The following is a 144,179-nucleotide window of genomic DNA, read 5'->3' as shown; positions in this document are numbered from 1 at the left end:
CTCGGCCTTACATAATGCACAGATCTCGACATTTGTACACCTATCACACATAGCTTTACCGCATGTTCACCTAAGAGATCGCATTTCAACAGTTTTGACCCTTTTCACTTATAAAAAATAAATTAAATGTCTCGTATTCAAGAAACATTTGAAGCTAATAAGCCAAACTTACATTGAGTACTGAAAATATTTCTCTTTAAATTACATTTTAAGTAAAACGAAAAAAGCTAACGAACAAAATGCGTTCCACTAAAGAAAAATCAAGAAAACGTTATTTTACTCATAAAAGGCTGTGCTACAAAATTCCTTTACACGCGGTGATCTTACATTGTGTTAACTAAACCGAAAGACAGAATATTTTGAAGTCTAGACATTTGAAAAAAAAACATAGTGGCGTACTGTTAAAAAATTCATTTTCCGTCATTCATAAACATTATAATATAATTGAACATAGTTATACAGAAAGCAGCCAGCCATAGGAAAGTGAAACTAAGATAATACCACCTTTGTGAAAAGAGTAAATAATCAAATATATGTAACAGTAGGAATGTTTTTGCCTTCGACAAATGATAAACAATAAATACATTAGTTTTTTTTATACTACAAACAAGAATATAATATGTATTTGACTAGTTTTAATGATGTTTTAAGTACCATAAGATATTTTTAGTGCTGTGGGTGTTTTCTTCAAATCGAAAAATGCCATTTTTGCTATCGACACTATTTTCAGAAGGTGATTATTACTGTTTTGTGTGAATGTGGTCTGCTGTTTTTAGCAGAACATAGAATTGACCTTACTGCACCCAAAAACACCAATATCTTATTTTTCGAAATTCCAGACTGGCTGCTTTCTGCATAACTACGTTCAATTTAGGTCTGTTATAGCCAAATATATTGAAAATCATAACCTATTCCATTAGTACAACTAGTGTGCACCCCCACTTACCACCAAAAACCGACTGATTGAACGCATTTCTTCTTTGCTTTTGTCTCTTTCACACAAACACCGGCCACAGAACAGCGTCTCTGTCTTCCTTGTTATAAGTTCTATTCACATGCTCTTTCTCACACAGTAAAACAGATATATTGTGGGATTGGCATCACTTTTATTCCTGTAATATTCTTCGCTTAGTAAGGATAATTATTTTTTGTATTAAAATCTTGACTTGACTTCCCAAATCCGACATGAAAATGACAATATGAAGATTACATAAAATGCAACTTCACCAATTTAAAAAAAATAGAAATATGTCATGTCTTGTATTCTGTGTAGACTCGTGCTACACTACAGCCAGTTAAAGTAAAGGAAGGAGTAGAAAGAAAGAAACAAGAGAAAGTCGATAAATAATACACTCTGAAGATTTCAGTTCTCACGCGGTCGGCAGGTACAAAACACGTTGATTCCAATACATACTCGTACTAATCAAACAAGGTAAAAATCAATTTGATATAATTAACCGTAGATAGAATCAAGTGGAATGCAGCTGCTTGCCGACAAGTGAACAGGATTTGAAGAAGAATAACTGACATAGAAGATAGCAAAAAGCATATAAAATTGGTTTACACTATATTATTGTACATTATCTTTATCTCTCTATATATATAAACGGGAATGTTCGAATGTGATTCCTCGATGGGCTAAATAACCACTGGACCGATTTGTGTGCAGTTTTCAGCGAAATGTAGATCTTTTATTGAGATTTCATTAAATATTAGATCTGGCTATTTTCTGCAAAGTGCGTATTTTAAGTTCTGTATTTAGCTTCACTTAAAAAAATCATCAAAATTCCTTTAAAATATAATTAAACTATTTTTTAAGTTGTTATAAAAATTAAATTGAGTGATTCTTTATAATGAAGTACCTACCCTAATATAAAAATTAAATAATATGAACAATACGTAACGACATAACACACATCAGAGTTGGCATTTTTCTGCAAAATGCACATCTTAGGTTGCGTGGTCAGTGGTCAGCGAGACCCAAAAAATCATTAAATCTTGTCATGTACATAATTAAATTCTTTTTTGGATAAAAAAAAACAAATGCACGCATTATTAATCATTACGGCTACTTTCTGCATAACTACGTTCATTTGATATCACACAACCCAATGTTTGATTTGATGACTTATCCAATTGCCAAAGCCTCTAAACTCATTGTACAGGGGTTTAAAAATTACTTCAAGAAACAAAATAAATAAAAAGTCTTAAAATAATCAAAATCTACTTTAAAATATATACTTGATAATTTTTTATATGAATGTTATTAAAAGTTTATATTAGTTTATATGTTATGAACAAATTTAATAAAGCTTAATATAAAAATAAATATGCAGTAGTATTTAAGTGATGTTGGAGTAATACAATTATGATTTATATATTGTTTTATCGGTACTTTAAAAAAAATATATTTTTAATTTTACAAAATTAAATAATTGACTTTTCGTAAACAGATTTTTTTCAATTAAGGGACTATTTGCTACTTGATAAATACATAAATCGTATATTTTTGTACAGTATTAGTTGTATAACAAACATGTAATATTTTATAAAGGCATCGCTTTAACTATTGCCCTAAATAGTTTTGAATAAGCAACGCTTAATAATAATTAAAAGTATATTTGACTATCGTCACTCGCAACAAATGCAACGCACAATGCCCCCCTTATTATTCTAATAATTTTGATAATAGAAACGAACGTTCAAAAGATAGTGTATTATTACTAGACATCGGATTATATACATTTGCATAATATGCAAGTGAATAAAATAAATATATAAACCATAAAAACAGGACCATACTTCAAAAATTAGTTTATTATTTGATAGCGCATATTCTGTGCACAACTTGATATTTTCATGTGAATATTTTTATATAATTTTTAGCATTATAATAGTTAATACAATCCGATGTCTAGTTATTATAATATAATCGTATTGTGTACGTAGTACCTATGTGGACCGTAGACTGTTCCAGTACCTATGTAGACTGTTCCAGTACCTATGTAGACTGTTCCAGTACCTATGTAGACTGTAGACTGTTCTAGTTTAGTAAATCATGACCCACAGAGCTTCTACGCAACGACGTGAGTTCAAAATGAACCCATTTCGGGTCAATTCGTTACTCCATTCCATTCATTACTGGACACTGCATATTATCATATATTATTTATTACACACATACTGTAGATTGCATCATTATTTATCAGTTCAATCGTCTAACAGAACAGCAAATTTATAGTTAACAAGTCAATGTTTAGTAAAATAAAAAAATATATAAGTAATAGTTATTTCTATTTTATTTTATTTATTTAATAACGCTCAAAGCGCTGTTACATATACAGATGTAATAAATAATTGTACAAATATAAAAATACAATTAAAAATGAAAAAAATACATTCATAAAAAAATAAATTAAAATACCAGAAACTAAAATACTATTCAATTTTTTTTTTTAATAATTGACTTGAAATTTGATAAAGTTTTAGCATATATATATATATTTTTTGGTCATCAGTGTATTTGTTCCCGGGGAGTGAATTATCGGTGACATAGAATTAATGTGCAAATTTGACTTAATAGATATATTAATAACTAAAATTTATAATAAAATACTGCAAATTAATCCTACCTTTTGTTCTATCAGCATAATATATTAGTCTTGTTTGTTTTTGTTTTCTTTCTTCATGGTTATGTCATAACATATTTATATGCTATAAACTTTCAAATCATTAAAAAAGGAATGGCCCACGCTCAGACGCTGATGTCTTTGTGGGCATTTTTTCCAAATTATGTTATGGCTTAATTTTAAGATGTATATTTTAAAGTGTATTTTTGTAATTAAAATTCTGTGTAAATATATGTTTGGAAAAATAAACAATAAATATATATAAGTAAATATGATGCCTCATTAGCCTATTAGACACATTGAAATAGATCCATTTAACCAAATCAGGAACATCAAAAATATTATTAACAATTTTATACAAAAAAAAACAGATCAGATATCATTCTTCTGTCACTAATTTAAAGTCAATTAAATGAATACAAGAGAAGATTATAGTGTATAGTTTCTCGCGGTAAATGCTATTTAAATTTTAAGAACCGGAGAAACTTATGCCGCATTTTTTCAATTTTATGACAATTAAAGAGATGACCAAATTGAAGAATTGTATTCTTATTGACTGCTAACCAATGAACAATATAATTTTTTGATTCATAACAATATTGTAGAAAGCCGAAATAATCACTAACCCAAATTTGGGTGAGATTTTAAAAAAAAAATCTGTCGAGAGATTAAATTACATATTTACAATTTAAGAAGAATTGACACGAACTTAAAAAAATATTGTGCAAGCTTGAACAAAATAATGGCGAGAAAATTAAATACAGAACAAATAATTCGGTAAGAAACCTGTTTGAAAGTCGGGGACAGACGATGAATAAAAATTACTATTTTCTTAGTTGTTTAACAAAATGAAGTTGAAATAATATTTAAGTAAGCAATCAATCTCTTAATAAGATTTCAAAGGTTCGAAAATCTCTTTAATATTATCATTCAGTGAATTTTTTTTAAATACCTATATAAATCACATTCCGTATGATATCAAGTTATTTAAATGCGATAGGCCCAAAGTCATAAAATATTTAAAGTCATATAAAGTTACTTCTTAAAACTAATCCATAAAATAATCCCTTAGAATGTAAAAATGCAGGTATTCTAGTTAAAAATAAACCACCATATGAAAAGAGTCGTAATCTCTAAATGTAGTTTTACGCGTTACGTGGCCTGCTTAGTGTATTTTTTACTCTTTTTAGTCAGGTGAGATCAGGTTTAGAGTCTACAGGGGGCGTGGTTGATGTTCTGTCTGTAATGAATACATCGGACCATACCTAACTAGTATCGAGGTGAGTCGCTTTTGTAGCTGATCCGAGAAAAAATCCGAATAAAAAATGAGCATTGTTAGAGATGGGGCAACAGCTTCTCGGAGATAGGACGAAGTTTTAAAATAAAATAAACCGTTTGAGTTTGGAAGCATCATTTATAAATGTTTCATCACTTTGAATGTGTTTTTCTTTCTAAAGGAAAAATATGAAATAATCGCGTCCTTATGTTTTATCCAAACACTTAAAATTAGGGGAACTTTTCTGTTAAATGTTTCTGCTATAAACAACAGCTAATGATTTTGATGAAAATATCAAGAAAATTTATACATTAAGTATTTTATTGACCAACGAGCGCTTTCGCCTATAAAGGCATCTTCGCATTCTATGTAGGCTTGTAAATCTGCAACATTTTAAACTTATATACATACTATTTTTTAACAAGTTTTAGGGAGTTCTTCTGATTTTTTTATGTCATCTTCGAAACTTCGGGCTGGCTTCATTATTTTTTTTGTCTTTATAATGTCAAGTAAGTTACTTGACCCTTGTAGGTAGTTGATATTCGATTGCCTAGAAGGTAGCTGTTTATTTATTTTTTATTTATACATTCACAAATCACTGACTCATTTATATTTATTGCGACGTGAGAAATAATGGTAATTTAAAACAGATGGTATATTTTAATGTTTTATACAATTACTTATTTTCAAACTTAATAATAAAAACTTAATATACAATAATATACTGAATGAGTTACAAAATATATTCATTTATTTGTCTCATAAATTGTTTAGACTTTTTAAGTTAAGTTTATAAATTTTGTTATTTCAAAAATATTTTAACAATAATTGAAATAACATGAAGAAAAAACAATATGCAAAACAGGTAAAAATCCCCCATAGGCTAAGCCTGTGCGTGGATATACTATTGACTTAACTTGAGTTTAGTTGGAGAAACCAAGCAATTTTTTTTGCACCACAACAGGCCAGGAGGCCCAATTCTGTGGCCTTTAGCTGAAAAGATACTAGTCACTATTGGCTAAGTGTGCAGGGGAGCCATTTAATTCTTCTTACTGGTTCATTTCTTTAATATACAACTTTAGGTGTTTTCTTAAATAAATTTTAAATCCATGAACTAAAGAATGAAATTATCAAGTCGTGTGTCTTTTTATATTTGGGTTATTTTTGTTGCTAGGCATTTTTATAAAATGCAAAATATAAATAGTAATAAAACATTTTCTAGTTGAGACGTTCGACCTATTGGAAGAAAAATCCATGTTGTGACAACTTCTTGAAGCGGTCCGCGAAGTGTAAGGTTAAATTTGAAACAGTCAGTGAGTGTCTTGAAATTTGAAACTAGTGTTGTTTGCGCGTGCGGCAGGCGTTACACCCTCAAATTAAATTCTTAGTTTATAGTTTCCCCCTTCTTAATTACCATAGTTCACTGCGATGCTTCGGTGGTCAGGTAATAAATAAAAAAGGTGGAATTATTTTCGAATTAAATATGCACGGAACCTTTTGAACAGCAGGACGATGCTACGCGTAGACCAGTATATTTATGTTTTTAAAACATTCAGTGCCTTACTTATTAGAATTCCTTATACCAAGCCTTTACCGAGAAATAACTATACCCGGTGTAACTGTTTATACTTTGTATGAGAAAAGGGTTACTCATAAAAATATTTACGACCTAGGATAACTATACTAAGCTTATTTCATCGTTTATTTTTTGAACACGCCACATATCTTCGTACATTTATGAGCAAGCTGCGTGCGCATGTGCAGTTACAAATACTAATACGTTATTCGTATTAGTAACAAAACAAAACAAACTAAACAAATGTCGAGCGTAACTTTCTAAATCCAAGTCAATCAAAAACGATTAATGTTTTATTTTATTATGGTGGTGTTTAAGATTTTTTTTCTAAAAGAACAAACTGTTAACAAACTATATTTTCTGGGCGTCATGGACTTTAGAAGGAATATCCTATGTAAATAATGAGGAACTTCAGCCCTACGGGAAATTGAATACAAAAAAAGTTTACTTGCGCGCGGTAAAAATTAGAGTATTATATTGTACCGTAAAATTTCTTAAAAAAGTACAAAAAAAATAAAATATTTTAATAAAAACGCACTACTTTGAATGACACTGGTTCATATGAAAAAAAATATATTAAAAAAATAGGACAACCTCTGACGTCACACGCGGAGTTATTTCAGAAAAACAAAACTTTAAAAAATCATAGCTCTGATAATACGATAAATAAAAATATTTTTTTTTTTTGACTCAGTTTAATATTCTACGAACAAATAAAAAAGGAAAAAAAGACGCTGAACTTCCTCATTGAAGAAAGATGATTTATAGATATTAATTGCATGAAATAAAATGAAATGAAATATGCCATTGATAAATGTTTAGACGCATATAAAAGGATTTTACAACCTTATTGGTAAGGCTAAAGCCCATCTTTCAACATCGTTACTAGTCCAAAAATGTAATTTTGTTAAATTAACTTAACGCTCAATCTTAACTATGTAATATTACAATTAACACTATCCCGAGAACCTAATAATATTTCAATGAAATCTTAACCCGCACTGCATGCCCCTTACATTTAAAGATACTCGAATATATTTTTTTTATTAAATATTTTTTTTTATTATTTATAAATTTCATAAAAGGTTCATGTTTTTTAAAAATTCTATACGGATCTACTTTCATACATCTGGTAAATTTTATTACTGTAACTCTCCAAAAAAAGAGACTAACTCTTGTACTTAGAGAGTGACTGACACTGTTGTAGTTGTTTATTTATAAGAGTTTAACTAACTAACTAACCATCACGCCATTTCCCCGGAGGGGTAGGCAGAGAGGATAGAACGCCACACCACTCTGTCCTGGCACACTTCCTTTGCTTCCTTCACATTCATACATCTTCTCATGCACGCACGTCGATTATTCCGACTTTTCACATGACCACTTTCAAGAATTTCTTGTACTTGATCATGCCATGTCTTTCTCGGCCTTCCTCGACTTCTACAACCAGACACATTCGCATCATAAATCTTTTTAGCCGTTCTTTCATCATTCATTCGCTCCACATGACCGAACCATCGCAAAAGACCTTTAAAGAAAGAAATATACGAGTACATGAGAAAAAAAAAACATAGGATATATAAAGAAAAAAACATAAAACAATAATACATTCATACTAATTAAAATTTAATGTAGTTTTTTTAAGCTATTTTGACCATGACTTGTGTGGAATTTAGGAATTTTAATATTATGTTGGTATCTGAGTGACTTATTCATCTCAAATTTTTTTTTTTTTATAAATTTGTATAATAGAATTTATTTTATAAAGAGTGTCTACTGTATGAACCTTACATATTTTATATAGACTTTCGGTATTAAATGTTGAGGGTTTCTTTAGAATTACTTTAATAATTAATCTTTGTACTATTTTAAAAGAGAGTTTAATATATTGGCGTATGAACCACCCCACCCTACAATACCATATTGTAACAAAGATAGTACAATTGAGTAATAAGCTATTTTTTAATAATTGATTTTTAAAATATTCCTTAATCTAATAAATACGTATATACATTTTCTAATTCGTTTAACTAGTTCACTAATATGGTCTTTCCATTTTAAGTTTTGGTCTATGTATACACCAAGATATTTAATTTTATCTGTTGTATCAAGTACTGAACATGTAAGATCGCAGTTACTTTTATTGTAATTGCTTTGGTGAATAATTAATTTTACTACTGAATCTAAATTTGTTTTGTTAATAAAAAATGAAATTATTTATAAATACTGCAAAATATAACCAGGATCCTTTTCAAAACAAATTATGCAAATGCTAAATAAATTTTATCAGAATGTAATGTAAATTTTATGATAATTTTTACACTCATAAACGATATTTCACTTTAAATCTCTAAATAGACGTCATGTTCTCTAAATTGTTTAAATTCGAGATAAATGCAATCCACTTAACTACTGAAAAGTGTGACAGGTGATAGATCGCAGACTTTTTCCAGTGTTATGTTATACGTTATACCACGTCGGACGCAGGTATAAAGAGTTTCTATGGTCGCTATCCCAGCTCTCTACCAGGTATAACTTTATGCAGGGTTTAGAAGTAAGATTTTTTTACTAACCATCCTTATTATGTCACTATGTTACTTACTAAGTAAGGCCGAACGAAATTCGCTGAAAAGGTTACCTTAATGAGGGAAGTAGGAACTCGGGATTCAGTACTCACCGAGGCAGGTGATCGGTGAGCAAAAACAGGGGAACAGACAGGTGAACATTTAAATTCATTACGTATTCATTAGATTTATTTGTTATTCAGATAGATAAAAATGTTTACTGACTTGTGTTCCGTCTTAAACAGGCGGTTTTTCATTATATTAACAATTCTAAATAACATAATATATACTTCTTGTGGGATTACTTTAAATTTTCAAGGTAAAACATCGATTGATGCGCAAGAAGTAAAGGAATGGACGGGTAGACAAAAATAATATGCACAAAAACATTAGTATTTTGTATTTTCTAAAGCAAAGTACTATCTCCATTCAAAGTAAGCTCATTTCTGAAATTTACATTTCGAGGTTGTTGTTTTCATAATAAGATATGAATATTCAAATTTCCTATTTTATGACAGTTACTACTATTTTATTTATTTATTAATGCTTTATTAAGTTAGTTCGTAACATCTAAGGTTGGTAAATACAACTTTTAAATATTATTAATATCAAGCATTAACTTTTTGCTCAAACATTTTTCTAAATGTTATTAAATATTTGTATACTTACCGAATTTTCTACGAGAGGATATGTATATTATATTTTTGTCCAACAGCTATGGTGAAGGTGCATAGTGGGTTTTGTATGTTGGTTTAATGGTGTCCTGACGAAAAGATGGGCACGTCTCAAAACCGGTAGATATAGAAACGTCGGTAAGTTGTGATATACAAATATTTTATAACATTTAGTACAACTTTTAAAATTGCTACCAAAATACTAAATAAATCACGTATGCTAACTACTATTACTATTTTTATTACTAATTAGTGCATGTACTACTTCTACTACTACCATCACGCAATTTCCCCGTAGGGGTAGGCAGAGAGAATGGGCCGCCACACAAGTCTATTCTGGCATATATTCCTTTGCTTCTTCCACATTCATACATCTTGTCATACATGCCTTTCGGTTTTGTCTGCTTTTGACATGACCAGACTTAAGATTTTGGTTTATCTGGTCATGCCACGTCTTCCTTGGTCGTTTTACCATTCTTTCGTCGTCCATTCGTTCTACATGACCAAACCATCTCAGAGACCCTTTCTTAAGCTTATCAATTATACTAGACTCAGATTAACACTCTCGCCTGTGTTGGTTTTATATTGTTGTGCAACAGCTGTACACAAAGGTGTATTGTGGAATTTACATGTTGGTTTAATTGGTGTCCTGACGAAGATACGGGTACGTCTCAAAAACAGTAGACATAGAAAAATCAGTGAGTTGTCGTTTACAAATATTTTACAACATTTAGTAAAATGTTTGACAACAAAGTTAATGGTTTAAATATTAATAAGATTTCATCACAACTTACGAAATGATTATTCATCTTAATCCCAGGAGTTTTCTCGCATGAGTCATCGGATCTGTTCAGTCATAATCGAGTTAACCAATCGTTTTGTACCTGTAGAAAATTATCGATGTATTGAATATTTCGTCGGGATCGTAGAACAACGACAGATGTGCGAAAAATGCGAAAAGGCTTTTGTGTTTTTGTTCCGGGTTTAAAAAAATATATATACATCCAACTAATTCAATTTTTCAGTTACAGTGCAACAGAACAGCGTTAATGTGGTATTTTTAGTAACAAAATATAATTAATTACCCACTAAGGGCACTAAGATTAAAGACTTTTCGATGGGACACATTTTTTTGAGGACTGTTTTATCTTATACACGTTTATATTTTAAGCATTTATTTTAGTCACTGTAAAGTATTTACTTAGTTCATTTTTTTCAATTGAAGATCTTCCATGTTAAATTGATCTTCCGTGCATAACGCAATTTAATGTTCGTTTTCCGAGGTAATTTGTAATTCGGGGAACGACCAGGAAACCCTTTTTAACCTAATGTTGTGACTGTGGGAAACTCGTTTTTTTTCATTCCGGATCAAAAAAGTGATCTAAAATATTTTTTTAGTCAAAATGCTATTTAACCGGCAGGACATTATAGAATTTAAAATGTACCCCTTCGTCCACACTTTTCGCCTCACGGATTATGCTATTCGGTACAATCCTCTTCAACAGTCTCACCCGAATATCATAAATTTTACCCAGATGAGGCTGGAAGGTGAGACCCCGAACACGCACTCCATAAGATATTAATCTATTCAATGAGCGAGTTTGTATATATATATATATATATATATATATACTAACGTTTTAAAAGGTAGTATGCTTTTGATTTCATAAATGACTTTAAGCTAGTACCTAAATTTGTCGCAGTTTACATTAATATGAACACCCCTACTAAACTTAGAATCAATACTTATTCCTAAATATTAATGATCATTTATAACAAGACAGTTTTAGTATATTTCTGTATTTATTGAGTAATGACATAAAGTGTAAAAACAAAATTAACCGCTCTTATGTAAAGTTGAAGAAAATCACATGCGTGATGATTTAGAGAATAATCATCGGATGATATGGAAAATAATAAAACCCACTTGATGGACATATAAAATAAACGGAATGGCTTTTATAATTATTTATTTGCTGTGTAGTTACGTAGTTTACTAATAACATAAGTAGTATTGTTTGTGTCCGGGTGGATGAAGAACACAGTTCTGTGTGTGAAGTAATAAAATATTTAAAAAAAAATATAAAAAAATTCACAGTGAAGGTAGAGTGGGCGTGGCTACGGGAGTAGAGAGGAGAGAGGGGTTATTCTGTTTTTTTGTCTAATGATGTGCCTACATCCCATTCAAATATTTGATGAACTTAGCTTACTATACTTCTTCATGGACCAGGTGTATTTATCAACAATATTTTGAGTTTGTCCGAATTTCGTTTGAATTACAGGACGACAACTAAACGACGCTGACGCCTTCGAATGTATTAAAATATAATGTTTGAGTATTTTTGACTTGATGACTGCTCGGTAAAAATCCTGAAAAAGGACATCGAGTGGAGAAAAGTACGCCTCGTAGTGTAGTGGTTGGCGCATTCACCTACCATGCCCGAGGTTCAGGGTTCGATTCTGGGAGGGTCGTCATAAAATATATTATGTTTGTAAGGTGGTTTACACTAAATTATTTTACCATCCCTGGATTGGCAAAGACTGATCACCTTACCTTCGTGTAACAGACGATCGAGGTACGCACTGCCTTAAGCACCACCAGGTCCAAATAAGGGTTTGATTTATTGATAAGTAACATTAGTACAAAAATCTAAAAAATACTATACTGAAAATAGGTAGGTAACATGTCCGCCTTATGGTCTAATGATCAACGCGATTCCATATCATCCAAGAGGTCTTGGTTTCGATTCCCGACATGTTTGACACGAAATATTTATTTAAAGGGTGTTTTACACTGACGGAAATACACGGTTTAATGTATAGATGATGGGTGGTATTTCAAACATAAAAATAAAATATAAAAAATAGTAAATTATAAATGTTGACTTAATATTATTATAAATAAACAAAGAATTATTATTAATTACTTACAACTCTTATGTCCAATTTTCTGCAACTAGCCAATTGTTCGTTTGATAAATGTAAGTATTGTTCACAAATCAACTATTTAAATTAGACACAATTGCACTCTAGATCACTAGATTCGATTTAAACACCTTGGAATATATCCTGAAACACATAAAAACACAACAAAAATAGTCACCGCACGAAAAAAACAAGGAAAATTTTATGACTTAAATAAAACATACTTTTATGTAAATAAAATATTTGGATGAACGATTTAAAAATTGTAATCAAAATGCCCCGAAAAATTATAGAAAAATACAAAAAAAAAACATTTCAATAAATTCGAAAATTAAATGTTTGAAAAAAGCACTGAACGAAAAAACAGACGCGCGCCAGTATATTCAAAAAAGTTACCAGAGTGAGACGCGTGCTCACACGCTGTAGAACGAAAAGCAACTGGTATGGCCGAACTACTAAAACATTCGCTCTACCGTGAACGGCTGGCAATATTTTACAGTGGGTAAAAAAGTACTATCCATTCGTCGTGTTTTTGGTCGGATTCTAAGTTCAGGTACTTTCTGTTGGTTAAAACTTTAACTGTTTTGATTTTTTGATTGCGCCGAAACGGGATAGTTTTTACCGCGTAAACGAACTCGATCTCGGATGGGACGCCATCGAGATCGGAAATGAAAAAAGTAAAAATAAGCTGATATTAAAACCAACTGAGATAGGATGGCATTTGAGGAATAAGAAAGGTGATAAACAAATTTAATGTTGCAACATCAAGATTTAAATATGTTTATGATTTATATTAATAATAATTGCAATGGTTTCACACTTATAACGCCCTTTTTCACACTTATAAACAAAAAAGGCAGCTTTTCGACAATATTCACAAAATGAATTAAATGAGGCAATGTTTAATAAGAAATTTCCATCCATTTGATATAAAACAGAAAGCAGTAAAAAAAATTAGCATGAAAAACGATATGATGTTTTTTTTGTTTTTTTTACAATTACATATTTTTTTTTAAGCACCACAACAGGCCAGGAGGCCTAATTACAGTGGTGAATTACATCACAGAGCACCCAGGCTTGAGAAAAATCACATTTTAATTTTTGTGTTCTCACCGGGAATCGAACCCGGAACCTTCCGTGCGTGAGTCAAGCGTCTTGACCACTACACCACGGAGGGCGCCGAACAATTAAACCCGGAACACAAAAGCCTTTTCGCATTTTTCGCACATCTGTCGTTGTTCTACGATCCCGACGAAATATTCAATACATCGATAAGCAATAACACAATACCTAGAGATTCATAAGCAGAAACACAGTGTAGATATGACATATGACACATACAGGTTTTATGCTTAGAAACAGTTAAGAGGTTTAGTGATTTAAAAAAAAAAAAATTGTTAATAGACTATAAAACTAAGCCAGTTTTTTTTTTTTAATTTTATGTAACGCATTCTGAGCGCTTCGATTTTTAAAGTTTTGTATTTATGAAATTACTTCGCATGTGACGTCAGAGGTTCTCTTCCGCTTATTTTCTGTCAGTTCTGACCATTAGTCCGTTGTCTTACCGTAAACTGGAAATATTTCACAACTCTCTAATCATTGGATGATGCATATGAATTAGTGACGTCGTTCGAAGCAGTTTATTAAAATATTTTTTTTTAAATTCGTACATTTTCAAGAAACTTTGCGGTACAATTTAATGCTATAATATTAACCACGCTTAAGAAAATATTTTTTATTATCATTTTCCCGTGGGGCTGAAGTTCCTTATTGAAATACTGTGTTTTTACTTATGGTGGTTTACAGTGTTTTTTAAATTTCAATAAAGTTGATAAAAAGTGTCACATCTCAAAATATGACTTTTGCAAATGGCTGCCTTTTTGCTTATGAGGGCATTATAGATTACGCTTCGAGTCGCACACGTTGCGACTCTATTTTCTACTTGATTAAATATATCATCTTCTCGCAACTAATGGAGAATAGGGCACTGCTTTAGTACAAAAACCTTAGAGTACTTTGATAAAATTTTGTAACACGAAGCTAAGATCAGTCTTACGCTTCACTTTCCAGTCCAGAAACTGAGAAATATTCTAGTGTACAAACTTATTTTCCAATATACTTTAGGTCGGAAATCGAACCCAAGATCTTTTACATGGTAGGCGAACACGCCGACCATATTACCACGAGGTGGACAATCTATAATAAACGAATCCTCTTTTTCTCTTTTCTCTTTATTCTTTTTTCCCATTGAGCAATAGTATTGATTTTAGGTAATTTATATACAAATACTGTTATTTATATTTTTGTATATCTTTAGATTCATATTTTATTTTTATTGAATACGTTTTGCAACTTAAATTATATCTATAAAAAAAAAATTGGTTAGTTGGAAGAAATTGCCATTTGACAATAAGCCCGCTAACATTAAATTTACACAACGTGTGTAGTAAACCGTTTTACACCCAAAACTACATTGACCGGTATGAACAAAATTACATATTGGCATATTAAATAAAGTAATTTAGAAGCAATTCATTTAAAAAAAAAAACATTGAAAAAACCAAATGTTGCCTTAGTTCTGCAGAGCCCCGAGCCAGCTACCCCTTTCGCATTCCTGTTTTCTCCCCTGCAGAATTTAACAACCATTTTTTTTTGGTTCTGACACGCTTCTAACTTATTTTCATAATGGTTTTGGATTTGACAGGGTTTATCATACACGCTGTATTATGTACAAAAAGTATAATACATAATTACTTTCAAAACAATGTTATTCTGTTCTCAAAAGGTCTTTTAATCGCGTTTCTAAAATTTGTATTTACCGCTTGTAATAATTACTAATGGTAGGTAAATCACAACGCAAAATGCCAAGATTGAAAAAAAAACACCTTGAATTATTGTGATCTCACCGGGAATCGAACCTGGAACCCCGTGCGTAAAGTAACTGTCTTAGCCATAACGCGAAGGAGAATGTGTGAAAGTAAACAGTAAACCAAATATTATAAATCAATAATTCAATTGGTTTAAAACAAACTGCAAAACGTGTATTCATGAATTAAACGGAGTTAATAGATTATGGAGTAAAGGACTTAAGGATAGGTTCGACAGTTTGCGTAAATCCAGGAGTTTTACAAAATAAGTTCGATTAGTATTATATTTTGTACGATAATGCCATATTTTATTATTCTTTTTCTTAAAGGTGAAGGTCAGTGCCAAGCTCCTGACGTCACTGCGACCTGTGAAGTTCTATTGTGACTGGTCCATGTGAATAGTTCTCGCCCTCCGAACCCAGGTCTTTAAAAAATATCATATCAGTGGTAATGCATTAAATATGTTAGGATTTGTTGTGCGTATTGCCAGGGTTTTCGAAAATACCCGCGTACTGAGAACTCTTTACAACTCCTTGGTGCGAACTAGACTCGAGTGTGGCTCGATGATTTGGTGGCCACATGAACTGAAGTACTCTTTTATGATAGAGAAAATCCAAAAGACGTTTCTGAGATACCTCTACATGAGAGAGTGCGGGTATTATCCTTGGCTCTACCCGACCGAGTTTCTCCAGGGTATGCTTGGCTACAACAGTTTAGAGACTAGAAGGAATGTGTATTTGACTACACATTTTTATTGATTGTTGCGCGGTATAATTCTAATTATGATGAACATTGGTTTGTATGTTCCTGATACAACCTAAGACAGCGTCAGCATAGATTGTTTCATATTCCGATATACAGGACCAACTTGCTTATGGTTATGCCTGTTGGAAGGGCTACCGCTATGCTGAACCACATCGCTCTAGATATTGATCTGTTCCATGTTTCCGAAGGGGTTTTCCGGAGCAGGATTCTCCTACTACTTTGACATGAGTGTCTTTCATGTATTTTTTTATTTTTTATAATTTGTACGTATTGAATATATGTTTGTAATGTATATGTTATATTTAAATAAATGAATTTAATTGAATTGAAAAACATCCTGGCTATTGTGTGGAAGGTGAGAACTATTCTCATTTTACACTTTACCCATACTGTAATATTCACCATTTTTACTATGTATAAACATCCCAATTTCATCAGCTCTTCCGTATATTGACTGTTGTGAAGTAAAAGAGCTAAAACTTTTATCGTGTGGTTGTGATTTATCCTTGAAAATTGTTTTTTAGGCGTTGCCTAGTAGGTAAATTGTTTCAGCCGGATGAATCTCGCCCACATGATAAAGGCTTCAGCTGTTTTACTTCACAAAAGTGAACAGATGGAAGAATTGAGGAAATGTGGATGTTTAAACATCGGCAAGACCAATCTGCAGAACTGACCGAGACAAAACGCAAGAGAACGTGAGACGTCACACGCGGAGTAATTTCAGAAATACAAAACTTTAAAAAAGCATGGCGCTGATTTACGATACATGAAAATGTATAACATAAAAAAATTAGCTTAGTTTAATAGTCTAATAACAAACATATTTTTTTTTAAAACCACTGAACTTCCTCATGGTTTAAAATTATTCGTTTTTCAGAGTTATGCTGGTTGTATAACTCATTATTGCGGGCGTTTTCCTATAACCGAAGTGACATGGTAATAATATATACTATAATATTATTTATTGATTGTTAACATATATTGTGTTGGTTTTTTTTTAATGAAGAAGACAAATTACAACAAATAAGTCAATAATATATTTTCCTTTATAACCCTCAGTTGAATGCGAACGGAGGTGTCGAAAATGCTCACTTTTGTCTGCTTGGCATTTCCTTTTGAAGGCTTGTAATAAAATAAAATAATACCTGAAACGTAAAAGCAAAAACATTTTTAAATTTGAAAAATAACAGACATCACTGATGTTATTTACTTATTTCTTTTATAGAAACACAGTCAGTAATATAAAGATAAGGTTGAAAGACAGACAAGCGCCGCGATGATGAACGCTATCTTTATTTTTTATTTTATTTTATTTTTATTTATTTGGATAACCAACAGCTATAATTATCTCATATTTATATGACAAAACAAATAACAAATAAGCCAATTACAGGTTTTCACAAGTAGCATCACAGTAAGTTAAAAAAGATTCTCGAACATAAAATGAATAGTAATTAAATGTAAATTTAAAAGAAAAGAAAAAAATACTACGAGTTATTTCGAAAGCAAACGCCGCACGTTATTAAGATTATTTTCAAATAAATCTATGTTAAATGATTTATTTATTACATTAAAATTATTAAAAGTTCGCCATAAATATGAATTTTGCCTATAATTAGATGAAACAAGAGGTATGTGAAGAAGAGGGTTATTTCTTAAAACTTTGGAAGGAACATTGATAGAAAGTTTGCAAAGTAGTTCAGGACAGTCAATTGAACCAGAGGCAATTTTAAGTAAATAAATTATATCCGCTATTTCACGACGTTTTTGCAGAGGCAGTAGGTGATGTTTTTTACATATATGAATATACTGGTCAGATTTAAACTCAAGTTTCAACCGGAAACACATGAACTTTACGATTTTTTTAAAAATATTTTCAATGCGTGATATCAATACATATCGAGACGGTATAAAATAACATCGATATTTACGTACAAAAAGGGGTATATTTGTATAAAAATTCTAAGTTATTCGTCGGTAACTTATAATTGAACATGTTTAGAATTTTTTAAAAACATATTGTATTTTTAATACAGAAAACTTTTATTTTACTTTGTATATAAATTTTAGCTTTACATTAGAATACATTCTCATCGTTTAACATGTCAACACCTAATACATGCATAAATTGAATATAATATACCTGACACTCCCTTTTTATATGGGATGAAGGATAAGGGATGACCGACCAATCTTTTATACTTATACAATCAACAATACAATAATGTGTATTATCTATCTTATTAAAATATAATAATAGTGGATTTTGTACGATCACCGCATTAATTTACAAAAAGTTTTGGAAATAATTCATTTTTCGATTTACATTTTTGTTACTTTATCTTTTGTACCGGCTCTTTATACGTTCATTTCACTGTTTAAAAAAATACTACTAAAGTTACTGTGAAAAATATGAGAAGCAAATTAATTAAAAAAATAAAATCATTTTGAAAAGAACGACAGAAACCTAAGAGTAATAATTCTCTAGAGAAGCCCATATAACAAAAACGTTCGACATTTTTGGTTTAGTTTTAAGACAACAAACGTGTAACGAACGGTTTTGGTTACTCGCTTGCAATACTCAGCCCGAGTACCTACAGCCCGTTGTATTGCTGTAATCGGTAGCTAACTTCGTGATCAATGTGCATGGAATGGATTTTTTCCGTATGGTCGACTCTATTAGGTTATTACTCTAAGCAATGAACGGTCATAGAAAGTTACGTTTACATAAATGCCAGACAAATTCAACAGATTTTTTAAGGCTTTTAGAAAAGAAAAATACTGTCAATAGGGCCAAATTTACTCTATTAGGTTATTACTCTAAGACAGAGGTTTCCAACCCCGCGCCCGCGGAACGATTCGTATGTGCCCGCCACTATTCGACAGACATGATTTTTTCATAAACATAAATTAAAAATGTGAATTATTTTTATTTATTTGTTAGTTTTAATTTTTTTGATTGCCTAGGTTTATTAAATACGTTCGAGTGGTTCCTTTGCTGACAGTACTTGTTGCAACTTGTCTAGCGGAGAGCCAGACTGCAGTCTTCACGCTAGCCTGGAACGGGGGGTGCTTTTTGCACATCACTCCTTGTACACGCAGAAAACCCGAAGTGAACGAACGCCACGAACTGAGCCGAGCCTGAGCATTTCCCACATATAAAGAAAATGCTAGGTAACCATGAATTAAATGGGTCATTATTTATTAGGCATCTTCAAGTGTTAAAAAAACAGTTTGAAGAGAGATTTTTGCAGTTTACACAGCAAATTTTTCTAATTGACGTCCTTAAGGTTTGCAAAAAATAACATATTTAATACGTTGAGTGGAAAAATGGTTAGAAGCATATATGGGTTTTCATTGATTTTCCAGGGTTGCATTTGACTGAAATGCATATATTGAAAAATTTAGAGGATGTCGTTTTTTTTGTAAATCAGTGAATCGGGTGAATCAGGGTAAGTGTAGATACCGGGTAAATGTAACTAATCTACCTAAGTCTCAAAATATTTTTTTCTTAAAAACGCCATACAGTTATAAAAAACATCGGGTCATTTTGATAACTTCGTCAGTAGGTGGCATTTCTGTAGCTTGCAAAATGCTTAATTACTGCTAGTTTCAAATCAGTAACCATTTTGATGTCGAAGGGTGACTTAAATAGCTCCACGTTTTTAAACTAAAAGTGCAAGTTTTATTTCGATATTTTTTTGGTAAGTATACTAATTTTATGTTTATAATCATAACTTTGATAAAATATTATAATCCATAGTTTTTGTGATACTAGATACACTTCCCAAAATAAACTAGTTTACTGGGCAAGTGTGACATAGGGATATATATGTCACACTTTTACCCGATTTTTTATATGCTATGCATCCTATTATTACCTGAAACATTTATAATTTTTATTAAAATTACTGGAATAATAGAAAATATTATATAAAATTACAATTAATAATATTTAATTTTATTGAAAATTGCTAAATGAGTATGTATTTTAGATAATACGAGTACGTGGAATAAATAGGTACTGATCTAATAAAGTTACTATTTAAACGACTGTGTTTGTTTTTGCACATCAATTACCCCTTCATACAAATGTATGACACACTTACCCTAGAAAATAAATTTCAATATTTGATTTAAAATTGAGCAAACGAATTTTCAATAGTGCCTCATTTTTAATATATTTAATTTTTCATATTTATTTTAGTCAGTAATACTAAAGATATTTTATATAAGTTACACTAACCCTAAAACAAGGGTAAGTGTGTCCATTCGCTAAAAAAAATTATTTATTAATTAAAAATTTTGTAAAATTAATTTTTAATATAATTTTAAATTCATCTCTTCAATTTTTATGCCACACTTACCCCGATTCATCTGTAGATGCCTAGATTTCTATATTACCTTCTCTAAAATGTTCTTCATCTCTGTTGTAATATGTTAATTAATAAAGGGTTAAAAGTAAATAAAATGGAAATATTTCACATTAGGAAAGCTTTAAAAAATAATGTTTCTTTCAAACAAACAACTTTTCAATATAGTCCTTTATTCGATGTTCCACTGTAATGGTCACCCTAAACCTATTAAGCTCACCCCCTCCTTCCATCCCCTCTACCTCTTTTCAACTATTTCTCAAACAACATAGAATATTTTCATAATTTAATCAGTGCATGTGCTTATTGAAATGCATGTCGGGTTGGTTTTATATTTTTGTGCAATAACTATATTATTTTGTCTTAAAATAGTACAAACATAATAAATGAATGTCTTATATTAACTTATATCTAATTATTATTAAAACATATACTAATAATTAAAATTTCTAAACAATATACGTACACTTAAAAAGAAAACTTCTATAAAGCTATCACGAATAAGATTACTTTTAAAAAACTAACTTATCTGCTAAACACATGTTTTTTTAACTGACTGAAATGAAATAATATTTTTTTGCTCTCTTACTTCTAATGCTATTTCCTTATAATATAACTGTACAGCTCGGTGCATCAACGAGTTCTGTGTATTTGTTTTCCTACGAAATGGTAGTCTTACTTTATGTTTATTTCTTGTTTTATATACGTGTTCACATTGATTAGAAAAAACCTTTTGAGTCAACTCTTTTGAGGTATAACCATTAATCATTTTATGAACAAATAACATTACATTAAAATATATTAGTTGACGCACTATCATAATTTTTGCTTGTTTCAGCATCAACTTTATTCTAGTGTATTTATTTTTTCTCAAAATTACTCTCATAGCCATTCTGCAGAACAGTAAGTTTATTTTTTTCCCTTCAGTATGTATGGTGAAGGTGTATAGTGAGTTTTGCATGTTGGATTAATTGGTGTCCTGACGAAGAGACGGGTACGTCTCGAAACCGGTAGACATAGAAAAGTCGGTTATATACAAACCTCTGATGTTAATTTGTTTTATTACTGTCTGATTTTATAATTCCCACAGTATTCTCCTAAAAGGTAAATTTCTGACTTGGACTACTAACTAGATATAATTATTTATAATTAGATCAAGTAGAATACAATGCGTGCCCTCGAAATCCCACACTACAGTTTAGGGGGCTGTCAAGTCAAATTGTCCTCTGAACTGCCCTTATCTTATGGCACACCAGCGATGGGAATAACCGGATTAGAAATATTCGAATATTTGGTAATGAAAAAAAACAATAAAGTTATTAAATATTGATATATATTTTTTTTTTTTTCACAATATATTTATTAAGACACAAATCTCAACACCATGGAACCAAAGTCCTGTGCTGAGTTGGGACTAATATAATACAACACTTTAACAACATAGGACATATCACCATATATTGTCCTCGTATATTATACAGAACAAAAACATCATTAAAACGTACGTGACATATCAACATATAAAAGAACATGCAATGAAAAAACACTTGAAGTACATAAAAAAATGAAACTAATCTCAAATATTTGAAACAACATCAAGTAGTTTCTGACTTAAATTCCTCCCCCTGAGAAAGTTCCAGTCCTGAAACTCTTTTTTGAAAATAGATTTTGTCCTTGAGACCCTAATAATCTCTTCCAAAATATTAAACACTCTCGGTGCGATAAAGGAGAAGTGTATCTGAGCAAAAGTCATCCGAGTTATGTATAATATACATACATATGTATATAATAAACGGCGGCCTCCGTGGTGTAGTGGTCAAGACGCTTGACTCACGCTCGGAAGGTTCCGGGTTCGATTCCCGGTGAGAACACAAAAATCAAAATGAATTTTTCTCAAGCCTGGGTGTTATGTGATGTAATTCACCACTGTAATTGGGCCTACTGGCGTGTAGTGGTGCAAAAATAAATGAAATGAAAATAACCACTTATGATTGTTTTATGTTTACCGGTTTCGAGACGTACCTGTATCTTTGTCAGCACACCAATATGCAAATACCACTATAAAATTTAATTATAGAACTTGCAAAAAAAGAAGCTAACACCAACGAGCACTGATATTTTTTTTTGATCTTGTGGGAAAAAATACTTTATTTATTTATTCAGTCCATTTATCAGCATCGTCATCATTCCCTTTTCATGCCGAATGGTGCGTAGGGCTCTGTATTGGTACATCAATTGCAGCGTATCTTGACCATTTTTGTTACACGAAGGTAAGCTGATCAGCTTAACGTTTCAGATGATGATGATGATGTACAGGGACTATGAAAATATTCCAGTGTAAAAACACCGTTTTAAATAATGTTTCATGTGAACCATGTCGGGAATCGAACCCGAGACCTCTTGCATGGTAGGTAAACGCGTTGACCACTACACCACCAGGCCGAACAAAAAATATTATTATTATGCTAAGTAGAAATTCGTTAGTTTGGTACTAAACAAAATATTCTAGTGTGAAAACACCTTTTTTAATAAATATTTTCAAGTCAGCCATGTCGGGAATCGAACCCATAGTAGGCAAATGAGCTGACCACTACACACCATGAAGCCGACATTTCAAAATGAAAAAATCAATCAGCGCTGATAAAACGGTACATTTTAATTTTTTTTTTCAATTTTTGAAAATTCAGCACATTTCACAATGGTAAATACATTTCTTCATAATATATACAGCTACAATACGGAAGTTCAGTGGTTTTTTTATATTTTTTTATTTGTTAATAGACTATTAAACTAAGCCAATTTTTTTTTCAATTTTTGTATATCGTATTATCAGCGCTACGATTTTTTAAAGTTTTGTATTTCTGAAATAACTCCGCGTGACGTCAGAAGTTCATTTCCGCTTATTCTCATTCAGTTCTTCCCATTGGTCTAGAAACGACAAGCAGACCGGAAATCTTCTATAGCTCTCAGATCATAGGTTGATTCATATGAACCAGTGACGTCTTTCAAAGTAGTGCATTTTTATTATTTTCTCCGTACATTTTCAAGAAACTTTGCCTTACAATGTAATGATCTAATTGTTACCCCGCGTAAGAAAAAAAAATGTATCCAATCTCCCGTGGGGCCGAAGTTCTTCATTGAAATAAAATACAACTAAAAATAATTCAATCTAGGATAAAAAAAATATATACAAATTGCTACCTTAAGACCAGATCTTAATGATTGTTTAAATCCAGAAAAACTTACACAAAAAATCCAGATCTTGTCTCTAGTTTACAATGCGACACAATCGGGGCATTGGTGCATGCAAGCAATAGTTTGTGATGTGCTGATCAAGACACAGCACATTATTAAAAATAAAAATAAAAGATTGTTTTTGCCATTCATTTTTTAAACATATACAAATATAATTGATAACTTACAACATGTGTAACTTTATAATTGAACTCCCTAATTAATTGATAAACAACAAATTAATAATACGCTTGATTTACAATACATAAATAAAATGAATTCAATAAAAGGGCATGGCGAATTTCACAGTAACTAAGCCATTGGGTTATTTTGATAAAAAAATAATTTGTTACTATGATCTTTGTCATTTCTCGATTGTCAATAGCAATATTCACTATTCATGTTGAATCATTGCTAATTCTCTGAATCGATTCATAAGTTGTGAAAAGGCTACAAATAAATTATCAAGTCGTCTTATGATGGTCGCATCACTAATATAATATTGTAGGTACCTTTTTGAGATCGATAGGTACTCCCCGCAATGAGTCAGCAAAAAAGGAAATACTATTCAAGTATTTGTTATTTCACAATGGCTCTCATTTTTGGATCACGAAATAATAAAGAAAAAATCGTCTTTTATCATATCCTTCTTCAAAAGAAATCTTGCCTCGATGGTTCATCATTATTTTAATTATTTGTTTTCTTCTTAAAAACTCAATCAAACAAATGTGAATATCTTAATTATCGATTTGTTTATTACAAAAATTAACCGATAGTTAAATAAACATCGATTAGTAGAAAAAATAATATTAATTCTCAGAAACACAACAATACGACAGAGATGAATAACATTTTATGTAAAGACGAATGGGACGTGGTTGTCAAATTTTTTAAAGTTCGAGATTGGCAATTAGCAAAAATCGACAAATCTGCCTTCTTTCCATACTTTTACTTTTATTTGCTTTTTATGTATTTTAATATTTTTATGTTTTTTCATTATTTACTTTTGTATTATTTAATTTAGCATTCACTCTTTGTATCCGACAGCCCTCAATATCGTGGGGGGTCGGCGCGGCTTCGTCTTCCTGGTTCCTCGCAATCGGCCCACCCGGCGTAAACGGGAGGCCTGGGAACCCGGCACGCGGCGATGAAAGCACCGAAAGCTAGGTCAACCTCAGTAGTCCTGAAAAGGACTTTCCACCCGATCCAAGTGGTAAAAAGAGGCGAGCGCAGTCGGAGCGATCAAGGCGGCGGCCACAGCAAGGAGCGAAGAGAGAGCGGGAGGCGGCGGCGGACTCGGGAGCACAGCACAGCAATAAAACACTCGTGTCGGAGGACAGTAGAGAACTAATTTATTCATTCGAGTTACATTTACATTTACATTTTTACATTTTTTTTTTTTTTTTTTTTTGCACCACAACAGGCCAGGAGGCCTAATTACAGTGGTGAATTACATCACAGAGCACCCAGGCTTGAGAAAAATCACATTTTAATTTTTGTGTTCTCACCGGGAATCGAACCCGGAACCTTCCGTGCGTGAGTCAAGCGTCTTGACCACTACACCACGGAGGCCGCCGGCTTATAAAGCGTCGCTCGCCGCGCTAGACGAGTTGCCCCGTAGCGCCGCGCAGATTGGCTCGAGGCGGCGCGGGTGGGCTATCCCCACCACTGCCGGCCCCGCAGTAGCCACGAGCGGCGTAAATACGGGCGCGTTATGCGCGTGCGGGCCATTTCGCTACTAGCCACGACGAGCGAGGCACGTGTAACCAAATCACAACAAGCATATGAATATTACAACAATACATAATAATGTCAAACAAATATCGACAGTATATCGCACAAATTTCTATATATTTTCCCGGCATAGGTCGAGGCCGAACCCGCAAGTGACAACTGCGTCTTTATTAAGGGTTCAGCACTCGACTTACAGCTATGCCGGGCCCTATATTTATTGATAGCAACATAAACCTTGTATACAAATAATACGGCCAACGTGGCCGTTCCTATGGGCATTCATGCGCGTCCGGAACACTCTTATTTGGCATATTATTTATTACTCCTATTTTCTATTTTCTAGAAACCATATCTCAACTAACGTTTCAATTGTGTTTACATATATATATATTCTTTTTCTATTGATTTCGACGATTCTATTTTTTTATGAATACTACTATATTTTACCATTATATTATTATTTTGTTGATTTCAATGATACTTTTATTTTGTATATTTGATTATGTATGGATCTAAATTTGTATCATTACATACATATTTTTTTTATATGAACATTATTGAACATGTATCCGGACATATTTTTTAAATATATTTAAATATTAATACTGATGTATATAAAATATTTTGAAGAAGGGAATATGGAAGTCTACGCATTTACATGTTTTATGATCCGTCTTTGGCTTGTTTAAGGGGCCACTTTAAACACCGTGTAACATTTATGTTAATATGCATGCTTCCATTTTCTGTTTTGCTGTATCCCAACTCAACACATGGCTCTTGGCCTCATAGAGTTAGGAATAGGTTTTTTCGATTCTTCCATCTGAGGATTTTTTAAAGTGAAGCTGAAACCTTTATTGATGCGAGTGAGATTCATCTGCCTTAATTATGTCACCTACAGACTAAGTAACCGACGCGACGCCAACGCCGGAATATATTTTTTGTAAATAAAGGTTTCAGCTCTTAAATTGATCACAAATCAACAGATGGAAGAATTGAGGAAATATTGATATTTATACATAGGCAGATAGGATCACATTTCATTTCAGTAGCAAATGCATGACTTAAAAATTGAATTATTTTTCTACCTGTCACATTTTACAAATATACAAAAACAATTTCTTAAAACTATAGTAAAATAGCAAACATAACTTACACAAAAACATAAGTAAAAACACGGATATTTACAATAAGAAAACGACTTTGGATAAAGAAGGACTCCCTGGGTGGTCAGAGGCGAAAGATCCGAATACCACCCCCGTAAGGGGAGGACAAAACAAAAGAAGAAGAATTAAGAATAGTCCAGGAGCGTAGAATCATATTTAAATAAATCGGACTGTGTCCAAATAACATCCCACTTTCGCCGCGCGCATGTGTGAAGTCACCGCGTAATGTTGCCAGATCGCGAAAAGTAAAATCATAACACAAATGTAAGATAATTATATAAAGACCTGTTAAATTGTTTGTGAACATATTTTTTGAATAAAAAAAACAGAGGCATTGAGGGGATCTTAAGGGGTGGGGACGACGTGTTGGCCTCTGTCCATACGTCCTCCTCCCCCCTCCTTAATCTGCATAGAGTTTGTATTTCTTAGGAATATTTATAATAACTTTTCTCTGTGCGCAGCTGACAGAGTCCCCCAGGACCCTATAACAGCTGCGGGTGGATGGTGGGCTTAAGAATCTCCCATCAATGTATTCTTAATTCTATGAGTAAACATGTACAGACAACTCTAAGGAAATGTTTTAATTCAAAAAGTTTCTTATAGTGGAAGTAATAACCAAAGTACTCCAAAAATGTCCAAACATACTCGAGTGTCCTTTACGCACATGTTTATTCAAATGAAATGTCGCGAAAATGAGCATAACAATACACGAGCAACTGTTAAGAATTTAAATATCTTTTACGAGAAAATTTCCGCTGAAAAAGTCAGATATTTAATAATGCACTTCTGTTGGTTTTGCTGAAATTGGAGAATAAAGATAATATTATAAGGGGGCTTTTAGGCCGAGACTGCTGAGAGTGAAACCTTATACCGTTCTATAGCCCCACTTAGGTTGGATTGGGGAAGATGTCTTGCCGACTACTAAGTGGGAAAATTTAAGGTTTCTTTTAATCTTGAATACACATATTTACATAAGCTAAGAATAAGTTATTAAATTATTGACACGTCAGTATTTATGTGTTTTCTCGTAGCGCAGTTGATTAAACAGCCAACTATGGAACTGGCGTCGTGTCGCTGCCGCTGGTTCGATTCCCGCCAGTCGCAAATCCAAGAAAGGTTTTTTTTCGGTTGGTCTGGGTGTTGTGGTGTATTTTCCTTAACTTCCTTCCATATCCCCTTGTCTCTCCGCCTGCTGACGAGCCTCTAGAATGGAGGTTATTAAACCCATTAGAGTTATTCCTTTTTTTTTAAAATACACAATTTATTTTTGTTACTACAAAACTACTTTATTTTCTGATTTACACCACTAAAATTTTTGAATTGATTGATTTCACATACTTTCATTTCTTATTTCTTTCAAAAACCATCACATTCGATTTATCGACATTCATCTGCAAATCGCTTCTCTTGCATACATCGTAGACCTTTGTTACCAAGAATTGCAGTTCCTTTTTGTTGTTAGCAAGGAGTACAGCATCGTCAGCATGCAAAAGACAATTGACATTTAAATCACGCATTTTTGCTCCCATTCTTAAGCCTTATAACAGATATATTTTTTTAATTTTTGTTAATAATCTATTATTATTATTATTCGTGTTTCTATATTATTTTGATTATTTTTGTGGCAAATTTATTTCATGTAAAATGACTAGAATTAAGCTGCCTTAAATCATATTAAACATTTTAACTATTGGTATTGCTAAAATTATTTCAGAAAAGTCTAATTCTGAAATCTACCGTAGACCTTTAGTTATCTGAATAGTTTAAAACACTGTCGAAAGTTACTCATTCCGTAAATAGAGTGACGGGGCCATTACCTGACGCGTCGTGACGTAATGCTTATTAATAAGATTTATATTATGCTGATGCATTTTCTAGTATAGTCTGGTGAGCTCATATGATTATACTTACAGGTGATATCATTATGGTGGCTACATTTGACATATTGAAAATTTAGAAACATACACAATATCATGCGCTATTAGGTAAAGCCTTTAAATATTTCTTTAAAACGAAGTTAAAAGGGGTAATGGGATTTTTGTGGTAGCCATTTTTTTATTTAGAAAATGTACAAATGTGAGTACCATTTAAGATTGAAATGAAAAACGAATTCTGGCATTTATGCAAATGCTTTGTGAAACAATCTAATAGACAAAATCGATCAATAATTGTGTACATTATGTTTTTTATCCTATCCTCTTTAAATTTGGACTATATTCATAAGCTTTTAAATATCAATAGATAATATGATAACGTTTATTTATTTGGCTTGGCAAATGATACTAGGTACCTAAAACATTACTGATTATTAAATATGATACTTTATTTCTAATGTATTTGATATATTTTGTATTAAATGAAGTCATTAATATTTATAGTGAGCGTCATTAAATTATTAAAATGATTCATACTGGCTGGGTACTACTTATAAATCACTAAGGATAATAATATATGGAAGATATATTCTTAATTGCCACTTCGTATCTATTGAATATATTTAATGAGGCGTACTAACAAAACAATAATATACAGGTACTGCACCAAATGTAATTGATAGAAGAACCTACCTTTATTTATTTTTTATTTTATTTATTTAATATAATAAAAAAGTTACATGTTAACTACAAAGAAATACCTAATAAAGCAAAAGTACAAAAACAAAAAACGAAACGAAATACCACACCAAAAAGGAAGCAACCTCTTGCGCTTGCTGTGGGATTACAATATTAATAATTTAAGTACAAAATACACATTTATTTCAAAAAATAAATGAAGGTATTTGAAACATTTTTTTATAAATAAGTGCATATATGCATGCAAATGCGCATGCGTGCGCACGCATATATAAATATACACACATATACACGCACACGCAAACTCACTCACACGCACATACACATTCACCCACATACACATTCACCCACATACATACAATAACATGGTGAAGAAAACTATAAAATAAGGCTTTCTAGTTCCTCTTAAGTACTTCGATCAATGTAAAAACTTACATTGAATAAAAAACGATAAAAAACATATGTCCTGAATTTTAAAATAAAAAAACTTAAATATGATTTGAATGTCAAAAAGCAACATTTAATTAAGGAGGTTGATAAATAAATATTTTTAACTTTAGTTTGAATTTTGAAATCAAACATCGATAATTTTTATTTCGTCTGGCAAATTGTTATATAATTTTTTTCCTGATATACATACTTTTTTCAAAATGTTTTGTATTAAATTTTGGCATATTGATATATTATCGTTTAAAGTTTGATTTGTTTGTAGATTTCGCAAGAAATTATACCATAAAGCTGTACAATGAGTTACCTGAAGAAATAAAGGAAATATAAGCAAAATATAAATATATATATTTCACCAACAAGCTACAAAAAGTGGCTTGGTGGGATTTTAGTTTTAGTAAAAATGTAACAAGTAAAATTTTTTTTAAATTCTAAAAATGTATAATTATGCTATCAAATAAATAAAAAAAAAAAAAATAAAATTGAAATATTTAAAATTAATTTGAAAAAATATGTTATTGAGAAATTTTGATAAAAAAATTGTAATATTATTAAAAGTTTATATTACTTCTTAAGATGTTATGAACTAACTTAATAAAGTATAAATAAATAAATAAAATTAGTCAACTGGTATATTTTGTACCCCTGTATGACCACCAAAAACGTCTCTTTTGTGCGATTGAATAATATGATTTTGGTTATTTTATTGATCAATCTGCCATGCATATTAGCACTTTAGAGATGTGTTATAATAAAATCATCGAAAGGGATTATTTGCGTTCTAATGATTTACCTAAATGTTTCCACTTTTGAAGCCATTTTTATTTATTTATTTAACTTTTTGTACAAAATGTTATATGTAAATTGGCTGGCTTATTGCAGGCAATTTCTTCAAACCAACCAATAAAATAAAAGTTTTATTTTTATAATTCAAGTTACAGAACATATTCAATAGAAAAAAAAAAAAAAGCTAAAGATATATAAAATAGAAATAAACGCATTTGTTTATAAATTACCTTAAATCAAAACTATTACTCAATGAGGAAAAGGGAAAAAGGGAAAAAGAGGAAAAGGGAAAAAGGAAAGGAGGAGAGATTAAGGAAGAGAAAGGAGATGTTTTTTCAGACGTGACAGAGATAATGTAGTAACATCTTTGATGGTGGATGGGAGATGATTCCACAGTCGAGCCGCATGGACACTATATGAGTTAGAGAAGAAAGAGGAATTGTGGATGGTATTAAGAGAGTGCCTTGAGAATTAGAACAAAGAGGTAAACCATGAACTGATAGGCGTTGAAATTTTTCACGCCGGTATATCGAAGCGTTAGGACTATGAAGTACATTGAGCAGAAGTGAGAAGGAGTAATAGTCTCTCCGTTGTCTAACTTTGAGCCATTTCAGTTGCCTACGATAATCAGAAATGTGGTCATATTTCCTGAGACCAAAAATGTACCTTATGCATGTATTCTGAAGTCGTTCAAGTTTATCGAGTTGCTCACAGCTTAAATCAGTCATGGAAACATCAGCGTAATCTAGAATGGGTAGTAGTAATGCTTGTTCAATGAGTTGTTGATAAAATGGTAAAACAACTATGTTTTAACTACTTTTTTTCTACCGTCCGGTTTCTACTATTAGAATTAAATTATCTGTGCCGGTATCTTTTTCGTTTTTCAATTTTTTTTTACCGTATTTGTATACCGTTCGTCCGAAGATGGCAGATATAACTGGGCGCCTTTATGGGTTTTTGGATGGTCCTAGCTCCCATAAGAAACAATTTATCAAAAAAACAAAATTATACAGACACGCCAATAGTAAATATCTGTATTATGTACAAAAATCATTGCTCTAGTGCCATAATCCAAGGAGAAATTACGGGATGAAGAAAAGTAAGACCGTGTTTTCTCTTAACCATACCTTTTGCATGGCAGGAAAACGCGCTTACCTTTTGACTACGCTGCGGACTTAATAATAACAATAGTAACAAAAATGTATGCTATTAATTTTATTTTTTCTAATTTATTTATTTGGATTACAAAAAAAATGATAAATAATGCATAAAATGCAGGCATATTCAAATAAAAAAGACACTATTTATTTTTCATCAATTACATGTGTTGAGGAGGTGTAAAGAATACTTCGTCCTAGGAGGAGGAAAATTTAGCAAGTGGACTGTATTTTTGGGGAAGAAAGGTTGCGCAATTCCACTAATCTGCTGATGATTAGGCGTGATGAGTGCTGGAACCTGGCTGGTGAAGCTGGCAGTCGTTAGACGCTGGCACAGCTTGTATGGAGCCCGCAGTTTAAAAGGACGCAGGCACAGGTCGCTTGATGATAGGTTTTGTTGAGCACTTCATTTGTTTGATGTTAGATTAGTACTGATTTGTCATGTTGTTATTGGCACTTACACGTAGTATTATTGTTACACGGAGTGCGCTAGGAAATGGGAAGTACAGGTAGGTACTACTTAGGGGTTTCACAAAAAAAAGTGACCAATAATAATTATGGTTCCATGGACAAAAAATGGAAACTGCTGTTCTAAAGCATCGATATTATGTTTATCAAATAATCGAGTTGTGGTCCTGCGGCTAGTGTCTCGGTCTCACGGATCAAAGGTCTGTGGTTCGAATCCCACTCTACCCCAACTTGATTCCCATTTTTTAATAGTGAGTTATTTACAACTCGTTGAAAATGGTCCTCAAAATTAAATATTTGGGTGAATCATAAAAACGCAAATATTTCTTTATAAAAAAAAAAAAAAATTTTTTTTTTTTTTAAAAAAAGATTTATGTTTTTTTAAAAGATTTTAATTTGTTTTTTACCTTCCTATGACCACATGCCCTGTTTCAAAAGTCACCGCACGCCACTGGCACTGGTAGGTAGATATGGATTTGGTACGAACAACATGTAAACACTAATAAAATACATATTTCAATAAAATTAACAGTATAAATTATTAAAATTGAAATTAAAATACATTTTATATACACATGTAAACATCTATAATAAAATACGGAAATTAAAATTAAATCATTAAAAAAAGTTCATTCATTAATATAAAACCAATAAAAACAATAAATAAAATACTAATAACATAAGCATCGAAATAAAACAAGCAATGTAAGTTATCAAAATTAAATATAATATAGTATTCAATGTAAAGCGGAAATTGATTTTTATAATCTAATTGAATACACTTGTACCTGTATAATTTACTTGTAATAGTACTTGTATAATTTACTTAAATTAAAATAGTTTTTGCTACCATTCGCGTAAATGCAATATGGTCATGAGTCATGAGAAAGAATGACAATATCCGACAAAGGCCTTCCGTGCAGCTTGCCATATTCTCAGTGAAAGGGGCAATGAAAGTAGTAGAGTCAAAATAAATAAAATCAAGGATTTTTTTAAAGTAAGTAATTAAGTTATTTGAACATATTTGGTGACATTTTTTTATTTTATTATTTTTTATTTTTTTTACAACATAATAATAAAACAGAGAATTAAAAAAATAAAGCATAATTACATATCAATGAAATACATATTAATAGAAAAATAGTAAATAAAAAAATCCCTCAAAGGCATGGCCTGTTCGTGGGTATACAAGAAAATGTTAATGAATTTTTGCTCCTATAATAAATAATGGACAGTTATAATATTTTTGTGTAACATAAGAAAGAAAAAATAAAATATTCTGTAAAAGATAAAATGGTTTTTTTACATAGTAATTAAAAAAGGAAATAAAAAATATTTGAAAAAAAAACACAAAAATATTCCTTATTATTAAAGGGCAACAAAATAAATAATAGAAAAAAAGAGTTCATATCTTTAGTTTGAATCCAGGATAGTGAATGTTTTTTAAAAGAAGGAAAATTTGGAAATTTTGGAATCGATGAAATATTATCAGTAAAAAAAGAATTAAAAACTTTTGGGCCTATAAAATATGCAAGTCTCTGTGCGAGCCTCGTTTTACAATGTGGTATTTCTAACACACGATTCCTTCTTTGACTTGATCTATTTGAATTACTTGTAAATAAATTTTAGTTGTTAAATATATATATTTTAAACATTGAAAACAATATATTTGTCTAAGATCTAAAAGTTTAGCTTCTTGGAACAATTGGAAAGAGGGAAAAGTGCGATTTTTGCGAAGCATTATTTTTAATATATTATATTTACATTATATTTCAATTGCAAATGAATAGGTACTATAAGTTTCAACCGGAGGCAACTATTATAGATTGAACGACAAATTAATTAGCGGAACTTCCGTCCGTATTGCTCTAGGTGATTCAATTACAAATTCATTAGAACCCCAATCAATAATGTGTTGGTATAATGAGGAACTTCAGCCCTACGGGAAATTGGATACAAAAAATGTTTTCTTACGCGGGGTAAAAATTAGAGCATTAAATTGTAAGAAAAGTTTTTTGAAAATGTACAGAAAAAATAATAAAAAATATTTTGATAAAAACGCACTACTTTAAATGACGTCACTGGTTCACGAGAATAAACCTATGATCTGAGAGCTATGGAAGATTTCCGGTCTGCTTGTCGCTTCTGGACCAATGGGAAGAACTGAATGAGAATAAGCGGAAATGAACCTCTGACGTTACACGCGGAGTTATTTCAGAAATACAAAACTTTGAAAAATCGTAGCGCCGATAATACGATATATAAAAATTAAAAAAAAAAAAATTGACTTAGTTTAACAGTCTTTTAACAAATAAAAATTTCAAAAAAAAACACTGAACTTCCTCATTATGTAGGGAATCTGTGCGTCAACATTTTCGAGAAGAAATCTAGCCACATAAAATTTATTTTGAAATAGTACGCGTTCATGAACACTTTCAAAATATATTTTACCTCTACTTGTGCCCCGAGCCCTACTGTGGGTGCCTAAACGTGCCCCTCGTAACGAGCTTAGGTCATGGGCCAGGAAGCAGAGAGTAATGCTCCGAGGAAAAGCACCTGGTCAGCACCATGCGAAGGAACTGATGAAAGGATACTCGCGAAGACCTAATAAAGCTCAGCCTCATCAAGTGAGGGTTATCACTAGAGCCCGCCCAGGGCACTGCAGATTGAACAAACACCGCGCTAGAATGAACCTTTCCGAAATTTCTAGATGTAGGTTCTGCAGTGCAGATGAGGTAACACCTATAAATATGTGAGTGTGATGCTTTACATTTACATCATAAAATGAGCCTCATCCTCGGGGGAGACTGGTTAAACCTGAGGATGTTATAGAGCCTACCTAATAGCCCGATAATCTACGGATCTGGGCTCGGAAGGGGAGATTTAGCAAACTCTCGCTTTCCACACAGTATCCAGGCTTTTTATAGGCCTGGGCTACGAGGGCGCAAACCATTCACGGGGACCCGTCACAATAGATCTTCACAGGTCGCAGTGACGTCATAAGCTTGCATAGCATTGACCCCCCACCTCTAAGAACAAGAATAAGAATAAGCCTATCGGCGACCTCATGGTGAAGTGGTCAGCGCATTTGCCTAACGTGCAAGAGGTCTCGGGTTCGACTCCCGACATGGTTGGCACGAAATATTTATTTGAAAAATTGTTTTTCCCTGGACTGCCACCTGAAACGTAAGACTGATCATCTTATCTTCATGTAGCAAAAATGATCAAGATACCAATGCAGTGCTCTATGCACCATTATGTGCGGAAAGGGAATGATGTGCCAATTAGGCATAGTTTAAACGAATTTTGACACACTGTGAGAACATATAAATATTTCAAATTATCAACGTATAAAATTTTACCAAACGTAATTCAACATTACCGACGAAATTGCGATTTTCGCTTTATATAAAATAATTTTATATTCGCATGAGGACAATCACGTTGAAGCATAGTAAATAAACAGTTTTTATTATTATTTTGCACTGCCTACAAAAAGTCTTGTTTTAAAATTAATAAATAAAACAAGTTATATCTAGTTACGCAACTTTTCACAATCTAGAGAAATCATTACCACAAAAATGTAGGAGATTATAGGAATTATTATATTAATAAAACATTTTTATTATTCTGACCACCACAAAACTAAAAAACCAAAGACTTTTCAAAAGGTGTAAAAAATATTATTATCAACAACAGAGTATGAAAAAAAAAAGATATATTATTTTTGTAAAATGAATGTAATAATCCGTAAGGGTTCATAAATAAATTTCAAATAAAATAATAAAAATAAAAACAACTATTCATATTAAATCACATACTCATGGTGTGCCTAACACCGGCTAAATTGATGAAAAAATATCGAAATAATCATATCATGATCGTAGAACGACGACAAATGTGCTAAAAATACGACATTGACTTTCTTTTATATGTAATCTTGAAAAACTAATATAAAGCCTCAGAATAATAATGCGTAACCTAGAGAGAAGCCTTTATCACTATGTTTCATAGAACGCAAGCGATGTTGGTTTGTTGGTTAGCAACCAATTGGTGGCCATTTTGTTTTATTTGACAACATAAACATAACGGTTCGATCGGATGCTTTTGTAGCTGTGCTTTACTTTGTTTGTAAATAACTTGGATATTTACGTTATAATAAATAAAAATCGACTATGGTGAATTGCAGTATGTTTGGTTGCAGCAGTAGGAGCTTCAAAGGTGTAAAGGAGTCAGTTTTCATAGGTAATTGATTCCGAATGTTTTCCGATGATTTACATTGATTTTTGGCATTTATTGTCCCGACACGTATATTATGTTGCTTAAAAACTTTCATTATATGAAAATATTTACTTCAGGTACTATTTTTCTCAATTTAGGGGATAAATTTGTAAATTAAAGTAGCTTCACTGTTGATAATGACAGTTGATTATAGGCAATAGTCATATAATGGTTTTTCTACGTTTGGGCTCCTCTATAGGTTACGCATTATTACTCTGAGCATAAAGCTTTATATTCCAGGTTTGAAAAAATATATATACCTTACCCAAGTATCAAAGGACTTACTTTTGTACTTATCAAGTTGACATAAAAGTGTAAAAAAAATATTAACCGCTCTCATGTAAAGTAAAAGAAAATCACATGCGTCATTGTTCTAAGATCATGGCGATATGTAGTTGAATATCTTGATAAATGATTCGTGATCTCATATCCTTCTTTACAAGTTCCGACCCAAGAACTTGGTAGGTATAAATTTATAAAGGTTTTTATTTTTTAATACATAAAACGTCTTGATTAACGTTGAGAATACGTCAACGAAGAGATGTTTTTTTTTGAGAATGAAAAAGTCTGAAGAGTGATTTTAAAAAATGGTAATACTTCTTGAAGGAATTATATGGAGTTGTAGCTCTTGGGTCCTCTCAGGTAGAAAATTCCACGCATTTGTCGAGGAGCATGGAGTTAATTATTATAGTTCGTGTTCAGGCAATATAAACGCGTAGAGTAATTTGAAATTTATTAACACAACTGACCAACAAACAACAGTCAACGTCTTCTTGCCAACTGGATCTTGCAAAAACATATTTATTGGTAAAAGCTTTTCTTAACAACCGAAGTTCTGTATCCATATATCTTCATCTACATCTACATAATAAATAGGAATGTATCGTTCTTGCCCAGACCGATTATGGTTAAACTTAAGATGACGTTACAAAAAAATATCTAGGGTCAATGACGTCACAACTAAAAAAAGTAAAAACCGCATAGCTTTTAGCTAGATACGCTGAAATGCTGATATAACCGAAGAAGTGGTTTCATTTAGTTAAACATAACTTCACATGCTTCAAAAATGATTTTAGGTAAACCGAAATAGTAGGTAATACTGATTTTTATCGACACTACAATTTTTTTTTAATGCATATCATTTGCAAGTGATATTTTATTTAAATACATATTTATCCGATGTCAAACCAAGTCATCGAAAAGATCGAGAGTTTCAAATACCTGGGAGTATATGTAACAGAAAATGGCAGCTTTCAGAAAAGAACTGGAAGTGCGGCTAGGAGTAGCAGGCGCCACATTCAACAGCGTGAAGACTGTCTGGAGATGGGATGCCGCCTATATAACGCCTGCATAACACCTATTTATTCTCCTCTACGGATGCGAATCGCGGCACCTCACTATGGCCCAAAACACCAAAATACGAAGTTTTGAGAATAGGTTTCTCAGAAGAATCTTGAGTGAGAACATTAAAAAAAAAAATTGTGAAAAAGATAACTTATTGATTGACTGGACTGATTTTTCATAAATAAAATCCATAAAATCGACGTTTCGCTGTCCCATTTTCCTCACCCCAAAATAAGACCAATTCGGTAGTTTTTTTTAAGAAAAGGTCTTAGAATAAAATTATCTGTGTCGATATTTTTTCCCTTTTTCAAAATTTTTTACCATATTTGTATACCGTGCGTCTAAAGACGGCATATAAAACTGGGCGCTTTTTGGAGTTTTTTTATGGTCCTAGCTCCCATAAGAAACAATTTGTTAAAAAAGCAAAACAATAGAGACACACCATAGTAAATATCTATAGTGTGTAAAAAAAATATTGCTCTTGTGCCATCCAGGGAGAAAATGCGAGAATACGTTTGTATTAAGAAAAGTGAGGCCGCTTTTCCCTTGAGCTTAATTGAACTTAGTAATGCAGAAAGCAGTTGGCCATAAAAAAGTGAAATTTAAATAATAGCACTTTTGTGAAAAGAGTAAATGATCAAATACTACAGTTGTAATGTTTTTTACTTAGTCAAATGATAAATAATGCATACATTCATTTTTCGATGATACAAAAAAGAATTTAGTTATGTATTCGACCAGTGTAAATGATTTTTAAACTCGGGGTGATCACACAACCTAAGATATTATACATTTTGCAGAAAACAGCCAGCTCTAATAAAACTCTGATGTATGTTGAGTCATTATGTATTGAACATATTAGGGTACTTAATTTTGAAGAATCACTTAATTAATTTGTTACAATAACTTTAAAAATAAGTTGATTTCTGTCAAAGGAATTTTGGGAATTTTTTGAAGTGTAGCTGACCACACTGAAATATTAATTTTGCAGAAAACAACCAGATCTAATGTTGAATGATACCTTATTCAAACTTTGAATGTTCGAGGAAACATTCTGTATTAAAACGTATTTTTTCATAACAGGAGTTTTTAAATTCATGAATTCAAAAAAATTAAATACTTATGAACTAGATTTCTGGAGGCATTAATCTTCCCATCTCGTGATGTGAGTGTTTTCTGCAAATTGAGTAGGTAACGCCGTTTTTGTGATCAACACAAGAATGACTAGACAGGTGCCACCGTTTTGAAGCAACAATTCACGGACAGTGTATACTTGTAATGCCGTATTAAACAGACTTCATGAACTCGGTAATAGTTATTCCCACGTATCCGATATATTTAGTGTAGGGTATTGTTCCTATAGAACAAACCTTTTGAACTTTTTCAAAGATGGTGAGTGGTAATTATATTTATTTATTTATGCATTTCATAATATATACATTTTTTTGTTCACTTTGCCCAGCTGTATGAAACAGTTCTAATGATTTTTTTGTTATATTACTTTAAAATATTTTTTTATTTAATTTGTTTTTTACATCTATTCTTGAATTGTTTAAACTTCCTACTGAATATGTTGCATAATTTTTAGGTTAATTTTTTTCATGAATCTTGTAAAAATCTTAGGTTTAATTTTTTACTTAAATCTTGAGTAAAAGGAAATTTATATTTTTGAAAAAAAAATATTAAGCCAAATATGTTAGCATTATAATTTTTTGTAAAAGGCAGATTTGCCGTTTATGTTAATAAAATAAAATAAGCACTATTTTCTGAAGGTGATTATCACAGTTTTTTGTATGAAAGCGGCGTTACTGTTTTTAGCAGAACCATACCACCAATATCTCATTTTTTCAAAATTGTGGACTGGCTGCTTTCTGCATAACTACGTTAAATAATTTGTCAAAAAGGGGTTGGCAGGGGACAAAGTTCTCAGAAAAGTAAGGTTTTTACATTTACGGGTAACCAAAGAAAGTAACAAGTGAGAAAAGGTTGAACTTATGATTTTTCCTCGCCCTGAATGTTATTTCCATGGTTAATAATAAGTGGATAAATGAATGGAAACCACAATGTCTCTTATGATGAGCGGATTACTTACGCCTTACGCCTCTGCTTCTGCTTCTGTAACAACTCATTAGGTCTACCCAGCATCGTGGCGTGCGCCATACGATATGATGTTAACGCCTGAAACCGCCATCCGTCATCCTTGATTCTCCTATTGTGGATAATGTCATCATTCACATTCATGCATCGTTCTAGGAAACAAACGAACCCGTTAAGGATGTGAACGTTTATGACACATGATACATGTAATTAATGCGCGATGGGAATATTTTGAGAACATATGTACATTACAAAATATTACGCCTTAATTTATACGCATAATTTTTAAAAAGTCAATAAAATTATGTATGTACGAGTAAGTACATAAAAAATAACACATACGAGTAGATACTATCCACAGAATGGATGGTACCAATGCTTCCCTAAGAATTTGACTTATAAATAATCAGTATTTATTTTGTTTATTTCATAAAATCAGCTAATCTTTTTAGTAACTTCAACAAATATTTTTTTTTGTAATCGTAGTGATCGATGGGTTCGATTTTCATTCATTAATAGCTTTAAAAAAACTGAGACAAGCCCGTACACAACCTTTCGACTGCGCAGTTATGCGAACTGAAGTAAAGTACACTGTGCTCCATTTAATTCTGGAATATGTAACTGTGTAAGTCGGTTGGTTTCTATGAAGCGGTTGCCCAGTACTGAATTCACAAGCCCGCGCATGCGCAAATTGTGGTATTTATCACGTGCGGTCCATTCATAGAACGCATGGAACCATTGCTTCTCTTAAATTAATCTAATTTATTTGTCAAAATATTTATTTATTTATTTATCCAATTAATGTTTAATAAATTTATTATCAGTCATAATGCCTAACATTTAGATAACTGCAAACAAATAATAAAGTATATTATTTTTGTTAATAACTACGGTAAAATGCGGAGGAGTTTTACAATCACCTTACAAAATATCTAAATACATAAACGCTTCCCGCACGCATATTCGTCAGCGCGGGCATGCGGCATGCGCGTACTGGCGCTACTGGCTGATCTAGAACCAAACACAAGCAAAGAACGAAGGAACCAAATATAAATTTCGCTTCCAGCGCCGTACAAAACTTGGGATCCGCGCGCGTGCGCTAACTGAGATCCTCACTGGACATGGAAGCAATCTTGCAATTTTGTACGAGTTAAGTCTGTATTTTTTCATCTAGTTATGACGCGATGCGATGGTGGTGTTTTGACACTGAATATATTATAATAATGATGTGTAGAATTTTATTGAAACATTGCATTAATTAAATATAATTATTTACCACAGGAAAAATTTTTAATCTAATACGTAGATTTTTTTATTGTTTTCCCCGTTCAAATACTGACCAATTCTTTTTCGTGGAAAAATATTTATTTTAACAAGATAATATGTACCTGTTGCGTGTATTTATTTAAACCCTTTTTTTATTTAACTGAATTTTAATAAAAATATAATAACGCCACAAAATACGTTACAGTTATTTATAATATATCTAGTGAAGTTGTTTGATTTTATAAAAAATAATACAATTGATTATTATATAATATATCTACATGTTTGATAATACTTATTATTATTTCGGTTCACATGTACATAGTATTTAGTTTTTCTTTGATTTCTAAAGGTCAGTGTATATTATTATGTACCTACATATCAATTGCTTCACTAATCGAAAACCTTACCTCACGCCCCTGATACATATATAAATTAATAATTACAGGTCAATAGACCTTTAAAGTTTTTGCAAAAAATACTTTATCTTTCTATTTATCGGATAAGAAATGGTTTTTGTTAATACTTTTTTATAATTTATCGTATCCTGTTTGTGGCTTATGGTATGGTCTCCTCAGGTAACTATTTTTGTAATATGATAAAGTCCGTAAGTTTACCACAAATCAAAGGAAGTTTAAAAACTTAACTAGCAAATTACCTTTCTAAAACGTTCTAACGATTTCTAATTGTTTTTTTAGTTTGCGAAAAAAAGGTACATTATAAATCGTTATTACATAGGCAGGTACTACATATAAAAAATATTTCAAATAAACATTATATTATTAGACCAGTGCACCTTAAATAAGTCTCAACCTCAGAGTAATAATGCGCCAAGCTATAGAGGAGCCCAAACGTAGAAAAACCATTCTATAACTATTGGATATTAAGTTAGCTACAGTTCGCAGCAAAACAATGGACGGTACTCAGGTCGAGAATTGCCAAATGGATATTAATTTGCACTGTAAATACTTTCAGATATGTACCTGTGTATTTATTATTGCAGGGTTATTCCAATTTATTTTTCTATAATTCGCCTATATTTTTTTTATAAAACTGAAAATACACGTGTGTGTTCATTTTTTTATTCATTTTATTCACTATTTACTTATGTAAAATTTATTGAGACATAAATCCCAGCTCCATGGAACCAAAGTCCGGTGTTGAGTTTGTTTGTTTGTCCGTCACATCTCCGAAACGGCGAGTCGTAGCGGCCTGAAATTTGGACATGTCATTTAATATGCGATTTCAAGGTTAACGTTGCTATTTTCGAGTAAAATTTGAATCAACCTCTACTCGATAAAGACTCAAACTTTATAGTGCGGCCCTGACATATTGCCCTTAATTAACTGTCATTACCAACAAAAAACATACTTTAATTCACAAATTTATCCCCTAAATTGAGAAAAAATAGTATCTGAAGTAAATATGTTAATATAAGGAAAGTTTTTGAGCAACATAATACACGTGTCGGGACTGACTCCTTTAACACCTTTGACCCTCCTACTGTTGCAACCAAACATACTGCAATTCACCATAGGCGATTTTTATTTATTATAATATCCAAGTTATTTACAAACAAAGCCAAGTACACCGACAAAAGCATCCGACAGAACCGTTATGTGTTTGTCGTCAAACAAAACAAAATGGTTGCTAACCAACATCGCTTGCATTCTATGAAACATAGTGATAGGGCTTCTCTCTAGGTTACGTATTATTACTCTGAGGTCTCAACCCTATGGAATATATCTAAGTCCTGTGTTGAGTTGGGACGAATAAGTAAGTTCATTTTATATTAATGATATAAAACAACAATAATACAGGATAATAAAAACATAACTTAAAAATAACAAAGGTTTATCCACCTTACATTACGGTAGAATATATCCCTTTCGGCTGGCGTAACCTAGTTCCTACCCACCTTTTAATACCGTCCTTATTCTATGGCAACCCTTTTTGTCTCTTAAGTTGGTATTCGGGGAGATAAAGGTTAAATGTATTTTTTTTAATGTTTTTATATTATCGCTAGTAAAGTCTTGTTATATTTTTGTTGTTTTTTTTTTATTTATTTGTAATTTTGTTACAATTTAGCTGCGGTTTAGTTAGTTGTAGTTTAGTTTTACAATGCCCTTGGTCAAGGTGGTTTGTGGACATATATTTATCTATCATATCGAAACGAGACCATTAACCCAGCTCCTGAAAGACTGAGTCATCTTCTCATTTTTTACGAGTAATTTCCATTCAGCGTGTCCACGTCGCAGGGGTGGGCACCTTTCACTTCAGTAGAGCGAGATGGCTAAATTTGGGTGAGGACCCAGTACTGCGAGGTATAACGCGATCCCTTGCCCAGGGGTACGAGCGAATACCTCAACGGTTGTGATGGTAGAGATAAAGTGCATCAGTCCGGCGGAACAGGCGGAAGGGGCACAAATCGTCTCTCAGGCCACCCGGACATACTTCGGGCTATTTTACTTAGGCAGGACGTTGTGTTGAGGACGGCAGAGGAGGAACAATAGTCAACGGTGGCATCCTAAGCCCCGGTGAGCAAGCGGGGTTACTGTCTCGCCGTCAGGTGGCAGTCGGCCGTAAAACAGAAATCAAACAACAAATCTCCTAAGTCCGGCGCGGCGTGAAGACTAAGGACTAGGCGGGCTGACCGCTGACCCCAAGTAAATGGGGCATACAGCCAGGAAGAGGAAGGAAGAAGAAGTTATAAATAGAATCATATAAAAATTAAACTCAAGTATTTCAATAAAAGTAATAAAAATGAAACAAAAGACGCAGGAAGCCATAACAGATTCCAATGATTAAATTTCTAAGTAATAAAAACTTTCAAGACGGACAATGGGAAAGTTCAATGTTTTTTCATATTTTGGATTTTTGTACCACTAACTTTGTAGTTTATTGTTATATTTTAAAGGAATAAATATTTTTTTTGTTTTTTTATAGTTTATTTATTTATGACAAAATACAAAAATTTTAAACCTTACATATTACATTATATTACATATTTTATTAGTACAAAATATTCCCTATCAGCAAAAGTGCTGGTATGAGGGGATATTATATATAATAACACAATAGTTTAAATAGAAATTCGATAAAATAACATAACATATCACTCGTCATACGGGCTGTAAGAACTGTTTTATTTAGGTGTTTTTTTAAGTACGTATATGTTTTGTAGATTTTTTAGAACATTAGAAAGTGAATTGTAAAAATTGATTGCTGTATACAAAAAACTGTTTCTTTTTCTGTTGGTCCTAGGTTGTTCGCAAGTTAAATTATTTGATGCTCTTGTATTTATTTTATGTATGTTGTAGTTAAAATTAAATTTAATATTTGTCTTTATTTTATTCTTTTCCATCTTAAATATCTTCTTTTTTTCTGTGTAGATTAATTCCTCTAGATTGAGCATGTTGTTAGTCTATATAAATCTGTGGTTCTAGTATATTTATTAAAATTAAATGTTACCAAGTGCTTTATTCATTGTTCTTTGTATCTATTCTTGCATCTGTTTACTACATTGAGACCATATTATTAATCCATATACAAAGTGTGGAAGTATAAAAGCATTGTATATCATTAATTTTGTACTTTTATCAAAGACATCTGTTCTTTTCATTATTCCAATAATTGGACCTAGTTTCTTTGTTTTAGGAATCACTTTTTTTTTGTTACATCCGACTAGTTTCGGCAACTCACATTACCTTCTTCAGGGTTATTAAAGTTATTAAACTTAGTTAACTAAATATACAAATATAAAAGAAACAGTGAACAGTGGGTATCGATAATGTCGATTTAAAAAATAAATAAAAAAATGTCAATAGACTACCAAGCTAAGAAGAAAAGAAAAAAAGTATTGTATTATCTGCGTTATGATTTTTAAAAGTTTTTTATAATCTTGAAATTATTCCGCGTGTGACGTCACAAGTTCTCCTTGCTGAATTCCGCTTATTTATTTATTCATTTTTCTATTATAAAAAATGATTAATGATAAAAAAATAACGGAGGAACTAGTACTAGTACCAGTGTCGTCGTTCAAAGTAGTTAGTTTTTATTAAAATGATTTTTTTACAACATTTTCAAGAAACTTCGCCGTGAAATTTAATGATCAAATTTTTACCGTAGTCAAGCAAATGTTTTTTGTATCTGATTTACCGTACCACTGAAGTTCCTCATTTGGAGAAAAATCTAGAAAAAAATCTTACTAATTCATATCATCATTTCCCTTTCTGCAGCGCATTGGTAAACCAAATACAGCGTATTTCGATCAGCAAAATCCATATTTCACGTCCACCCTGCGAGGAATCGAAACCAGGACCTCAAGAATGGTAAGCAAACGCACCGACCACTTTCCGACGAGGCGGACTTATCTCCACTCAATTTTTTTATTTCGGATTTTTACCTGAGAGCAGCTATCGAGTCGAAAACACAGAACTATATTGTTCATCCGCCTCGACGCAGACATTAATTTACAAAGGTAACTATTATCATATATCGTTATTGAGTTTTGAATAATATGAAATCAATATTGTTTTAATATATTTCATTTATGAATTAATAATTAAATTGATTGCCTTCATACTTACCTGCCAGGTCGTGTATTAATAATAATAAATCTTTATTAACCATAATATTTACATATATAATTGTATATTACTCAACTTATAACTACATAGTATGAATGTAGTTATTTACTTTAATCCATCCATCCTCCGTACTAATATTATAAATGCGGGAGTGTATTTGTTTGTTTGTGTTTCCTTCACGTCTCAACGGAGCGATCGATTGACATATTTTTTTTGCATAGACATAGCCGGAGAAGTGAGAAGTAAAATATGATATTTATTTTTTATCCCGAATTAAAAAAGTATAATTTAATAAATGTATAATATATCAACAATAAGCAACATTATTTGAAAATGAGTAGGCGGAGAGGTGGGATGTCAAAAATAATCGATTTGAAATTAATTCTTTATTTTATTAATTCGATATTTAAATAATCGATTGAGAGGCAAAAATTATTTCATATTTTACTTATATTTTTTATAACCTTTCCAATTCATTTATCTCAAATACTTTCTTGTACAAATTGCTTATTGATCAATTCTGTTTTTCATCTGTCGTGTTCTAACTGTTCCTTATTATGACGCGTAATAATATTTTTCTCTTTCATTTCTATAGGTTTATATAAAATATTTTAACTTCGTTATTTCTTCTTTAGATTTCTACAATTGATTTGATTTATCGCAATAGGATTTTGGATTTGTGAACAGAATAACGATGCGACGTCGTCACAGACTAACAGATCGTCACATTTTTTACATAGCGATAGTTGGAGGGCCGGCAATCGATATAAGCTGCTTTCTGCCCTGAAAAAATACGTACCGTATTTTGCGGACGATAGGACACATCGGACCATAAGACGCACTTCAATTTTTGGTTGAATTTTTGGAGTAAAAAAGTGCGTCTTATAGTTTGAAAAATACGGTAATTCCATTGGGAAAATTCTTATTGCGAAACGGCAAAACTAATTAATTACCTACCTTACTATTTTTTCCCGAATAGCGCGTGAGCGAAGCTGCGGGTAAAAGCTAGTAATAATATATTATATCTATCAAATAGGCCATTTAGCATAATATCATAATGACTATGTTGTTATTACTACTTGAATGTTACTACTAGAGCTTTAATTGGAGATCATTATTTGCTATGCAAATCATGCTCAATTTAAATCTCATTGTTATGTTCATTTAATTTTAAAATTATGTGCCTACGTAACTATGTAAAATGAATAACCCTTGTGATGCAAAGGATTCTTAGAGTTACATCCATAATAGGCCAGAAACCGCGTACGCGCATCAAACTGAAGCCGACCATACTCATAAATGAGTAGTTTTACGTTTTAGCCATTAGTTACTCTGTAGACATCGCTTAGTACGCATGTAGACATCGTTTAGATTGCTAATAATAATGGATATAATGAGAACTTCATTGATAAAATATTAAATCAAAAACAAAAACGCAAACTTAGTAATAAATATTTATATTAACTCCCACAGTAAATAAAGCAAACCCACCTAAATAATGGAGGTGGATTCTTTTTATAAATGACATATTTTCCAAACAATTATCTAATTCCCTACCATCAAACATTAAACCTGCATTCTATACAACTAATAGTATAGGAAAATTGTCAAAAAAATCACAAAGACAAAGTCCATAAATATAATCAATCTGGAATATACCAATTAAATTGTAATGATTGCGATTCAATCTACATTGGAAAAACGAAAAGAAACTTTAATATTAGAGTAAACGAACACTTAAGATGCTTAAATAATATTTTTTTTTCTGAATTCGCAAACCACCCGATCGAAAATAATCATAACTTCAATAAAAACGCAGGATTAAAAGTACTTCATGTTGAAAATAAAACATTAAAATTAGACAACTTAGAAATCTTAGAAATTAAAAAAGCGATTCATAATAAGAAAAAAATAATTAATAACCAAATAAACAATATTTCTTTTAGTCCTCTCCTGTCTAGTTTCGAAAATATTTAAATCAAATTACCACCCTTGTAAGGAAAAAAAGACTTAATTTATTAGGTCCACGTGTAGTATTTAGTTAACATGATAAAAATAAAATAAGAAAGAATTCATTAGTTACGTAAACCTTGACGAAGAAGCTTGTTTGCTTTGAAACCGGTCGGTGAAAAAAAAAACAACAATAAAAAAATAGTGGTTAAAAATAAAGTTGTTTTATTTATATAATGAATAACCACAAAGTTAGTGCTTTTAAATATAACATTTATGTTCATTATTGTTCATTGTGATCGCACAAATGTAAGCATGTTTTTAAACACGTCAGTAGTTATTTGTGATTGAGCTACTGGTGCGTATATAAACGTAAGTTTCATCATCGGAAACATGTAATTAAACATTTCTAAAAATATGTTAATATATATTTTTTAAAAGATAAATCTATTACCTTCCCATTGCAAAACGGGCCCAGATCTGGGGTGGCATTCTGAACGCTAGTTTTTAGCGTGTTAACGTACTAAATACGCGCTAGCAAAGCGTTCTCTGCGTCTATTATACAGCGTTCAGAATACCAGCCCTGGCCGGCCGCGTCATAATTACAAGTAAATAATTATTTTCTTTATCCTTGCGGTCAGATATCGGCTGTTTAACAAGTCCTATCCGCTTTATATTAAACACGGCACTAGAGGTATCCCTCACACTCGTTTTCAGTGTTGGCGAATGAAGGTAGTTGGGTCGGCAGTTGCTCGGCATTGAGGTACAAATTACAAAGTGATCGTTAGCTTGCAAAATGAGTCACCCACTCAGTTTATTTGTGTTTATAGCAGCGGGGATTTGTTTAATCGGTATGTACGAAATCGCTTTATTTATTTAAAACCTTTAATATTTTTTTATAGAGTTTCCGCCTAGCGTTTAGTTATTATCTTTTCCAGTTCCTACCTAAAGGTAAAATAGGTATTAAACTATTATTCCTACGCACCAATAAAACGCGCGGGGAATTGCAACATAATATTATTACATGCAAGTTTTATTTTTTTAATTTATTATGGCTTTTGCCATTCTTGGTAATACTAGCCAGAAATAAACAGTGTTTACAAATGTTAAATGGGAGCAAAAAAATATTACAGACAAAACCGAAAAATAGATAAACCTTTAAAAAAAATTAAATAGGTACATGGAACATAATAGATCTTAAATTTAAAATTACAAGAATTGGAAATAAAACATAAATCGCAATAATAATATGCACTATTAAGAAAAACACCCAAAACCTTGATAATACATATTTTACAAGTACAAGTAGTTCTAATTTATTGCATTAAAAAGCACATTAATATTATAGCATTAGAAAAATATATACCTAGTACCTACCTATTGCTAAAAATAGTTTTCATGATAATTTAAGAAAATGATGGCGACGTTAAGCATTATCCAAAATACTTAATTATGTTGAACGAGGAAGTTTAGTGTTTTTATTTTATTTGTTAATACAATCTTAAACTAAGCCATTTAAAAAAAAATGTATTGGCGCTATGATTTTTTTAAATCTTGTATTTCTGAAACTTTGAAAGTTTTCTTCCGCTTCTTCTTGGTCAGTTCTGTCGATTGGTCCGTTGATGGTTAGTAAACCGGAAATCCTCCGCAGCTCTCTTATCGACAGGCGCCGTGGCGCAGTTGGTTAGACGGCTATCTGTGAAACTGGCGTCGCGGGTTCGATTCCCGCCAGTTGCAAGAAAAAAATCCAAGAAAGATTTTTTTCTCAATTGGTCTGGGTGTTGTGGTGTATTTTTCATTACCTTCTTCCATATCCCCTCTATCCCAACTGCTGACAAGCCTCAAAATAGAGGCTTAGCGGGTTATTCCTTTAAAAAAAAATAAAAAAATTGGTTGATTCGTGTGAACTAGTGACGTCGTTCAAAGTAGTTAGTTGTTTTTAAAATATTTTTCATATTTTTTTCGTATATTTTCAATAAATTTTGCTTTATAATTTAATGCTTTATGTTTTATCGCGCGTAAGAAAACATTTTTTGTATCCATTTTACTAATTTATTACGGACTGCCTTTCATTTTTCAAAGCGTTTAGTCGCAATACTAACGGTATTTAGACTCGTTAATATGATTACATAAAGCTCTTGAGATACCAATGTATAATATTATGCATTTGTATCAACATATGGCTTTTTACATAATAATATAATTTGATCAAAATAACACGTTATTGTAGAGTAGCCTATTTTCGCATATTGGAAAGTAATGTTTAAAGGTTCACATATTATGATAAGTCTTCGTCTTGGCGTACCTAATGTTTACCGCATTTGCCTACCATCTTTAGGGTCCCTGGTTATATTTCCAATACAGAAATGAAAAAGATATTATCAGGAAGGCAAGTGCGGGAACAGGGTGAACGGAGCACTTAAATCTACTTGGAAAATGAACGTAGTTATGCAGAAAGTAGCCAGCCATAGAAAAGTGAAACTAAGATAATAGGACTTTTGTGAAAAGAGTAAATAATCAAATCTACACAACAGTTGGAATGTTTTGAAAAGTTGGAAAGTTTCTGTAGGTCTTAAGTTCCTCATTGACTAAACCGTATTACTTTTTTCCGTTTTTAAACAGTTTTAATACATCGTTTGTACCAAATATATTAATACCAAAATTTGGAAATGGGGTCTAGAATTAAAACCGTTCATGGGCTTAGTAGCTGCAAGGCGTGTTGAAATCTTACTCCTTTTTATTATTAATATTATATTTTTTTTAATTTCATTAATACACTAAATTTTTTCGTCAACTTATATAAACGGGGGCTCGATTTCTTAACGTCCATGCGCTCTGTAGCTGCAAGACGTATTATTTATTATAATATGCAACTGTGTGACCAGTATTCAAAAGTAGATATATTTTGAATAATATGTATTACATTTACATTTACATTTCTAGTAATATTATAAGTTTTGTATGATTAGTTATTTTAAGTTATGTATAATTTTTATGTGACAACATTTACAATAACAATATTATGTGGAAGCCTCTAATTGGACTTTATGATATGTATTTATAGTATAATTGTATCTTATAAATTTATAAATGTCTGTTGGCTTTCTAATGAAATAAAAATAAAATAAAATAAGACGCGCTGTGATCAATCTCATATCTGTTATAATTTAAATTTATCTTAATTGGAAACGAGGAACTAGAATCCCAACCGTCCATGCGCTCTGTAGCTGCAAGACGTGATGGGAAATATATTTACTGTACAAAGCCCTTGAGGTGATTTTCACAAAAATTGCGCTGTATAAATTATTCAAATATTTATATATATATGCATATATTTGCTGTTTAATCATCAGTGTGGCCATTATATGAAGAAAAGTGTTGTCGCATGAAAAAATTAAAAGTCCCAAAATTAACCACTCTCTAGGGGATAGAGAAGATTCAGAATACCACCCCTGGTATAAAGTTACGCCTAGGCATAGTGGTAGAATAAGTATGGGAACACCATCCTTATCCTATCACTATGCCTAGGCGTAACTTTACACCAGGTTTGTAAGTAAGGCCCATGAAGTCAAGTAACTTTTCTGTGGGACACATTTTTTAACAGGTTTGTTTTATACACATGCATAAATGGAAAATACGTTTAATAAATAACATTTACTATCTCTAACTATGGAAATATTTTATTAAGTTCTTTTTTTTCATTTGAAGATTTTAATAACGGAGATTATTGAACAATCTTGGAATAACACAATTTAATGTTCATTCTCCAAAATAATTTGTAATTCAGGGAATGACGATTACCCTTTTCTTATTGTGAGGTTGGCAAAATGTATGGAAGGCTTATGTTGGAGTTTTCTACCTAGACTCCCATTCATAATCCTTTTTCAACTTTGTTTATTGATGAGTAAGTTGTTCTCAGATGTCAGTAGAAGCCAGGACGCTCCGTCTCTGCTCGTCCGCAAGGCGGGCTCGTGCCCCCCGCTCCTGCCCCGTCGGGTGTGCTGGGCCGCGTGCTACCAAGACCAGGACTGCCCCCAGCAAGCCAAGTGCTGTGGCACGGAGTGTGGGGGACAGGTCTGCACGCGCCCCGTCACCCTTGTCCAGAACCCGCGCTTAGGTAAAAAAATTCAGACATTATTAAAAAATTCAAACTGTCAGTAGGATCACAGTGAGTCACATCTTGCTGGAGGGTGTGATTTTATAAAATGCTGCAAACGCCCAGTTACATTCCACCGGTAACACTACTGACTAGTCCTACTCGTTAGAGTCCACGTCACGAACCCCGGGCAATGGGATCACACTCATAACGGTGTGATCACAGCAGATAACGAGAGGATGAAAGGCGAGTTTCTGGCGCCTCCAAACCAGAACCAACCAGCTAAGGGAAGGTAACCTCGACAGAAAAATCCACCAGGGCTGGTATTCCGAACGCGTTTACAGCGCGCTATAATGCGTATTTAGTACGTAAAAACGCGCTATACCGCGCTATAATTTCGTTTGGAATACCAGCCCAGAGAAGGCAACGGGAAACCACTCTGGTCATCTTTTCCCAGGAATCACTATGGCGAATACATCCATTAAGCAGTTGTCCTGGCTGCGGAGTATCGCAAGACCGAGATGCTTTCGCTGTAGTGATCGCCAACGTCGGAGGGACCTGACAAGGCATCTCAAGAAGAATAAAAAATAATGAAGTTAGGTGGGATTCACCCGGAAACTAATTATCATTGTCACCCAACTTAATATTGACAGTGCAGAAGGTGAATCTAGTATTTCCCGTACGTAAACAACAAAATAATCAAAACATCCAAAATCCTTATTACCTAGCATGGATGTCAAATTGCTGACAATAATGGAAATATAATATTATTTCAATTCCCCACTCAAAAGTAAAGAGAACACTATGGACAATTACTATAAAAGAAGCAATAGCATCCTTAGGTATCATGAGTATTTTATTTGATTGATTTATTTATTTTAGTTTAAAATTTGAAACAAAAATAAACTAAAAATCTACACTATACTATGAAGAGAGGAGGAGAAGAGAGATGATTAGGCAGTAGAATTCAGATCAAATCAGTTTAGAAATGAGTTAGCATGAATATCGCACATCGAAGCATCAGCGTCGTTTTCTTCTATCATCTCCAAATGGTGTAGGAGCTCCCCATACCTACAATCAACGAGAAATCCTACGAATTGTAAAATTGATTCTAGAAATAGCAACGTTATGTTACATAAATTATATAATATTTGTTTACTGAATACAAATTAAAAATAAATTATACCTCAACAGAGACAAGGGTATTATTTAGGAACATGGAAGTCCAGGCATTACAGAGCTTGACCTGTCATTGCTTGTTCAAGTGATTTTTTTATGCTCTGTTAACATTTACTATTTTGCCAATGCTTGAACTTTTTATATCTCCAATATCGAAAATTGTATACATACATATATTATATGCCTACTATATTTTTATACCTACCTACGTATGAAACAGACCCTCAATGTCATGTGTTAACACTTTTCTTACACAACATTATTTGAATGCTATCTGTTGATATTTTTGCAAAAGTTTTTATCTTCGTAATAATACATTTTCTTCTTCTTTGTTTATTGGCTTTTTCTGGGGTGGTATTTTGAATCTTCTCTACTCTAGAGAGTAATTAATTTAAGGATTTTTTTTATGCGACTACACTTCGCTTCATATAATGGTCATACTGATGATTAAACATTAAACGTCAAATGATGAATAAAACTGTCTGAAAAACGGAAAAAACGAACACGGTTTGGTCAATTCAACCAAATTAAGTGTTTTGGATAATTATTAAGGTCACAATAATGTTCTAATTGAAAATCATCATATTTGATTTCACGAGTTCATATTTATTTGACGTTTAATCATCGCATAGTGAACGCACACAAAAAAACATAAATCCTCGAATTCTACCTTTGTAGTTATGCGTTAGGTACCTATTCTTAGATTTGTATGGTAACCATTAGATTTGTATAAATAGTGCAAAACACTTTTTTAATTATTTTGGTCATTTTTTTACATCTCTTTTATAGCCGTTAGCTTACACATTAATTTACACAATCTTTATATCCACATAAATTCTTCTTAATTATTATACTATCAATCCGACGTTTATTTTAATACCATACCTTTCAGACGAGGGGATTTTGAGTATTATGCGATTAAAATCTATGACCTACTTCCACTGTACATTAAAACAATTAGTACCTAACGAAAAAATGATTAAAAAGGCTATAAAAAAATGGCCTCGTCGGCACGTTTGCCTACCATGCAAGAGATCTCAGGTTCGATTCCCGACATGGTTGACATGACATATTTATTTAAAGAGGTGTTTTCACATTAGAATATTTTATAGTCCCTGGACTGGTACCTGAAGCGTAAGACTGATCATCTTACCTTCATGTGACATATTGATCGAGATATGCTGCGATTGGTGTACCAATCCAGTGCCCTATGCACCATTAGGTGCGGAAAGGGAATGATGATAAAAAAAATGGACAGTGGAGCTGGGTAGAAGTAAAATGGATTGTCTCATTTGCCCAAACCAATATTCAATCAACTGCTCCACAAATGTACCTATAGTTTATGCTGGTTTTGTTCTTTTATTGTGCGTTTTATAATATAAATAATAAAGGTATACATAAATACGTAGTGTTTAAACTGTCTGAACATTTTGATAATTATCTCTGTATATTAAGACTTCATTGTATATTCTCACATGTAAAAATATTTGAAAAAAGTATTTCGTGAAGTGTCCTCGGCACGGGTAACACCAGTGAGGTCACATTATTTTTATTACTAACCATTTTTTACTATGTGGAAAAAAAAAGGATAAATGAAATAAATTTAAATAAATATTTAAGTGAATATTCACTTAACTTACCCTTTTCCAACAATTACACACGTAAACACACGCATGCAAATGTAATATTCAAACAATAATATTCAATACAAATACCATACATGAATATAAGTCACAGTGATCATAGAACCCAGTTGATAACAGATTATAAGCTCTGTTAGTGACTAGACTTCCATATTTCAACAACTTCATCTCTGATATATTTAAAAAAAAATAATAATAATAATAATTATGTTTTATTTTAATCCTACTATGCCTTATATTATAAACATAATATAATGTATGTATTATTATGTCTTAATAGTGTATTATGTTAACTATGAAACTTTATTTTTAAATTTAAAAAATATTTTTTAAAATTTTTTATATTTGATAAAATGTTAATTATGTTTAATGTGTAACTTTTTCTTATTATAAAGTATGTATAATGTAAAAGCCCCATGGGCGTCAACAGAAAGAAAATAAAAATAAAATAAATTAAAATAAATAAATAGTTAAATAATATTTAAGATATAATTAGTAATTTGTAATTTTTAATATTTAATTAGTCAAGTAAACCAGAAAAAGTACATAATATGAGCTGATACTAACCATAAAAATAATACTATTTATTTCCATATCCTCTCCTGGGGATTGGTCTGCAACATCCTCACTTGTTTACACTATTTTGTTACTAAGCAGGAATTATGTTTTTAGTGAAGCCCGGAAGCTGTCCAGAAAATCCGGGAGGTCCATGGTACTGCTCCAACACGTGTTCGGGGGATAATGACTGCCGAGGGAAACATAAGTGCTGCAAGAACCGCTGCGGAGCGAGAGGGTGTTACCTTCCCGCTGAAGTGGAGAATCAGCAATAATCTAGGATGATCTTTAAACCTATTTTTAATAGTGTGCACCGCCATAATGAAGGCTAATTTTTGGTATTTTTTTTTTTAATAAAAAATAAAATTCATATTTGAAGCACTAACTTTGTGGTTATTTATTATAATTAAAATTTAAATAAAACGACATTGTTTTTCGCAACTTATTTTTTTATTTTTTATAGACCGGTTTCGAAGTTACACAAGCTTCCTTATCAAGGTATACTTTACTAACAGTGTTAATTATTTACTAGTATTAACACATGGAGGTAATAAGACGAGTCTTTTTGTAATTTTGTCTTTGTAAAGGTAGGAGTTGCAGGATGAGGGGGGTACGATATTTAATGCTATTAGACAGGAGTGAACTATATGAAATAATGAATCCATATTGAAATATTAAATCCAGTCCTTATCTACAAAAATTTGGACAAACTCAAAATACTGTTAATATGAAATATTGTTTATTTCTATTTTTTTGTTATTATGTATTGCTTTTATCATTTCTATGTTACATTATATTTACTGGTAATAACACTGTTCAAAATAAAACGTAAAACTAAAATAACTGAAACCTTTATTGATGTGGGTAAGATTTATCTGGCTGAATTAATTCACCTACTAGGTAAAGCCTAAAAATACTTTTCAACAATATTTTGAATACATCCAAATGTTTGTAGACAGGCTGGATTACATTCCCTAGTGAAATTGGAAATATAGACTCCTTTTACAAAAGATGTTAAAAATATTATTATTAACAATAGAATATTAATTTTAAAAAGAAAAAATATTTTGTTAAATAAATGAAATCCGTAAGGGTTTTTAAATAACAAATTGCAAATAAAAAAATAATTTTCCCCCTATGTTCCAATAAGTGTAAATCTTAATAACTCCATAGGGAGTTAAATCCAACCGGTCTAAAAACATTTGGACATACTCAAAATACTATTGTTCAAATATTTCATTAGTGAAAATGAAGTTAGTGCCAGTTGTGATTTACTGTAATTGGTTTTAGGATTAATTAAAAATCACAAACATTTTGCCCGAGAGAATTAATTATGCGAGTATGATAAGGGAGTTTTGTAACTTTATCAAATACAATGTACATTGAAAATAATAAAAATACCTACCATTATTATAAAAAAAAGTATAATTTGTACAAAAAATTACAGGTTTACAGAAATACCACTGCAAGGCAGTAGAATATGTTCACCGAATAGGAATAAAATTGTAAAGGATATCATTTTCTGTCATTTCCACTTCAATTTCTCTCTGTTGCCTGTAAAGGAGTTTTTTATATGCCATTTGAGATCTCTCAACGTTCTTTGGAATAATGTTGATGGGGACATCTGGAAAAATATCGTTTTGATATTTCAAGAATAGATTTGTTGCTATTTCCACAGGATTTCCTAAAAAATAAAACAGTAAAATTAATATTCAAAGCACTGACTTTGTGATTTTTCATTTTATATTATTTAAAGAAAACAGTACCTAATTATATTATAAAGTCTGTACAAAGGTTGATCTGTTTTGCAGTGCTGATAGCAAAGCAAACAAAAAAGGCCAGTATTGAGACAATTTTGTATCTAATAACTTTGTATATATATATAAGAAAAATACATATCTACTGGGGTAGTGTCTTACCTATGGCATATGTCGGATAAGCTTTAGTGCTGAATGTGAATGGTTTCTCCACAGTGCTGAATATGGTGTTTTGTACAGCTGTTTTGTTGAACTTATAATTGTTATCTAGCGAGTTATACATGGCCGAGAGGAATCCTTTCCACCGAGGAGCGAAGAAGTCTGATACGATTCCTGAAAATAATAAATAAGTATTGTTGAAATATATTTTTAATGCATACAGTAATAAAATATTTAATGCAATGAGATGATTTTGTAATTTTTAATTCAGTAAAAAGGGGCAATTTCGCTAACTAACCCATTGCTCCCTGACGGAAATATTTATCCAGGTGTAAAATGACTTACATGAAAATGCATTCGATGTAACTAATCACGGTCTTTGTCATTTTTTAATATTTGGTCATTTTTTAGTAGTTTCAGCCATTTTGAAGTACATAATTAGTTTTAAAACATGGCTACCGGGGATCAGTTTTGCGTAGAGCTATCACCCGTTTGGCTGTGTAAAATTACTACTCCTTTACAAACCTCAATATTATAATTATGATAGCAAGTAAGTTCTTTTTTATCAAATATTTTTGTGGTTTAATTATAATGCGGGTTTTTCATTTATTTTTATGACAACGTTTTATTAACAATTCCCTGACAGTACAGCCTTTGGACATATTTCCAGGGGGAACTCTGATAGTTTGGAGAAAATTATTCTCCTGGGAAGTGTCGAAGGGACAAGGTCATGTGGACGTCAACCGACAAGATGGAGCGGCCTTGTTTATCAGAATTATCACTGACGAATGCCTGTAGAAGAGCACAAGACCGTTCCAGATGGAGGGAGACTGTCCACAAATGAGCCATACCTGGAGTCAGGCGTAATCACCATTCTCAGACATGAGGCACGGATTGAAGAGAGAGAGAGAGAGAGAGACAGTATAAATTTCTACCACTTCTTTTTACATAGATTAAAAGAAACAAAAAGAAAAATATATATAATCCTTTTCAAGCTACAAATATCATAATTCAAAAATAAAAAGTTCAAAAACTGTACTAAATGTTCAGTGGACAAAGAGTTAAACAAAAAAGAGTTATGAAAGCTTTAAGATAAGCAACAATGATTTCAAAAAACAAACCTGCCCACTGTTTATTTGCATAGTCAATAATTTCTCCATCAGGTCCCCAAAGCGTAATTTGATTTCTCGCATTGTATTCAAATTGCTTCATGTCCTAAAAAAAGTAAAATTATTCTACATGAAATTGAATCGAAGGTGAGGGATTTATTTTTAATGAATAGTACAAAATTCATAAAAACGAAAAGAAAACAATTGAAATTTATCGAAACCTCTTCATCATATCCAACTGCCCGAGCTGATTCTAACCATTTTCCCAGAAGAAAATCTTCACTCGATGAAAGGATTTCTTGAAGATCTGCGAATATGTCCATAAAGATATCAGAATACTTTCTGTAAAAAAAAATTCATATTAAAAAAGAGGGGAAAAATTTGCTTCTAAATACATGAAAACAAAAAGCAGTAGTTCTCTATTATCTATTTGTTTAGTGGGAAGGAAAGGAAAATATAGCAGATGAATTATGATTTTTAAAAATGAGTTGAAAATACATAAAGTATACACAAAAGTAATTGTGTCAATTATAAAAAGAAAACAAAAAAACTTAAAAAAACTAAATGTATTTTAGTATTCAATATTTTTTTTTACAATTAACTGTCAATGATGAAGTTCATTGCTACGGGAAATTGGATATTAAAAAAAATCTGAGGGGGGTTAAAAATAAGAGCATTAATTTTTACAAAGTTCAAAGTATGTAGTTCATTTTTATTAATAATAAATTTTATAATAAAATAATAAAATTAATAATAAAAATGAACTACATACTTTGAACTTTGATTTTTTTGTGAAAATAGTTTCACTGTTTTAGCAATTGCTTGTACTAGATTTTTTACTAACGCTGATCTTAACTGGTATTTAGAAACTGTTTCATAAAAAAGTTTAATTTGTGAAACGGTAACTGTTACTGATATATCTTTTGAATAACCTAAACGCCCATCTCTACTTGAACAATGTCACTAGTCAACCAATATTAGTGTTGTGATAGATTTTTGGTTTACGGGAAGCAAATTCACCAATCAGCAGAACTCACCGAAGAGAATTTGAGATCATACGCGGGGTAATTTCAAAATTACACAAAAATTTTAAAAATCATAGCGTTAATAATATGATACATACAAATATAAATATATTTTTTAAATTTCGCTAAGTTTAGTTTATTAACCAATTTTCTAGCTTCCTCATTGTGTCATTGTTCCTACTTACTGATGGGGTTCATTCTCTCCTGGAGTAAAAGTACTAGTTGATATTATATTAGAATGAACAGAGTCTGGCCAATATAGAGTTCGAGAACCTCCTTCACCAACACCAAGTATCTAAATGAAATCAATTTGAAATGATGATTTAAAATTTAACTTACTTAAACCCTATAAGGTCTTTAAGTTGGAAGGCTTCCATTATTAATGGATAGATTTGATCCCCCTTATACTGCAAAACTTGTCGAGTTACATCTACCAAGTCGTGGTTATATCCATGTGAAGAATTCAACATTTTGCTACCATCAATAAACAACTTCCAAGCTTTAAAAAGGTCTGAACTGGAATACCACGTCTAGAATAAGATAAATAAATAGCAATGTTATTATGTACATATTTTTTATACACTTAAGCTGCGTACAGACATTTGACAATCCTCAAGCTGCTACAAATGTCACGAATCACTATCACTAGATTATTTAATGTAATGCTTAACATTTGGCTATCCTCACGTGGCAGTGACAAATGTCAAGTGTGTTCATATACAAAAAGGTAAAAGTGATACATACCCACATCTGTATGTCTAGATTAGGACGTCGGGTTATGGCATATTTTCCACGAATCTTGTTTAACCCTGTATAATTATATACACTATTCTGTAAAAAAAAACAATGAAAATTGAATGACACTATTTGACCATTTTTAATTTCATGAGCCATAAATATTGTTGACATTATTTGTGAATAATAAATTCTGAATTTGATTTGTGAAATAAAGTATCATACAGTAGACCTTCCAATAGCTCGTCGATGGGTTTTTAATACAACCATTTAAAAAAAAAAACATATGACAAATTTGAAGAATTTAGAAAATATTGATGTCTTGACTGAAGGAATTTATGCAAGTCATGAAATTCGTTCATTGAATACTATTTTAAAAGTTATTTTAAGCTCGACTTTATTTGAGGGATTTATTAAATTATATAATAAATTATGTAGCCAAAATTCATCTTAGCTTTGGTAAATATGCCAATTTTCATATTACACAATGAATTATTATGAGTTATTGTGCTCTGTGTCGTTCGCACTATTTTCCGACATTTTGGATCGCATTGCAGTTCCCATCATCAGGGTTTAATGCACATGTCGATGAAGCGAAACTCATTGTGCATCTAAACGGCCATGAACATCTAAGAATTTTAATTTCCTCTTATTTCTGGGAGTCTTAAACTATGTTTTCGATATTATTGAATTATTTTCCTTGTGAACATTGATTTAAATATTCTCATTAAATATCAACTATTTTTTCATCACAAGAATGGGAGTCAGAAATCATACATAGTAAATGAATTAAACAACATTATACTGACCATCAGAATGGTCCAGGCCTCAACGACGTTATTGTCTCTGGCGCCATATCTCCTCACTGTGTAGTTCCCGACCCAAGAGTCTATACCCACAGAGTCCTCACGCAGTGCTGACTCCAGCATCAAATCATACATCACATAGTTCTGGTTGATTCCCTCAGGGGTGAGGCCAATACCCACCATTGTGCTGTTAGGGTTTAATCTGGCTGTGTATACATCCTGACAAAATACATCATTATTAATTCATTTATTTATTTTACTTTCTGTACAATTTTGTTTGTACATTGGCGGGAAAGAGAAAATAAAAGAACAAGAAGATACACAAAATGTTTCTTTAGATGGGAGATGATGCCAGTCAAGCCCCTCCTCCCCTTTTCCGAAATATTTATTTAAAAGGGTGTTTTTACACTAAAAATATTTCATAGTCCCTGGACTGGTACCTGAAGCGTGAGACTGATCATCTTACTTCATGTAACAAAATGATCAAGATACGCTGCGATTGGTGTACCTGGTGTGTAAGGTGCGGAAAGGGAATAATGATAATGATGATGATGAAATAAAATGATTATTATTACAAAATTAACTTGATATACAGATTACCTACTTTATCAGAATATACATAGCCTAATTTGTAGACCTTGCCTTATAATACTCGTATTATATTAACATTATAAGTACTGGACCTTATTATGAATAAACTCAAAACAAGCCACTTATTATTTGGTGTAGCCAACAGAAAATTTGTTACAATTTTGATTTTAATAGTTTGCTACTTTTTTTTTGACAGACTTTCTAGTCAGGCTACAATATATATAATACTCCAATACTACTAGACTTTAATATTTCATATTACTTCATCTGGGACGATCCATAAAAATCAGCTTGATCGTTTGATTTTATTATGATCAAAACATTCCCCCAAGGCCAAAACTCACTCACACTGTCACGTCGAGTATTTTTCTTCCTAAAGCTTGAGGCTCCGTTTACTTTGCGCTCTTACCGATATCAATGTACTCCAAATTCAACCTTATTTACATTGAAATAAATATGTTTTTTGTTTGCAGCACGTGTTATCTGCAGGAGTGCGACTAAATTAATAGACTGGAGATGTCATGTGCGATGCCCGTTCCTTGCAAAAAAACTGTGTTTTTGGATATGGGAATAAAGTTGTTTTTAAGTTGATATATTTTTATAATAAATCTTTTATTCAACGAGCCAAATTATGAATGTAGAGTATGATTTTAGTAAGGCTCCGCCTCACTAATCTCACCTACAAAACCGCTACTGCAGACTTTATACCAGTCCCCGATTGTATAACATAACTGTGATTGTGAAAAGTTCAAATATTTTTGTAGGTCTATAAAGAAAATAAAATTATTCTTCAATAACAGCTGTGCTTGCCTGAAGCAAAATGAAGACTCTTATTCACCCGAGAATCGCCATAAAAACTTTTACACCAGCTCTTTCCATTTTGGTGGTTAAATAACTATGAATTTTTCTTCTTTTCTGTCGTTCCTCAGCTCTGAGGGTCTTGATCGTCAGTACTCTCTCCAGCCATTCCACTGACAATTTGTCTCTGCCCTTCAAGGCTCTGCGCCCTCTCCACAACTCCATGTAGGTCGCCCGTGACATTCATTTCCCCTGCAACTCTGCCTCTGCTTCTTCATCCTGGCACATTACCCGTGATTATTTTTTTTTTTTTGATCTTCTGAATCACATCTGGCTGTGTCTGAAGAACTGCACAATACATTGGCAGCATACGGCCAATAGGCATCTACTCTCTCTTGCTCACATGCTTTAACTGTCCACGTTTCTGCGGCATACAAGAATATTGAAACACAAGCGTACGCACTATGTACATTTTAGTTGCCTTCGAGTTGCCTTGATTTTGCCAAATTTTGGTCAGTATTTTGGCGTATTTTGCAATTAGGATGCGTCTTTTAATTTCTTATGTGCATGCACCGCTCCCAGAGATGGATAGGCCGAAATAAACAAAATCATGCACTTTTTCAAGGCCTTAGTCTATTTGATAGTTGTAGCATATTGGCTCCGTCAGCAATCAAGAGTTTTGTTTTAGTTTTGTTTATTTCCAACCCAAATTTGCGACTTTCTTCTGCTACCTGAGCCAATAAATCTGCCATTTCCTGCTCCTCTTACTAAGAATTACCATATTTTTCGGACGATATGACAATATGGTCCAAAAAATAAGGTAGTTACATCTTGTTAATCCAAATGTACATAATTAATTATAGAATGTAATGTGAATTTTTATACTTACTGTGTTTACACTCTGAGAATCACCAAACATCCCCAGAGTAGCTCCGAAGTTGTGAAGCATACACCAAATAAAAGGTTGACCGTAGTACATCTCAAATCTGTCATATTGTGGCCACTGCTCTGATTGGAGATCTAATATCAGGATCTTACCCTGGCAAAAAAATACATACAACAAATCATATAAAATGCCAATGGGCTCCACTCCTTTAGTCTAATGAGGAAGTTCAGTGGTTTATTTGTTAATATCAAACTAAGCCCAAAAACTGTAGACATATTTTTATGTACCCTATTATCATCGTTATGATTGATTAGTTTTGAATTTTGAAATTACTCCACCCGTGACATCACAAATTGTCGTTGGTGAGTTGTGCTGTCATTTAAAAGTAGATCCCCGTAGTTGTCAAAATACATTAAACGTTGAAAAAAAAATGGCTACCCAGAAACCAAAAATTTATTACAACACATAACAACACTACAATTGATTGGTTTTTCTTCACAAAAATTTGTGATGTTTTAAAGTAGTTTATTTGTATTAAAATTATTTTTATATAATTTTCATACATTTTTGAGAAACTTCGCAGTACAATTAAATGCTCTAATTTTTACCACATGTAAGAAAACATTTTTTGTATCAAATTTCTCATAGCACTGAACTTCCTCAATAAACAGAAAGAAAATAACAACATGATGTAATATTAAAACTGATGATTCATTATTTAAAAATTAATTGAGTTATTAGAAAAATTTATTCAATACTTGTTTATTTTTCATATCATCCTGGTGATTTAAGTCATTTGTTAGTAATTAGGAGCAATATCTAAAATTTTGTAATGAAATAATCAAATTACATACATTATCAAAAATCTAAAATAATTATTATCATTGAAATTTATTAGAATAGAGAGAGACAACATTTTTTAGAAGGGAATATAGAGGTCTAGGCGTTTACAGGGCTTATGACCTGGTTTGAGAGGCCACTTTACATTTTGTGTAACATTCACCATTCCGCCCAAGTTTTCCTTCTCTGTTGTAATAAATGTAAATCTTAATAACTCCATAGTGAGTGAAATCCAGCATAGTCTACAAACATTTGAACATACTCAAAACATTGTTAATTACTATAATATCTATTATAAACAGAGCATGCAAATGAATAAAGCATTTTGTTAGGTACCATAAGTAATTTCATAACTGGGGTAATTTATATTAATGCCGAGTGAAGCTATTGATTACACTTGATAAACTAAATATTTGTAAGATTGTTTACAATGCATGTATATTATAAGTATTAACAAATATCAAAGAAAATATAAATATCTTACAATAGGGATACTGGTAAGAAGTGCGTGAACTTTTGGGGGGGTCCAGTACGTATCGATGAACATCCAACCTTGTAACAACCTAAAGAAATTTGTGGGAAATAAGGAATTATGTAGTTGAAAAATATTTTTAAAAAAATAAATTAAACATTGTGTGGCCGTCTGCAGCTGTATATTTAGATTTTATTTTATTTTTCACATAAAAACAAAACACATTATAGAACTTATACAATGGTTTCAATATGTTGGTAGAAATATATACATAAAATGTGTCTCAATTACATTATGTTGTACATGTTAGTGAGGGTGAGATATAATATATTATTTGAGGGTGTGTGTTATATGTGTCTGGGTGTGTGAATATTGTATGTATGTGACAATGTATAGTGAATATAAGTGAACTTATTGAACAATGATTATCAAAAATCATCTGTTTTTTTTTTCAAACTAAGGTTCTCATTAAGATGAGAAAACATATCAACCACCTGATTGATCAATGTAAAATTGTTAAGAACGCTGAAAGATACTTCAATAAAAATAAGAAATCCAGTTAGAAAAAAGATATCTTACATATTGTCACTAAACTATTCTGTATGGACACCTCTGGCAACACCAGAGACAAAGTGTTCACAATCACTAACATAATATGCTACCAGCGGCTGCAAAACGGAAACGAGCCAAGCCATATTTTCTCAGTTCAGCGCTCCATAGTTTCGTAAATTCAACAAATCTTTCCACAGTGGCTAAATTCATTCAGTATTGCCTATATTTCATATTACCATATTTAAAAATCTGTTTTTCCTAAGAAGATATTAAAACTAGTAATAAACTCCATGTAATATACAACAAAACTCCTGGTAAGTTTAATTGAATCTAATATTTTTTAAACTAAAGACATTCACGACACTAGCTTTGTAAATGACTTGCAAAAAGAACAATAGAAAATGTCTACACGGAGACAAATGTTGATAAAGCAATGGATGTGCTTACTCAAACTCTTAACCACTGTAAATGCATCAATAAAATTACCGCTTAAAGTCTGTTCCATGTAAGAAACTAAATTTTACTCCTTGGATTACAAGTGCCCTTGTCTATTAAATTCATAAACATAATTTAATGCATCAAAAAGCTAAAAATCCCAGAACAGTGGAAATGCTACAAGAGCCTCAAGCTGAAGAACTTACTGACTGCTTTCCCTTGTAAAATTACTACTTTATACTATACTTTTGTATAATAATTATAGGTGTTAATGATTATAAAATCATCATAATAGTTTTATTATAATAAAAATCTGTTTATAAAAAAACAATGAAATATTTTTGACGTCACAAAGTCTAAATACAATTCCCAGACAAATATTATGTAAGCACTCAATTTTTCATTATAAAACTATCCTCAAAAACATTCAACAAAAAAAAACACTATATTTATTTGTAACAAATTGTAAATTATTGCTTTTTTTTTTATACCACGATTTACGGTGGATGGATATTTTAATTCGTATAAAGGGCGAAATTCTTTCAAATGAAATATTTTTGGTTAAAAAAAAGGTGCAAGAAAAATTATTCACTCAGTAACAAAATAAAAGCATTTTTTTATTTAAAATAAAATCGCAATAATATAGGTTACCCTTAAATGCACAACACACATACCGTGACTCATTAGACAGTAAAAAAAAACCTGCTGATTGTGTGTGAAAAAAACCTGACAATAATAGAATTCATCCTGGAACCATTTATCCACTTTCTAATGTCAATACGATGATGAAATCCAAGGAACTAGTGCAAGTTCAAATCTCTAAATTTTATACTTGCATCATCTATATTTTGGACAACTTTCAAGATGTGAAACCACTCATATCTGGATTGAAGCCTTCAGAGAGCGACTTATCCTTTAAAACCTGGTCGCAGATTCCTCGGAGGATATGACAGCACCACGAGCAGGCAATCAATCAGAAGTCAAAACCTGATATGACGATCTTCACAAATCTCCGCAGCGTCGTTTCACCAATTTTTTTTACTGTTCAAATTTAAATCCAGAGTTAATATTATTTTATTAGTGCATTTTAGTTCTTGCTTCTAAAGATTCTAGAATCTATTAAGTAAAGATCCTTTACGAAATGTCAACTAAATTATATAATGTAATTAAATTCGGTTTCTGTAAATATAATGTTTCATTTCAAAGGTTCCTATGTTCAATGTTTTCTGTAATCAATATGACTCTACCAGCAGCTTGTTGAGGGCAATCTTGGTTCGTGTGCAAAAGATTGGTGGTTCGTGGAGTGAATTTTTAGAGTAGGTACCTTAAATTATTTAAAAAAAAATTGGAATCCTTCAATCTGATGCACTGTACCATTGCAGTATATTTTGTACTTATAATATATTATTCATAGAGTTGGTATTATAACGGAACACAATAAGCATGCAGCATAAGTCAAGAGTTATTGGTGATGGTTAGTTGCAACACACACACGCACAAAGTTAATAGAATATATGTATGTACATAATATATTGTTATTCAAGCACAGTACTGGAAAGCTGTTAGCAGTAGTGGTCCCAAGAAGGGGTGTGAAATCAACTCACCGCGGGAACAGAAGTGAGGAATGCCTTCACTTTGTTAGGACTCCAGTAAAATACTTCGTGTAAAAACATCCAGCTCTGTAGCAACCTAAATTTTGTAATTTTATTATTTCTCTGGAAAATTATTTATCACTTATTATAAATCTTCTTTATCATCATACTGTCCGCACCCGATAGTGCGAAGGACACTGCATAGGAATCATAAAATATAGCGAGTACTACTAAAGATATGTAACCGCATTGAGTTGATCCGAGCACACTCAGATACCTACTCGGATGCTACTCGTATTGTGGCAACCAGTAATTTGAGAGCATTTGGACAACAGTGTCCGATTTGAGTGGACTCAGACCGCCTCCTACTTATCCGTGTTAGCTCGGATAACGAAAAAAAATTCAAGCTTCGCAAGAGTCTTGCGCAAAACAAAAGTGGTCTCAGTCAGACACTACTAGATTTGAGGGACTTCACGAAGCGAAGTAGTTCAACCAAAATTATTAAATATTCTCATCAAACAATAAGAAATTCAGAAATCTTAAAGTGATAAACTACAACATTGTACAGTAGCCGATAGTAAATAAAGGACATCGGGCTTAGGAAAGAGATTCCCGGCCATATTCGGATAACTTTGACTTTGCAGAGCGTCGTCTCTGTCGCACTAGTCCGGTATCTAGATACACGTGTATGAACTACTGTGATTGAATATTATAATGTAATAAATAATAAAATAAGTAATAACAAATAAAAAATTTTAAGGCAGATACATTTAAAAACTATCCAAATCTGACCCCAGTTATATATATTACTAGCGGACTCGACAGACGCTGTCCTGCCTGAACATTGGCTAGCCTGCTATTAGCTGGGTCAGCAAATTTTATTTTATATATTCGAATTTTTGACAACATTAAGTTTGAAACTTCAATCTTTTCCATTTCATCTATCGCGTCCAATTGTGAGTCTAAACCATCCAGGGACCCCCACTCAAATACACACAATCGATCCAGTCGTTTAGAAGGAGTTCGGTGATGAATTATACATATAAAGATGGTTATAATTTTTACCGACTTAATATTTATTTTTAAATATTTTTTTAAACAACAATAGGCCAAAGGCTTAGTTATAGAATAGAACATGTAAGCTTGAGAAAAATCACATTAGATTTATTTGTGTTCTCATCGGATATCAAAGCCTTTCATGCGTGAGTCAAACGTCTTAGCCATCAGACCGCAAAGGTTATTACTATGGGACTTGAGGGGGCTGGGCTTTGAGGGCGAGAACTAATTTACGGGGACCTATCACAATACACAGGTTGGGAGCTTAAATAGCACTGACCTCCATTCTTCAGAATAAGAATAGTAAAACACAATAATTATTGTGTAGTCCAGGTGGAAATAAAACTCAGGGAATAAATAACGGATGGTTCCCCAACGCAATAATATAATCCATAAAATTAAATTGTTAAGCAAAATCAAATAAAATGTCTAGGTTATATTTTTTTCAAGTTTGAATAATTTTATTTTCCTTTTTTAATCATCAAGTTTATACTTGCAAACACAACAACTTCGACACCTTACAGCAACAGATTTGTATAGCCCATCGTTGAAATCGTAATCTTGAATGAAATGAAAGCGAGTTTATCTAGGATGTGGGTAAATGAGCGAACTTGGATCGTGTCAAAGAGGCTTATAATGTTTAGACAATAATTAACATTTTGTGACAAAACTTAAGAATAATAATTGTAAAATTGAGGAACTTGAATGTATAAATTATTAATTATATCAGCTCACCAAATAGCATAAGGGTCTACACTTGTCATGGAGTGGTGAATAGCGGCTCCAACACTTTGAAGGAATTCCGGATCATCCGAAGTAGGTTTGTTTTCATTAAACGGATCACTGTTGTACACATGAGATGCACCAAACTCCTGAATCATCTAGAAATTCACCAAAATTAAATGAAAATATCACATTTATAAAATATAAGTTTAACTAACACACAAGAGCAACTAACTCGTTATTGAATTATTGGAATCAGGAAATTTATATATGGGTTAAAGATCATACTAACTTCTGTCAAGAAAAGTTTCCCAACAACACCAAAGAGGGGATCGTTTGGTTGCAAGTAAAGTGGGCAGCAATAGTCTCCCTTAAAATCATTCCAGGGTTCCACCTCTGTCATTTTTGCCTCGGGAAAAAGCCTAAAAATTCAACAAGACAAAATTTTTACACCACAAATACCAAAATAATTTTGCTGGCATGCACCCACTGCAGACATGCAGAAAAAAAGTTTAATATTATGATATTCAGTTTCACTGCCATAATTTACCTATTCGCACCCGAGTAGGCACTTCAATTACATCGAGTAGGCACTTCAATTACAATACATCGAGTAGGCACTTCAATTACAGTGAATTTGAAAATATAATAAATATATAAAAACAAAACAGAGATGGAGAAATCCTTTAAGAAGATAGACATGTCATTGGCTTATTTAAATTGTCAATTTAAACTTATTTCGCCCACCGCTCACTGCGTACTTTGAGAATTAATGTTTTTTAATATCTTTAATTTTCCACCATCTTTTCATGTTTGTGAGAGAAATACAGCCAAGAACTGTATTTAAAGATTGGATATTCTTTTGATTGATTTCATCTACTAGGAAACGTGTCTGAAAATATGTTATCATCTTTTACCTTTTAAAAGCTTTAGGGACATGACCTGCGAAGGCAGGTAGGACTGGAATCATTCCTAAATTCTTCATGGACGTTACTACAAAATGCTCCAAGTTCAGGGAGTGGAGATGCCAGTGGGAACTAAGAGGTCCACCCCAGCCCCTTATATTGCCCATGCGTTGCCTGTAATAAAATAACTATACATTTATATTTGTTAAAAATCACTAAATAAAACATAATTTATCCATCGGTTTCAGAACATGACGGTTTCTTTGTCAAGGCATAAAAATATATTTAAAACCTTACAAAACATTTGGAGTATCTAACACATCTGTTAACATGTGTGTTCAGTATTCTGCAAAAATATTGGATCGAAGGACATTCTAATCATTAAACACTTTTAGTAAGGAGTAGGAAGTATTGGCAGCTGTTTAAATGTCTAATTTTTCATATTTATCTAATTTTAATCCTCCCAAGCAAACCATTTTGAATTGTTTTAACTTACTTTTTAGGGATTGTTTTACCTTAGTTCTTTCATGCAACCCATTTTGGATTTTTTGACCTTTTTCCATGAAACCCATTTTGGGTTGTTTTACCGTCCTTTTTTCACGCAACCCATTTTGGGTTGCAATACCTTACTTTTCCATGCAACCTATTTTGGGTTTATTTACCTTACTTTTTTCATGCAACCCGGTTCGAATTATCTTTCCTTACTTTTTCACGCGACCCACTTTGCCAAAATTGCAACAATTATTCAGCCTAACTTTTTGGGCTACTGGACCAAAAATTATGTAAATTTTTACTAATAATATTTTGAGCAAAACCTTTGTAGACAAGTACTGGTCAAACTCTAAACATTTTTAAACGGAGTTGAATTACCATGATAAGAAAGCTGGTCCAGCAAAATGCTCCTTTATCTCTTGGTCCGTAAGGTTGAGTTTCCTGTAGACCCTCTCCCAGATGGCCTCCTGCCCGTGAGAAGCCAGAGCCATGTTGATGCCGTTGAGGGCCATCCAGTCGATGTGCCCCCTCCACTCCTCCATCCCCCACCACACAAAGCTGTACGACGTAGTGCACACATTCTGGTAATAACGGAACCTGCAAGACGGATTCAGAAATTATGTGTGGCCTGTACAATTTATAAAAATAAATATTTGCGTTTCAAACACAAATTAGTACATGTTTACAATACCAGGTTTGCTAGTATGAAAGGGCTATCTAGTTTCAAATATTTACCCAAATACATTAATTTTGAAATCATTTTCTAGAAGTAAATAACATTTCGTCTGTGTCCGGGCAGATATAGAATAAAGTTTTGATTGTGAAATAGAACCGGAAGGGTGTTTTAAACTTCATTACGTCTCTTAGGAAAATATCCTGAAAAGGGAAATTGAGTGGAGAAAAGTCTGCATCATAGTGTAGTACGTGTTCGCCTACCATTCTCGAGGTTTTGGGTTCGATTTCTGGGAAGGCAGACACGAAATATTTGTCTATGAGGTAGAAAACTACAATAAAAACACTATAATATTTCACTGTCCCTGGACTAGTACCTAAGGTGCAAGACTCATCACCTTACCTTCCATGTAACACATAATGGAAATAAGCTGCATTTGTTATCCCAATGCCGTTCCCTATGCACCATCACGTGTGGATAAGGGTTTGATGATGATTATGAAACAACAGTATAATAAAATGAAAATCAAGTGAGCTGAAACCTTTATTGATGAGGTTAAAAAAAAAAATTGAAACTCGCTTAAGCCACGATTTTAAAATATCTAGTACTGCGTGACGCAGACAAGATAAGAAAATCGTCCGCTAGAGATTTCGCTAGATATTTTGCGATAATATTGAAATCCTGATCATTTGTATTACATATTTTTTATTATTTATTAATAATTTATTTACACATGTTTTTACTTAGCAGTTCACTAACATACTAAGGAACCGTCTCTGGCTCCAATTTGAGGGCGGACGTGGAATGGTGCTGATGACATCAACATCAAAACAATAATAACAAACACCGACAAATAGACATTACATAAGACAGCATTGAACCTATTGTCAACAGAGGACAGTAATGGCCGGAGGTAATGTCCTAGAGACAGATGGACAGGCTATTTCCGAGGAACAGTGGCTTACCCCCACCACTATGCGCGGCCGTATTGTCCTCGTGTAAACGCGCACAAACAGAACAGTACGATAACAGACACTAGGCTCCGCGGGTGGGTGTTGCTCTCGCGCACTTTTTCTACCGAAAACGTCGTGTAGACGGAATCCGGAAGAAATTACAAAATTAATATGTATGCATAGCGAACACAACTGCTTGTGCAGCATCGATTGCCCAACTTATAGGAACAAACGGTGCAGAGAAAACGCAAATTAGCTTCTAATGCTAATGCGTAGATGGAATTGCCAGATTTAACTAATCCTTTTTTATTATTTAGTCCATCCTTTAAAAAATTCCAATATATCTTGGTATAAAAGAAATGATAGTCTACACAAACTCGCTCGCAATACGTGTCATCATTTATTCATTTTAGCAGCGCTCTGCGTTTCTCAAATTGTCTTGTCCTACGCAGTCAAGGTTGTCCACGGAGCTGGGACTTGACAATATTACCTGGTCTATTAAAGTGTCCTCGTGAACCCTGCTTAAAAGAAAATAGCAGTAATGTTCATACCTGTCCTTAGCGACAACAGTTATATTCACTGGCGGTAACACTTTAGGTAGGTGAAGTTGTTTGACCTGCCAGCCAATGTGACAATTGCAATAGTTCTTCAAGTAATGATGGAAACCCCACACAGCGGCAACTCCGGAGCTACCGGAAACTTCTATAATGCCATTGTTGTTCAATATCTGTAAAAAAAAAATTAATTACTCTAGTGAAATTCCAACAGCCACATGTTTTCCAAACAACAGTACACGTGTCCAATAATGTAACACGGGAATACTTCAACAGTATTATAAGAGGTTCCTAAATTCTTGATGCCTTTCTACATTCAAGTAAAGTAGCAAGTTCAGATGCTGAGAAATACAATCTTCATACAACATAATGAGGAACTTTGGCCATATGGGAAATTTTCTTACGCATAGCAAAAATTAGAGAATTAAGTTGTAGGGCAAAGTTTCTTAAAAATGTAGGAAAAAAATCATAAAAAATATTTTAATAAAAACTAACTACTTTGAACGACGTGACTAGTTCATATGAATCAACCACTGATAAGAGAGTTATGAAAGATTTCCAATTTACGGTAAGACAACGGACCAATTGGCGGAACTAACCGAGAAGAAGCGGAAGAGATCTTGAGACATCACACTTTAGAGTAATTTCAGAAATACAAAACTTTAAAAAATCATAGCGCTGATACAAAACAAACAAAAACAATTTGGCTTAGGTTAATAGTCGGTTAAAAAGTTTTTTTTTTTAAAACCAAAGAACTTCCTCATTAAAGTCATTTAATGCAAAATATTCAGGTATTCAGCTATGAAGAGAGTGCAACAGATAAAGTATAAAATTATATTGAAAGACTACTAAAAAAAATATATATTTTAATGAAATTTTGTAATAACACAATTGGCAATTATTTAACTGTTTAAGAAAACTCAATATTGAATACAAAAAATTTTAAAAACTCGAAATGAGTATAATATTGATAAATCTCTTAGCGTCTCTCCATAATATTCGTAAATCACAAACAAGCGTATGTACAAACCGAAAATGTATCCTTGCCATTATTTAGTTGAGATTTATCCACAGATATTTTGAACAAATCATATTTATCAGGCAGTGTGCGTTTAACAACTTCTCTGGCAGCTTCAACTTGAACATCTTCAAGAGTTTCCGATTGAATCAGGTTAAAATGATAGTGAGAATCTATAACAAATATACAAATAATAATAAAATAATAGTATAATAGTAATAAAATAATAGTAAATTCCAGACAGATGTCAAAAAGGTATTCAAATAAGCAATTTCTACAAACCTCGTGATTTTTCAGCGGTTACAAGTGAATACAAAAGTAAAATCTCGAAAAAGAACAGCTTCCTCAATAAAAACATCGCAAATAATTTTACGCACCTCAACACAGATTATAAATACTAATAAATACTACAATACTAATACTAACTCCCCAACCTTGGGTTCGACCAAACTGACAACTGACACTGACATTGACAAAATTAATGACAAGCGCTGCGCTCACCCCTACAAACTGCTGAAATAAATGCTAAAATTAAAAATGATGTATTTAATTATCGCATGTTACAAAAATAAAACGTAAACGATTTCGACGTCTAATCTTTACATATTTATTTGAATAATAATTATAGTTCTACATTATCTCTGATAATAATCACGAATAATTATAATTGTTTTGAATGGATTTTTTCAGTATTTATTTACCGCTCTTTTTCAAATAAAAAAAGTCTAGAATAGAAAAAAATGTTGCCTTTCAAAATAATAAATAAAAGATTATATATATATGCCGTTTAGTATCTACCTTCTCAAAATAGTATTCCACAATAAGGTGGATAAACATTTTATAGTACCAGTAGAAGTAATTTATATTATCTTATCTAATAACAGTTTACAAAAACTGATGGTGGATAGTTAAAATGTATTTTAATAATGAGCGAGTCGGGGCAAATCCACAGGCATGGTTTGTTCCTGATTGTGTCATTATAAACTATGTCTTTGCATTTGACTATTTTTTTAAAATAGCATTTTCTTTGTTGTGAATAAATTAACGTTATTATATTTATTATTGAAGGTTTAACGACAAATTTTACCTATAAGTATGGCAAGTGTTTTCTTTTATACCATCAAGTATAAATGGGTAAAAAAATAAAATAAACATGGAAAGTCACAAAGTATACAACAGAGGTAAATGGATCTACCCAGGGCTGACTCATAAAAACATAAGAGCTTTTTTTAGGTGACTAGGCTCCAGAGCCCAAACTGTTATGAAACATTGTAGCAGTGAAGAGTTCAGTATCAGAATTCACTGGTTAAATGTTAATTTATGTTCTCATTATCTAATTTAATATAACCAAGTAATATATTATGCACCTATGTAGCTGCTCAGTCATAAATGTCACTCAACATATAGAGGTGCTGTAAAGGAGCCTCATCATCGGGGGACCACTGGTTAAATCTGAGGATGTTGAATAAGGAGAAGCTCTTTAAGAGCTTGCTCCTTATTCAACAGCCTGATACTTTACGGATCTGGGCTTTGAGGGGGAGTTTAGAAAAAATGCGAACTCTCAACTTCCACACATTGGCCAGGCTCTTTATAGACCTGGGCTTGGAGGGCAAGAACTATTCACTGGGACCCGTCACAATGGATCTTTATAGGTCTCAGTGACGTCAGGAGCTTGCATAGCACTGACCCCACCTCTAAGAATAAGAATAGGGGTGCTGTTCTTAATTATAGGCACTGGGCGGTCTTAATAAATTTCATTACTCGATTGTAAAAGTAATGTATAAACTAAAAAAATGTAATCATAAAAATCACTTCTTATATAATATTTAGAAGTAAATATTTTCTTTTGCTAATATTTATTTAATTAATCAAGTATCTCATATTTAGCTAAAAACAATTTCAGATTCATTTTTTATCAATAAAATATCATTTGCAAAATAAAATAAAAATCCATTTCAGTTTTTGAAGGCACCTACTTTTCCTTTTAATAATCTTCAAACACATTTTTAAAAGTTATTTTTAATTCTTCTATATAAGGCAACACGGCAAATAGGTCTTATTTTGATTTTGTCGCTTGACAGTTGTATTTCTGTGTAGCATTCCAATTTGGGTTTAACGTGTGTGAAAATATTAAATCGAACTAATTATGTTGTTTTAAGCCCTAAATAAACCTTACGTAATGCGATATACTTATAAGTAAATATTATATCTTCGTATCATGGATATAAATGAATAATTTGCAACAGCAGCTATATACATAAACCTATTATGGCCTCTGGGGGAAGCGATCGCCAAACAGGCACGGTGCCTAAAACAAAGGCCCGTAACAATTGCAATGTTCCCCAAGAGGTAGTTACACCCACCCGAAGAGATATGAACTCTACAAATATTATGACGGTGAGTAAATTTTCGTCCTCTGTGATCAGATTTCATACGTTCCCAATTATCCTCAATCCATGCATTTTTCGTAATAGATTCATATTTCATCTTCACGCTATTCAAGTACCTGTTTGGATCTTGTGAATTAAATATTAGCCATCTCTCACGCTGACCACATTGTTTTTCTAATTATAGAATGGTTTGCTTTAGATGTGCTAAAATTAGTTCAGCAGTGTGTAGATGGCTACCTGACTATGATTAGCGCCTTCTAGAATCACCGGGTGTTGTTTTATTTCAATTAGAAGGTTCTAGTAAAATGAAGGGTATATATTTCAATACTTTGATTTTTCACATTTCATACTTTGCACATTCTCTTTGATTATTCCGATCCAAGTATGAAGGTTTAGAGATTACAGACTGCGAAGCTGAGAAAAGCATTATTGACAAAAAAGAAATGGGTGCTGCGCTACAATAAAAGAATATTATTTTTATAAAATATTGTTTATATTTTTTACTGCGATGTTTTATTAATCGATGCTATTATTGAATTTGCTTAGACGTGTATGGACTGGTTGCCCGTGTCTGAACACAACACCAGATCATCACAGAACAAATCTCGGAAACCGACCAATATACCAACGGACCATGATTTTGCCGAACTAGGTATGTATCCATTATAAATATTTATGCTTCTATGGCTCAATATTTTTATGGTTTTAACATAATAAATATTTTATCAACAGTAGGTTTTACCCCAAATCATAATCAGTTCCATGTTTCCTTAACAACCTTATTTACATAGAATTAAGAATAGTCCAGAAACCACATACGAGCATCAAACAGAAGGCGACTAAAGTACTCATAAATGAGTATGTTTTTACGTTTTGACCCATTAGTTTCTTTGTAGACGTCGCTCAGTACGCAACTCCTGATTTGAATTCAACTATGCCGTGTTGTGTCTTTTTAAAGTGTAGAAATACTGCTAGGATCTAAAAGAAACAGGATGGGATCACATTTCATGTGTAATTAGCAAATGAATGTGTAAGTAGCAAATACATAACTTAAAAATTGAATTATTTTTCCATCTGTCAGCTTTTCAAAGAAATCAAAATGGACATTTCATTAGTGTTGCCAAGGTAGTAATTTTTTTTACCCTACTTTGCTCATCTAACGAGAGAACTAATGAAAATTGAACCTCGGATTAAACAACTCTGTGGTGGACAACTGACCGACATTATCTTTAAAACATCAAATATTATTTAACATGATATAAAAATATCAGTTTTATGTAAAATAAAATTTGTTTTATATTTTAAGTTCAAAGTTCATTAATTCAATTACTCTATTAAATGACCCCTTACTTATCTACTCTGTTGTGTCAATCAATATTTCCGCGTGCACAATAACATTTTAGAGAAATTAACAGATTGCTTTTTTTTCACCTTACATTTGTGTTATGATTATATTTTTTCCCATATCGCAACATTACGCGGCGACATCACGAATGCGCGCGGCGAAAGTGGGGCATAGTAGGGGGATTTTTGGACACAGTCCAATGTATTAAAATATGAGTCTACCTTCTGGACTTTTCTTAATTCTATGCTTATTTATTAATTATTTAGCCAAATGTTATTCATTTTCAAAACTGTTACTCTAGTACTTATTTTTGTTGTTTAATTTTTAAATGTCAATAGCAGGCAATACTTTAATAATTTGGCAATTTAAAAGAGTATCGAATGTCTTAACAAAAACAAAAAGGCATTCCAAAATATTACTGCAGAGTTATTCCTGAAAATATTCAAGACCTATGTAAGACCTCTATTGGAATATGGATACCTACTGTATAAAGTCAAAAGATGTGCTACAAAAACCCCCAAACTACTAAAATGATGTCCTACTATGGTAGATTAAAAGCACTAGGACTTACATAATTGAAAAAACGACGGAAGAGGGGGGACTTACTAGAAACTTATAAGATACTGAATTATTACTGTATAAGATGTATTAAATAAATCTCAACACCAATTTACAATGCCATAACTGGAAGCTCTAAAGTCCCTAATTCCATTTCAATCCGGAGAAAAAAAACATTTTCACTACAGGGTGGTTTTAGACTAGAATAGATTGCCAAGTATAGTTGTCCATTCCATTTCAGTCCACCTGTTTAAAAATTGTTGGGATGCTTTGATGAATGAAGAAGAACTCAGACAAAAAGCAATAGACGAGATATAGGTGCACCAGCAAAGGCTGCCCGCCTATAACAACTAATAATAAAAATGTAAAATCATGTGCTTTCGATATATAACGAGGCCTTGAGAATAATCCGGCAATTGCTATAGTCCGGACAGAATATAATGGGTCTAATCAAATACTAGGATGATTCCAGGTTTAGAATAGGTTGATGCTAGGTTTCGACTTGAATAGAGTGAATTTATGAACAATGATTTTCTTTTGGGCTTGATAGGTTTGAATTATTTGGCCAGTGTGGTGGAGTGGTGGTGACGATTCTGGTTTTCCCGATCGGGCTCGTTTCTCCCAGTTTACTAACAAGATAATGAATCAACGTACACTATCACCGTCAGAATTGTGAAAATTAGATTGAGGGTGATGGGCAAATCAACTATATATTCTGAGGTGCACTGACGGCGATAGAGGGCATTGAAAGCAGTAAATGTAAATTCTAAATAACGAGAATCTTTTGTAAAGAAAAAATTATAAAAAATATGTATTTAAAAAAAGTAATTAACCGTTTATTTAAGCTTAAAATTTATTTTTGCAATGTTTTTGAAAAGAGGCCATAAAACCTCTAAAACGGATCCGGGTAAGCGGGCTTAAAATTAAGTAATTTTTGTATAAACAGCTGAAACCTTTTTGATGTTGTTGAGATTCATCTGACTGAATTATTTCACCTACTAGGCAACGCCTGAAAACATTCAATTTTTGTACTTCTTCTTGGACCATTTGGTTTAATGTATATTTTTTTCATTTTAAATACATATTTTTTTTGTATTTATATGTTTAATATCTTTATACTTATTTTGTAAATATTATCCTCTCTCTCTCTCTTATAATATCGCCTCTTTTGCTTATACTTAATTTTTTACTTTAAATAAATTAAAACATACAACCTAAATATTAGAGTACCATAATTTGGAGTTGCGTTTCCCAGATTCCAGCACACCTCACGAAAGCGGCAGCAGGTTCGTTCCAGTGCGCCCCCAACCCCGGACCCTGGTGCTCCGTCAGAGGGACAATCTGCTGGATAGCGCGGACGACAACGCTTCCTACGGCGCCATCCTCGGCGGCCACAGCCCGCACACGAGTCACGCGGCTATTATGATAGTTAACCCTACCACTCCAAACTCGAACCAGTCTCATCAAAACATGGTAATTCAAAATACTTAGTTGTCTTAACCTCATTTTTAATCATTTCAAATATATAAGAAAAATCTGCATTACTATGTGATATTACAAAGCTTATTAGGAAAATACTGTGTCCAGGTAAAGGAAGAATACAGTTCAGTGTGTGAAATAGAACCAGAAACCTTGACTAGTGTTTTTGACTCGATGGCTGCTTTAGGTAAAAATCCTGATGAAGGAAATCCAGTGAAGATAAGTCCACCTTGTTAGGCGCGTTCGTCTGCATTCTTGAGGTTCATTTCCAGCAGGTTGCAATATTTGGATTTTCTGTTCTTGGACTGGTACCTGAAACGTAAAACTAATTTTATTTATTTATTTTATTTTATTATTTTTTCACGCCCATAAGGCTTTTACATACATGAAAGTTATGCAAAATATAAGTATATAAACAACATTAAATTTTAAAAATATATATAAAGCAACAAAAGATAGAACAGTGTTTAGAAGTAAAGTTGGTATAAAAAAAAGAAGATGAGTATATAAACAACATAGATTTAAAAAAAAAACACATAATAGAGAAATAAAATATAGGAACAGTGTTAAGAAGTATAGTTGGTATAAAAATAGAAATAAAAAGATGAGTGTATTAACAACATAAATTTAAAAAAAATACAATATAAAGTAATAAAATATAGAACTGTGTTTAAAAGTTAAGTTGGTTTAAAAAAAAAAAAAAAATTATAGCAATATAAATATATATAAATATATATATTCTTTTTTTAAAATTATTTTTTTTAATAAGCCAAAGAAATACAGTTAAAGGTTTAAAGCAGCTAGGTACATAATGTTATAAAATACAATATGAACAGAATATTAAGTTCTATTTGATAAGGAACATATACATTGATATTTCAAATTTACAAGACTCACGCTAAAGACATCGATGTTGTTAGCATATTGGTTCGCGAGTACATGCATCCGCATTACTGGTGAATTCGCGCTGTAATTGGTCGATGATGGACCGCAGTAGAACAAAGTATTACATCGGGTAACTCGACCAGGCACTCGCACATTAATCAAATTGATAAGTTCACAACAATCGAACATCGACATTATTACTTTAAATAATAAATCACTTAAATCACTAATCACTTAAACTTCACGTAGATTTAGATACGCTGTATTTTATGTTCCTATGTTGTATCCTATGCACCATCAGGTTCAATTAGGGATAAGATGAAGGAAAATACACTTAATACCTAATTCATATTAAAATACAATCTGTAAAATTAACAAAAAAATTTGGCATATATTTTTTTTAAATATGTCCACAGAAGAAATGTTTGGCAATTTGTCAAAAATAAGGTTCAAATAAAAAGTAATTATTGTTTACCGTCACATTAGATCTTTACAGGTCGCTGTGACGTCAGGAGCTTATATTATAGCACTGACCCCCGTTTTTAAGATATTCTTGCAAATGGTATTACGTATTATAAAAATGGTCCTACATATAATTTTAAATGCTATCATTTTCATAAGTAAATGTATTTTATTCCAGAATAGTACCGGTTCTGGATCAAGGAACAATACGAGGGGAGGGTCAGTAGGCCGAGAGGGGTACTCTAACAATACGGCACCTGTTTGCCCCCACCCAGTTAGTAACAACAATCCCAAACCCACAAACATTTCACACGACCCTCACGATTCTATTTACCAGAATGGAACGAGTCATAACTATAGCAGTGAGAATATTGTACAAAATCAACAGGCGGATCATATGGTTAGTACATATATTAATATTTATTTATTGTAATTAATGTGTAAGTTATGTTTGTTGATATTCTGTGTATTTGCGATTTTGCAGCTTCCGCGGACTGAGGTAGCTCGAACAATCGGAGACAACATGGTGGCCGCCTGTCCTGACTCCGCTCGAGTTGAGCACAGATTGGGACAAATTAGGGAATACATTCGAGTTACTTCTACGCTCGTTGACAGTATGCGAAATTCCGAAGATGAGGTATGTGCGATGTTATGCAATATTCATTTTAAAATAAAAACAAATAACTGAACTGTGTTGGCGCATCTAAAACTCATGATCCAAAAATCTATTACCACTTTCTATGGCAATTCGGCCAGGAGGCCCAATTACAGTGGTTTACAGCATTGAAACACCCAGGCTCGGGAAAAATTACATTTAATTTTTGTGTTCTCACCGGGAATCGAATCCGGAACCTTTCGTGGGTGGATCAAGTATATATATATACATTTGGATAATTTATATAGCGCCATTTTTGTAAAAATGGCGCTGTACAATAAATAAATATCCCAGCACGTCTTGCATCTACAGAGCACATGGACGGTTAGGATTCTAGTTCCTTGTTTCCAAATATGATATATAACAATTATGATATATAGGAGCTAGATTACAGCACGTCTTGCAGCTACAGACAACATGGACAATAAGAAATTTAGCCCCCATTTACATTTTTTTTATTCGATGATAATGAAGTTTACAGTTTTAGTGATATTTTAATAAATGAAATAAAAAACAAATTTATAAAAATAGAAGTTAGATTACAACAAGTCTTGCAGCTACTGAGCGCATGGACGTTTGGAATTCTACACCCCATTTACTAAATTTAGATATTTGATAGATGATAACATTTACCTATTGAAGCTAGATTACTAATCGTCTTCCAGCTACCAAGTCCATGGACTTAGTTGCAAGGCTCTTAGCAATTACACCACGAAGGTCGCTTATTATTATTATTCTATAATAAATTATGAATATGTACAACATTACTACTTTATATTACTTGTAAATAATGTAATAAGTATAAATTTTTGCGAGATATTCATTTCTATCTTTCATTTAAATAGTTACGAGAACTTTTGCTGTTTTTATTGTCTTATAATTCAGTATTACACCAAATTAGCCTACAGTATTTTTTTGTTTATTATAGATATTATTAATTTATAATGAAATATGTAAATTATTGTATATGCAGTTGCGAAAGCGTCTGACTTCGTTGAGGCAGTGTAACGATTTGTTATTGGGGAGTGTTTGTCAGGAGCCGGAGAGAGAGGAAGACAACAGCGAATTAGCCGAACTGATTGGAACTCTCGCTCAGTTGAAGGATAGTGAACAGAAGTTGGAAGGAATATTAATGTCCCTTGACCGCAATACTGTTGATGATGAAGAAGACGTTACAATAAAAAGTGTAACTGAGGAAGATGAAATTTTGCTTCAGTCTACTGAATCCTCACCCAGTCGAAATCAAGAAGTAGAATCGATTTTGAATGATTGGATTTCATCACCTAAGAATGTCGACATTTCAAATAATGTTTCTGAAACAAATGAAATATCCGTTCCCAAAAACCAGGTGAAGACAACTGCAGTGTGAAGAATTGCGGCTTGGTTTTCATGAATTTGTATCGTGTGCGTGTGCGTGTGCTAACTGAAGGGTGTACAAATATTCCATTACTTCTGTGCAACAGCAAAAATATTATTCCAATATTTTGTGCACCCTGTTTATATGTACATTACATAAAAAATATGTATGTGTAATCAATAAGGAAGTTCAGCCCTACGGGAGATTTGATATATAAAATCGATGGCTCGGTTCCATACAGAGATAACTAGAAATCGCTTGTTTTGAGTAATGGCTGACCAAAATTTTGACAGACCTAAATTGATTTCACCTTAAGTGTAGTATATATGAATATATTTATGTAAAATATGTACACAATGGTTACTAGTTTTAGGATTAAAGGTGTTATACACATTATCACTTTTTAATTAGTTATGGAGCTGAGAGATTGTTGAGTTCATTTATTTCCATATGAAAATATTTGTCTTTTTATGAGAAAATCAATAGTTTTTAAGAGTTACACCTTTGTAGAATTGAAAAAGGATGTTTTTTTTAAATATAATTAATAGTATAACTTAAAACATCATTTGTTTAGCTATCCCTCTATGGACATATTACAACAGAGATAAAGAACATTTAGAGAAGGCAATATAGAAGTCTAGGCATCTACATCTACTTATGACCTGTTGTTGGCTGGTTTAAGTGGCCACTTTACACACTGTGTAACATTCACCATTCTGCCCATATTTGAACATCTATATTCCTTCAATTCTTCTATATTACCTTCTCTAAAATGTTCTTTATCTCTGTTGTAATATGTTAATATTAACAGCTCCCCAGAGAGTTAAATCCAGTCCTTGTCTACAAAAATTTGGGCAAACTCAAAATATTGTTGATCCTTCTATGGAACTGAGGCATCGAAATGCATTCTTACGCGCAGTAAAAATTAGAGCATAAAATTGTATGGCAAAGTTTCTTGAAAATGTATAAAAAAAATAATTCTAATAAAAATGAACTACTTTGCATGACGTCATTAGTTCTTCCGAATCAACCAATAATAAGAGAGTTGTGATAGGTTTCCGGTTTATGGTAAGTCAACTGACTAATCAGCAGAACTCATTAAGGAAAAGGGAAAGAACTTGAGACGTCGCACGCGAAGTAATTAAAAAAATACAGAACTTTAAAAAAAACATAGAGCTGATAATACAATATATATATTTATTTTTTTTAATTTTGGCTTTGTTTAATAGTCTATTCACAAACAAAAAAAACCACTGAACTTCCTCATTCTAACAAACATTTTACTTGCATGTTTTACATGATAACAAAAATATTTGTTTTGAAATAACAGCAAAATAATCAAAAGATAATTTCAGATATTGTGAGCAGTGTTTACGCTGAAATAGAACATATTAAATATGTACTTAGTTTATATCACTAAATTATTAATACTGGTATGTAGAGTCTGTCAAAAAATAGCAGAAAACTGTAGTAATTGAAACTACAACTGATTTTTACGCTTTCAACACTAAATTATTACTCTTTTTTTGGCAAACAGGATATCTACTGATTTTGAATTAACTAACCTACATATTTTCAGAATCTATAATTACTATGTAGTATTATCATTTATTGGGAAAATGGTTCTGTTTTCCCAAAAGTGTTAAATTCATATAAATAATTCGGTAGTAAAATATAGAAATAAAAAATATAGGTATTTCAAAATATTAATATTGTTTTTGGTGAATATTCATATACCTTAATCTAAGATGTTAAACACATAATGTATTCATGAATTTGTCCTTTTAGTGGTTTTTCTTTTTTAGACGTCTTTGTAATTTTACCTTTACTGTCATTTCTCTGAATATAGGAGGCACTTCATCGCCCCGCATCTGCCCAGAGTAGTGTATCCGCATACAGTGATAATGAAATCTGGCGAAACGAACTCAAGGCTAATATGGAAATCTCCAAGTTGAGGTTGGCTGCTGCTTACCAAGAGCAGAAAAGACTGCTCAATTATCAGGTATTTAGAACCGATTATGGCCATTTTGATATGTTTACAGTTTTTTTTAAAATGTATTACATCACTTTCATTAACACATTACCGGTTATGCCGGCTACAGCCCTCCGTCCGGAAGTCACTTGAAGTGATAAAACAGGTTAAGCTTTTGTGAAACTGAAGTAATTATATGGTAGGAGAATATATTGTGTACCTATAAAAACAGTCAGCAACAAAATTCACCCAGTATGTTAGTGTCAACAATTGAAAGGGAAATATTTTTTAAAAATAAGTAAGTTATGATATGTGTCCATATGAGTGGATCCTATGAGAAAAAAAGTCCGTGAACTTGTTCTTCTTCTTATTTTTACTCTCCCAGGGGTGGTATTCCAAATGCTCTCGCGGCCGTATTTTTTCGTGTATTTTGTAGGTAAATACTAGAAAAACTGAACTGAGAAGACTGTTTTCTCGTGCCACGAGAGCGGTTCAGAATAGCACCCCAGATGGAGGTTTGAAATCATCGCAGCAATTCTCACTTTGTTGTTGCCCTGAACAAGGACTGAGTGCTGCAATAGAACCAGTCACGTAATTTCTTTAGCCAGAATGCGCCTTCTACCTACAATGCGTCTACCTTCAATCCTTCCCTGTAGAATGACCTGTAAAATGTTATATTTTTCGCCTCTCAGCACTTGCCCGAAGTACTCAAGTTTTCTTTTCTTTATAATCTTCATTACCTCTTTATCTTTTTTCATCCTTCGGAGAATGTCATTGTTTCGGACTCTGTCTGCCCAGGAGATTTTTAATATCCTCCTATAGCACCACATTTCAAAGGCTTTAATCTTTTTTTTGAGGTGGCTTGGGTGTGTCCACGTTTCTACGCTGTAAAAAAGTACTGAGAAGACATAACATAAACTTGTTTATTATTTTTAATTCTTTTCATACAAAACTCAGGCATAAAGTACTTCAGAACATGACAGTGTTTATTTTATTTGAGATGCTCGGTTTACATCTGTTCTGTTTTGTACCTGAGTAATTAAATATCAAAATATAAGTCCAGGAACCCTATTGTCAGTAAAGTACAGAATTATATTTTAGAATCACGGTTGTAGGTATTTTTCATAGTAATGTCGCTGATCAGAGGTCCAAGATTTTTACCCACTGTTTAACACAATTTGTTTTGCGTTTTCTAGCACAGTTATTATTTGAATCTCGTTGGAAATGGCTACTAAATAAAAATATGTTAAATCCTAAGAATGTAAATGTTTACATATTTAATATATATATGTAAATTGGTATTTTAATGTGACTACAAAACTGTAATTCATATAGGCACTATGAAAAGTGTTTTATTTCATTTATCATAGTGCAAACTGTTTCAAGAAAACTCAATTCTTCCTACATAAATATAAAACCGTTCATCATCCGAGACATCTAAAACAGCCTCCAGGGCTGGTATTCTTTGCTTTGTTAGTGTGTATTTGGTATGTAAATACGCACTAAAAAAGCGTTCTCTATGCGCTATATAGATTTCAGAATGCCACCCCGGATGTTGTTTTATGCGGAATCATTCATGTTCGTTTATTTTAGGCTGAAGCGAAGGAGCAGTTGGCAGAGATGAACCTCGCTAGGAATGGGCATATGGAACACGCCGGGGGCTCATCGGGGGACATGCAGGACTCTGCCCCCCCGCCCTCCTCCCACCCCGTGTACCACGGGGCTGGGAGGGTTTACGGCAGCAACCAGATTGGGGTCGCCACCACCCTACCTCACATGACGGAGGGAAGCCAACATAATAATAACGTAAGTTATGATCAGTATCTACCTATCTACCTATACCCCTAGCGTCCCTGGGTACGCAGAATATGCAGACTTCTGGTTTTTAATTAACACAATAAATATATTTTCATGCTGGCAACTCATTAGTGTGTTTAAATATTCAACTATAAAAGCACCACATAGCGTGCCGTTATTTTTCCTGACAAAATCCTCGAATGCAAATAATTTAAAATAGCATCCAGTTCTGCTACATTTTTATGTTCAGAAAGATTTTTTAAACATAAATTATACAACAGTATAATAAAAACAAGGTAATTGTGTGAATTGGTAATTTTATCACAATGAATTGCACATTTAAAAATATAGATTTTTAAAAATTAAGTTAACATCACTAGTAAAAATTAATCATAATTTATTTTAATTTGTCATTTAAATTGTATTTTTAATTTAATAGTAAAAATATTGTTGTTTTTATATTTTTTACTGGTTTTATTCCTATTTAAATTTTAATACCCCTATGATTCATAAAGCAAAATAATGATTTTCTTATGATCAAGGTCTTCCCTGAGGTGTTATTCTGAACCACTCTTGCGGCACGAGAAAATGAGTTTTTCTCGCGTATTTACATACAAAATACATAATACGGCCGCATTTAGAATACCAGCCCAGGTGAACAATTACAATCGGAAGGTAACACTTCGACTGTCCATACGGTAAAATCGATATTTATGTACCAAAATGTGTCTAAAATTCAAAGTATCTTCGTCAGTAACCTGTAAGTGAACATGTTTAGAAAAAAAAATTCTACACATATTCCATTTTTCATACAAAAAACTTAATTTTACTTTGGAGATAAAATTGAAGATAAATGTTAGCTTCCCGTTGTTATACAGGCCCAGATCTAAGTGGATATAGTTTTTTCTTATTATTTTTTTTGGTAATCCGTCCTCGTAAGGATGATTTGTGCCATATTGCTATAATATCATTCAGAATAATAAACATCAAAAAATGACAAAGAACATCTGGAGATAATGCTGAAAGAGCATGGGATGAATTTAAAGTAAGAGTTTGATTTAATTCAAAATGAAGGGGGTAGGCGTCCAGAATGGGGCGTCCAAATAACACATGGTTAATGAATTCCTCATCCAGGATACATAATTTTTTTTTTTTTATATATTTTTTTTTTAGATAAAATTATTTTTAGTTCATATTTTGTTTTCTTTTATTATCAATTTGGAGCCTAATATTGCCGTTTTATATTGACATTTCAGTATAACTGGAACAATCAAGGGGCTCGCAAGCGGGCCTCCAGTTCCCGTGAACGAGAGCCACTGTCCACCGTCCGAGAGCCCCCTGGAGCGGCCATAGCAGCCATACCCTCGGACCAGGCTGAAATAGATATGCTCCGAGATTTGCAGATGAGAAGGCATCATCTCGAGAGCCAGGTACATTAAGTTAAAATAAATCTATATATGTACCTATCCTTATTTTAAATATGTGGCTCAGTGATTTTATATAATAATAAGACGAAAAGTATTTAACATAAGTTTAGCAAGAGACGATTTTATTTCACTTGTACTATGTACAATAAACAAATTTATTTAAAAACAAAATAATAAAACAATCTTTTCAATTTATTCACCAATGCGTACTTTCGCTCTAGATGAGGATCATTAGACTAGTGATTTTTTTTTATAAATTTGTTTTTTAAAGAAACATCCATACTAATATTATAAATACTAAAGTGTGTCTGTCTGTTGGTTTTTGTTTTCGTCGCGATGCAACGGACCGTTCGAAGTGATTTTTTTGCATAGGGATAGCCGGAGAGATGAGAAGTGAAATAGCCTATTTTTCACCCCGAAAAAAAAATATCACACTCTCGGGAAAATTCTTATTGGAAAAATTAATCAATAATAACAGAATAACGATGCTACATCTACATAAAATAAAGGATCTCCGATTTTTTATGCATAGCGATAGTTGGAGGGCCGGCAATCGATACAGGGTACTTTTTATCACAAAAAAGATAGCATTCCATTGGGAAATTTTCTATTGTTAAATGACAAAACTAATTAATTAACTTATTTCTCTTATAAATATATGTTATCATGGAATTTCACCACGTATGTTACCACAATCGTCAAATGTCTGGTAGCTACGTGTCGACGACAAATGATGATCGTCAAAAATTAAGGATATCTTTGAACAACTCGAAACATTTGACAGTCGTTATTTGTAGATTGTTAAAAATTATCTATATCTGGTAGCAACTTGCAACATTTGTTGCAGTTTGATGATCGTCAAATGTTGGGAATGTCTGTAGGCATCTTAAGATGCTGCCATGCATGCCATATCTGTGGTACAGAATGTAATGAAAACCTACATCATCAACATATTGTTATAAGACATTAACTAGTTGTAGACATTGCAGGTGGCCAAGATACAAAACTTGCATGCAGCGACGTCGTCCCTTGCTGATGCGGTATCGTGCCCCCCGAGTGTGGAGGCGGGGGGTGCCTGGGGCGGCTCTGAGGGAGCGGCTAGCGAGGACGAGGGGGGCTCTGTGGAAGCCACCATCAGGAATAAAGTTGCCGCTGTCAATGTCATGAAAGTGGAACTAGAGAGACTAAAGAGTGAGTGCATTCTTACTTTACACACGGTGTTAATTTATGTTTCTATTAATTTTGTGTATGTTTTTATTAAATATCATTGACATAATTTGAGTACAACGTATGTCGTTTTTTCTATATTTGAGATTATGATTAAATATTTTTCACCATGCAAAATATCGTCTATCTCAGTCATTTGAATGAAGAAATTGTTGACAGAAAAGAAATAAAACACATTTTTTTAATAACGCATATTTCAAAGATGTATATTCCTTGGAATACAGCGTAAGTCAGTAGGTGTTCGGGGGTGCTTTAATAATAAATCTTCTTACGGGGGTAGAGAAGAAAGAAATTTTGAGATTTTTTTTTTTTATATGCGACTACACTTTGCTTCATATATGACCACACTGATGATTAAACGTCTTATATTTTGGGTGTCCAGCTCAAACCCGTTAAGTGTCAAAAAGATCTCGGCATAATCATTAATGGATTTAAAATGGGAAGCTCACGTCACATCTTTGCCAAGAAAGCCAAGTCAATAATTTATTTGATTAAAAATTCATTCCAAAATATTACTCCAGAGGTATATCTTAAAATATGCAAGACCTATGTAAAACCTTTATTGGAATATGGATATCAAGTATGGAGTCCCTATTTTACTAAAGACATCGAGCTATTGGAAAAAGTCAAAAGATGTGCTACAAAAATCCCCAAATTACTCAAAAGGATGCCTTACCACGGTAATTAAAAGCACTAGGACTTGCATCCTTGGAAGAACGGCGGAGGAGAGGGGAGTTGATTGAAACTTCACATAACATGAACATAAGCTGGTTTTGTTATTACTTTACACACTGGCAAATAGTGAATATTATGACATGATGTGTCATAAGTTTTAAAATGTCTAGAATTCTTTATTCGTTTTTGAAAGATTCTCCATTCCTGTTTGTCAAATATAAGTCATTGTTTGTAAGATTACAGAATATATATTTATAATGTTATGTACCACTTTTCAAATGGAAACATCGAAGATTAATAATTGGCCAGTTGTTGTTTATAAAGGTTCATTTAATTTTTCAGGTATGCTTAGGACTGTTGATTCCATACAAAACAACTTTAGAATGAATTCCACTTTTGAAGATGAAAATATTTTTGAAAATACCCACCCACCGTTACAGCAAGAAAACCAGAATAGGAATCGGAACAGGTAATTTTAACTATCTGTATGTAAAAATTAAAATATGTATGTATGTTTTATTAGTTAATGATTGTCAAAATCATTTAACTTTTATATATAAAAATACTTCTTATCAGCCCGTTTCTCTCCACTGATGGATATAGGCCTCCACCCATGCCTCACGGTTCAACAATGTCTTCAGTCCATCTCCTCTGTGGTCTCCCCACTTTCCTTTTATTTTTGTAGGGTCTCCAATTTAGTATTCTGGGAGTCCACCTGTCAACTTCTCGTCTCGCCACATGACCAGCCTACTGCCATATTTGTCTTTCCACTCTCTGCAATATTGGTCACCTTTGTACGGCGTCTTATTTCCTTATTCGGTCTCCTAAAGAGATTCCTATCATTTGTCTTTAAATAAACCGCTGAGTGCACTTAATTTTGTGGACACTTCTGGCAGTGAGTGACGTGGTTTTAAGACCGTATGTTGTCATCGGCAGAGCACAAGAGTTGTATAATTTGGCCTCCAGATTATTTTGGATTTCCTTGTTTCAAGCAGACCAACTTAACCCTATTGGTCTAGGCAGTTTTACAGTTTGATTTAGTTTTTCCTATTTGATTTTGTGCCCGAGGTAAATGTATTTATCAATAGCACCAATAAATTTATTTCCAGTACATATGTTGCTAGATGTAGGACTATTTTGAAAATTTTGTTTTGTCTTTATTGATTTCAAGAGGCTTCATATAGTTCTTTTACCATAATTTCTAAAATAAAATAAAAATTCACAATTGTAATATTCTATGATTTGATGTAATCTTCTTTCGGGCTATTCTAGTTTTACACATTCAACCATATTTAATGTTAAGAAAAACATTATAAAAATGATTTCATAAATAAATTTGTCTTAGATGTAGTGATAGGGATAAATATAAAAAAAGGGAAGTGTAATTATTTAAACCATAATAATTTTAACTAATAATTACACATATACCCACGCTTAGTCTATGCCTATTAGGGTTTTTTTCTTTCTTACTATGTATGCTGTTTTTTTAATGTTGTGTGTATTTGTCAGCCTATGTATTAGAGAAAAAATCTCTATTTATTTATTATTTAAAAGTATATTCGATAAAACCTAATCGTATTTTCCAGAGTTTCCGAATCATCTGTGAATAATGTACCTCTATGCAGAACTGACTCGAATTCTTCATCCAAATTAATGAAGGACGGACAGGCCGCGTCACAGAATAGCGGTGCCAACTCTAAGAACCAAAATACTCCTCTCGGTCTATCCAGACTACAAAACTGTATATCCTCGGGCTCTAATAAGTGCACTAATGTTAGTGAACAAAATCACCATCCTGCAGGTAAAATCATTATATTCATAACACACACATAATACAAAACCCCCTCTAAAATTTGTACCGTAAAGGACTAAAGATGTTTAATGAGTTGCCGAAAAAGATAAGAGTCATTGCTGGAAATGGGGATGATTTTTGTTCCTAACATCCAAATAAGTTGCTATAGTGTCATCAGAAAGAGTGAATTAGTAAAAATAAAAAATATTATATACAGTAAAACCTCGTTTTTACGTTCCTCAATTTTACGTTTTCCCGCTTTTTACGCCAAAATATTTAGGTCCCATTTTTTTCCATACATTCTCATTCAAATATTCTCCCAATTAACGTTTTTCATAACTCCGGTTTTACGTTGAAAATTTTTCAAAACTCTTTCGATCTGTCAAAAGACGCCGAGCCACGCGCCTGCGCGTTTGCCCAAAATGGTGAATAAAATCTAGCTAAATAAAAAAATGTGTAAATTGTTTTCTCAAACTAAATTCAAAGTAGGTTCAGTGTAATTGACCATTTTATTTAAGTGTCTAATTTTGACATTTTACTAAATAGTGACATGCAGTTGACGTATGTTTAGGAAGAATAAAGTCTTTACATCAATAAATTAGGATGTAATTTAGTAAAAGAAATATTATTTGAAGTTATAGACATAATTTGGAAAGAAGATTGTTTAAACAGTTATCAGATATCATAAAAGTGTGAAACAGTTTTGCCGCGATGTAAATGACAGTTGAAATTATGTGGTGCCATACTAAAAAAAGTGATACCTTTTTTAAAAAGTACCTACATACAATTATCGAAACATGTTTTTTTTTAAAATGAAATCATAGGTTAATATGAATAATCTTAAGTTATAACTGTTTTTACAATTTTTCTGCAGTTTTTCATTTCCTCACTTCAGCATTTTCCTCAGTTTAACACTTTTTTTGCTGCTCCCTTGAAAAACGTAAAACAGGGGTTTTACTGTAAATATAATATTATGTATTGGTAAAGTTAAGGAATAACTAGTTGTTTAAAAGAAAATTGTACATATTTTTAAATAAATACATTACATAAAATATTCAACAAGAGTTTAATGGAGTTGTTTAGTACAATACTTACTTTGTTACCTTGGACATACTAATAATAAAATAGGGAAATATGTAGTTTAAAACTGAACACAGTAGATGAGCCATGATTGCCAAAACATTGTAACCTACAAAGATAATATTTTACACTAGAACACCTTTCCTCTCAATTAATACACTTTGAGAATCAAACTCTGTTTTGACTAATTATTATATCGATATCAATGAAATGAATAATCGAAACAAGATTTGTTTCTCATTCCTTAATAATTAGGAAGACCAAATATTAATGTTTTTGCGATCATGGCTCAATATGTTGTCATCGTTCACAAATTGATTTGTCAAGTGTAAATGCCCGTTTGAATAAATTCCTCAAATGTGTTAATTTTTTTTTCTTCATTTTACAGGAATTTTGCCGTATAATTAAATTGTATTACTATTATACCCAAAAAAACATTCTTTACAAAAAAAAAATGTCATATCGAACTTCCTCATCAATGTTTCATTGTTACACAACGTAAAACAGCAATTCCATTTTGAATTTTGCTAATGCAATACAATTTTGTTCTTGCATGAATTAACAGTAAATATCACCTTCCAGGGGACAGTATGGGGTCTGGACTGGCTGCCATACAACAGCTGACCCATGAACTAAAGCAAGCAGCCCAAGGGTTGACCGAAGAAAGGCGTCGTTTGAAGCACGCCGTCACCAACAGAGGTTTCAGATTTATTTTATTTTACGGATTTGTAATATAATTCTAAAGTTGTGATACTTCACTCCTAATATATGACTCTTCTCCCCTAAAATACAGTCTACTAGAAAATATGTGTTGTTAGTTTAAAAATAATCGAATCGGGTTGTGGTTTCGTGCCTAGTGTTGCGGATTCACGGGTCAGAGGTCCAAGGTTCGAACTCCACTCTACCCCAACTTGATTCCCATTTTTTTTTATTTAATTTATTTTAAAGTAAGTTATTTACAACTCATTTAAAATGGCCCCAAAATTGAAATATTTGGATAAATCATAAGAAGGCAAATATTTATATTTAATAAAAATCTGTGATTTAAATTTTAAAACATGACTTTTTATTTTTTTATTTTAAGTATTTAAGTATTAAATTAAATTTAAATAATGGTTAGCGCCTACAATGCAAGAGGTCTGCAATATTTCATTGATCCTGGACTGGCACCTGAAGCTTGACCATCTTATCTTCTTGTATCTAATAAAATAAATGACCGAGAGACCCGGTCATTGATATACTAATGCAGTGTACCATCGGTTGCTAATAGGGGGCTATGATGATATGTATAATTGCTTGTAATTGTGTAACATTTTGTTTATCTGAATACCAATCTTTGATTTTCTCACATGCGTATAAAATATAGACCAGAGTAAAAGACACATTGGCGTTTGTTTCTAGATATATGTACATCAAGTGGATCCTCCATTAAGTCAGAGGACAAGAAGCGTACCAACAGTACGAGTGGTCACACTGCCGTCGGGTATCCCCCCAGGAATGGGCCCGTGGAGAGGAGGCAGCTGGCTCTCAAAGCTGAACTAGAGGCCAAGAAAAGGCAACTGGAAAGGCTGATGAGTAAAGACGTAAGTTGCTTCTGATATCATATTTGAGGGTTCGTAAGTGGAAACTACCATTCCTAATTCCAACTCATACCCCCATTTAAAAAACTCCTCTCCAGCAGAGTATTTTCAGGCTAGATTAATCTGAACTTCCTCATCTCCTAAACTGCAAAACTTATGTGTACCATATTTTTTGTAAGATGCACTTTTTTACTCTTAAATTTCAACCAAAAATTGGGGTGTGTCTTATGGTCCGATGCGTCTTATCGCCCAAAACAATTTTTTTTCCTAAAATTTGATAGATAAATTTTGGGGTGCGTCTTATCATTCGCAAAATACGGTATTTTATGCGTACCTCGGCTCGCTTATCTCCAACAACGGCAGTTGCAGACCTGAGATTGGTCGCAGGATTCAAATGGCCAAAGAAGCAATGAACCGTTTGGAGAAGATTTGACGAGATCGTAGTATATCAATAAGCACAAAAAAGCGGTTGATAAAAGCCCTGGTATTCTCCGTTTTCCTATGTGGGGCTGAAACGTGGACAATACGTGCCTACGAGAGAAAGAGGATCGATGCATTCGAGATGTGGTGTTGGAGAAGGCTGCTGCGTGTGCCTTGGACAGCCAGAAGGACGAATGCATCGATACTGGAAGAGCTCCATATTACAAATCGTCTATCAATGGTGTGTTTGACAAGAATACTGTCTTTCTTTGAACATATTGCTAGACATGAGCCAGACAATCTAGAAAAGGCAATAATGTCGAGCCGAGTTGAGGGTAGGAGAAGCCGCGGTAGAATCCCATATTGATGAACTAACCAAATAAAGGTGGCTACGGGGCTAAAATTTGATGAGTCGGTTCATCGGGCTAAGGACAGACTAGAGTGGAACAGACTAATCAAAAGTGTTCATGGTGGTCACAATCCTCAGAATTGGGAGACGGACTTGGAAGAATAAGATGTGTTCAAATATGACCCAAAATTAGTATAAAAAAATAACTTTGGCTCAATTATTCATCAGTATTTATTTTAGTACTTTAGTACTTTTTTTTGCACCACAACAGGCCAGGAGGCCCAATTACAGTGGTGAATTACATCACAGAACACTTAGGCTTGAGAAAAATCACATTATTTTTAGTGTTCTCACCGGGAATCGAACCCAAAACCTTCCGAGTGTGAGTCAAGCATCTTGACCACTACACCACGGAGGCCGCCCCTATTTTATATTTATATTGTATCCCCTTCAAAGTAATCACTATTAAAGGCAATACACATACGCCAAAGTTTTTTCCAATCTTCGTAGCACTTCCCATAGGCCGATATATTAATATTCGTACACCCTCATTCCATCACCCGTAATGATGAACGGCGGTATAGTCCATAGAAAATATCTTTCAGCGACAGATTTGCGTTGATCTTTGTAAAAAAAATTAAGCAAAATTCGCAGAACACAACAAAGATCGACTAGTTTACACTGCTGCCATAAACAAATTACATAACAGCTCTTGCTAAAATAATATCATGTATGTATGACAATCTTACCAACCTTAAGAAGAAATAAAATTACCAATATCTTGAGTGCGGTTCTTTTAAATTGCAAATTCCGGGTCATATTTGAACATAATAGTAAAACTAAAAAAACACAATATTACCATATTACGACAGAGATGGAGAAAATTTTAGGGAAGGGAATATTAAATCTGTCATTGGCTGGTTTAAGTGATTACTTTACACAAAAAACAAAACTAATATGTATTCCATATTCCCTTCTTTAAGGTATTCTCCATCCCTGTTGTAATTTGTTAATCTTAATGACTTCCGAGGGGGTGAAATCCAGTCTTTTGTCTACAAACATTTAGACAAACTCAAATATTGTAATAAAACCAACTGGTCCAAGAAGAAGTTTAAAAAATTGGAAAATGTTGTCAGGCATTGCCTAGTATATGAAATAATTCAGTCAAATGAATCTCTTCACAACAAATTGAAGAATGGAAGAAATGTGGATGTTAAAACATAGGCAAAATGGTGAATGTTACACAGTGTGTAAAGTGGCCACTTAAACCAGCAATTGACAGGTCATAAGCCCTGTAAATGCCTAGACTTCCATATTCCCTTCTTTAAGGTATTGTCCATCCCTGTTGTAATTTGTTAATTTTAACGACTCCCGAGGAGGTGAAATCAAGTCTTTTGTCTACAAACATTTGGACAAACTCAAATATTGTAATATGTAATGATTAACTGTAAAATTGTGTGTATTATAATGTTGTGTGAATAAGAAAAATTATACACATTTACCATCAGCTTTAATGAATATTGCATAGGTCGACCATCGCACTAATCAGCAATCTCTGGCACTGGATTTGTCAGCTGCTTCCAAGCCTACTCCGTCGGGTGCTGACGATGCATCTCTCCCACTTCCCTCAGCTGCCATTCAGCCCGCGGTTGCTGTAGAAGATGACTGCGCATGCTCTGCACTCACCACAAGAACAGATATTGATAACGGTTATTCCAGGTAACTAAAAATTATTAATGATTTAAATAAAACAAATATCAATATTGGTATTTGGAATCTGATTAGGTTTTGTTTATTTTTTATTTATTTATTACAAAATATACACAAATATAAAACACAATGTGAATGTGCGCTCACTGAGATGTCAATGATGATGATGATGATGATAATTTTTTTTTATAAGTTGTCTTATCTTCCACAAAACACGTATCGACATGTCGGTAGATCAAAATTTGTCATACCTCGGTAGATAGAGATATTACAAAAGTTAAGTAGACTATCTCGATATGTACCGATGAAGATAGCGTTTGTAATCGCAGTCCTGGTGAAGCGAGATAGCGGTAAACCATGCGTTTGAAGCAGAAGACAATACATAACCCGCGTAGTGCCAGCGCATGCGTAGATATGTGGTTCACATTGAACATGCAGACTGACAAAATATTCATAGGAATTTAAGTGATTTAGTTACGTACAATGTTAGTTCTTATAAAACAATGCGTAAACAAAAACGATTGCGGATTTAGCGTTCTGATCTGGTCATACAGTAACCCCTGTTTTACGTTTTTCAAGGGAGCAACAAAAAAAAGTGTAAAACTGAGGAAAACTTAAAAGTGAGGAAATTAAAAATGTATGGGAAAAATTAAATTTCATTCAAATATAATTATTGTACAAGACTATACTAAATATACTGCAGAAAAATTGTAAGAACTGTCATGATTGGGGATTATTCATATTTACCAATGATTTAATAAAAATATTTTGTATTTTTTCAAGCAATACTACAATATGTTATTTTTTTATTGAATTAAAAAAAAAAAACATGTTTAAATAATTTAATCAGGGTACTTAACCTTTAAAACACGAAAATAAAAATTTGAATTTGCATAAAATGCATATAACGATTTTTTCCCTAAATATTGGGAAAATTTATTTATATGGTATCACTTTTTTTAGTATGGTACCACAAAATTACAATGGTCATTTACATCGCGGCAATTTCACACTTTTATGATAACTGTTTAAACTATCTCCTTTTCACATTATGTATATAACATCAAATAATATTTCTATTGCCAATTCTTTAAACATTCTGCATCGTAATTTATTGATGTAAAGACTTATTTTTCTAAACATGCGTCAACTGCATGTCACTATTTAGTGAAATGTCAAAATTAGACACTTAAACAAAATGGTCAATTACACTGCACCTACTTTGAATTTAGTTTGAGACAATAATGTACACATTTTTTTATTTACCCCGATTTTATTCTCCATTCACGCGGCGGCGCGGGGCTCGTCTTTTGACAGATCGAATGAGTTATGGAAAAATTTCGACGTAAAACGGGGGTTATGAAAAACGTTAATTGGGGGAATATTGAATGAGAATGTATAGAAAAAAATGGGACCTAAAAATTTTGGTGTAAAACCGAGGAACGTAAAAACGAGGTTTTACTGTATATACAATATTTTCCGTGTATGTGGGCACCGCCAAGGAGACTTATGTCCTCAGATTCGGTGTGCGGTATGTGGTGGGCAAGCTGTATATACAATATTACATTTGAAGATGTAAATAAAAAAATATTCCTTTGCATGCCTGTCATTATTTGTGCTTACAAGGTTCTTGAATGCACAAGTATACATTTATCCAATAATAGTATTGAGGAATATTGCTTGACTTCACAGCGACCAAGATGACGATGAAGCTTACCTGTCACCTTCTCGGAACCAGCTAAACATTAACCGGATGAGTGGAGGACCACCGCACAAGTTGCCATCCAGAGGATCTTCAATAGATAACTTCAAGGTATTTATTTTCATTAATGTTTTCCCTGTGTTACATCATACTTAACTATAAATAATTATTAAAAAATAATTATTATTTAGTTTATGCTTTTAACAAAGAATTAAAAATATGACAATAAAAACAAAATATAAAAACATTTGTGTTTGTAATCATAATAAACAAAAAATTTCAGTAGCGAACAACGAAGAAAAAATCATAAGAATTCAGATCCGTGACATTGGCATACAAGACAAAATAACAAGATAAAAATATAAAAATTTTAAGTGACAGAGACAATGTATCATATTGTAATCAGCGGCAGAGACAGTACTACACATCGTTTATAATTACAGTTTGGAAAATAATGAACTCAGAAATAAATAAGATCAAATAGGATTATTGGATGAGATTCATAAAAGATATAGAGTAGGACCTCTTTATGGAGTTTTAATAAATAAATTTGACCCAATGAATATTGTGCCGTGCAATACACAACTTGGGTGAAATTCAGAAAAATTAGAACACATTCTATTTTTAAACAAATATTTTAACCAAGATCTGCGCGCGCATTCCACGCCTGTCATTCTGTGACTGTTAACTGTCAACTCTCAACTGTCAACTTCAACTTACTGTCAACGTGTATTTGTTTCACTGTACTTTTTCGCTTCATGCTTGCTCTTCTTTTCTGGAAATAATGATTTTTAATAAGGTTCACGATCGATGAACACAGTGGCTGCAGTATCAATGTGGAGTGGTTTTTTTTTGTTAAAAAATCACGAACAATCCACGAGGCGTGAGCGGACACTGTCATTTTCCCTTTGTAATAATCTTTACATCAAAATGACCGAAAACTGACTGATCGATTATAAACATATGTACCTATCTGGGAAGAAAAATAGGCTCTTACAATGACGAAGTTCAGTGTTACGGGAAATTTGTTCTTAAGTGCGGTAAAAATTAGAACATTTAATTGTATGGAAGTTTCTCAAAAATGTATGAAAACATTAATAAAAATGAACTATTTTGAATAATGTCCCAAGTTCTTTCGAATCAACCAATGATAGAGTATTGTGATAGATTTCCTGTTTACGGCAAGCCAATTCACCAAAATTACAAAACTTTATATAATCTTAGCGATGATGGTGATTTAATTCACTTTTTTTTTTTAAACCACTGAAATTCCTTATTACGTATCTGAATACGAAATTAAAATATTCCGTGTATTTTCTTTATTAAATCTTGCATACCATATGTGACATATTGACCTGTGTCATTTTGTTTGTTCACGTATTATCAACACACATATATTATTTACCTATAATGAACTGCAAAAACTCGCAAATGCTCTTACGCTCTACAGCTCTTAATATGAACGTTTGCCATAGTGCACTTTTAGTAGGTCAATGCTTCCCTCAGAACTGACAATGTTTACACGATACACTTTTACAAATTTACATTGTTAAATTGTGTTAAATAAACAATAAATGTAAATAAAATAAGAATCGAATGTGCCAGCTGACTGAAAATATCTAGATGTGTATTTACTGAAGTGTACTTAAGTTGAACACTGATGATTTTATTAGTAATGTTTTTAGTATTTCTGAATCATTGTTGACGAGTGCTGGATTTGACCATTACAATAATATTGTTGATAAAAACAACTGGTGTTGGACAATGTAGTGTTATTTTAAAATAGGTAAAATATTTCAGATGAATTTCACCTATATTATTAATGGTTTCAGTTATGTTATTTTACATAAATTACAATAAATGAAGAATTTATTTTGTTTTATTTATACAGTGGAATTGGGACATTATGTAGATTCGTGGATAGTAATAATAATAATAGTTTATCAACAAAAATAACAATTACTTTATCTACTACATACACACTAAGGTAATAGATTTCTCTGGATCATGTCTAGTCTGCCTAACTAGGTACAACCTGTTTTAAGGCAGACATTTTTATGCAAAAAATAATCAATAACATTACTACCTACGTGTTAATTTACTATACGGTTATACAATATTAATTTATTATTTAGGAATGTTTTTTGAGTAAATTTTCCGATTTTTCTCGACCTAAACCCAGTAACCATTTTTTTACAAATTTATTAAATTTAATCCGGGTCATGGATAAATGTTCTCATTCTGTTATTGTTGCCATAAGTCCCCAAACCATCTATATAAACATAATTCGCATATTCCGATCAAATTTTGTCTATTAAATAAAATTATATTAGGTGTTAACATAAGTTGTGTCCGATTTTTTAAATTAAAAATTAACACCAAAAGTAAAACATCATGGTAAAGGTTATATGTCATTCGAAAGGAAATTTTTTGCTCTACAAGATGTACATGTATTTTTTTATTTATTATAATTTCTTTTTTGCATTTACAATAGGTATACATTAGTTACAAATACACGAAAAAACTATTACATTAACACAAAATAAAAACAACCCACAAAGGCTTGACCTGTGTGTGGGTATACATTTAATTTTTTATTGAAATAAAGGCTACTGGACGAATACAATAGATATCAATAATTTAAAAAATGAGTGGTGATATTAGAACACATTTTTTTTGTCACTAAAAATGAGAAAATTATAGTAAAAGTATATTCTATTAATTAAAAAAAGAAGGTGTTTAAATCCGTTATTTTATCCATAATTTCAACAAAAGTTTTAATCCAAATATATTCAAATAATTAGTATCTATCATACTTTCCATATGAAATGCATTGAACAGTTTATTAGAACATTATTTCATTTGATTACAATCCTTCAAAATGGAATGTTAGGTAAATGTAAGTGAGTATTTTCGACACCTCCACCTGTTCGCGTTCAATCGAGGAAGTAAAGGAGAAAACAAATAAGGAGAATACATTATTGACTAATTTGTGGCAAAAAAATGTAACAGTAAAATTTAGCATCCTGCCTATGATTGAATATTTATATTTCAACTCTTTTACTTTACAAAAAACAACAGATAGAATAGTTAAAAGAGGAAATATAGATCTTCAAACATAGGCAGAATGGTGAATGTTATGTGTAGTGATCGCACAAACCACGAAAATTTTAGCACTCGGGTGATTTTACGTCGTGCACACTCAACCAGTATGGCAAGAAAAAGGATATCCATTCCAATAACCACGGTCGATGATTGGTTAAAGGTGGTGGCGTCATGTATTATGATTGGACAGCTGAACGCGTGGGTTTATGTTCGAGTATAACGTATCAGTATCAGGGATGTATCTTGTGTTTTTTTATAAACACAATGTCAGAATAAACTTCCTGACAACATATTCGATAAACATACTTAAAAGGTATTTTTCCGCGTCAGATTGGTTCCTTAGAACAGGCATTTGCCCATATAGGAACCAATTGCAACTTAAGGCAAACTAATATTTCTGGCTTGCCAATTGGACCTATTCCTAGTAAAGCAAATTTTGTCAGAGAGTATGTATGAATGAAAAAATAAAGAAAATCAATAACAGATAAACCCAGTAAATGCACGAAATTCCATATTCCATTTACAAAAAGGTTTATCTGTTCAGATAACTCGTACAGATAATGTTTTGTCATAATTTCTTATTTTTAGGATTCTCTTCGTACTTAACCGATCCTACATTCTATGTATTCCTTTTCTCATTATGTTAAATCGGTGTTGCACTCGAGGGTTTTGGGGGTCATAGCCCCCCGAAATTAAATATGTGTGTAATGAATATCAAATTAAAACGAATAAATCACCTAAATGAATATGCTTTCACAAGCAGAATCTTTTTAGTGCAGATTTGCATTACTTATTATGCACTCGACCGTAAGTCATTTTATTTATGTTAACAAATAATCTTAAATTCAATATACGTCAAATAATAGTGCAAAAATAAAATTGATTTAATGTTTAAATAGAGTTTTTTTTTGTATTGACCTTATTATTTATCTACAAAATTTAAAACCCCTAAAAAAAATTCTAGGTGTTAAATGTTACAAAAATAATTTTAGTAATACATATATCTGTACAAGATCTATCTGCTCACTTAAAACAGCAATAAAGTAAAAAACATACATATTTATAAAAAATATTTTTAAAATATATAAAAAAATCTTGACTACTTTCTGTTTTTTTGTTTTTGAGTTGGTATTGCTATATTGCTTTTATCAATAAGTCCGCAAAAGTACATTTATTTTGTTCTAAAAGTTTAAATAAATAATACTGATTGCATATATTTCCTCCAGGACACGTGTTACTTGGGTGATTCAACCCAGTCCCTGGATGGGTCATACGCGTCGCAGGGTGTGGCCAAGGGGGGCCCGGCGGGGGGCAGCTGCACGGCCGGCAAGCTGCACAACCGTCCGCCGCCTCCTCCCTCAGCCGCCACGCCGCCTCCGGCGCCCGGCCCCTTCCTGTCCCTGCCCGTGAGCAACGACGCACCACCCTCGGGAAGAAATAAGGTTCCCACCTTTTAAGTAAACATGATAATAATCATCAACAATCCATAGGGGCACAGTGAGGAAGTGCTACAGGAAAAAATGGATTTAAAAAATATTTTCTTAATATGTAAAAATTAGAGCACTTAATTGTATGACGAAGTTTCACAAAAATGTACAAAAAATTTCATAAAAATGAACTACTTTGATAGACATCACAAGTATAGATGAGAGAGACCAATGATAGAGTGTTATTATTATTATTGTGGATAATTTATATAGCGCTATTTTTGTGAATCACCTCAAGGCCGCTATACAATAAATTTCCCTACACGTCTTGCAGCTACATAGCACATGGACAGTGGGTATTCTAAACCCTATTTATGAATTTTAAGTTTGAAATAATTTGATGGTTTATGACATTTACTTTAATGAACGTCTCGCAGCTACAAAACGCATTGATGAATGGCATTTTAGAAACCTAAAATAATGATGATAATACAATGCATAAAAAAATAATTTGTTTGGCTTAGTTTGATAGTCTATTAACAAATAAAAAATATTTTTAAAATACTGAACTTCCCAGATTTCATAAAATATTGTTTTTAATGGTTTTAACTTATACATCATTATTCCTGGACTGGTACCTGATGCGTAAAATTGATCACCTTACCTTTATATAACAGATGGTTAAAATACGCTGCGTTAGGTTTACGCACCACTGGGTGTGGAAAGGGGAATGATGATAGTTTTAAGTTCTTCTGATCATCACAATTTATTACCCTTTCCAGCAGGACGTGTGCGATGTGAGTAACGTTTCCAATGCAAGCAGCGAGACTTCCAGTGAGGGAGATCGGGACCCGGTACCTCCGCCCATGGCCTCCCTCCCCCCGCGCCACCACCGCCAACTTGGCAAGAATAATCACGGTAAGGTGGAATGCAATTTGGTAAGATGACATGCGAGTGCGGATGCTACCAAATTTCCTGTTAATTTCCCGATTATGAAGAGAATTTACCCAATACAAACAAATTTTTACTTATTTTCACACATTAAATTTTGAACACTGTATGGTTTATTTTATAAGAAAAAATTGGTATGTATTTTATGTAAAAAATTGGGGTTGAAAATGACAAAAATCCTGGATTATCAAAAGAAACTCCCTATTTTTTTTTTGTAATTATTAGTAATTTTGGGCAAACACTAAATGGACTAAAAAAGGTCTTAAAAAACTTTTTTTTAAGAAGAAATAAGTAATTTTTTAAAAAAAAGACAAAAAATCAACCAATCCAATATGAAAAAATTAACCTCCCCCCAATGGACAACGGTTTTCCGCATATGACAAAAAAAAAATTAAAAAAAAGGTAATTTATAGGATTTTGCTGTCATTTCAATCCTTATAAGTTCAAACTTTAAAAACTATAAATATAATGAATTAATAAAAATGCATCCATCCCTTTTTATTCCTCGGAAGTGAGCACATCAAATAAAGGAACCCGTGAGCCCGCTCACGCATTATGCTACTTTGACATCGGTTCTCTGAAAATGTTTGTTTGTGTTAAGTTTTTTTTAAAATGGAATTCCAAGAACAAGGTATTTGAATCATTTACAATAAATAAAAATATGTATTAGACAGTTAATATAGTGATAACATGACTTCTACGACGTCATTATTTATTTTCTTATATAACTGGTAATTTAATTTAGAGCTGGCAACGCATCGATGTGCAAAAGTCAATTGAGATTTTTTTGTTCTAGCAATAGCCTCCTTAGCTTATTACAAATTCATAATATAATACTGGCTTTATGTTAAATTTTTTTCAATATGCTTCCAACAAATATGTATGTACGGATCCAAAATATTATTTAAATGTCCAGTACCATAACAACCTGAGTACATCCAATTTCAGATGGTAATATGAAATAATATTATCACTCAAATAAATATGTACATACATAATAGTATATAAGTGTCAGATCTACCTACATAGAAGCTAATGGAGCCCTTGCTCCAGAGTTCTCGAATATAAAGAGACTAAAAGAATTTAACCAACAGCCCCGCCTGTTATGTTTGAACCGACAGTATTATTTTCACCCATCTTATTTTTTTGAATTCTTTTATCACAATTTTCAACTTTATAGAATTAAAATCACTATTGTGTTTCACATAGAAAAAAAATATTCTTCTAATCTTTCCTCTTCCCGGTGGAGGTTGGAAAATATTGCACCAGCTCTCTTATTTTTTGGCAGCTGTCCTGAACAAAGACTGAGTGCTGCAATGGAACCAGGCACGCAAGTTTTTTAGCCAAGAGATGCGCTTTCTACCTGCGATGTTCCTTCCTTCAATCCTTCCCCGTAGAATAACTTGTAAAATGTTAAATTTTTCGCCTCTCATCACATGCCCAAAGTACTCGAGTTTTCTTTTCTTTATGGTCTTTAGTACCTCTTTATCTTTTTTTATCCGTCGGAGAACGTCATCGTTTCAAACTCTGTCCATCTAGGAGATTTTTAATACCCTTTAAAAAAGCCAACCTCGTTTTATTTCATAGTACTTCTGGCATGCAAAGGAGTTACCTCACATTATTACATAATATTTTTTATTAACCTGTTCCAAAATAAATTGAAACAGCATTGTCTGAAATTGCCTGCATATTTAAATCAATGTTTATGCTTATTAAGATTACTCCCATTATCTATTATTTTTGGCATCTAAATTTGACAAAAAAATGTTCCTTTATGGTCACTATGCCTTAATTTATATTTATATTACTGCGGCTTGTTTCAAACTAAGAATCAAATAAAATGTAAACGCATTTTACCTTGTGCTAGGGCAAAGGATCCTATACACACAGACTTAGTCAGATATAATAAATTCATCATAATGTTTTGCTTTGCATAATGTTATTTTCATCTTTGGATCTGCTTTCAATTTTAAATGTGATTTTGCCAAAAACATCTGTCTTCATATTTGGTTTGTTATTTCATTGTAAATTAGTGTAGATTGTTCTTGATAAACATTGCCAGCTTTATACTGTGCTCATTCTTATATTGTTCATTATTATTTATTTTTATTAGTTTACATTTTAAAACCCTCGTTTTTTACTAGAAGAAAAATGAAGATTCTTCTACGTGAGTAGATTAATAAACATATCTATATTATATGTATTTACGTTAATACTATTCAAACTTTTTATCAATTTATTTTTATTACAAATGTTAATAAATAAAACTAATAAATAACCTATTTATTAAAGTTATACCCATAAGAGCTTAATATATAAAGTGGATCTAGAAATTATAGACTGACAAGTTTATAAAAAATATAAAAAATTATAAAATTTACCAGTTTCATGCTAGAATTATTAATAAGAGTTTTAAAAACTAGGAAGAAAAACCAGATCCATAGTATCCTTTTGCCGAGAAATAGGTATGTGCAATCCTAAATATTATGATCCCTACTGTTAAATAAATAATTGAACGGTTCATTTATTCTTAGACTCTAACTCCAATCCGGACACGACGCCTCCACAGTGGCACAACCCACATTCAGAATCTCAGATGACCATGTGGTGGCATAACAAAGCTAATCAGGTAATAAATACAATAATCATTCCCTTTCCACACCTAATGGCGCATGGGGCACTGCATTGGTACACCAATCGCTGTGCAATTTGATAGCTTTTGTTACATGAATGTAAGATGAACAGTCTTAAGCTTCGGGTGCCAGCCCAGATATTATGAAATATTCTCGTATGAAAACACTTTTTTAAATAAATATTTCACATCAACTAAGTTGGGAATCGAACCCGAGACCTCTTGCATGGTAGGATAACGCGCTGACCTACACTACAAGGCGGACATAAATATAAGGCGGCCTCCGTGGTGTAGTGGTCAAGACGCTTGACTCACGCACGGAAGGTTCCGGGTTCGATTCCCGGTGAGAACAAAAAATTAAAATGTGATATTTCTCAAGCCTGGTTGTTCTGTAATGTAATTCACCACTGTAATTGGGCCTCCTGGCCTGTTGTGGTGCAAAAAAAATGAAATGAAATAAGCAATGGTGATAATTGGGGGATTGTTGATATTTTTTTTAACTATTTTCAGTGATTCCTCTAAAAATATTTTTAAATTTTGTATTTTTTCAACCAATATTAAGTAATCTGTTTTTTTTTTATATAAAAACAGCACATAAAATAAATTGTGTAAATAAAAAATAACGAAAATAAAATTTTGAATTCGCAAAAAATAACATCCAATATTTTTTCCCCTAAATGTTGGGAATTTTTATTTATACTGTATCACTTTTTTCCCCCTATGGCATAAAAACAACTGTCGTATAGATCGCACACATTTATAACAACGTTTTAAACAATCTTTTTTATAACTTTGAATATTTTTATTGTTATATTTTAAACATAGCAATTTATTGATATTAAAACTTTATTGTTCCTAAGTCTTCTGTGTAGTGTGTAGACTGTGTATCATGATTTGTACAAGTCATTATGATGTTTTTGTTCAAATGAAAACTAAAACTAACCCGAAAAGAAGACACAGAAACAAAAAGGTCAATTACACTGCACCTGCTTTGAATTTAGTTTGACATTAATTTATCCTTTATAAGTTGTGACCTGTTTTTATTCTTCATTCTCGTGGCACACTCGGTGGCACGCGAACCGCGTCACCATTATTATGACATCATTTTGTCTTTTTTGACACATCAAATGAATTCCGAAATTTTTAAATGTAAAACTGGGGTGATGAAAAATGTAAAAAACGTTAATTGGGGGGAATATTTGTATGAGAATGTATGAAGACAAATGGGTCCTGAACATTTCGGTGTAAAAAGCGGGAAAACGTAAAATTGAGGAACGTAAAAAGAGGTTTTACTGTATTTTAAATTCTTACCACATAGGCCGCTTTGGCGCTGGTTGGTTAGATTCACAGTAATAACTTTGTTAAGTGACATTCCTAGAATGGGCATTCATTTGCCTATTTGGTATCCCACTGTTATTCCAGATCAAAAAATTCAATTGTGAAAAAATATCAAAATTGGTAAAGTCGTCAGAATAAACTGTCCGATTATCTCGATTATACATAATGGTAAACAAATGTTTTTTTTTTCCAGTTGCAACACCAGCTAGAGATGACTAATAACTTCTGCCAATCTCTAATGCAAGACAAGCGCACTGGCCAAATGACGCCGTCAACTTTGAACAGTTCCTCCCAAACGACGCAAGCGCCGAGTTCCATACTTCTGCCCAACTATCAGAATAATGCCATGGCTTTCCCCATTCACGGGAATAATCCGGCAATGTTCCCCAATTACGGGAATCCTTACCAGGGTTACCCAACCAACCCCATGATGATGCCCAGTCAAAACATGGGAGCGATGATGTTTCCAGGTAAAATTCTTTTAAAATTTTGTAATTCTGGTTTGAATCAAAACCTTATTTATTTATCTGATTGAAACTAAAAATTTAACACTTATAATTTTAATACAAATACATATCTTGGTTTAGTTTTTTTAAATTTCTAAACCGAGAAGTTTCATTGATACTTTGTGTCAAAATGATTAACTATGTAGTTTTATCCTTATTTATAAGGTATTAAACTTCTCTATCATTCTATATGTAGGATTTAGGTTGTTGTGGGTTTTGGAGCTCCTACCCCAGTTAGAGATTCACAGAAGACACGAGGTTACTGTTTAATGTGTATTTATAACATGGCGAATAAATAATAAATTATGTCGCGCGCTGCACTTGAACTACTTGCTGGAACTGAGTGACTGCGTTGAGCTGACTGTTCGGGCTGTCTGGGCTTTACCACGCCCTGCGGTCTCTTTATAGGCCACCTTTCTTTGTTCTTCACGTCTCCGTGGTAGAAACGATTTTAATGTACTGCAGTGCGTTGCTTTCGTCTTTATGTGCAATATTGTTAGACTTACAGAATATGATGTATTGAATTCAATATAAAATGATTACGTGCTTCATCGGTCGTTGATCTATATTTCAGGTCAAATGATTTACCACGTGTTTGTGTTATCGATCATGGACTTTGAACCCTTCATACATAAATAAAAATATATTATGAATGTTCAAATAACCCCAGAAGAATTTTACAAATTTTATGAATAGAATTTACATGTTAGTATAGATTATGATCTGCCATTGAATGCTTTAAGTAATCACTGTTGCATTCATAACTTTACGGATATTTGAACCTGTAAATTCTATCTGCTTATTGTCATGAAAACATCCATAAATAAGCTTCTGATAATCACTAAGGCCATCAAATTTTTTTTTGTGAATAGAACTAAAATCTATTATGATGTAGATGAGATTCTTCCAAATTAATTTGTCTACTTGGAAACGCCTGAAGATATTTTAGATTTTTTTTTATTGAAATGAATTTTGATAAACATGAACTCACTGATCATGTAATCCAGGAATGGAGATGATGATGGGAAGTCAGCTGTGGGCAGTGCAGCAACAACAGGCCGCCACGGCGTGGGGGAGTGCTCATTGTGTCCACCACCTCCTCTCGCAACAGAGGGAGATATCTTCACTCAGGAGTACAGTCAGTAACGTAAGTCTAAATGCCATACTCTATATGAAATTAGAATTCTCACCACCGCTAAAGCGCTATACTTCCATGTTATGGCAATATGCTTTATCGTAATAAAGTTAGTTTTGAGATAAATGAATTTAAAGTTTTTTTAGACATTTTGTTATATTCCTCGCAAACCAATAGTAAGAATAATTCAAAATTTTGTGAGAAGTTAGATAGACCCTTCATTTAAAACATAAATAAAAAAACCTATTTTGTATTTTTAATAGAATTCACAAAAACATGTTCTGGTGGAACATTTAAAAAAAATGTTTTTTGATTTATAAAGACAGTACGCTGTAACTCAAATAACTTATGTGCTCGCGCACTGTACCTGTTTCGCACGGCAATGACGCTTTAATGGCCAATCAGTGTATTAGTGGGGTTGTTCTGGGAGAATGCAGTATTCATTGCAGAAGTTTTTTTTTTGCAGATACAGCATTGTGTTTTCGTCAATTCATTGGAAAGTTACAACAATAAACAAATAAAAATAAGTTCATATGATGTAACTTGACAAATGGAATTTATTGAGTGTTGGTAAGCCAAATTGCTGTATCTATAGATACTGCGTATTGGCCATAATACTGGCAAATATTGCATCTAAGAAATATTTGGAAAAAAATATTTAGTTTTTATCCCATTGAAGATTTATTGGAATAGTTGACATTACTCGATGTTATTATTATTTTTATTTAGAAGTGTTATAAATTGTAACACATGTACTCACAGAAGCTAAATATTAAAATGAATATCTACAAGTATACATTTAAACAGTACGTAAAGTAATGCAGACTACAATTGTCTAATAAAAAAACCCTTTCTGCTCTATTTCAGTTGGAAGAGAGACTACAGACAATGAATCTTAATATGCCTCGAGCTCACTCCACACCTCCACATCACTTTCAAGAGAATACTCCTGCCCAGCTCGGAGCTCGGGCTAATTCCGCTCAATCACAGTACTGGAACATACAATCCCAAGCTAATCTAGCCGCTAGCGACGCCCCCAACGCACAGTATCACCCCGTATCCCACCCGTCCCAATCTAGAGTGCCCAAAGCACCCCACATCCCTCCCTTCCCGGCCGAGCACTATAACAATCAACTCCCGGCGAACTTCAGTCTTCCCTCCAACGTTTGCCAGAGCGAACAGATCAACGACCCGGCCCAGAATAACATGGCAGTCACCAACCAGCAGCTGTTTAACAACTGCGTTCCTGCGGTGCAGCTTAATCCGAATGTGCTGAGCAATCAGTCCATACCGCAGCCCATACAGAACAATCGGAACCCAAACTGCCTGCTTAACCTAACACCGCATGTGGCGATGAGTACTCCCCATCCGATGGGAAGCCAAACTCTTACGGGACAGAGCCCGGCACTCAATAACCAGGTGCCTCCCGGGAACCGAGCCAACAATTACTGGGACAATTTCAGAAGGTAGGTAGCTTTCATTCATTTTCCAAACACAGTCACCTGTTTTATTCAATTGCTTAATTATATTTGTGACATCCACACACCGGGTAATTTGTGCTGAGCTTAGGTAGTGCTCTGTTTTTTGTTTTCTCTACAATATTATATTTGTGTGAAAACTCTAATAAATTATATGTGTGTATATATTTTAATAATGTTGATAAATAATTGAATAAACTAACGTAGGTACATACTCCTAGTCTTGTATAATTGCCTTTGGAAAATTCCTATTTTTAATAGTTTATTATATAAATAAAACACGAGTGATACTTTAATCCACAAATTTGGAATATCTAGTGACCGGTTTCATCGCTTTCGCGACATCTTCGTAATAGTATTGATGTTTTTATTGTTTTCCTCTTACAACTTTACAATCTCCACCAGAGTAAATTGTAATCCTTTTTGGAAAAATTACTGTATGTATTATCTATGTATATCGTTTCACATAAATCAGAATGTATAATTACTTTAAAATAAATATTAAAAATATGAATACATACATGTCGTTTTATTAGAAACAGTCCAAATTCTCATTTTAATTTTTATTGGTATTGATTCTTATAAAAATGTGCATTATTATAATTTTCAGCTACTCGAGACAGAATCTCTTGTCCGGAAGCAGTAAGAGTAATACAGACCCCGCTTTCTCAACCCACGGGCCCCACCCCCTGGCGGAGAGGTCGCACAACACCCTGCATTCGGGTACGCCCCCGTGTGCCTCTATAGCGCCGCAGGCCGCCAACACCCCGAAGCGTAATGTCAACAGTGTTCCGGAGGTCGGTGTGGATAGTGCGCAGCAGCGCAGGGGCAGAAGAAACCTGTCCCAGGAAACTGAGTACTTCGCTGCCCCGCCGGATGTCCTCAATGTCAACCAGAATCTTGATTCTGATCCCAATCAGTTATTGACTAACTTGTTATCCGGAACTGAGGAATCTCCCGCTGTTAACAGATTTCACAGTTCGGTCAACGTGAATGTCAACAGACTGGATGCCAATCCCATTCCGGAAATTATACAGGCTCATTCCAACAATCTAAATGTCCCCAGATCAAATGGAGCCCACAAAAAGAAATCGTCCTCCAAACTCCCCGCTAAAAATTCCTCCAATGCTGGAAATTACTCTTCGGATTATACTCACAACAGAAACGTCGAAGCTAACATGGGAAACGATGTTTTTAATCCAAATCTCGCTACAGCGAGTACTTCAAATGACAGAGAAAAATCTACAACCAAACTCTTTGATCTTCTTCGGGAAAATGTCTATTCCGAAGTGACAGCTCTTATAAGCGCAAACGAATCTCGTCCACATTTTCTCATTCAACTATTCAGAGATTTACAGCAAATTAGTTCTGATAATTTAAGACAGAGGGCGCTGCAATCCATTCAAGAGTTGGTGACACAGTATTTATCCGCCGTAGAAACAGAATCCTACGAAGCGAATGACGACCGAAGAAACTCTCGCAGAATCTTGATATCGGATGACAACTCGGGAGCGGCACACAACTCCCAGTCAAACGATGCGGCTATTTTATCTGCGGATGTAGACAATGAGATAGTGAGGTTTATTATCTCACACCACTCGGAAATTTGCAACGAAGATCTCTTAGAATCATTGCAAAATGTAGTGATGTCTAAAACGGCTAACCAAAATAATCACACAATACTTGATCAGAATCTCCGCGATTCCTTGGCTAAGTTTAGAGGATGCAAGTTGGAGGATATAAGTGACGACTTGGTGATAAGTATAACCAGAATTATCTCTGCAGCAGACATGAACGCTTATCAAAATGAAGCGTTGGCTACCGAAAGTTCGGGAGAAGCCACTGAAGCTGCACGCTCTATGGAGCGCAATAATATTGTATCCTATCAAGAGAATGCAGCGAATGATCGTCATTTTGGGCAGCATATTGCATTAGAAAACTTAGAAATGGAATCAGCGAGCAGCCACATGGAAGGTATAGCTTGTGCATCCGGTATGGTCGCAAATCAAAATGAAGCGGCTGCATTATATTCAGCTCCTTGTAACTCATCTCACGATCCACCAAAAAGGTTTGCAAATATGTCAGAATCAAAAATAGATCTAATTGAGAGTGTGGAGACATACAATGGAGATCTAGCTGAGGCTGATCAGAGCAGACATGGGTCGGAAACTATTGCCGCTCCTGGAGATGGCCTTCCTGATGTGGTGGATACAGAGGAGCAGACACCAACTGAGGTAACAAATATGTTACTTTTATATAATTAGAATAACCTTTTCTTTATGATAACATTAATTCTACATTTATTTATTTTATTAAATACTTGTAAATTTAATTTTAAAAATCTGTTATTGGTTTTGTAATTCCCTGCCTCACTAGGTATGCCTGTATCAAGGCAGGAATTTATTTTTAACCAGTATCAGCGTGTAAGTATTCAACACATATATATTACTAAAGATAATGTCTTCTACTGATTGAATTTATTTCAAATAAAACACTTGGTAATTTTTGCCACAAAAAGATTTTAATATACAATAACACGAGTAATTCAGAATACCTGAAACTAGTCGTGTTATTATATATTAAACTCTTATGTGGTAAAAACTACCAAGTGTTTTATTTGAAATAATTTCAAAATGTTTTTCCACAAAGTAAATGCTGAAACAATAAATAATATTATTTTACTGATTGGTTCGGTAGGCTGTCTATCCATTTCTTTATTTTCCCTCGAGTTTTTGCGGCAGGTAGACTAGGTCCAATGAACAGCTTGTTGCATGGACCGTAAACTGTTAAGAGTTTTACGAAGTCCTTTATTTGATGACCTCATATTTGTTTTTGCATAGTTGTATTTATTTTTTTCTTTTAGTATCTCTTGCAGTCAATGTCAAGTCCTCGGTGGGTGTTTTTTTAATTTTTTTAATCAGTGAAAGTCTAGGCATTTACGGAGCTTGTGGTATGTCTTTGGCTGGTTCAAGTTATCCCACCGGGAATTTAACCCAGTACCCCATGCGTGAGGCAAGAATATTTGCCATTACACCGCAGATGTCTCCTTAGTATAATTTTTGCCCATTTATCTTTTTTTACTTTGTTTAAAATCTCTAAAATTACTAATTACAACTGGTTTCTGAATCTGTTCTTTTGTCAAACACATATTTACTATTACGGATTATATGATTAGAAATACATATAATTTTGTTTTTAAGCACAAGGTTTTCTCTTATTCAAATCTCGGCCATTCTATAATATGGGAGCCATTATGTTCTGTTGATGGTTTTAATTTAAACAAAATATTTGTAAATATTTTTTACATTTCAATAATTTTCATGATCTAACCTATTTTTTTTTGTCCATATTAAAATATATAAAGATAAGGATATAAAATAATAAAGTTCATTTTTAATAAATAAATTTATTTCTAAACAAGCGATAACAATTTTGATCACAGATTTATCACAGAGGAATCTAATTTAAACATTAATTTTCATTGTAAAAACTTAAACCTAATACATTTTCGTCTGTGTTTTAAGGCTGAAGCCGAATGGCTCGGATTAGACCGGGTTCCAACACGTCTGCAAATGGAGGACAATCCTGGAAATCAAAGCGGTGAGTATTAGTACAATTTATTGGTTGGTCATACGCCGGGAAGGAGGTTCCAGCACAACCCTCACTCAGGAAGGATGGGGAACCTCTTTCCCGCCGTTCCCTGGAACAAATACGCTCATTAGTATTGTGAAGTACCGCATACAGAACCTGAAACAAATAAATATTTTAGTAAATGTTTATGAAATGTTTTTGTTACAGATTCTAGTCAAGCGTGAAGCACGGAGCCCCATTAAGCGCGTCGCTGGATTGCCAATAATCCGATTATTATTTATGCATAAAATTAGTTGCGTGTATTCTAAAAGGCTAATAAATTTTTTAAATCGGGTATTTTGTTTTATTAAATGAAACAATATTTAAGAATGTAAAATTTATTCGTAGAAATATGTAATAGTCACGATACAATTCATCGATAAGGTACAACGTCAAATCACTTAAAACTATTAATAAAAAATATATAATTAGTTTTAACACAAAATAAGGAAAGAACAACACTGGCACAACACGAGGCTACTGGAGGAAGTGAAACATGTGGCAGCCGTGGGTCCCGGAGAGCAGTTCTTCCAAGCCGCTATCGCAACCCTCGGGTACACTGTCAGCAGGACTCCGCTTGGCTTTGTTGTCTGTAGAAAACAACGCTCCGGTTAGAGGAAGGTACGGCGAGATTAGATCATGTGCGCCATGAGGCAGCGCGTTACATCCGGGTTGCAGTGGGTGGGCCGGGCAAAGGGCTGTGGGGGCACACCGGCCTGTAGAGCTCCCTGGGGAGGGGGCGCCAGCTCTGAAAGGCAAGCCACACTTGGTGACAATACCCATCTTGGACCATGTGTGGAGATAAGTGACGCAGCCCACTGCAATCACAAGGTGAAGAGATGCTCCGTTGGGGCTGATCTGCTGTCAATTCCAATTCACCTCTGCTGGTTTTCGTAAATTGCGTACAAATACCATATGATGTAAATGTATATTTCCATTCTTTTACAAATTAATCCGACAGTAGTTTGAGAATGTTCTCGAGCTTAATCAACAGGGCTTTTGATATTTTAGAAAGACCAGCCCCACTCCAGTTCTTTTTCATCTTTTAATACATTGTATTTATTTTGCAAAAATATAGCCCAAAAGAATGTAGAACTTTCACTTCTGATCACCTTATGATTTGCTCTATCATTCAGGGACTCTTTTACAAAAGGTCATATGAAGAGTCTTACTGATATTTTCTTATTTGACTTCATTATTATGTTCCAACCAAAGATAAATATTTTAATTTTTTAAAAAGAGTTTTCATAAGCTTACAACTCTTCAGAAAACCAAATGTGGGGAGTAAACATTCATGTTGTATTTCTGTGGTTTTAAACAAGAATTATGTTTATTTCAAATATGAATTCATCACCGGTCACAAATGTCTCGATTCGAAGAAATGTGTTTTATTAAAATAAGAAAAAACATATACTTACACCATTTTCAATTTATTGATACAATAAACGTATGCAAATAAAAGGTAGGTATGTAAATAAATAAATATTTTTCATAAATAACAAAAACTGAATTTAAAGAAAATAAAAAAAATTACCCAAATAAAAAAAATCACCTTATAAAAAAGCACAGAATTACAAAAATACATCATGTACATAATACCGATACCAAGACTAGTTTTTATTACATTTTAAATCTGCTAAATAATAAGCACTGTAAAAATGTGACCTATTCCTCCCCGAGAGCAAATCTTTAAGTTGTATCATGAATGTCGGACATAATGTTTGCTGCATTTTTATAAAATTTCACTATGTTTACTTAATATTAGATATGGAAATATGAGTTTCTTTGCATTAAATAGTAATTTGGGTTTTGCTGTACAGCAACAGGCGGCGTCCGTGGTGTAGTGGTTAAGACGCGTGACTTACGCACGAACTTACGAAGGTTCCGGGTTCGATTCCCGGTGAGAACACAAAAATTCAATGTGATTTTTCTTAAGTCTGGGCGTTCTGTGCTGTGATTCACCACTGTAATTGGGCCTCCTGGCCTGTCGAGAAAAAAAATACTTGGTGGATATATTTAATTGGCTTTAGTTAAAAATAAAAATAAATCACACATTGGGTCTAAGTCAAAGACTTACAGAACAACTATACTGTAGATGATGAGAATGAATATAGGTATGTTAATATTTTGTATTATGCTTTGGCAATATACTTTTAGTTGCTTTTAGAATACTTGTTAGCAAACCGTTAGATTACTTTGACTACAAATGAAACCATTTTCAATGAATTATTGATAAGAATTTATAATTGTCACAGATAAAACATTCTATAGCTCTGTATTAGTGGATCATGGTAGTTTGAATACTCCATATTTGGATTTTATTATTGTATACAGATGTTTCCGTAACCTCAATATGTGTCCTCAGTGTCATAAAACCTGTTTAAATATGTTTTGAGGAGTATTCAATTGTCAAATTGGCAGAACTAAGTGTTGAAAGATCAACATGATTAATAGACATAACGGGTTTGTATGTTTGGATACCCGCAGAACACGATATTAATGTCAATATGTCTGGCTGCTCAGTTTTTTTTGTCAAGCGCAAAATGTCAAATTAAAAAACATGTTTATAAATATGTCTTGTTATTGTCAAAAGATAAGTGGTACTTAATAATAAGTAATAATTGTACTGTTTAAATACAAGTCCGAATATTTATTGATATCGACAAGACTTACTGATTTTAAAAAAGGTGTTATGTTTACCATAGTGACGTTGTTTTGTAAAAATTAGTAAATAGTAATTACAATTATTGTACATATTAGTGAATATTACACAATATGTAATATTAGCTAACTTCAATAAAAAAAGAATACCAACACCTCAATATACTAACTATTTTTTAAGTACCATTTTTAAATTTAAACATTAAAAGAAACAATAAAATGATTGAGAAAACATTTTAAAACGTGTTATCAGGTCTATAACAATCATCCCTCTGTACTTTGATTTATAAAATGCTTTGTATACTATAATTATATTTAATTATATAATTTATAAATAATTAATAATATTATTATTTTATAAATAATTATATTAATAATTTTATAAATAATTTTATAAATAATTTTTAATACTGTCTTAACATATTTGTTTTTATCACAATAAAAATATAAAAGTTTTTATTACTATTTGCCATGAGCTGCATTGAATTCATCGACAATAAAAAAAATATATAAAAATTAAATCATCTAACTTTAAAATTATTTTTTACTGTTAATAAATACAATTATTTTTAAAAAATTACAACAGAGATGGAGAATATTTGAGACAAGAAAATATGGAAGTCTAGGCATTTACAGAGCTTATGACCTGTCATTAGCTGGTTTAAGCGGCAAAAATGTATTTCGCAGCAATAATCTAATATTTTTTTAAATTTTTATTCCAGTAAACTTTTTTTTTTACTAGATTATTTTACATTACTAGATTTTTTTTATTATGTTTTATAAAAAGATCTCTTTATATGGGCATTGAACAATTTAAGCACCTCTTTTTTTCAAAATTATTTTGCTTTTAATTTTATTATTTTTTTTTATTTTTTTATTTACAGTACTTAGGTTTTTCCGCTAGTTACTAAATGGAAATTTTAGATGCAAAAATACTGTTTTATGTTTTAGTATGTGGCCTAGTTACATATTATAAATAAATCAGTTTGAGTGTAGCTAGAGAGACACATAGTATGAATTAACATATTGTACATCGAATGGATCGCAACTGTTACACACGGGTCAATTAAAAATGGGATTTTTCACATTTTAATTATTGCACTTCATCAGGAATAGAGTTTTACTGCTGGGTTTTGTAGATGATATATATTAGTGAGATCATTACTTTGATATTTTTGCACCATAATAGGCTTAAATTCAGGCTCCCGATGCATAATAAATGCACCATAGCCTTCAAATCGATGTTTTTAATATTTGGTTGTATTTTTTATGTGAAGAGTTGCACATGGGATTTTTTTTACTTCTTTGTACCTTAGCTTTTTTCCGTGTCCAGGGAGGCAATTTCAATCGAAAGATACGAAAGTCACGCCTTCATCATGACGGTATATAGGTTGAAGATAATTTCTCCTGAGCGATTACGAAGATACACTACCGCCCCTCTATCTTAAAGTTTTTGGTGGGTACATCGATATGTACCGAGGGGTCAAGTACCCCACGGTACACATATCTATGCATGAAAAATTTCAAAATTTGATCCACCGAGCAATTTTTGCTTTAATTATGATTTATTTAAATTTTTAATCGCTCTGAGGTGGCCACTTTTTTTTCCTTATAAGTCTATTTAAAATCCGAACGGGAAATAGGTAAATTTTAAAATGACATTGAAGGAATAGCTAGCAGCATCTAGCGGTTCAGTTTGAAATTTTGCGGTAATTACAGCGCATGCGCAATGAACATGTGACCATTAAGAGTCCGTAGAAATGTAATTGCGGCCTTATTTCTTCTGTAACGGTTGAATACCATGTCCTACTTGGGAGTTGCTAGAGAGACAATTCATTAAATATATAATGTAAAAAAGCCAAAGACGTACTGTTTTCGCTTGAAATAGCTTTAGCAATCTTTTCTATTATATATTGTTTCTCTGTATTAAAAGTAACGTTTATTTATTTAAATTAATATTATTTTGTCAAGACAGGAATTTGGTGAGTTGTGTGAATTTCAAACTTTATTTGAAAATTTACCAACAATAAAGAATTCTTTTTTTACGAGGGTCCATTTCGGTAGCCATTTTGTTAGTTTAATTCTGTCAGTGTTTTGTAATCACAAAGACAGCGACGACGCGTTTGTTGCGCAAGTTTGAAGTTTACACTAATTTACAGCAATTCTGAGGTAAATATTCCTTGTAACAACTTCTTCTACAATGTAGAATTGATATCTAATCTATTTGTGCTATTTGACAAAAAAATCTACAAATAATCCCTCAAATAGAAAAATACATATACTTATAAATTCAGCCACGTAAACCGTTACATTTTACTCAGAATGAGACGTAACTTAGTGGAATGGACTTTTTTAGAAAGGTACAAAGAAATAAAAAACACCATGGGTATTTAGGCAGCGCCTACTGCCTACATACATTACTTGATATCACAATTTTTCAGGACAAATTTGTGCAAATTATGTTTATTAATATCAATTTGATTGAACACAAAATATTGTTATTATAATCAAGTAAGGTAAGCAGTAGGCACTGTTGAAATGCCCATATGGAATGCCCACCCCTGATTGAGACAAATGTTTCCTGTATAACAATAGTTCTCAGTATCGCATGTTGAGCAATATCTCATGCCTCTCATAACCTGACGAGGGAAATGTGAAAATGTAGTGACAACATTGATGCCATGAACAATATTATATACTGTAAGTAATACTTTTATTATTACAAACTATGCATGTGTTGAAATATTGGGCGCTATAATTTTTTTATAAATATTGGTTAATTACAAGCTCTACTATCATAGTGGAGAAAAATAGCGGTTGGTTTAATTTTTCCTAAACTAAAATACAAAATTATGGTAAAGTTGTTCTGATTATTCTGTGAAAAAAAAACATCTAGGTATTAGTTGAAAACACGAAAATATTGGCAATTCATATCACTTATCTCCACGTTACATATTATAAAATAACAGTATCCTCCCAATAAAACAAGCGTCGGTTAATTACATCGTGTACTAGTGACCGCCGCGGTGAATGGGCAGTTTTGATGCCATCATAAAGGAAATTCGTATTAATGTAAACAAAGTTGCACAAAGGCGATCCGCGAAATAGAAGCGCTATAAACCGGTCGCGATCACTTTTACCCGTGTAAACCGAAAGAGTTTGTTTATAGAACATACCTTCTTGTCGGAATCGTTTGAAACTTGCATAACTGACGTCATCGGCAGCTCTTTTTCTGCCAAGTGATCGTTCCGGCGTATAGAATGGCGAAATAGGAGTCATTTCGCAATCCATGGGCCTGGCGTCGTCTACATCCTGGGGGGCTGAATTGTGGGGCTTTAATTGATGATGACCATAGTATGTATTGTTAGATATATGAATCCTCTGAGTTCCGGGAGTTTCTTTGGCGCCGGAGACGGAGTAATTACCACGCGCTGCTTCAGATTTGCATGATCCAAAATGATAGTACTGGGCTATTTGAGGTCGTTGTTCGAAGAAACCACTGAAGTCGTAATTTGCGGTACCCATAATTAAGATATAACAAAGAAAACTATATTTATGACTGAATAATAAATATTTAATATTAGTAATTTTTACAACTGTAGACTTAGAGCGCCGGCTTCACAAGCGATTTAAAAGCGAAGAAGAAGCAAGCTTGCGGAATATTCTATGGCCTATATAAGATTTCCGGAATGTTGTCATTCGATGATGACATTTTACTTATAGCTAGATGTTTATAGGTTATTTTTAAATGCATTCAAAAATAGCCTTTAAAACCAACGTTGTAAAGCCGGTTATGCAATAATTTGAATATAAGAATAGATATTTGAAATTCGGATGGCTACCAATATATTTCACTTTTTAACCACACAATAAATATATAAGAATAACCACAAGTTCATAGAAAAATGTGTTTTCACGTCATCAATGTCAAATTTGAAATGTTGACGTGGGGTCTGTGCTGAGCTATGCTATTTTAAAAACAATTTATTTTTATACAATTAATTCAATTATAATTTATAATAAAGCTGGTGTTTTAGTTACATATTTAGTTTCAATAAACGTGTTATTTACATTGAATTACATTCGTAGTTTATATTTAATATATAATATAATATTATGAAATATATCTTTTAAATCCTTCTAAATCGTTGAATGTATTGACATTGTATTTCTGAATTACACAAATTCTAAGTAAGTAATGTTTCTGCTTTATTTTTGTTTATTTATACGCCGTATGGTCTTTCACATTTTTAAAAAAATAAATTTAGTGCAGTAGCACAAATAATATGAAATTAATATAAAGAGTTACAATTAAAATAAACAGAACAGAACAATTAAAACAATAATAAGTTTCACAAAAGAAATGTACCTACATATATATAAATGTAATATAATTCATATATTATATAGCTACCTACCTAAAACAGATTCAATAAAATTCAGTTAAAAGATAAAATGATATTAAATAAATGTACATAGATTACTTCATTGCCTTTGATGATTTGGTAATAAGTAATAAGTTTTAGAGTTGTTTGGACAAAATTCACTATTTAGAAAATTCTTCATAATCTTTAACATCATGAGACCTTTTCAAATTACTATAAGCAATCTTTATGTTTCATATAACTTAAAAAACAAACACAAACATACCGTCACGCCGTTTCACCATGGGGGTAGGCAGATAGGATAAAATGCTATATGGGTAGAAAAAAAAAGTGGTTGAAAACAAAGTTGTTCCTATGTATTTTATTACAATGAGTAACCACAAAGTTAGTTCTTCAAATATAAATTTTGTTTAAATTTTGGTTTTAAAAGTACCAAAAAGTGTTGAGTTCCGGAAAATCTGCTTTTGAAAAATTTAATCTAGTAATAGAAGTTTTGTACTTCCCTATAATACGAATAAAAGTGGACGGTAGCATCAATAGGTAAGATGTTAGTTACACTGAAATGTTATCTGCGTTAGAGAAAACAAGATTCAAAGTACGAGTATATATAATTAAGTAAAATAGTAAAACTAAAACCAAGAAATTTCATATCAAAATTATCAAATATGGGGTAGTAAATAAATATCTACAAAAAATATCTATGTTTTATTAAGCATATAATCGCATTATTTTAGCACAGTATTTTGAGTTTGTCTTATTCATACAGATATCATCATCATCATTCCATGTTCACTCCCTAGTTGGGGCATATGGTGTCCACAAAGAGCCTACATGCACCACAATCGGCTGCCAGCTCCTGTGCGTCCTCCCAAGTCAGGTTCACGTGCCGTAGCTCTGACATAAAATGCCGATGAATAGTCAGCGGTGGACGTCCAGGCCTTGTAAAGTAGGCAAGCGTGGTTAACCCTCTCAAGAGGCATCCGCAGTATATGGCTTAGCCAACCGTATTGCCTCTGCTTAGTGACAGTTGTCACCGGTACCAATACCAAAATAAAAATTACATAAACTTTAATTTTAAACGTCAATTTTGGTCAATATATGGACAACACAATTAATAGTATATAAATCTATGCAATGTTTCACAGCAGTCTCCTGCAATGGTCTCTTCCTTTGACAATCTTATCCAAACTTGTACACTTCTCTTGAAAACGGTTTGTAAACAAGGACTGGATTTCACCGCCTAGGAGTTATTTAGATTATTTTTTTAATAAATGGTATTAATTGCACAAAAATCAGCAAATAGAAAAGTTGAAGAAATGTGTGTAATCAAACACATAAAGAATAGATTTTTGGCTAATGAGTTTCTATAGTAACTTCCCTTATAGGTATATTTTTTAATGAATTTGGTTCTTCTAATTTGTATATAAATGAAAATAACTTTAGTATAATGGACTGGAATAGTATATTCATTGTCTAGACGTTTTTCTGGGTTATTGTGGTGTGTATTAATACTTCTTGCCGATGTTTCGGACAGCATTACAGTGTCCTTCATCTAGGGTGATGTAGGTCAAGTATCTTGGTCACTAAGACTTAGTATACTGTAGTCCTGCGAGGAATTTGTACCGTACCGCAGTCGGCAGGTTTGCGTTGTATCGGTTTATATGTCTATATTCAATGCCGGGTATCATGATGTTTTGAGGCGCATTCTGTCACCGCTATTAGTATTATATGAATTTCTATGGCCTGGTTTATCAGACGAGCTTGGTGACATTTGGGATGACCTAATATTTCAGGATCAAATGAAATGTTATGTCCCGTCTTTATATTAAGTTCTGCTTGTGCTGATTTTTCGGGATAACAGATTCTGCATGCACTTTTATGTTCTTTGTCTCGAGTTGTTATTTTTCTGGCGGTCTGCCCATGTTAACAATATCCCAACTATTACAGCTCAATTAGTAAACTCCATTAGTTTCTCGGGGATCTAGGTCTTTAGTCAGTTAAAAAAATTCTTAACCTTAGAAGAAGTCCCAAAAATTGTTTTCATTTTCTTTGTTTTGCGATTCTATCGGTCACGGTAGCGTTTTGTGTAAGTAGTTTTCCTGTACACATTATGTCCTAAACTACCGTCTTCTTTTCTTCTGATTTCTGCATCTAGGAAAGAAGGAGAATACACGGCACAATAACCCAGAAAAACATCACAAGAATCTGAAAAGCCCTGAAAACCTACGAGCTTTAAATATATTTACTGTTTCTTTTTTATTATTCAATGTTTGTGGGTCTTATTTTCTCGCTATTATATTTTTTTTTATCTAGTAGCTAATAGTTTTATTTTGTAATAAAAGATCCCCACTAAAAAGCCATATCATTTGGCTTGGTATATCATGGTAATGCATCAGTACATAAACAAATTGAATAAGGACGCAAATATTTTATGCGCAGTCATCTCGATATAGCAAAATTACAGTCTAACTGCAATTTCTTGCTGGTATTACTTTTGAAAATGGAAACAAGGAAAAAAATATAAATAATTTTTAATATTGCAGATAATGATCAAAGATGGCAACTGAATCTTCAACTCGTGCCATGACGACTCCAAACAGTGAGTATGCTTTCATTACCTAATATGTTATTATTTATATGAGAAAACAATTATAGTGGAAACTGCATTTATGATTCGATAAGACAACGTGTTTTTTTCCTATACATGGCAGATATGAGTAAGAAAACATTATGTACTATTTATAATGGCCAAAAAATTTATTCCAGCGGATGTATTTTTTCCACAACCCTGCCATGTCACTTCTAGGAAAACAGGTCACTGTTTGTTTTAGTTACTTAGGAAATGAGGAAGTTCAGTGCTACGGGAAACTGGATATAAAAAATGTTTTCTTACAGGCGGTAAACATTAGAACATTTATTTGTATGGTTAAGTTTCTCAAAAATGTATGTAAATATTAATAAAAATGAACTATTTTGAACTACGTCACAAGTTCTTCCGAATCAACCAATTATAGAGTGTTGTAATAGATTTCCAGTTTACGGGAAGCGAACTCACCAATCAGCAGAACTCTCCGACTAGAACTGTGACGTCACGGGCGGAAAAATTTCAAAATTACAAAACTTAAAAAAATTATAGCACTGATAATATGATACAAAGCTTTTTTTTCGTGGCTTAGTTTGATAGTCTATTAATAAATAAAAAAAAACACGGAATGTCCCCATTAACAATGTAACATGAGTTCTACAAAATACGTTAATTAAATAAAACCTTTACATTGCGTACATATATAAATTTGCAAAATTTTCTACATCAAGTGCATTTTTCAAAATGAGGTTACTGTCTTTACACGAAATCTCTCTAACATTGTAACTAATTTTTTTAAAATTAAAAATATTATTCATTTATTTGATTATACTTATTGTAGAATTCATAGTATTTGACATACATGAATTAAAGTTTTTCTTTTTTAAGGAATAACCCGCTAAGCCTCTATTTTGAGGCTTGTCAGCAGGTGGGATAGAGGGAATATGGAAGGAGGTAATGAAAAATACACCACAACACTCAGACCAATTGAGAAAAAATCTTTCTTGGATTCTTTTCTTGCAACTGGCGGGAATCGAACCCGCAACGCCAGTTTCAGAGTTGGCCGTATAACCAACTGTGCTTATTTTAGATGCTTTTGTCTTTGCATACAATTTTATGTTCACATTTCTTTTATTTCAGATTTCATCAAATATGTTAGTTTGGTTATCTTAACAGTTCAGAATGCTGTCCTTGGACTCAGCATGCGATATGCTCGCACAAGAGACGTGGAAATGTTCTCATCAGCTGCAGGTAACACTAATAAACTTGTGCGAAATAATTTTTAAATTAATGAATTCTCGTATTTGCGACTTTTTTTATAAATTTTATCACAACATTATATAAAAATTTCCATACATTTTTACAAACTTTAGCTGTACGTAATATATCATTATAACATTCAAGCTGCAATAAATTTTTATACGCAACACCATATTGTTTTTTAAAAATAATTTGTTTCTTTTTGTTTATATTATAGTAAGTACATATTTATTGTAACCATAAAATAGACCTGGAAAATAGTTCAAACAGATTTTAGTGTAACCAACATTTAAATTAAATTGAACAACCTTATTTTTAACCTGGCTGGTTTCGAAGCTACACAAGCTTATTTATTGAGATATAATTTACTAATGAATCTTACCCTATTTTATTTTAAAATTAGACACGAGTGGACCAAAGGAAATAATATTTTTTTTCTTAAGTTTTATCTCTTTTTTAATTTCTAAGATTTCTAAGTTGTCTAATTAGATATAATATTTAGTAGACACTAGATCAAAAATAGGATAAGATTAATTAGTAAATTATACCTTAGTAAAGAAGCTTGTGTAGCTTCAAAACTGATTGTAGAAAAAAACAAAGTTGTTTAATTTTAATTAAAATGAATAACCACAAAGTTAGTGTAACATATTACAAAAGAGATGAAGAACATTTAAGAGAAGGTAATATAGAAGTCTAGGCATCTACAGGGCTTATGACCTGTCATTGGCTGGTTTAAGTGGCCACTTTACACACTGTGTAACATTCACCATTCTGCCTATATTTGAACATCTATATTCCTTCATCTGTTGATGTTTGTGAAGTTAAAGAGCTGAAACCTTTATTTATGCTGGTGAGATTCATCTAATTGAATTATTTCACCTACATACTAGGTAACGCCTGAAAATGTTATTTTTTCAATTTCTATACTTCTTCATGGACCAGGTAATTTATCAACAATATTTTGTAGGCAGAATGATGAATGTTACAGTGTGTAAAGTGGCCACTTAAACCGGCCATTGACAGGTCATAAGCCCTGTAGATGCCTAGACTTCTATATTACCTTCTCTTAAATGTTCTTCATCTCTGTTGTAATATGTTAATTAAACAGCTCCCCAGGGAGTTGAATCCAGTCCTTGTCTACAAAAATTTGGACAAACTCAAAATATTGTTGACAAAGTTAGTGCTTTAAATATAAATTTTATATTGTGTACCTACTGTTCAAGTTCTATATCTTCTTTTAACATGTGATAATTAACTTCGTCCCTACTTTGAATGTCCTATTTTATTATTTCTAAGAGGTGTTCTTAAAATACAATAAAAAAACCTCCGTTAAAAGTCCATTAAATATTTATAATATGTAACTTTTTTTTAAGAGAATTTTTTTACTATAGTAAAATAGAAATATTTTCATCCAAATATTTTCATCCAAATATTTCTATTTTTGTGGCAATTTTCGAGTTGTAAATATCTCACTATTAGAAAATAGAAATCAGGTTGGGGTAGAGTGGAGTTCGAAACTCTGATCTGTGAGTCCGCAACACTAGCCACAGGACCACAACCCGATTTAATAATGTATCACTGAATAATATCAAACATCTGTCCTGCTGTTTCTATCGATAAGGTTATATAAGAAAAGGTGGAACTCCTTTTAAATGTACAAATACTTTTAGCAACCTCATTTGAGAAATGTGGCAGTTGTTTGAATATACTGGATATTAAATAATATAATTAAGGCATGTTTGCATGTGCTTCAGATATCAGTATAAGATATTAATATTTTACTATCTACCTAGCTTGAAATAACTGTAAGCTATGTTCTTATTATTTAAAAAAATATACATTAAAGTTTGAAAAACGGTTACCGACCAATATGTTCGGTAGACAGCTCCAGTAATGGTTTCGTTCGGTTTAAGCAACTCATAATACATGACGCCAAGCTGATCCCACCAAATACACAACAGGAGTTTTTTCCATGAATGTTTTGCTTAGCTGTAAATGTTGGAATGGCCAGGGTTGTTCCTATGATTTTTTCCTTTTTGGATTATCATTGTCGATCGCTTTTCATCACCAGTGACTATACGGTGTAGAAAAGCCTTTCGTTTATGCCTTGTAAGCAACATTTCACATGTGGAAAATCAGCATTCAATGTTTCTCGGTGTCAGTTCATATGAAACCCAATTTCCTTGTTTTTTAATCATTTCTAATGATTCAACCGGTGTGAAATTGCTTGTTGAGTCACGCCCAATGTAAATGCAAGTTCTTCTTGCGTTTGGCACGAATCTTGATCCAATAATGCTTCCAATTCCGCGTCTTCGTACACTTTTGGCCTTACGCTACATTTTTTATCTTCGATGTCAAATTCACCATTCTTAAACTTTTGAAACCACTTAAGACAATTTCACCATATGCTTCTACAAGCAATCGATGTGCCTCAGTTGCAGATTTATTTAAATTGAAGAAGTAAATCAAAAGTTCCTGCAAATTACTCTTATTCGGCTTGAAAGTAAACATTTTCGCACACAAGAGAATATATTTTACCAATAAAAATTCACTAATATTTCAAGATTATGTTGTTAAAAGATGTTCACCTTACAATAATGGCGTTTTACATCTGAGAACTTGAAGCATAACTTACTGGTGGCGCCAACTTTTGTCAAACGGCGGAATCTTATTTGTAATCTTATTTAATATTTATTGATCATAAAATATATTTTTTAAAGATTTTTATATTAAACAAAATAAATTCTTAGCAATTTGTATGAAAGGCAAACTAATTAACTCAATTTCAGTCACTTAGTCTTTTAATTGTCAATATGCATGTATTATTACTATAGATAACATAGCGCCATTTTTGTAATATAATACCTCAAGGCCGCATTTGAAGCCTTTACCGGAGAATATATATTTTTTTTAAATTATCATCGATAAATTGAATGCTTTATTTTCAGCCGTCCTTTTAGCCGAGATGGTGAAGCTGTTTGTATGTATCGGATTAGTGATCTTAGAATCTGGAAGTACATATCAAGGAATAAAGTCAATTAGATCTACGGTGTTGGGACATCCATACGACACTCTCCGGATCTGCGTTCCATCAGCTCTCTATATCCTACAGAATAACCTACTTTATATATCTGCCTCTAATTTGGATGCAGCCACATATCAGGTAAAATTAAGCTACTAGCAATGTGTCAATAAATAAAACCAGGAACTGCTCAATGCATACTTCACATTTTATTTAATTCAAATTATTCTAAAACTATTCCCAATAGACAAGAAAACATATTTCTATGAAGTTTAAATAGCTTATACTTCTGGGTGGATAAAAAATACAGTTTTGTGTGTGAAATAGAACCAGAACCTTGGACGACTGAGTGTTTTTGACTTGATGGCTAATCTTAGATAAAAATCTTAAAGATAGAAATCGAGTAGACTTAAGTCAGCCTCGTAGTGTAGGGATTGGTATATTCGCCACCATGCTTAAGGTCCTAGGTTAGATTCCTGGTAAGGTGGACATGAAATGTTGGTTTTAAATGTGGTTTTACACTGCAATATTGTGGGATAATTGCTACAACTAGCAACTTCAAAATCAGCCTTTTTGAGTTACCCACCAAAAACACATATTTGTATCTTCCACCATGAATACTACAAATAGACAAGTCGTCATGTCGGGTTCAGGGGCTTGCCGGATATCTCGTGTCCGGCCAAACCATTATCTGTATCATCACTAGTAATGAGAAGATTATTATTTGTTTTTAAATTAGTTGTTACATATTTATCACAGCAATTTTTATTTAATTATTTATTTTTATACAATATGTTAATTGAGTATAAAAGTATACATACATATTTTTTATTACCTAAAATCCCACAGTTCTAAAGTGGTATTTTAAAAATAGAATTTTCGGCACTATGTGATAAAAAATTTCTTTGTTTTTAGGTGACCTACCAATTAAAGATTTTAACCACTGCATTTTTCGCAGTTCTGGTTTTACGGAGGGTGTTGAAGAAATGGCAATGGCTAGCTCTCGCCCTATTGGCTGTAGGTGTTGCCATGGTACAGTTATCTTCTGCTCCGGAAGTGATCACCAATTTGAATGCCCCTCCCCAGTCTAAGTTGATCGGATTCTCCGCAGCTCTGGCTGCGTGTTTTATATCGGGCTTTGCGGGAATATATTTTGAGAAGATGCTAAAGGGCTCTGACATATCTGTAAGTATAATTGATAACTATGTGTGCCTAAGACCTCCTTACCAAAATAATATTTTATAAGTCGAACTTGGTTATTACGAGGAAGATGGAACCGACTGAATTTGCTCGTTATAAGCGTTACTTTTTATACCAGAAAAAGGTTTTTAAAAAAAAAATACAATGCACTTATGGGTGAAGATAGAGAAAACTTTTTACACACTTTCATATTTTTCGCACCACGTTCTATTTCACTAATAGCCAGTTTTTCACAAATTGAGAGACTATTTCTTTGTTAAAGGTTAGTTTTTGACTGATCTGCTTTAGAACCGATATAACCCACTCTTAAGGTTTATTATGCATTGGCCTGGCCACAGAACATTTAAAAATCTGAAAAACGTTGTAAAAGACCCTGAAACAAGAATGTCATTTATAAACTACAAAAGAAGCTGTTAATTGTAATGAGGTGCCGAACCGGTACTTACGGAGTTCACAAAGCTTGGATTTTTTACAAGCAATTTTAATCAAATGTGTAATAATTTTTCAATATCAGCGAAAAAACCAATTAGGTAAATAGAAACTTACATCGTCATAAACATAATGCGATCCTGACGCCTGGCGGTATTGGTCCTTTAGGTTAGCCGCCCGTTTGGATTTTATTACTTGGGTTCTTATTTTGAAAATTATGTTTTTAAACAATTGAATATTTTTTGCGCAACTGTTGACAGTATTTTTGAACGGTATGTCCGTTATAAAAGTAAGCTCGCTATAAAAGTGAATTAATGTATGGAGAAAACCATAAACTAAAACGTTAATGAGTGTTTGCTCATTACATCCGAGGTCTCGCTATTTCCTGAATCGTTAAAACCAAGTTCAACTGTGTATATAATACTCGAATAACAGCCACCTCCTAGTGGCGAGTTTTTGATAATTTCATTTAAATAAAAGTGAAATGGGCGAAGACCTTCAAAATGTATATGGTAAAAATTCATTAATTCTATGATTACGGAACTACAATAAAGTGATTAGATATATTACAAATTATGCACTGTATGATTACCATTAATAATCACCATTAATAAGTATGCCAATACACAAGTTTTGAGCTGTTTGAATATGATAATTTAAAAAATCGCTGTTTTCGACCCGCCCTAATAACCAAGTAAAATTAACAAACAAAACGTAGTAACTAAGGTTGGATTCCAATTATCTAAGGTGTCAACAATAAAGCTAAAACATACATGTTTTTTTTCAGGTGTGGATGCGTAACGTCCAGCTGAGTTTTCTCTCCCTACCATTCGGTCTTATAACATATTCCCTCGGAGGAGGAACATTGTCCAACCTCCTCATCGGGTTTGACGCCTTTGTCTGGTACCTGGTGTTCCTCCAAGCAGGGGGAGGCCTTATAGTCGCCGTCGTTGTCAAGTATGCTGATAACATTCTCAAAGGATTCGCCACTTCCTTGGCCATCGTTATCTCCTGCGTAGCATCTGTTTATCTATTTAACTTTAATCTTACTGTGCAGTTTACCTTAGGTACTATGATGGTCATAAGTTCTATATTTCTCTACAGCTACGAACCGAAAAAAAAAGATAACGTACCTTTAAAGGTTTAAAATAACACGCAATAATTACTTTTGTGAATGCTTCAAAACGTTGCCAGTATTTTTATATCTTATTTTCTCGCTTTAATTTCACAATTATTTAGGACGTTTTTTTTATCGCATGGTACTCAATTTTATATGTAGTAAATTATAATAACTTTAAAATGTATTATTTACTTACTGTTTATTTAATTAATTTATCATGAGGTTGATTTATAATAGAATAAGTAAGTTATTAAATCAATAACTTTATGCATTATACAGGCGATCCTTGGAGCATGTGATTTTACTAAAAAGAAATCAAAATTGATGATTATTTTCATATATAATATTATGTAAATAAATGTTGCAGCTAGTCTGCGCAGCCACAACACATTACTGTGGTGTCACGACTATATAGGTCAGGTATCACACCTATAATAGAGGTCGGGTGTCACATCTATATTGGTCAGGTGTGAAGAGTATAAAAAAAACTGCTTCAGATTGAGGCAAGGCATTTTTTGAAATTCTGATAAATTATAAAACCCGAGAATCGCCTGATGCAAGCCAAGTACAATGATTGTCACATAAACATGTACATATTATTTAGTTAGATTTTGTAAGATTACAGTATTTCCTTTAGAATATGTTTATTTTTATTTTTAGAAGACACCTATTTACTATTATTGGACTGAAGATATAATTTTATGTAAGCTAAATTAAATGCATGAAAATTTCTATGATTTGTCTTCTAGTAATTATATAGTAAATTTTCATGTGATCTGCTTTAAAAAAATATTAGTCAATTAAATGCATTTATTAAAATTTTGTATGTAATTATTTTAGTTTTATGTATTTTACAATGAAAAATAATTATTTTTAAAAAAGCAACCCATAATCCTTAAAACCGATTTATTTTAAACTAAAATAAAAAAGAAAAATATAAAAAAACAGCACCAAGAAATGTTTTGATATTTATACAAAAATGCCATAATTTAAAAATGGAATATTTGGAATGTTTTCGAAAAATATAAAAAAAGGAATGAAATTTATAAAACAATTATTAAATTGTAAATACAAAGCTAAGCCTTAGAAATCATATTTTGGAGCATGGCTTCTAGTTTACGGGAGTCAGCGGCAAATTTTCTGATTCCATCAGAAAGTTTTTCAGTGGCCATCTGGTCTTCGTTGAGTTGCCAACGGAAATCATTTTCTGAGAGAGATATTTTCTCCATTGGTAGTTTAGCCGAAACAGTTGCATCTAAAGCCTGAAAAAAACTCATCTAATTAGAAGAAGTTTAAGATGCTGAGAAAAAATCTACAGCGAATCTCTTCTTTTTTTGTTTATTCCCTCATGGAAATTAATTTTGGTAAATGTAATGAATTTTTACATTTATATTATTTAAACAATTATGAATATTTGAAAGACTAAAAGAAATAAACAATATGTACCATACTTATGTACAGTTCCCGGCATTATATATCTGTCTGTCGGCCATTTCATCAAACTTGGACATTGTAGAGCGTTGTCTTTGTTGCATGATTCAAATTCGAATCAGAGCGGGAATGTCAAAGTTTTCATACTTCTAATTGTAAGGACTATAACATTATAAATTATACGTAAGCATTTTAATAACTGATGACTTATGAGATGTCAAATGTTGGAGAGAAGAAGTGATAATTTATTTTTGTTCGATTTACAAATTAATACGGTATTTTTAGATTTACAAATTGTTAGGAACAAAAAAACCCAACAATTTCCTAACAAGTTCCTAACAATTTGTAAATCTAAAAATACCGTATTAATTTGTAAATCGAACAAAAATAAACAATCATTTCTTCTCTAACGTTTGACATCTCATAAGTCATCAGTTATAAAAATGCTTACAGTTATTTAATTATCGAAACTTCTGATAATTCATTTTATTTTTAGTTTGATATTTTTTATTTAAGTATGATCGTTTATTTTAAGGATAGTTAATTTGAAATTGTCCCAACCGTCCTTAAGAACGCTTAACAACCACTGGCGGACATTACACGGGACACGTATATGACAAAGACGAAGCTCTACAAAGTCAAATATAGCCGAAGGTCTCTTTCTAAATGCCGACGTACGATATATATTGCCGGATACTGTAAATACAATTTTGGACCTATGAATACATTTCGTTAATATTTTACACAAACATTATGTAATTTTAATAAAGTGGAAATAAATGAGTTTGTTTTATTTCAAACAATAATAAATACGTTTAGTGTTATGAAATTTAGAGATAAAAATAATCAATAAATTAAGTGGTTACTTTTATAGTATTATCTGAAAGCCCATTTAATCACTGAGTTTTTGTAATATCACCAAGAGCTGACATGGTTGTTAAGAAACACTATTTACATACTAAAATGAACTAATTATAAATATGATAATGCAATAGAGATCTCATTATTTTTTGTGCGATTATTTGATACTTTATTGTTATAGATAATGAAAAATAAAAAATAGTAACTTTTTAATCCATTAAATTGTAATTTTAGGTGACTAAAGCAAAAACTAAGGAAAAAAGAGAAAAAATGAATATTTTGAAAACAGTGAACATTTTACTGAACATGATTAACCTTTACAGATCTAGGGGTTACCTCGAGTGTCTGGCCACCCTGTATATTATATTTTTTCTCGCTGGGAGATTTTGTGCCAAGGAACATAATATTTTTTAATTGCCAAATATCATTCTCAAAATGTCACACCACAATGCTTTATACAAGAATAAATGAACGTAGAATTAGTATAGCACTTGGAGCTTGGATGTTTTAGCACGTACAGATATGGTAGTATGCTATCGAAATCGGCATTAAACTAATTTTTAGCATTTTGAGGGTTGGACGCTTTCTGCATAACTACGTCCAAATAAGGCTTCAATTTTTAAAAGGCATTATTTTATGATTTCCTCCTTCACTGATAAATTTAGATTAATTTGTAAAATATTTATGTTATTTTTTGCAATCCATCCTTTTTGAAATGTGGGTCAAATTTTGATATTTTTTTTTAGTACTAGTTCGTAAGTCACTAAGTCAGTGGTGTCACACTTAGAAAAAAAAAGTTAGTGAAAATCAACACGTGTCATTTAAAAAGCCAATGATTGAATTTAATTTTGGTGAATAGATGTGTATTAAAAAAATATATATTTCTTAAAGAGATTTATGACACTTAAAACAATGAAACCTGTCCCTATTCACCCCAAATTTCCGTACCACAAATATAATATTATACATAACATTTGTGGTGATATATGTCTGTGTTAACTAATTATTCATCCCAACTCAATACAGGACTCTTGGTCGTATGGAGTTGGGAAAAAATTGTAATAAGCTGTAAGTAAATTAAAAAAAAATAATGGAAGCAAACTGACTATTGCTATCAGAGAAAATTAAATAGTATCTGGGCTTGTTTTTACAGTCGATCTAATGGTGGACTTTAAACCGAAGAAGCAGCCCACTCTGAAGGGGAGGTGTGTAAGAATTTACCTTGACGATTGGTTCAGAGGAGTCCTCTAGTTCCTGTAGAAGCTTGGGGCTGATGGTGAGAAGGTCGCAGCCGGCGAGGGCCCGGATCTCTCCGCTGTTCCTGAAAGACGCCCCCATGACCTCTGTCTTGTAGCTAAACTTCTTGTAGTAGTTGTATATCTGGGTCACGCTAATTACTCCGGGGTCCTCTTTAGGGGTGAATGATTTCTGTGATGTATTGGCCACATACCTGAATTAAAGGGATACTTAAAAATAAATCAATATTGTAATACAAGTACTCCCTCTATAATTCCTGCCAGTAATCTGGCGTTTTTATACAAGCAGCTACTGAGCAGGTAGCTCGGTAATGTATACAATAAAATATAGTTTTTGCCGTTTAAATGTATCATCATGCAGACAATGCTGTGGTCTGATATCTAGCGGATTACAGAAAGACCACTGTATACATGCTTTTACCAGTGGCGTCTTTGGTACCAAATTTCTAGTGAAGCTCAGATTTTAAGGATAAGTATAATATGCGTAAATTTTAAGTAGGTACCTACAGTAAAAAAACACAGTACGGACCATGTTTGTAGGCATCTTTGAGAATTTTTATATTGGTTGGTAGTTTTTTATATTCATAATGTGTTGATATAATCAAAATATATGTTATGTACTGGTAAATAGCAATGATTTCTTAGTGAGGCTCAGCCTCACTTGCTTCATATGCTCCTTCGTCCCTGGCAAATACTACAAATACTACAAATATTAGTTGACCTCGCTATGCATGAAAACACTGACAACTTAACGATGCTGAAAAGCAAAAAGAAATATATTATTACTTGTGCAGAAAAGAAAAAAATTGGAATTATGTGAATGCATAAAAATCAACAGATACGGAACTCAAAAAAAATATTCAGTTTAGTTTTTGTTCTAGCATTGATATAATAATAATAATAATGATAATTTTTATTTCAGCAAAATGACTAAATAGTGCAGAATTAATTTTACCATATAAAACAAAACCATAATTCATTTTCATATAACAATGTACAGATAATTTACTAAGGGCCTTTCTTATAAATCGGGTATAAAGTTAAGTTTGAGAATAGTGGCAGAATAATGATATAGCAAAAAGTATTACTTATAAACCTCGCATAGAGTTAAACTCAGTTAAAATCTGGGATAGCGACCATAGAAACGTATACCTACATATTATGTGGTATAACACTGTCAAAAGTCATATTTTTTGGTAATCAAAATGCATAGTTATAATGCATAGGAATAATCAGATTTTTTTTCAATTTTAAACAATTTCGAAGTCCTGCGACCTTCTCGTGCACAAAAAGTATTTAAAAAAAGAGCCAGGCCCTTTAAGGATTATATGAAATATCGTTTTTTTAAAGAAAATATGAGGCATGTTATTTCTTTGGTAAGATCTATTTCTTTTTCTAACGGTTTTCTCCGTGTTCTCCATTACGCTGACAGTAGTCTCGATTTGACTTTGACATTTGTTTGTGTAGTTATAAAAGTTACTGCACGCTCACATATCAGTGGTGATTATTTAAAAAAATGAAGCATGAAATAACCTGTGAATTGTTATTCCACGTAATACATATTTTTATAAGTAAGCTTTTTTTTATATCGGTTAAAAATAGTTAAATCGGGTATAGTTATTTCTTAATGTAAACCTGGTATGAGGAAATCTAATAAGTAAGGCCCATAATATGTATACATTTAATTTTTTTTTAAATAAAAACTTCCTAAAAAATTTGACTAAAATACAAAACAAAAATGCATAGAAATAATCTACTTGTAAGGAAAGAAAAGAAAAAAAAAATAGTTAATTTTAGCATAAATGAGATAAAATAAAATAAATTCTCTTGTATTATATCTTAATGGCGGTCTCAGCATTTGCAGAAATCGCTCGAACAGGGGTGACTGGATCCACCCTGCAGTGCTTTAGAGAGGCAAGTCGTTAAAGCTTTTATACATACTACTACATATAGATACATTTAAAATGGTTTTAAAGAATACTTGTTCGCTAATTCAGAATATTTTTTCTAATATGAGCACTTCGTATTTGCAATATTATTTACTTAGCAACAAAGATAAGAAGCTTAAAATACAAATCACGCTCAACAGATATTATTATCAACGACACGCTGAAATGTTGTGCAAAATCACATTTATCTCAATATTTCATAATGAAAAGTAATATTATTATTTTTTGTTAAAAGAAATATTTGCATTCTTATGATTTACCCAAATATTTAATTTTGAGGGCCATTTTCATTGAGTTGTAAATAACTCACTATTAGAAAATGGAATCAAGTTGGGGTAGAGTGGGATCCGAACCACGGACCTTTGAGCCGTGAGTCCGAGACACTAGCCACGGGAACACAACCCGATCATCATCATTCTCCTTTCCACTTAACAGTGGTGCATAGGGCACTGCATTTGTAAACCAAATATAGCGTATTTCAATCACCAGTTAGGTGAGGGTAAGATGATCAGTCTTACACTTCGTGTGCCAGTCTAGAAACAATAAAATATTGCAGTTCAAACAACCTTTAATATCAATATTTCACATCCACCCTGCCAGGAAACGAGCCCTGGGCCTTAAGAATGGTAGGTGAACGTGCGAACCACTACACCACGAGACGGACTTATCCCCACTCGATTTCTTTATTCAGGATTTTTACCTCAGAGCAGCCATCATGCCGAAAACACTCGTTCAGGGTTCTGGTTATATTTCATACACATAACTCTATTCTTCATCTGCCTGAACACAGAAAAAATGTGGACAACTTTTAAAAAAAAATAATATAAAAAAAACAGAAATATTTATTGTAGAACAAAAGACTACATATTTTTTATGAATATCATGCAAACACTAATAAAACATACATTTTTCAAATAATGATAAATTATTAGCAATTCTCTTCATCTAATTCATTTGAGTACTAACCAGTCCATGATGCGTCCGACAAAGGGAGAAATGAGGGTGACTCCGGCTTCAGCGCAAGCTACAGCTTGAGCAAAAGAGAAGAGCAGCGTCAGGTTACAGTGAATACCATGTGTCTTCTCTAGTTCCCTGTAATTCAGAGATTTTTGCGATGTTTTATTGACAGAAAAAAAAATACTATTCAAAAGTAAGAAAGAATGTAAAAAATATATTTAAAAGCCAAGCAATTTAAAATAAATCAATTTTGTGTTTAATTGTTCATAAATCTCTTGGTGTATTTGTGACCCATTGAGTTGGTGAAGAAGCAAAAAATATTACCTGGCGGCCTGAATGCCTTCCCAAGTTGAAGCCAGTTTGATTAATACTCTTTCTTTTGGGATTCCTTTATCCTTGAACATGTTGATAAGCTTCAGCGCTTTAGCGATGCTGGCTTCTTTGTTAAATGACAATCTAGAACATAAATCACATTTTTAACATTATGTACAGGAACCTACGTACCAACATGGTTACAGTCATATTCAGTACTAAACATAATCTCTATTTTGAATGCAGTAGCATTAGCACTAGCAGTAGCTAGGAAAGTATAAAATAGATTATGTAACAATGTTTTGAGTATGTCCAAATGTTTCCAGACAGGCTGGATCTCCTCCCTAGTGTTTTCCATCAGTGTTGCAACAAATTTAGATCTAAATAACTCCCTAGGTAGGAAATACAGCCTGTCTGCAAACATTTGGACATACTTAAAACTTTGTTGAAGTAACTGGCATAAGAAGAAGGATAAAAAAAAATATTTTCAGGCATTGCCTAGTAGATGAATTGGTTCAGCCGGGTAATTCTCACCTACAGGATAAAGGTTTCAGCTCCTTTACTTCACAAAAGTCAACAGATGGAAAGATTGAGGAAATGTGAATGTTTAAACATGGGCAGAATAGTGAATGTTACACAGTGTGTAAAGTGGCCACTTAAACCAGCTAATGACAAGTCATATGCCCTGTAAATGTCTAGACTTCCATATTCCCTTCTCAAAAATGTTTTCCCTCTCTGTTGCAACAAATTTAGATTGTGTAATGCTAAATGACTATTATTTCAATAAAACAGAATAAAAATATTCTCACCCATCAATTTTTTTTTTTAATTTAAGAGAAGATAACATTTATGCATTACAGTAAATTTGCTACAAAAACTACAATTCAAAGTAACTACCTAGCATCTACTTCAGTAGAAACTCTTCCAGGAATGATTTTTAATATTTCACAGCCAAATGTAACGCACAGCATATCCATAGTTTCTGAAATCTTTTCTTCCGGAGTGCTAAAACAGAAAAAAACAGTTAGATAGGTAAAAAAAATACTGAATTATCGAGAAAGATTTATGTAATGTTTTCCAAAAATATTTGGGTGATATCAAATAAGACTTTCAAATCTCTAGATAAAATAACAAATAAAATACTTATCGGCATTGAATATGAAATATGTGCAGAGAGTACCATTTATGGAATTTTATTTATTGTGTAAGCCAAGGCTTAGTGGATTCAATATGGATTTATATTTAAAAACACAAAGATTGAAATGTTTTTTTCTTCAGAAAATAGTTGAGATACGTTTAGTAACCGTGGAATAATCTGACTTGTTATAAAAATCTGTGACAATTCAGGAAGATTTGAATGTTTTATGAATATTTGCAATGTTTTTAAAGGTGATTCAGTATTTAATTATGTTTAATACTATATTTTGTTTAATTAAAGTACCAGACAAAATAAACTTAGATTTAAATTACATAATAAAGGAAAATAAATCATTTATGAAGAATTTTGGGTTCATACAAACTTATTGCAAGTTAAGTAATCATTTCTAAATCTGCCAAATTTTGTGATTCATTTGATTTTTTTCATTCTTAAAAAATACACATTTAGAAATGAGGAACTACAGCCCTACGGGAAATTGGATACAATAAATGTTTTCTGGCGCGAGGTAAAAATTGGAGCATTAATTTGTACAACAAAGTTTCCTGAAAATGTACGAAATAAATTATAAAAAATATTTAAATAAAAACAAACTACTTTGAACGACGTCACTAGTTCATATGAATCAACCAATGATAAGAGAGTTATGGAAGATTTCCGGTTTAATTTCCATCAATGGCCCAATGCCAGAACTGATCGAGAATAAGCGGAAGAGAACTTCTGACGTCACACATGGAGTTATTTCAGAAATATAAAACTTTAAAAAATCATAGCGCTGATAATACGATATATAAAAATTGTAAAAAAAAAAATATGGCTTAGTTTAATAGCCTATTAACAAATAAAAAATATTAAAAAATTCTGAACTTCCTCATTAGGTTAAAAAAATGCATTTTTGAGCATCTTTTTAAATAATATAGTAAAACAGGTGTTTTCTTTCCCTATTATTAAAATAATTTGATATCTGATTACTGCGGAATCTATCGCCGATACTTATTACTGGACATGGTCAAATAATAACTTACGATCCCTTAGAAGATCCATACTGAATAGCCTTATCTACAAGTGGCCGATACTGTTCCATTCCTGCAGCTGATAGGATTAAGGAAGGGTTGGTGGTGGCATCTCTGGGCTTGTAAGCTTTCATAGCTGCAACAGAGACAACCTTGATTATTTCATAATAAACAAATTTTTAATGTTTTTTTTTCTTTTCAAAGACACTAAAAACCTACATACAATCAAATTTATTTATCCATGGATTCACTGTAAAAAAAATGTGTCTTTCGATAATACTTAAATGTGACCACTTAAAGCAGCCAATGACAGTTCATATGTCCTGTAAAAGCCAAGACTTTTATATCATCGCCGTTTAGACAAAAGTCACTAACCTTAAAAATGACAGTTTTGAGTTAAATATGTCATTCAATGTGTAAAATTATGTTTTTTAAGAGGCAAACGCCACCAAGGTAATTTAGTTATAAAACAGTTGAGTATCCCCAAATTATTTGTTTTTTACTGTGTGACTTTATATTATTATACATAAATATTTTTAAAGATTACTTGCTATACTTGTTATTCCTTCTTTATTTTTTCTTTTTTCTCTGCTGCCATTGGCATGTTTTTATACTTTTAAACTACTTTTAATTACTTATATTATATATGTTAATAAAATCAATATATTGCTGCTCTTACTATAATGTGTCATTAATTTTGAAGATGTTTTTTAAATTGACCTAAATTTAAATTTACTGTCTTATATTTCACTTAAAGATTCTTCTCATCGTTTCTTTGAATCCCTTAAAATAAATATGTGTTTATGTTTTTCCTTTTTTAAAAAAAATGTTATTACTATTTTATTTTATTTTTACATCTGAGCATGTTTTTCATTCTTTATTTCCATTCTTAATTCTTAATTACTCTTACAAATTTTCTTCATTTTTAATATTATTTCCATTTGTAAATACTCACTATATACTAATATTATTTCCATTTGTAAATACTCACTACAAACTACAAACCTTAAAATATATTTTTTTCACTTAAATTTTAATTTTTAAACAACTTTCATTTATGTTTTCTTTTTCCTTCTCTTTTTTATACTTTCATAATTAACCTTACATTTAATTGCTTTTTAATATGGAAACTTCACTGGTCCATTAGAATTAAGTCCAATTGTGTAAAATATTAAACTTTGTAACTGTACTGTATGTTTCCTGAATAAAAGAAAATAAAAAAAATAAAAAATAAAAAAAACACTTTCAATAAAAATGAATTTTTAACCACATTATAATAATTATTCCTATTATTTTCTTCATGTCACTAACTCTTATGGCTTGCATTGTCCAGATTATAAACAAGAAAAAGTCACTTAATTAAATTTTAGCCACCTTGCCTTATAAAAACCTTCGGGATATATATACATGTATCAGAATGGAAACGTTACTGATGGAATTCATTAAAAAGACATGAATTAATTATGTCGTATACATAAAACCTCCATAAGACAAAAGTCTGTTTTTTTTTTGGTCTCCAAGCTTTTAAATTGTGATTTCTTAAAATGATCTTTTTTGGGTTAGTGACTTTTGCCTGAACATTGATATGCCCTTTTCAAAAAACTTTTCCATCTCTGTTTAATGAAAAATGTGTATTACATAAAAACATACCTATCTATTAAAAAAAACACGTTGAAAGTATATTCAATTTTTATGATACAGATAGGTACTGTTTGAAAAATGAGTATTTTTAAAGCATCCAGCAAATAATAAGTAACTGTTAGAAACTATGAGTCAGGCTATAACAGAGTGGAGATTAAGTTAGCCTTTGATCTCAAACCTCTTATTTGTTTTTAAAGCATTTAACCTTTCTGAGTCTGAAGCGAAAAAAAACCGTGAGTTCCTGAGGAGGGTACTAGGAATACTCCAGCTAAAATGGTATAAATACGACTTAAAAAAATTATGACATTATGATTGTCATGGTAGTGTTTGTAAAACTGTTTCATAATATTTCTAGTATTCTGTGAAATTCATATTTTTTTATAAAATACTGTTGCGAGAAGACGCTGTATGACATTGTGATGCGTTCACCTTGACACACTGAACAGCATAGATTTAATGTCGAGTCACTAGTTGGCGTAAAAGTACGGCGGGGAGTTAGGAGGGGGATTGCATGTAAAATGTAAAGCACGAAATACAGGTATTTATGGATATGGCTGGATATTTGCGCCCAAATAGCAAAAGCCACACGTGCAAACTGACCAACATATCAAAGAATATTGAACTGTAGAGCGATGAATTGTAATGTTTGCTGTTTGCACGGGAGAAAGGAAAAACAAATGTGAATTATTATTGAAAGAATTAGGCAGAATGATATTTTAATAATTTTGTACATTCTTAACATTATGAGTAGGATAATCCAAAAAATTAAATCAGTATGATGAGTAACAAAAAAGTTATAGAAAAAATATTCTTTCTGGGGTTTTTTACCCCCCTTAGCCTGGAAGGGTTAGTCAAACTCTCATTTTTGTCTTTTTCAGAGGAATTTTGTTTCCTTAATTTATTAAGAATTTTATACGCACATTATGTTTTTTTACAAAAAATATTATCACAATCACACGATTACATTTTTGTTTATTAAAAAAAATATATATATTTGCGTTCTTATGATTTACCCAAATATTTGAATTTTAGGGCCATTTTTAATGAGTTGTAAATAACTCACTATTAGAAAATTAGAATGTTGGGGTAGAGTGGAGTTCGAACCTCGGACCTCTGATTTGTGAATCCGTGACACTAGGCATGGTATCAAAACCCAGCTCAAAGTAGTTCTATACCAATACTGAAACGCAGTTATTCATAAAACCAAAACTATTTCTATAAAGAAATATAAGATTTGAATAATAATTATTAGATAAACATAATCATGAGTAATTTTATGTGAAGATAAATATTTAAAGATAATTGTTAATAAAAACTAAAAGTAACATGTAAGAATACAAATACTATGGATACCAATAAAGACATGAATGATCTTTATCAGCATTATGCAATAAATTAATGTTACCTCATATCGTTATCAATAAAATTAACAGTGTTTGTAATTATTATGAAATTGTGTGTCGACCCCATTTGTAGAACTGCGTAGGTCAGGGTCTTGTCAATTATTCATTATAAAAAAGAATCAAGCTCAATCTATTAATTGAATCCACATAACAATATATTTTTTAAATATAAATACTAACTAAAAATATTTTAAAAAACACTTTACAGTCTTATATTAGTATACTGGCCCTAATTAGACTGGCAAGGATACAATAAATAAAATTAGATATAATATATCGTCATGATCGTAGAACAACAATGCATGTGATTTACATCAACTTTACATGAGAGCAGATAATTGATTTTTTAAACACTTTATGTCATAACTCTAAGTACAAAAGTATATCCTTTGATGACTTGTGTTAGTTTCATGTATTTTATTTTTATCAAACCTGCAAACCTGGAATATAAAGCCTTTATAAAACATTTTCAAGATCCTATATAAAAGAATTATACATAACAAAAAATAATTAATAATATACAACTTGTAATATTACTAAAATTGTTAATGTAATACATATTATTAAAAATATATCTACTTTTGAATATTGGTTACACAGTTGCACATTATAATATATAATACAACTTTAGTTGACCATACAGTGTACATTTATTATGTGCCTACATACAGAACTCCACATGACCTGCATAATATAGGCTGCGGATTCAAGGCGCAACATCATAACTTGAATTTTCTTTGGAAATTTCATTTTTAAAGGAAGTTTTAGATATGTTATTAATATCAATACAATTTAATTTATGATTACACATATTTCCGGTTCTATTTACAAATGAATTTGGAAAAGATTTAGTGGAATATTTAGAAATTTTAAATAGAGATTGGTTTCTGGTCTGCGTTACTGGGACTCTAAAATTAATAAGTGATGGAATCTTAGGGCAATCTATAATGTTCCTGCGAGTTTGGAGTTTAGGTAAGTATGTAGATTCATCTGGACCTGTATTCAGAGTCAACTGTCTAAAATTGCAATTCGATATAAATTTTGATTGTATGGATTCAATTCGGTTAACGATTTTTTTGGATTGAAGGCTCCAAGCGAGAAATGCGAATTCTAATTGACTTCGAACATATTCA

At 32.3% G+C, this 144,179-nt stretch overlaps 6 protein-coding genes and 1 long non-coding RNA gene across 19 annotated transcripts; 3 read left to right on the top strand and 4 right to left on the bottom strand.

Moving 5' to 3' along the window:
• The first annotated feature begins 48,420 nt into the window (after positions 1-48,420).
• On the top strand, positions 48,421-55,652 carry LOC148272720 (whey acidic protein-like). The gene is made up of 3 exons (XM_088239658.1): positions 48,421-48,589; positions 51,658-51,855; positions 55,329-55,652. Exons 1-3 carry the CDS (start codon positions 48,535-48,537, stop codon positions 55,484-55,486), a joined length of 411 nt encoding a protein of 136 aa, XP_088095784.1. The 5' UTR covers positions 48,421-48,534; the 3' UTR covers positions 55,487-55,652.
• Positions 55,653-56,621: 969 nt separating this feature from the next.
• On the bottom strand, positions 56,622-73,947 carry Naglu (N-acetyl-alpha-glucosaminidase). Of its 4 annotated transcripts, XR_015824788.1 has the most exons (17): positions 73,625-73,947; positions 73,355-73,515; positions 72,322-72,497; positions 70,523-70,741; positions 69,665-69,826; positions 69,040-69,169; positions 68,760-68,905; positions 66,981-67,065; positions 64,402-64,480; positions 63,081-63,230; positions 60,806-61,021; positions 60,006-60,092; positions 59,601-59,791; positions 58,458-58,578; positions 58,249-58,342; positions 57,131-57,301; positions 56,622-56,895 (listed from the first exon to the last, which is right to left on the bottom strand). XR_015824788.1 is itself a non-coding variant. In XM_088239655.1 (16 exons), the coding sequence occupies exons 1-16, from the start codon at positions 73,698-73,700 to the stop codon at positions 56,696-56,698; spliced, it is 2,385 nt and encodes a 794-aa protein (XP_088095781.1). In that variant the 5' UTR covers positions 73,701-73,947; the 3' UTR covers positions 56,622-56,695. The 4 variants fall into 4 exon arrangements, 3 of the variants coding, with proteins under 3 accessions (XP_088095781.1, XP_088095782.1, XP_088095783.1); XM_088239655.1 differs by lacking the exon at positions 64,402-64,480; XM_088239656.1 differs by lacking the exon at positions 66,981-67,065.
• A 1,454-nt stretch (positions 73,948-75,401) lies between these two features.
• On the top strand, positions 75,402-114,701 carry cmb (combover). Of its 8 annotated transcripts, none has more exons than XM_088239662.1 (25): positions 75,402-75,739; positions 76,279-76,384; positions 78,891-79,108; positions 80,640-80,861; positions 80,946-81,098; positions 82,153-82,464; positions 84,323-84,475; positions 86,039-86,251; positions 87,499-87,672; positions 88,650-88,860; positions 89,914-90,040; positions 91,158-91,372; positions 93,026-93,142; positions 93,845-94,026; positions 96,321-96,511; positions 98,195-98,315; positions 102,536-102,751; positions 103,519-103,654; positions 106,222-106,316; positions 107,851-108,127; positions 109,171-109,310; positions 110,166-110,764; positions 111,387-113,010; positions 114,301-114,376; positions 114,575-114,701. In XM_088239662.1, exons 1-25 carry the CDS (start codon positions 75,611-75,613, stop codon positions 114,589-114,591), a joined length of 6,024 nt encoding a protein of 2,007 aa, XP_088095788.1. In that variant the 5' UTR covers positions 75,402-75,610; the 3' UTR covers positions 114,592-114,701. The 8 variants fall into 8 exon arrangements, with proteins under 8 accessions (XP_088095788.1, XP_088095787.1, XP_088095786.1 ...); XM_088239661.1 differs by having other exon boundaries at positions 82,090-82,464; positions 88,659-88,860; XM_088239660.1 differs by having other exon boundaries at positions 82,090-82,464; positions 103,522-103,654.
• LOC148272718 (uncharacterized) lies at positions 89,881-96,423 on the bottom strand. The gene is made up of 2 exons (XR_015824791.1): positions 96,295-96,423; positions 89,881-90,772 (listed from the first exon to the last, which is right to left on the bottom strand). It is a non-coding gene; the product is annotated as an uncharacterized LOC148272718 (long non-coding RNA).
• A 27-nt stretch (positions 114,702-114,728) lies between the features above and the next one.
• Positions 114,729-120,758, bottom strand: LOC148272716 (uncharacterized). 2 transcript variants are annotated; one of them, XM_088239670.1, is made up of 2 exons: positions 120,244-120,758; positions 114,729-115,154 (listed from the first exon to the last, which is right to left on the bottom strand). In XM_088239670.1, exons 1-2 carry the CDS (start codon positions 120,590-120,592, stop codon positions 115,039-115,041), a joined length of 465 nt encoding a protein of 154 aa, XP_088095796.1. In that variant the 5' UTR covers positions 120,593-120,758; the 3' UTR covers positions 114,729-115,038. The 2 variants fall into 2 exon arrangements, with proteins under 2 accessions (XP_088095796.1, XP_088095797.1); XM_088239671.1 differs by having other exon boundaries at positions 114,729-114,996; positions 120,244-120,729.
• Ugalt (UDP-galactose transporter) lies at positions 119,156-131,895 on the top strand. 2 transcript variants are annotated; one of them, XM_088239668.1, is made up of 6 exons: positions 119,156-119,236; positions 123,996-124,051; positions 125,177-125,287; positions 128,245-128,459; positions 129,234-129,503; positions 130,735-131,895. In XM_088239668.1, exons 2-6 carry the CDS (start codon positions 124,009-124,011, stop codon positions 131,092-131,094), a joined length of 999 nt encoding a protein of 332 aa, XP_088095794.1. In that variant the 5' UTR covers positions 119,156-119,236; positions 123,996-124,008; the 3' UTR covers positions 131,095-131,895. The 2 variants fall into 2 exon arrangements, with proteins under 2 accessions (XP_088095794.1, XP_088095793.1); XM_088239667.1 differs by lacking the exon at positions 119,156-119,236 and adding an exon at positions 120,991-121,258.
• A 63-nt stretch (positions 131,896-131,958) lies between these two features.
• On the bottom strand, positions 131,959-140,163 carry Taldo (transaldolase). Its single transcript, XM_088239669.1, has 6 exons — positions 140,015-140,163; positions 138,731-138,838; positions 137,846-137,977; positions 137,531-137,656; positions 134,581-134,809; positions 131,959-132,329 (listed from the first exon to the last, which is right to left on the bottom strand). The coding sequence occupies exons 1-6, from the start codon at positions 140,134-140,136 to the stop codon at positions 132,144-132,146; spliced, it is 903 nt and encodes a 300-aa protein (XP_088095795.1). The 5' UTR covers positions 140,137-140,163; the 3' UTR covers positions 131,959-132,143.
• Between the last annotated feature and the right edge of the window lie 4,016 nt (positions 140,164-144,179).

The sequence above is a fragment of the Micrasema longulum genome, unplaced genomic scaffold (genome assembly GCF_059751315.1).
Source record: "Micrasema longulum isolate JH-2025_06_02 unplaced genomic scaffold, ASM5975131v1 h1tg002218l, whole genome shotgun sequence".
Lineage (NCBI taxonomy): Eukaryota > Metazoa > Arthropoda > Insecta > Trichoptera > Brachycentridae > Micrasema > Micrasema longulum.
This window is presented reverse-complemented; position numbering and strand designations above follow the sequence as displayed.

Coding starts and splice junctions, on each gene's coding strand:
- Naglu (XM_088239655.1), bottom strand. CDS start 73,700: ATGTTTTTATTGAGGAAGCTGTTCTTTTTCGAGATTTTACTTTTGTAT. Junction 69,827..70,522: donor GGACCAGCTTTCTTATCATG/GTAATTCAACTC, acceptor ATTTTATTACAG/GCAACGCATGGGCAATATAA. Junction 68,906..69,039: donor GGAAACTTTTCTTGACAGAA/GTTAGTATGATC, acceptor GTGAATTTCTAG/ATGATTCAGGAGTTTGGTGC.
- Taldo (XM_088239669.1), bottom strand. CDS start 140,136: ATGAAAGCTTACAAGCCCAGAGATGCCACCACCAACCCTTCCTTAATC. Junction 137,657..137,845: donor GAAGGCATTCAGGCCGCCAG/GTAATATTTTTT, acceptor TCTGAATTACAG/GGAACTAGAGAAGACACATG. Junction 132,330..134,580: donor CCTCTGAACCAATCGTCAAG/GTAAATTCTTAC, acceptor AGTTTTTTTCAG/GCTTTAGATGCAACTGTTTC.
- cmb (XM_088239659.1), top strand. CDS start 75,611: ATGGCCTCTGGGGGAAGCGATCGCCAAACAGGCACGGTGCCTAAAACA. Junction 79,109..80,639: donor ACCAGTCTCATCAAAACATG/GTAATTCAAAAT, acceptor ATTTTATTCCAG/AATAGTACCGGTTCTGGATC. Junction 96,512..98,194: donor ATTGATAACGGTTATTCCAG/GTAACTAAAAAT, acceptor TTGACTTCACAG/CGACCAAGATGACGATGAAG.
- LOC148272716 (XM_088239670.1), bottom strand. CDS start 120,592: ATGGGTACCGCAAATTACGACTTCAGTGGTTTCTTCGAACAACGACCT. Junction 115,155..120,243: donor CAAACGATTCCGACAAGAAG/GTATGTTCTATA, acceptor CTTGCCTTTCAG/AGCTGGCGCCCCCTCCCCAG.
- Ugalt (XM_088239668.1), top strand. CDS start 124,009: ATGGCAACTGAATCTTCAACTCGTGCCATGACGACTCCAAACA. Junction 124,052..125,176: donor TGCCATGACGACTCCAAACA/GTGAGTATGCTT, acceptor CTTTTATTTCAG/ATTTCATCAAATATGTTAGT. Junction 129,504..130,734: donor TAAAGGGCTCTGACATATCT/GTAAGTATAATT, acceptor GTTTTTTTTCAG/GTGTGGATGCGTAACGTCCA.
- LOC148272720 (XM_088239658.1), top strand. CDS start 48,535: ATGAGTCACCCACTCAGTTTATTTGTGTTTATAGCAGCGGGGATTTGT. Junction 48,590..51,657: donor AGCGGGGATTTGTTTAATCG/GTATGTACGAAA, acceptor AGTTGTTCTCAG/ATGTCAGTAGAAGCCAGGAC. Junction 51,856..55,328: donor TGTCCAGAACCCGCGCTTAG/GTAAAAAAATTC, acceptor TTATGTTTTTAG/TGAAGCCCGGAAGCTGTCCA.